At 42.1% G+C, this 140846-nt stretch overlaps 13 protein-coding genes across 15 annotated transcripts in view; 6 read left to right on the top strand and 7 right to left on the bottom strand.

Annotated features, from left to right (window-relative positions):
• The window catches only part of LOC133015512 (mitochondrial amidoxime-reducing component 1-like), a 7337-nt gene extending 5209 nt beyond the window's left edge, over window positions 1-2128 (bottom strand). The window contains exons 1-2 of the mRNA XM_061082735.1: window positions 1807-2128; window positions 1-62 (exon numbers count right to left, since the gene is read on the bottom strand). The exon at window positions 1-62 is cut by the window's left edge and continues 109 nt beyond it. Of these exons, the coding sequence (XP_060938718.1) occupies window positions 1-62; window positions 1807-2042 (298 nt within the window). The 5' untranslated portion in view covers window positions 2043-2128. The remainder of the gene's footprint in view (window positions 63-1806) is intronic.
• Window positions 2129-5132: 3004 nt separating this feature from the next.
• On the bottom strand, window positions 5133-9034 carry LOC133015868 (mitochondrial amidoxime-reducing component 1-like). The gene is made up of 7 exons (XM_061083154.1): window positions 8792-9034; window positions 7366-7536; window positions 6906-7068; window positions 6675-6818; window positions 6361-6422; window positions 6129-6200; window positions 5133-5684 (listed from the first exon to the last, which is right to left on the bottom strand). The coding sequence occupies exons 1-7, from the start codon at window positions 9022-9024 to the stop codon at window positions 5558-5560; spliced, it is 972 nt and encodes a 323-aa protein (XP_060939137.1). The 5' UTR covers window positions 9025-9034; the 3' UTR covers window positions 5133-5557.
• Window positions 9035-11538: 2504 nt separating this feature from the next.
• Window positions 11539-13495, top strand: LOC133015925 (tripartite motif-containing protein 16-like). The gene has a single exon (XM_061083214.1). The coding sequence runs from the start codon at window positions 11819-11821 to the stop codon at window positions 13493-13495; it is 1677 nt and encodes a 558-aa protein (XP_060939197.1). The 5' UTR covers window positions 11539-11818.
• A 2057-nt stretch (window positions 13496-15552) lies between these two features.
• On the bottom strand, window positions 15553-20588 carry kcnk3b (potassium channel, subfamily K, member 3b). The gene is given in 3 exon segments (XM_061083153.1): window positions 15553-18801; window positions 20172-20513; window positions 20516-20588. Coding segments are annotated over 3 exon segments (1308 nt in total). The 3' UTR covers window positions 15553-17908.
• A 1340-nt stretch (window positions 20589-21928) lies between these two features.
• On the bottom strand, window positions 21929-32425 carry ezra (ezrin a). Its single transcript, XM_061082395.1, has 13 exons — window positions 32124-32425; window positions 30404-30487; window positions 29626-29721; window positions 29014-29288; window positions 28284-28367; window positions 28009-28155; window positions 27520-27616; window positions 26779-26942; window positions 26531-26661; window positions 25744-25904; window positions 25212-25304; window positions 24237-24536; window positions 21929-23510 (listed from the first exon to the last, which is right to left on the bottom strand). The coding sequence occupies exons 1-13, from the start codon at window positions 32133-32135 to the stop codon at window positions 23346-23348; spliced, it is 1809 nt and encodes a 602-aa protein (XP_060938378.1). The 5' UTR covers window positions 32136-32425; the 3' UTR covers window positions 21929-23345.
• A 941-nt stretch (window positions 32426-33366) lies between these two features.
• nenf (neudesin neurotrophic factor) lies at window positions 33367-36002 on the bottom strand. The gene is made up of 4 exons (XM_061083087.1): window positions 35830-36002; window positions 35129-35189; window positions 34585-34688; window positions 33367-33670 (listed from the first exon to the last, which is right to left on the bottom strand). Exons 1-4 carry the CDS (start codon window positions 35968-35970, stop codon window positions 33494-33496), a joined length of 483 nt encoding a protein of 160 aa, XP_060939070.1. The 5' UTR covers window positions 35971-36002; the 3' UTR covers window positions 33367-33493.
• A 690-nt stretch (window positions 36003-36692) lies between these two features.
• Window positions 36693-42195, top strand: pacc1 (proton activated chloride channel 1). The gene is made up of 8 exons (XM_061082341.1): window positions 36693-37038; window positions 38633-38741; window positions 39581-39790; window positions 39917-40071; window positions 40410-40552; window positions 40787-40928; window positions 41016-41123; window positions 41203-42195. Exons 1-8 carry the CDS (start codon window positions 37000-37002, stop codon window positions 41362-41364), a joined length of 1068 nt encoding a protein of 355 aa, XP_060938324.1. The 5' UTR covers window positions 36693-36999; the 3' UTR covers window positions 41365-42195.
• A 389-nt stretch (window positions 42196-42584) lies between these two features.
• On the top strand, window positions 42585-62223 carry znf106a (zinc finger protein 106a). The gene is made up of 22 exons (XM_061082971.1): window positions 42585-42651; window positions 44583-44676; window positions 45078-45139; window positions 46745-46936; window positions 48993-50897; window positions 50990-51455; window positions 51541-51610; window positions 51809-51963; window positions 52217-52277; window positions 52393-52710; window positions 52958-53723; window positions 53835-53884; window positions 54573-54718; window positions 54815-54949; window positions 55033-55149; window positions 55543-55734; window positions 58250-58312; window positions 58432-58551; window positions 58666-58737; window positions 59422-59493; window positions 59607-59753; window positions 60681-62223. The coding sequence occupies exons 2-22, from the start codon at window positions 44623-44625 to the stop codon at window positions 60735-60737; spliced, it is 5220 nt and encodes a 1739-aa protein (XP_060938954.1). The 5' UTR covers window positions 42585-42651; window positions 44583-44622; the 3' UTR covers window positions 60738-62223.
• Window positions 62224-63580: 1357 nt separating this feature from the next.
• capn3a (calpain 3a, (p94)) lies at window positions 63581-78813 on the bottom strand. Of its 2 annotated transcripts, none has more exons than XM_061082575.1 (21): window positions 78562-78813; window positions 78163-78232; window positions 77228-77346; window positions 76900-77033; window positions 76248-76416; window positions 74647-74730; window positions 74461-74555; window positions 74255-74332; window positions 72461-72621; window positions 72205-72374; window positions 71820-71831; window positions 71487-71695; window positions 69492-69535; window positions 68329-68558; window positions 66146-66203; window positions 65973-66037; window positions 65606-65674; window positions 65055-65133; window positions 64772-64888; window positions 64457-64515; window positions 63581-63696 (listed from the first exon to the last, which is right to left on the bottom strand). In XM_061082575.1, exons 1-21 carry the CDS (start codon window positions 78811-78813, stop codon window positions 63670-63672), a joined length of 2301 nt encoding a protein of 766 aa, XP_060938558.1. In that variant the 3' UTR covers window positions 63581-63669. The 2 variants fall into 2 exon arrangements, with proteins under 2 accessions (XP_060938558.1, XP_060938559.1); XM_061082576.1 differs by having other exon boundaries at window positions 68329-68406; window positions 69499-69535.
• Window positions 78814-80895: 2082 nt separating this feature from the next.
• On the bottom strand, window positions 80896-92453 carry ganc (glucosidase, alpha; neutral C). Its single transcript, XM_061082682.1, is given in 25 exon segments — window positions 80896-81050; window positions 81653-81726; window positions 81728-81754; window positions 82046-82158; window positions 82669-82782; window positions 83013-83087; window positions 83174-83250; window positions 83335-83399; window positions 83532-83600; window positions 83742-83916; window positions 84035-84136; window positions 84222-84318; window positions 84421-84564; window positions 84866-84945; window positions 85143-85269; window positions 85360-85595; window positions 86731-86875; window positions 87543-87726; window positions 88183-88279; window positions 88969-89038; window positions 89487-89667; window positions 90637-90764; window positions 91457-91559; window positions 91989-92054; window positions 92393-92453. Coding segments are annotated over 25 exon segments (2688 nt in total). The 5' UTR covers window positions 92422-92453; the 3' UTR covers window positions 80896-80940.
• A 1056-nt stretch (window positions 92454-93509) lies between these two features.
• Window positions 93510-106319, top strand: LOC133015248 (transmembrane protein 87A-like). The gene is made up of 20 exons (XM_061082407.1): window positions 93510-93728; window positions 94619-94676; window positions 95924-96021; window positions 97613-97729; window positions 97846-97893; window positions 97975-98016; window positions 98116-98242; window positions 98393-98454; window positions 98760-98943; window positions 99033-99132; window positions 99240-99333; window positions 101914-101987; window positions 102116-102222; window positions 102739-102797; window positions 102963-103066; window positions 103150-103226; window positions 103816-103880; window positions 103963-104015; window positions 104302-104332; window positions 104414-106319. The coding sequence occupies exons 1-20, from the start codon at window positions 93630-93632 to the stop codon at window positions 104453-104455; spliced, it is 1641 nt and encodes a 546-aa protein (XP_060938390.1). The 5' UTR covers window positions 93510-93629; the 3' UTR covers window positions 104456-106319.
• A 1988-nt stretch (window positions 106320-108307) lies between these two features.
• Window positions 108308-127811, top strand: vps39 (VPS39 subunit of HOPS complex). 2 transcript variants are annotated; one of them, XM_061082895.1, is made up of 24 exons: window positions 108308-108837; window positions 109018-109083; window positions 109525-109589; window positions 110016-110058; window positions 110246-110340; window positions 111886-111984; window positions 112083-112175; window positions 112901-113084; window positions 115232-115352; window positions 115647-115767; window positions 116042-116168; window positions 116737-116879; window positions 116981-117121; window positions 118170-118311; window positions 119767-119853; window positions 120202-120275; window positions 120398-120614; window positions 122098-122226; window positions 122581-122683; window positions 123264-123309; window positions 124022-124171; window positions 125733-125867; window positions 125995-126086; window positions 126392-127811. In XM_061082895.1, the coding sequence occupies exons 1-24, from the start codon at window positions 108765-108767 to the stop codon at window positions 126471-126473; spliced, it is 2628 nt and encodes an 875-aa protein (XP_060938878.1). In that variant the 5' UTR covers window positions 108308-108764; the 3' UTR covers window positions 126474-127811. The 2 variants fall into 2 exon arrangements, with proteins under 2 accessions (XP_060938878.1, XP_060938877.1); XM_061082894.1 differs by having other exon boundaries at window positions 116039-116168.
• Window positions 127812-138710: 10899 nt separating this feature from the next.
• The window catches only part of galnt16 (UDP-N-acetyl-alpha-D-galactosamine:polypeptide N-acetylgalactosaminyltransferase 16), a 37234-nt gene continuing 35098 nt past the window's right edge, over window positions 138711-140846 (top strand). Inside the window, exon 1 of the mRNA XM_061082125.1 lies at window positions 138711-139098. Within this exon, the coding sequence (XP_060938108.1) occupies window positions 138874-139098 (225 nt within the window). The 5' untranslated portion in view covers window positions 138711-138873. The remainder of the gene's footprint in view (window positions 139099-140846) is intronic.

The raw sequence follows: 140846 nt of genomic DNA, 5'->3' as shown, positions 1-140846 counted from the left end.
CGAGAGACGGCTGCTGTCGGCCCGTCACCATGTGACCGTCGTCTGTCACCACCAGCCAGTGTCTGCAAACCAACACAACAAGCGTGGGTCGCCCTCGTTTCTCCACTCGGAGCGATCACAAGAGAGACACAGTTAAGTGGATTTAAAAAGAAAAGGTGTGATGAACACAGCTCAAGGCCGGAGCATGCTTCTGCGTTGTCAGGGGCCCGCAGGCACGCAGTTGTAACGCAGGACTCGTCATTCATGGTTCTCCAACCGTTGCGCGTGTTGCCATGCAATTCCCCGCCAGAACACTAGACGGAGTAATGTTTTTTGTCGAAGTCGGTTCTTCTTCGTGTGTGGCACGAAGAAGAGAGATTTATTCACCACGGCGGCTCCTCAGAGCCTTTTTCTGGCGGAAAAATCTGCCGGTCAGTGACGGCTTATACTAGTGGACATAGTTTCGGATCTCTTCTGCCAAGTGCTCTTCTATTTGGTCCATATTCGTTCTTCTAAATCTTCCGTGGTTTCCGGGCATGAACCGGAAATGCGACTCCGGAAATGATGTCGTTAGCAGACCAATCACAGCCCTTGCGCGTGGGTGACGCTTGCGGGGCTTTGCCGTCTAGTTAGAAAAATTGGCCGACACACGTAAGGACGTAAGAAGGGCTACGATAGCACGTAGGGGGGCCTGGCAGGGCTCTTGCGCTTCCGGGCCCGTGAAAACGCAGAAGCATGCTCCGGCCTTCATTCCTGCAGAAATCACTGTATAATTATAAGCCACTGGTTGGAAATTGATCTGGGAATCAAACTGTTGCTGTGAAGACTTTAAACAACTTGAGTGATGACACATTTGTTACCACAGTGAAGTTAAATTACCATTGAATGCTGAATAAATCAACCAGTGGGTGTATAACTGCAGTTTAAGCAGATCAGAATTATAAGCATGAACCATCCTGACCACAGTTCTAGAGCCTTCAAAACCAGATCAGACAGAGATCGATTCTTAACCAGTTTACAAACTTGTGTAACAAGTAAAAGATCCTGTTTGATTATAAGTATTTTTACTGCAATTATCAAATGTAAGGATGAAACAGAGCTATAGTTAGAGAGCCCCCCCCCCCCAAAAAAAGTTAACTTAAAAGTTATATCATATATATTTATATTTTATCTCTTTTCTAAACAAAGTTACAGAAGGTTTAACAGAAAAACATTTTGAAAAATTTGAAGGATCACAGTTGGTGGATTATTATGAATGTCATAAATGTATGGTTGACAAGCTATTATCTATAATAAGAAAAATGTAATCTATGAATATAAATTGTGAAACTTTTCACAATTTATGTTCATAGATTACATTTTTCTATATAGTTATATATTATACATAATATATATATAATTATTATTATACACTTTATTTATCTTTAATTATATGTATTTATATATACATATAATTATTTTTAATTGGGTTTTTTAAACAGTTTTGAAAAAGTTATAGTTCATGGTTGAGAAACTAAATAAAATTAAAAGTACATACATTTTGCAGATCTTTTAGGACCAATATGGCTCTAATATACACAATAATAATAATAATATTTATTATATTGTACTATTCTGGACAAAATGACTTTGAAAGAAGACGTGTAAACCCCATCAGAGTTTCACTGCAGGTGACTGAACACAGTGGTTGGAGTTGAATACACATGTGGACACGTGCTCAGTGGTTTGAACTCTTTGTCCCAGTTTTTGTCCCGGTCTCTCACGTGCAGGTTCCGGTCCATGGGGGACCGAGGAGCCGCTGGACCCGGGGTTTCGAGTCTCACTCACCGGTCCTGCATGTGTCCGAACTTCAGCCCGCCGCGGAGACACTCGGCCAGGGACAGAGACATCGCTCTGCCGGACTTCAGCGGGTGCAGCAGCAGCTGGGACACGACCCCCACTCGAACCAGCTCCTCGGTCCTCCTCAGGAACCTGAACCCGAACCCGAGCCCGAGGCCCAGAGCCGCGGCTCCGACCCCGAGCACCAGGACCGCGGTTCTGTCCATAGACATATATAAAGACATGTCTCGTTCGACGGAACCGGACGTCACCACGATGTAAAGATGTAGATATGACCATAGACATATGTAAAGACTAGATGTCACCACATGGCGGCCATCTTGCTAGAGGCAGCTCGCTCACCCATAACATTGTGTTGGTAGTGGTAAATAACCATAACTTGCTCAATTTTCAACCGATTTTGAAACGGTCTGGTTTGTTATAAACGTCAGAGAAGTAGATATGACACTGCATACTCATGAATAATTATGTAATTTTCTAAAAAAAAATAATAATTTATGCAGTGAATCTGAACTACAAACTGATACAACAGAAAAAATGAACAATTTTTTCTCCTCTCTTACCCTTCCTAGCTTATCTGAGGACCAGAAAGCATCTCTTGAAGCTCCTATATCTAAGAAGGAGGTACTCAATGCTATTAAAGGGTTACAGTCTGGTAAAGCCCCAGGTCCAGACGGATTCAGTAGTGAATTCTACAAAGAGTTCTGTGATTTACTGATTGACCCACTTCTAAATATGTTTAATGACTCTTTTAAGAGAGGCGTTTTGCCAGTCTTTGAGAGGAGCGCACATCTCTCTAATTTTAAAAAAAGGTCAAATCCCCGAAGACTGTGCGTCATACAGGCCTATCTCCCTATTGAATACTGATTTGAAACTCCTCTCCAAAATACTAGCAACAAGACTAGAAGGCTTACTCCCTATTTTTATAAATGATGACCAAACTGGATTCATTAAAGGTCGCAATTCATACAATATTATGCGCAGATTATTAAACACAATTCAGGTTTTTCAACAGCAGTCTTTGAATGGTGTAGTGCTTTCTCTGCACGCTGAGAAGGCGTTCGATCGCGTAGAGATGCCATACCTGTTTTTTACATTACACAAATTTGGCCTGAGTGAAAATTTTATAAACTGGATAAAGTTACTTTATACAAATCCCCTGTCTGCAGTGCTTACCAATGGGTTGCAATCGTCTAACTTTCAAATTTTTAGAGGTACAAGGCAGGGGTGTCCTCTGTCACCCCTGCTCTTTGCCTTAGCAATTGAGCCACTTGCTGAGGCTATCAGGATAAATGAAAACATACATGGTCTCACCTTGGCCACTAGACAACACAAGATTACTCTTTATGCTGACGACGTCTTGATCGTTTTGACTGAACCTGAGGTATCTATTCCAACCCTTATTGAGACCATTAATATATAATTTTAATAAATCGGAAGTGATGCCATTAGGCTCTCTGAAACAGATGCCTTAAACCCCATCTCCCTTCCCGTTTAAATGGTCGCCAGAAGGGTTTGTCTATTTGGGAATACGTGTAACACCCTCGTTTGAACAGCTATACAAAGCAAATTTCCCACCCATGTTTGAGCGTATAAGGCTAGACCTAGAAAGATGGAATACCCTCCCAATTTCCTGCTTAGGCCGTGTCGAACTTCTAAAAATTAACGTTCTCCCTGGGCTACTTTACCCCATACAAATGATCCCAGTCATGTTCCTCCATAAGACTATCAAACAGTTAAATAGTTGGTTTAGCTCCTTTATATGGTCTAAGAAGAAAGCACGCCTGAAAATAGCTCCGCTATGTCTTCCATCCTCAGAGGGGGGTCTCGATCTCCCGGACATTAGAAAATGTCAGCTTAGTGTTCATTTGCGCATCATAGCTGACTGGGTGCATAATAAGTCCACGTCTCTCTGGTTGGATGTAGAAAGATCAATGCCTAAACACCCTTTGGTTAATCTTCTGTTTATTAGGAAAAATACATTTTTGAAGTCTGCTTGTACTAACCCTATTACAATCTCCACAGTTAAGGCATGCTATGCCATTAGAAAATTAGAGGGCAGATCTCGATTCACATCTGTATTCACTCCAATATGTGACAATCCTGACATTCCCCCTGGACTAATGGACAATAACTTTCGGATTTGGGAAAATAAAAGAATATCTACTTTACACAAACTATTGGAAGGCTCTACCATGATGTCTTTTAGTCAGTTGAAAACGAAATATGATATTCCAAAACAGGATTTCTTTCGATATTTGCAAGTGAGAGATTTTGTCACGAAGGATACCTCAATCCTTCAGTGTCAGGATATCTCACGCCTAGAGAGACAGCTCTTTTTGCAAAAATCTGGCAGTTCTATTAGCCTATTCTATAATATCCTTAAGGAGTATAACATCACAAACACCTCCTCTCTGAAGGGCTTATGGGAAAGGGAACTTAATGTTAGGATAACAGATGATGACTGGAATGATGCTTGAAAAAGTGCTAAAATACTGAATGTCTGTAACCGAGTGAGAGCTATGCAACTGAAGCTCCTACACAGGGTTCATATCTCTCTCTCAACGTCATAAATACAACCCTAATACATCTCCACTGTGCCCCAAGTGTAAGATAGAATCTGGTGGTCTGACACATTGTTTGTGGGATTGTAGAAAAATACAGCAGTTTTGGCAGGTCATAGGGCAGGAAATGAATAAGATTCTCTCTATTAACAGTAATAATAACCCTTTATACCTGCTACTTGGTATATCTGACATGTCCATCACTGACAAATTTAAAAGAAGACTTTATCAGAAACTTGCTTTTTGTGCTAGAAAGTGTTGAAAGTTTTGAATTGGATCACAGATAAAGCTCCATCTAAGGCTCAGTGGCAAAGGGTTGTATTTGAATATGTTGTGTTGGACCATTTGACATGTAAACTTCACAGCAATGATGAGGTCTTTCGTAAAACTTGGGAACCCTTCTGTCATATGTTGGTCTGAATGTTTCCACCATTCTCACAAGAGGGCTTGTATCATAGCTCAGAATGCTCTGCCTCAAAAGAGGCACTCTGTTTTACCATTTAATTGATTTACTTTTATTTATGTTTTCTATTTTTTTCTTACTTGTATAGGACGTGACCCCTGAATCTTCTGCCTGTATGGATTTGAATATGTGTGTGAGCCAAATGTTTGTCTTGTTTTTGTTTTGTTTTGTGTTGTATTACCTCTTGGAAAACTAATAAACATATATGGAAAAAAAAAAAAAAAAGCTCAATTTTTAAAAAATCACTTTATTTGCTTCCTAACATATTGGAAAAAAATCAACATCCATACTACAACATTTAGAAAAACGTGTTCTAAGAAACTGATCATTTAAAAATAATCAGATCAGCATGTTGATATAATTCCTGTTTATTTAGCGATAAAGTTTAGTTCACACTTAAATCAGCAAAAGACAATTTCATTTTCTCCCAAATGGCAGCATGTGCAAAAGTGTAATGATTTACTAAATGTGCAAAAATATTCTCCTTCCGGGTTCTAGTAGTGTTACACAACAACCCAGTTTAAAAACACTACTTGATCATCAGTGTTATTTTGAAGTGCTCTTGTTGGTCACAGCCTCATTTTAAACATATTAATTCTTCTTGCTTATCATTGGTACTGTCTTAACCTAAGTGCTATTTCCTGGTGAGACAGTGACTCGGCAGTGATTGGATGGACCGTTCACTCCCCTCTTCTTCCTCTTCCTCGCTGTCTCAGCGGCGGATCTTGTACACGACATCTCCGACCTGCAGGATCCCCGTCTTCTTCACGGTGTGCAGCTGCCCGAACAGCGGAGCCGACTTGTAGATGTGCTTCTCGGACGGTTTGCACTGACGGTAGCTGCGGAAAAGAATCACCGGGATGAGCTCAGAGAAATGTACGATTATAAGATATAGGAAATAAAATAGCAGATTTTCTTGAGAGAACAAGAGCAGTTTACATTTGGCTCAATTTGACAGAACAAACTCTATTGAAAAGATTTTAATATGATAACAAATGAGAGAAATAACAAAACGTGAAGCAATGGAAGCTTTTCACCACAAACACAGCTTTCAAACCAGGAGCCTTTTAATTACCTCTGCAGAGGAGGTCATGTTTTCTTCTTCTTGTGCTTGTTTGTTAGTTTCTAGTTATAACTCAATGAGTTCACTCACTTTCCTCACTCACGTTTCCCTCCATTAACAGAAATACACATGTGCATCATCTTATCTTCTTCTTATTAAAAGAAGCCACATTGAGCAGAGAGGAAGTTCCTTCCCTTAATAAAGTGAGTTAAATCTTTACCTTTTCAGTGTTTCCAGAGGCTCTTTCCTGTTGATTATTCCAGTTTCAGGGTCGACTGTGGTGAAAATGCACCTGGAGCAACAGAAGACAACAGACACATGCATTTCAACATCAAACAGACCCTTTAACTGACAGTAGAGTCAGTGATGTCATTTACATCCGGGGGAATCGAACCCCAAACCTCTGCAGCGTTGGATTCGATGCTGGTTAGATGAAGTGATTGTGACGTTACCTTCCACATGACATGACGCGCTGCAGCCGCACGCTGCCAATCTGGATCTCTTCCCATGCATCCTATAAAAAGCAGAGCAGCTGGTGTTGGAAGTTTTTTTGGGGAGTCGGAGATAAATTTAGTCGACGCTGCTGCTCAGGCTGAAAAGGGCGAAGTATTAGTCAGACGTAAAGAACTGAAATGATTTCAGACAGGAGGGGAAAACCACACGTTTTGTGGTTCTGATCTTAACATCTTATCTCTGGTTTTATCTTTGTTCCTGAAACCAGGAACAGTCAGGGTCGCGTTTGCAGATGTAAAGATGAAGCTCGCACCTCCTCGAAGGCCTCGCAGCCGCTTATCACGATGTTCGGGCGGAAGCGGTCGACCGTGACGTCCTTCTCCAGCCTGCTGCTGAGATCCTTCACCGAGGCCTCGGACAGCAGCATCACAGGGCCCACATCTGGGTACGCCACCTGCTGGATAATATCACAAATGTCAATATTTGAGATTTGAATGCAGAGGGAGCTCGAGCACACAACATGATTAACGCTCTAAGTCACTACCTCACACTGTGGGAAAAGAGGCTCGATCTCCACCGACCTCCTGCCCTTCATCTGTGGTTCAAAGTGCACCATGCGAAAGGTTTTCTCCTCCCCCAGATAACGGGTGAGCCAGCGGGACGCCTCTTCACCACAGTCCCGGCCCTGGATGTCACTGCCAAACACTCTGCGGCACAAAAAACAACAAGAAGCGTTACACAAGTCTGAGAACACAGCGGGGGCAGAAGTACACAAGGAGGAATAACCAAGTCAAAGTGCACACTGGGCTAAAATCCACCATTTCAAAGTGTTACAGTATTTTTTATGATCCACTTCTGTAATAATACTGTGTATAATATCCTAAGATGACAAAACAAGCAGATGTTGTGGCTGAAAAATGAATCTAAGCATCAATTAATCATATTTTTTATACTAAAACACCAATAGGAGTCGGTCAGAGAACACAGTGGGTGGGGGATTTGACCTGCAGTCTTTAATGTTGTTGTCAGGCTGATTGACCGGGAACCTCAGCTCCTCCATGTTTGGTCCGTTCAAACAAAGCTGACCTCCCTCGCAGGTCAGCGACACCAGGACGAGAGACGGCTGCTGTCGACCCGTCACCATGTGACCGTCGTCTGTCACCACCAGCCAGTGTCTGCAAACCAACACAACAAGCGTGGGTCGCCCTCGTTTCTCCACTCGGAGCGATCACAAGAGAGACACAGTTACAGGTAAGTGGATTTAAAAAGAAAAGGTGTGATGAACACAGCTCATTCCTGCAGAAATCACTGTTTAATTATGAGCCACTGGTTGGAAATTGATCTGGGAATCAAACTGCAGCTGTGAAAACTTTAAACAACTTGAGTGATGACACATTTGTTACCACAGTGAAGTTAAACTACCATTGAAAGCTGAATAAAACAACCAGTGGGTGTATAACTGCAGTTTAAGCAGATCAGAATTATAAGCATGAACCATCCTGACCACAGTTCTAGAGCCTTCAAAACCAGATCAGACAGAGATCGATTCTTAACCAGTTTACAAACTTGTGTAACAAGTAAAAGATCCTGTTTGATTTGAAGTATTTTTACTGCAATTATTAAATGTAAGGATGAAACAGATATTACCAGAGTTATAGATAAAGAGCCCCCCCCCACCCCCCAAAAAAAAGTCAACTAAAAAGTTATATCATATATATTTATATTTTATCCCTTGTCTAAACAAAGTTACAGAAGGCTTAACAGAAAAACATTTTGAAAAATTTGAAGGATCACAGATGGTGGATTATTATGAATGAGATAAATGTATAGTTGACAAGCTATTATCTATAATAAGAAAAATGAAATCTATGAATATAAATTGTGAGAATCTTTTGGGTCCCAAAAGATTTTCACAATTTATGTTCATAGATTATATTTTTCTATATAGTTATATATTATACATAATATATATATAATTATTATTATACACTTTATTTCTCTTTAATTACATGAGTATATACATGTATTTATTTATATATACATTTAATTATTTTTAATTGGGATGTGCACTTTTTTTAAACAGTTTGAAAAAGTTTATGGTTGAGAAACTAAATAAAATTAAAAGTACATAAATGTTGTAAATCTTTCGGGACCAATTTGTCTCAAATATACACAATAATAATAATAATATTTATTATATTGTATTATTCTGGACAAAATGACTTTGAAAGAAAGAAGACGTGTAAACCCCATCAGAGTTTCACTGCAGGTGACTGAACACAGTGCGTGGTTGGAGTTGAATACAGATGTGAACACGTGCTCAGTGGTTTGAACTCTTTGTCCCGGTTTTTGTCCCGGTCTCTCACGTGCAGGTTCCGGTCCATGCGGGCCCGAGGAGCCGCTGGACCCGGGACATCGAGTCTCACTCACCGGTCCTGCATGTGTCCGAACTTCAGCCCGCCGCGGAGACACTCGGCCAGGGACAGAGACATCGCTCTGCCGGACTTCAGCGGGTGCAGCAGCAGCTGGGACACGACTCCCACTCGAACCAGCTCCTCGGTCCTCCTCAGGAACCTGAACCCGAGCCCGAGGCCCAGAGCCGCGGCTCCGACCCCGAGCACCAGGACCCCGGGTCTGTCTTGGACCAGCGACTTCACGTCCATGTTTGGTGTCCCTGCGACTTCCGGAGGAAAGACGGAAGTGGAGGAGTTCACTGAGGGTCCACATGGGGGTTAGGGTAAATTAATAATACACGGGCAACTAGAAAAAATACTGCAAATTAAGAAAACACACACAAATACAAAAAATACAGACAATTAAGAAAACACAGACAATTAAGAAAACACAGGCAAATTAAGAAAACACACGCAAATAGAAAAAATACTGCAAATTAAGAAAACACACACAAATACAAAAAATACAGACAATTAAGAAAACACACGCAAATTAAGAAAACACAGGCAAATACATAAAACACACGCAAATAGGAAACACTCACAAATACAAAGATTAGAGCAAAATTAAGAAAACACATGCAAATAAAGACAACAAACGCAAATATAAAACACATATGCAAATTATGAAAACACACGCAACTAGAAAAGATACTGCAAATTAAGAAAACACACGCAAATTAAGAAAACACACACAAATACAAAGAATAGAGCAAAATTAAGAAAACACTTGCAAATAAAGACAACAAACGCAAATATAAAACACACGTGAAAATTATGAAAACACACACAAATACAGAAAATACAGCAAATTAAGAAAACACGCGTGAAAATTCAGCAAACAAAGGCAAATAGAAAAAAACAGGTGCAAACTAAAAATTAAAAAGTCACAACAAACAAGTGATGAACCGGCTGTAGTTCAGAGCTCTGTGAAGTTTCATCCCCACTGACGAGCAGCAGACCTCAGTAACTTCACGAAGTTTCGAACGACAGCCGGTTGACCAGACACAAGACGGCAGCTTCCACATTCAGGACATTTTGGCTTTGTTTCTGGACAGTGGGAGGAAGTGGAGACATGTCGTCCATCTTTCTTCCAGTCTGAGAGAATTAGAGTTAAAAACTGGAAGTAAATCCCTTCCAAATGAAATTGAATACGTTTGAGGTTCTTCTCATGTTCTCCAAACTTTTAGGGAATACATTTGCTGTTTATTTTATATATGAACCTGCAAGATGGTTAATTGATTATGTCCAATTCAGTAAAAGGACAAATACTGATACTGCAGCAAAGACACAAGTGCACTTCTACCAAACTGGCACCAACGTGTGACAGACACCTCGAGTCTCCACCTGCCAAGACTTTTAGAAATCAAGTGACGTAATGCCACAGCCGACCTTCTCAGTGGAACTATTTCTGTCTTTGACATAGATACTCAGGTCTTTGGCCGAAGTAGAAAACAGCAGATGCTCCGGCCACAGGGGGTCAATACAGGGATTTGTCGAATGGATCCTCCTTCTGTTGCCTTTCTGTGCACATGTGATGGCTGAAGGCAGATCCGCAGGCTGGGAGCCAGGCCGTACAAACGGCTTGATGATGCGCCGGCAAGCAAATTTTTCATAACGAGCTAATCTCTCTGCTCTCTGCAAACGAGGCTTGATGTTGTGATTCTGTTCTAAGTGCACACAACTATTTAATTAGGGCCCCGACCACCTACGGTGGGAGGCCTTATTGTTTTTCGAAGGATTCGTATTTCCCTTTTGGGCTTTCCCAGGGCCTAGACGCTCAAATTCTTACCAAAGTTTGCAGGAAATTCAAAACCCCAAAAAGTAATTGTATTCTGGAGTAATTTGAAATGGGCGTGGCAAAATGGCTCAACAGCGCCATCTAAGGAAAAGCCCCTCACTTAGCTTTCACTGATTTTCACAAAAAAAAGTCTAGTGGTGCAATGTGAAAAACCTAACAGCAAGCCCGGCATTTTGGATTTTCCAAATGTTTCCTTTGACGTTCTTGTCCCAGGGTTTTCGTCAGATGAACTTCATATGGACATGAGTGTCGTCACAACAAGATGGAGATATAAACTACCTTAAAATTCGAGTTTTCATCAGACAGTGTGATCGTGGCATGGCGTAAAAGTTTGATTACACGATGTTCTGTATCTCAGAACTAGAGATGGAAGACAGGAGTCCCGGCCTGATGACATCTACACAGAATTTCTGAATTAAAATCACAGCGCCCCCTGATGGCAACAGGAAATGTCTTGTTTTTGGAACATCTTACACTTGGAAGTATTCCTCCTCATCACTGACTGCAGCCATGTCAAACTGTGTCAAAAGTGTCTCAAGACATTGATAATGGCATAAGATGACTGTGACAAATGGACGTGACAAAATAACTGACTAGCTCGGTATATATGATTTCCTCACATGGTGTAACCGTGGTGTGGCGTGACATTTTGATGATTCGCCAAAAGAAGGGAATTATTATAACTCCTCTGTGCGTCGTTCTTTCAGCGTCAAACCTCATTCACACATTCACAGTCCCGCCCCTGATTCGAACCATGTCAATATTGACTCATCATCACAGCACCACCTGCTGGCTACAGGAAGTGACATGTTTTAAACTTTGATGAACTGCTCTTGGCTGCTTTACAATATACAGCTCAAATGAGCTGGACATATAAAAGAACACTTCAAAGGATTCATTAGCAAATAATTCTTTGTTGTCAGTTTCCTTCAATGTCACAGTGTCAGTGATGTTAGAATCCTTTGATTTCTTAGATGTAAAGGTGAGATTTATAAGATCTGAAGAGAGAAAAGAGTGTTTTTGACCTGAACAGATCCATTAGTCTAGTATAGTGATAGCGATAGCGATAGACCAAACTGTTGCTCTTTTCAATAGTGTGTTAAAACGTGGGAAAAAGAGGCAGTGAACGAGAGAGGGAGGAGCAGAGATCTGTTTCTGTTCAGAGGAAGTGAATCTGTTCTACAGCCTCTGGCAGCAGCTGAAATGGAGCAGCAAGAAAATCACCTGGCCAGACAAATACTCTCCTGTCCGATCTGTCTGGATCTACTGAAGGATCCGGTGACTACTGTCTGTGGACACAGGTACTGTAAGAGCTGTATTAACACCCACTGGGACAAAGAGGAGGAGAGAGGAAGCTACAGCTGTCCTCAGTGTAGACAGACCTTCACACCGAAGCCTGTCCTGGAGAAAAACACCATGTTAGCTGCTTTAGTGGAGGAGCTGAAGAAGACTGGACGCCGAGCTGCTCCTGCTGATCACTGCTATGCTGGACCTGAAGATGTGGCCTGTGATGTCTGCACTGGGAGAAAACTGAAAGCTCTCAAGTCCGGTTTGAATTGTTTGGCCTCTTATTGTGAAAAACACCTCCAGCGTCATATTCAGTCAGCTTCATTTAAGAAGCACAAGCTGGTGGAGCCCTCGGAGAAGCTCCAGGAGAACATCTGCTCTCGTCACAACGAGGTGATGAAGATGTTCTGCCGCACTGATCAGCAGTGTATCTGTTATCTCTGCTCTGTGGAGGAACATAAAGGCCACGACACAGTGTCAGGTGCAGCAGAAAGAACTAAGAGGCAGAGAGAGCTCGGGCTGAGGAGACAAACAATCCGGAAGAGAGTCCAGGACACAGAGAAAGACGTGAAGCTGCTTCAACAGGAGAAGAAGGCCGTCAATGGCTCTGCTGATAAAGCAGTAGAGGACAGTGAGGAGATCTTCACTGAGCTGATCCGTCTGCTGGAGAAAAGAAGCTCTGATGTGGAGCAGCAGATCAGATCCCAGCAGGAAACTGAAGTGAGTCGAGTCAGAGAGCTTCAGGAGAGACTGGAGCAGGAGATCACTGAGCTGAAGAGGAAAGCCCATGAACTGAAGCAGCTCTCAGACACAGAGGATCACAACCAGTTTCTACACAACTACCCCTCACTGTCACCACTCAGTGAATCTACACACTCATCCAGCATCAGCATCCGTCCTCTGAGGAACTTTGAGGACGTGACAGCAGCTGTGTCACAGGTCAGAGGTCGACTACAGGACATTCTGAGTGAGACAGAGACAGAGATTTTACAGATTGTGTCTCAAGTGGATGTTTTACTGCGACAACCAGAGCCAAAGACCAGAGCTGACTTCTTAAAATATTCACAGGAAATCACACTGGATCCAAACACAGCAAACAGACGTCTGTTATTATCTAAGGGAAACCGAAAAGTAACACGTATGAGAGAAGATCAGTATTATTCTAATCACCCAGACAGATTCACTGATTATTATCAGGTCCTGAGTAAAGAGAGTCTGACTGGACGTTGTTACTGGGAGGTGGAGGTGGGGGTGGTGTGGGGAGAAGTTAGTGTAGCAGTCACATACAAGAATATCAGCAGAGCAGGAAAATCAGATGAATGTTTCTTTGGATTCAATGATAAATCTTGGTCATTATATTGTTATGGAAACAGTTATAGCTTTTTTTTCAACAACATCTGGACTCCAGTGACAGGTCCTGTGTCCTCCAGAGTAGGAGTGTACCTGGATCACAGTGCAGGTGTTCTGTCCTTCTACAGCGTCTCTGACATGACTCTCCTCCACAGAGTCCAGACCACATTCACTCAGCCTCTCTATGCTGGAATTAGGGTTCGTTGGATTAGAGCCACAGCTGAGATCTGTAAACTCAAATAGACTTGAGTCATTAAAAGCAGTGATTTAGATTCTGTGTGTAAATTGTTAACTTCTTTTGTCTCCATGTTTGTTGATCAAAGTTGGTCGTGGTGACGTTTCTGCTCCGCATAGAGATCAGCTGTCAATCAAACACTGACCTTCCTTTATCACACATATTTAGGTCTCACTTTGTAAAGACAGAAAGAAAGAACCTGAGCACCGAGTGGTCGGAGGCCCTATTGTATTTCGGTCTTGCATTTGCGTCTTGCAAGGACTTGCATTTCCATTTTGCCCCCCCCCCCCTCCCTGCAGACATTCAGATGGTTTTAAGGAATGGGCGTGGCAAAATAACTGACTAGTGCCCCTTAAAGGGCAGCCCCGCAGTACGATTGGCCGACATCTACAAAAATCTATAGGGACATTTCATCACACCGTGTGTCCGTGGCGTGGCATCAAAGTTTGATTACACGCCATCAAAACACGAACTTCTGTATCTCTGGAATATTTGTTCCAATCGGGTCCAAACTAGACATGTAAGACAAGAGTCCTGGCCTGAAGACATCTACACAGAAAACATGACTTAAAATCACAGCGCCACCTGCTGGCTACAGGAAGTGACGTGTTTTATACTTTGATGAACTGCTCCTGGGTGCAAAACAGCTCAGTCAACTCATTATGACATTTCCTCAAACCGTGTAAACAGTGATGTGCGGCGACGGATCATCCCTCGCTGCACATCAATGACAACATTTTCTCCTATGGCGAAGGACACGATGTTGTCATAACTCCACTGTGCATTGTCCTATCACTACCAAACTTCTGTCACATGATCAGAGTCCAAGCCTGAACAGCTCTATGTGTCAATATTTCCTCAACGTCATAGCGCCACCTACTGATTCGCCATGAAACAGGAAGTATTTTGTAATTCCACTCTGCATTATCCAACCTGCTCCGGACTACCAATTAGCAGGATAGGATCGACATCGCGTGACGGACGCAGGAAGTGAAGCGTTTATCCTTGCCGCAGTGCAATAAACGCATGCAACGCGGAGACGTGCGCTCGGTCATCGAGCGTTCTCTCTCCACCGACCGCAACCGGCTTCACATGCGGATGCTCGGGCCCGCAAGTGCTACAACGTAGCCCTAGTTTACTTATTCTAGGCACAGATGATCCGATTTGTTTTGGATTTTTTCAGCTCATCATCTCCTGCATCGCTGCAGCTTCACTTTCATAAACAGACATAACTCGGAGTGGTTCTTAAACTAAGTATCAGGCTTCTTACACTAGGTCTCAGATCGGGAATAAGACTTTTTCAGACCTTTCTCTAATGTTATGTTTTCTTTTCTTGAGTTTCTCTTACAAAGACTAAAAATACAACCTTCACTAATTGAGGATGTATTGCAGGACAAGTACAAAAGGTTTTCTAAAAGATTTCCAGGAAATAACTTAAAAGAGAAGCTTGCAGAGTTAATCACCATTATTCACAATTCATTCAATACTCTATATGTTAATTATGTAGTTATATAAATGTCCATTTGCCTGAAAAACATACTAATCTGAACTAAAACACAATAAGAAACAATCTGGAGTTAATTAGGGGGACGTGCACCAACCACAATTTCTCTATCCTTTCAGCCCAAGTGCATCAATGATTGAAAATCATTTAGATTTTATGGACCCGCAAATAAGAGCCTGATCTGAATCCACACCTCTGGCAGTCTAAGGAAAGATCTCCTCTGTGAAGTCAAGTGTTTCTGTGGTTTTGTCCTCTTCTCTCTCGGCTGCACCCCACGACTAGAAGGTGCACGTAAACAAATGTACATCCTGCCACACGCCACGTACGTATCCTCGTGACTGACCGGCTGTAGGTCGTCCGGAACTGGAATGGAGTCAGAATTCCAAAGGGGAAACCATCTGCACCGACCGGTCATCTCCATACATTCAGCAGGGACTTCACATGTTGATAACCAGCATGGAAGAGGTGGGCTCCCACTGGGCTCAGGTTGATTTTAGAAACTGTGATGAAGTGTGATGAAGAACCTTCTTGTGCAATGTACTCAAACATTACGGCGTTTAAAAATGTTTTTATTTTCCAAGCACACAGGGAAAACCTGTTGGTGCAACAGGATACAGTACTTGTATAAATGTACACTTGTCTTCTGGGTCATTGTTTTTTTAAAAGCAAATCAAAATTACACAGATACAATCATGATTTTTTCCTCTTTTTCACGTGTGCAACTCAAGTGTTCCATGAAGTGCCGGCCTCAGTTCCTCATGAAAACAAAGGAGATCATGTTGTCGTACAGTGAATCACGCAGGTGGGATCTCAACCCACAGGAGAAATACAATGAACAGGAAATAGAAAATCCCCCTGCAGACGTTCAGAAAATCACCAATCTGTGATGTTCCATTTATTACCTCTACCTATGTTTTCATTGATGTTGGTTTATTGAACCTTTTTTTTCACTTTCTTTTACATTTTTGTGAAATAATCATTTCGGAGGGAAAAATTATGAAACACTTTCTGTAATATTCAAACAATTAAATCCGTCACACAGAGGATTATTGGATAATTTTATTATTGATACTTCAAGTATATTTTGCTGTTTCCCTGTATTATTACTAAAGTAACGATTTTGAAAGCAGGAATTTTACTCATAGTGTTTCTATACTGTTTTGTTCATAACACCTCTTCTATCTGCACTTATTTCCTACATTCCCAGCATGCCTTTCATAAGTCCAAATAGATGTCCTAGGAATATGTTTGCTGATGATAGAGTAAATCTTCTACTCAGTCGTGTAAATATTGTTTCGTTATTTCATTATCTGATGGATGATAATGTGTATAAATAAATCAGCTCATCAATTAACAGGAAAACTGGGAAATAAATATGATGCTTTCTCATTGACACAACAGGGAGTCAGATATTATAAAAAAAAATACTTGTCACTAACATTTTATGGCATATGACATATTATATATATTAATAAATAATCAAAAGGTATTGCTCATTTCTGATTTGATTTTCCCCAAACTGCCATTTTCTGTGCAGGGTTTAAACCAATCAAACATCTTTGGGGATGAAAGCTTCTGCTGTAGCTGCCAGAAAAAAACTTCACATCTTGTCGCCTACACTGAAAAAAAACAGGCCGAACACTAAAATAGTCCCAGAAATACGAGAAATAGTGTCTGAGGGTGGATTTGAACTTTTGCGTCCGTCACACAGACTTGGTCTATTGTGGCATATTTGTCTGCGACTGACAACCGGCTCCTCATCCATCGTCCAAACACAGAAAACACCCCTGTCTCTCCCATCTGTCACCGCAGACGGCTTCTAAAAATAGTTTGCATCCTCTGTTTGATCCAGAGGTGATTCTGTTTGATGGTGGATGAGTTCTGTGAAGCTTCGCAGATGTTCAGGTCGAAAAGAGCAGCGGAGAAATAATAGGAGAAAGAGTCAAAACCCAAACAGGAACCTGGATATTAGAACATCTGTTGTGTATGTTATGTAATATTTAACTATAAGTGATAATTTGAGCTTTTCTGTGTTTTTTCTGCCACTGCTGAATAAATGTTAAGAGGCGTCAGTGTTGGTGAGTGTCTACTTGTGATCACTGGTCTTTGCCGTTGATGCAGTTTTACCATTTTTACCATTTAGTCAAACTTTTCCACTTGTGACGTTACATAATTCTGCAGCGTTTCAGGCCGAGAGCACTGACACACGATGACACAATAACAGAGGCACCTGCACGTGTGAGTCATGTGAAGTTATGAGTGTGTGTGTCAGTTCTGAAAAGGTTCGGACAGTCACGGTTTGTTTAAATCAAGTTTTAAGGAATTATGAGGCTAGAAAGTCAGAATGGATTTCACTGTGAGGAGAAGTTAATAAAGAAAAGCATCAAGACGTATTCCCAAATTACTAAAAATGTATTCTAAAGTGAGTGAACAGTAACAGAAACATAAAAATGGGATTTCCAGCAGAGAGATGTTTCAGATATTTAGTTTTTGTGCCTTCGCTCAATCTGCTCCTTCAGCTCCTTATCTGCTTTCACCTACAAACCGTGAGCACGTCACTTCACATGTCCTGGACCACGTTCATGTGTTCATGTGTTCATGTGTTCATGTGACACACATGTTCACGCCTACATGGCTCCTCAAAGCACTGTGCACTTCCCTGAAACACCTGAAGTCAAAACACCAGCAGCTGCTCTTCCTTAAACACATATTTGATTAAGATTTGGCTGTTGACAGTGCTGCATGTCAACAGCGTTTTCCCTTTTCTGCCTCCTACTGTTGGTTTACTGGGATTATAGCACCACCAACATCTACTTGCAGTCGTGTCTTTGCTGTGAGGACTGTTCAAGTATCCGTTGTCCGCTTGACAGTGAAGACGTATCGTGCCAAACTGAAATCTGCTGCAGGGAGAGAAAGGCTAGACGGAGCTGCGTCTCTTGAACACCCTGAACGGGGAGAAGAAGCGCAGCCCTGCTGTGGAGGAGCTTATGCTCGTGCACTGACGTGGACCGCAGACGCAGCCGGTTGATCCAGACTCCATGTAGGGAGAGCAGTTGTTGATCTGTTGCAAGTAGGCATCGGAGAAGGTCAGCTCCTGAGGGATCATGGTGGGTATTGAGCCCTGCAGCTTCTCCTGGCTCCGGTACCACAGGCAGGAGCATATAGTCTGGAAGTGAAGCACCTCGGTGTAGGCACCTTTGAGATCTTTAGCCCTTGAGCTGTCGTTTGCTACGGGAGTGGAGGACGTTGAGGCTGAGAGCGGAATAAGACGAGCCACCTCGCCTCGGGTCTTGCAGACGGACATCAGGGCCTTCTGCTTGGCGTCCCTCCGCTCGTCCTCAGTGTTCATGGTGAGGAAGCGGAGCACCACCAGGTTCAGGAACGCCCCGATCACCGTCAGGCCCATCAGGATGTAAACAAAGCAGAAGGCCACGTAGCGCGGGTCGTTCTGCAGCGCGTCGTCCCTCTGCAGCGCCACGTAGTCCCCGAAGCCGATGGTAGTGAGCGTGATGAAGCAGTAGTAGTACGCGTGGAGGAAGCTCCATCCCTCACAGTGGGAGAAGGCCACAGCCCCCACGCACAGAGTGCTCATGCAGGAGAAGAAGCCCACGGTCACCATGTTGGCCATGGAGACCTCGGTGTGACGCATCCCCAGGCACTTCTTGGCTTGGTGCAGCAGGTACCTGACAAACGTGTTGATGCGCTCGCCCAGGCTCTGGAACATGACCAGGGTGAGAGGGATCCCCAGGAGGGCGTAGAACATGCAGAACACTTTCCCTGAGTCGGTGCTGGGCGCCGCGTGGCCATAACCTGAGGGAGAGCACATCGCATTGTTACACTCAGACACTGTGAGCACCATCTTGAGTCTGAGAAGATTGCAGAAGTCTTTAGCGTTGAGATGACACCAATCTCCTGTAGTAAATGTGTTAGCTCCGGACTTAAATCCACAGGAAACCAACACGCACTCCAAATAGATTCCTCTCACTGATGGAAAGAACCAGTCCCACTGTGCAAGCTCAACGTTATTATAGTGAATCAACAGCTATTTTCCTATTTGACTCCCACACTGTTGTCAGCTGGGACGTTGTAAACACTGGAAATAAACCAGAGACGTCACTTTCTGTGTAAATTAGCCTTAAGAGGCCTTATTGTAATAACTGGTACTGAACCAGGTCCGTGTTGTGTTGGTAATTTGGGGTTTTAGTGACTTCAAATGTTTTTTCAAATGTCCTTCATTCCCATTTCCATACAATTACACACAATTTACACCTCATCCTTGTTTGATGTAACTTTTTTAACCAAAGTAACAACCCTGACATTGATCTGTTGAACCTTCACTTAACTAGGAAATGCCTCATTGAGATAAAAAGATTAGAATACTTACAATAATTATCATTTATTTGTCAAGGGTGGCCCGGAAAAGAAAGGTAAGCAAGTGATATGCCAAACAGGCTGTGCTACTTCAAGACTATGGTGTCAGAATCGATTTTTTATGAGAGTACATAAGGCACATTGGTAAAAGTAATGTGGTGTAATAATTGAAAAGCGTATTGATTTGATATATCCGCTGTGTAGTTTGTAAAACTTTACATCTATGCAACATTTTTTAAATAAAAAGTGAATATTTCTGAGTGGAGGTCAAATTGACATTGAAATTGAAAAATATGTTTTAACAATAAAATGCATGAGATAAATGAAATGACAAACAATAGGGTATATGTGCTTTGCTTTAAAAAAGACCTAATAAGAATTACAATGAGAGTATATCATAAGAATTACTTTAAGGTCATATACAGACTAAATAAGGTGAAGTAGGAATTAATATACACGATGGATGTGTAGTTTGTAGACACATTAGATTTAAGAAAGGAATAAATAAATATTTCTGAGAGAACATAAAACGAACATTTTAACCAACAATACTGTTCAGCAGCGACAAATAATTACAATGATAGTAGCTGATATAGGAATAAGACTGTTAAATGTAATAATTATATGTATTGATTAAATGTGTCTGTTGTCTAGCTTGTAAATTATAAGGTACAAGACTGCAAATAAATACGTGAGACGGCATCTGATCTCTAATAGATTAATGTGGATTAATGACGACAGACATCCTCAACCCGTCTCTCTACGTCATCATCCATCACTACAGAACACAAGCATTGACGTCAACCCACCGATCGTCGTGATCACAGTGATGGCGAAGTAGAAGGAGCCGGCGAACTTCCACTGGACCCCCGCCTTGTGCGGTTTGAGCTGCAGCACCACCAGCTCCAGCTCCTCGAAGTTCGCTTTGCTCAAGTTGTACTTGCGCATCAGCTCGTGCCTCCTGGCGTCCAGCCGCCGCTTGTGACTCTTCTCCTGCTTCGACTCCAGGGTCTCGAACACGGCCGCCCCGACCACCAGGTAGGTGAGGATGCTGACGATGAGGGCGAGGGTCCGGGCGTTCTGTCTCTTCATGGTGGAGAGGTCCAGGTCCGGGTCCGGGTCCGGGTCCGGGTGGCAGCTGAGACTCCTGCTTCTCCTGACGCACTCCGGATCCGACGCAGGGGACTTGTGGAGATGGAGCCGCTCTCTCAGCGCCACCCCCACATCACAGTTGGGTTGCTACTGTATTTGGACTATTTGTCACCAGCATATATTTAGATACTGCTGGCAGAAAACACACAAACACACACACCCACAAACTAACACACACACACACACACACAGGGCAATCCCACAGATCCTCCAGGAGCAGGAGCCTGAAACCAGGAGCGCACCTTCCTACATCTCCTCTTCCTTCTCCGGGGCCAAATTAAACAGCTTTGTGTTTCCTCTGTGCAGACATGGTTCGGTTCCCAACGACATATGACTGTGGTGTGTGTATGATTCCTTTTCTCCATCTCGCTCTCTCTCGCAGATACAATATTTACCCAGTGGCTATTTAAACAGACTCGCTCTACTGGCTTTATAAGTTGTCTAGCAACCTAATGACAAGCCACCTTCCAGTGAGTCAACATTTAAAAAGGGGACATCTTCTTCTCCAGTGGTGAACAGGCCGCAGGAGCAACGGCTCCTCCTCTCACTTTTTACAGTGGAATTATATCCATATTATAATCTGGTCGTTTTAAACATGACCATGTATAATGTTAAATTACTGTGTCATCTTAAACATGATCAGAGTGAACGTGATGCTTTAAGATCCAGAAGAAAAAATCCTGAGAAATTGACAAAGAACTGAATAAAGTAATGATAAAGAAAGAGACAAAGAAAAGGATCTGCACCAACTTACAACCAACCAACCAACCAACCAACCAACCAGTCAGTCACATAGTCAACCAACCAACCAACCAGTCAGTCACATATTCAACGAACCATCCAACTTACCAACCAGTCAGTCACATAGTCAACCAACCAACCAACCAACCAACCAACCAACCAGTCAGTCACATAGTCAACCAACCAACCAACCAACCAACCAACCAACCAACGACTTTACCAACCAGTCATTCAGTCAGTCAACGAACCAACCAACTTAACAACCAACCAGTCAGTCAGTCACATAGTCAACCAACCAATTTACCAACCAACTTACTAACCAACCAACCAACCAGTCATTCAGTCACATAGTCAACCAACCAACTTACCAACCAACTTACTAACCAACCAACCAACCAACCAACCAACCAGTCAGTCAGTCACATAGTCAACCAACCAACTTACCAACCAACCAACCAACTTAATAACCAGTCATTTAGTCAGTCAGCTAGTCAACCAACCAACCAGTCAACCAACCAGTCAGTCAGTCAGTCACAGTCAACCAACCAGTCAACCAGACAGAAAGCAGCCAACCAGTTAATTAATTAAACATTCAAGCAGACACAAAATGAAAACATAAACGTCTTTGACGAGGGAATAAATTAGAATCACAATGAAAATGAAGGAGAACGCATGGTTTTTAATTTTTTATTATTTAAGGTGGAAGAGGATGATCTCAGTTACCACTGTCCCTCAGTGAAGGTTCACACTCGTGTCTGTTTAAAGGAGAACAACACAACATTGTGTTTACGGTACAGTTGTAGGTGGAGGAGTCAGTAAACATTTCTAAACCTGAAAGTCTGCACGTAAATCGGTTTTAAGAAAACTAGTTTTTATGAGCATGAACTTTATTCATGCTAAAGACTAGAAATCAGGATTTCTCAGGCTACAGCTTCAATTTGGGCTTTTCTTAGTTTTAAATACTAACAGGCTTTTTAACACTAAAGGCTTTAATAGAAATGTTTAAACAGGATGGAAAGTAGAAGGCAAATTAAATAAAACTGGTTTCCAAAACATAATAAATGAACCTGTTAGTGGATTAACAGAAAATGACTCATCAACAACTTAGATAATGGATTAATAAGTAATTTATTAAAATGCTAAACTTCCTCTGGTTTCAGCTTTAAAATTCTCTTTCAGTTTTAAAACATGACCCCGAAGTTTTCTGGCATTTTATAGATCAGGGGTGTCCAAACTACGGCCCGCGGGCCATCTGCGGCCCGCCATCCATTTTAAATTGGCCCGCCTTAATTTTTTTTTTTTTTTTTTTTAAACTAACAATTTAGTAGCACTTAAATGGTACTTCCTTATAGCACACTTATTGTAGTTCTGCTCTATTTTTGAAGAAATTGTACTTTCTTGATTCTTGTTGTTCTGGGTTTGTACCCTCGGGTACCCTTGAATGCACTTATTATAAGTAGCTTTGGATAAAAGCGTCAGCTAAATGTAATGTAATGGACTATGGCCCACTGTATTGTACTTCTCAGTTAACACCGTTACGCCCCCCCCGCCCTGAGCGACGCGATGGTCAACAGTCCGCTCCAGAGCAGGGGGGCGTGGCGGCGTGAGTGGCCCAGACCTTCGTATTTTTTTCTGTATGTGGCCCTCGGGATAAAAAGTTTGGATACCCCTGTTATAGATGAATCGATTAATAAAAATCAGTTGATAATGAAGTGATCATTTAAGGCAGTGGTTGCAATACAAGACATTAACAACACATAATTACATTTAATTGATAACAAAACTGCAGAGCCAAATTGCAATAACGCTAGCTTTATGTTATTTTTTTTAAAGATGAACACAAAGTCGTCGAGCAATACGGACTGAACTGCACACTGGAGATGTTTGAGGGCGACAAAGAAAGAAGAAAGTGCTTTCAAGCAAACGTTAAACTGATAAAGCTCCAGGAGGTTTATGACAAATATCATCTTCATGCTTTCTCTGGGTCTTTAAGAGCAGATGATTACTTCGCACTTTGGATTATAAGATGGTGGAATGGCAGGGAGGTGTTTGAGGTATTTGAGAGAGATCTTCGGGTCTCTGAGGTTTTCCTACAAGCACTCGAACTCATCAATCCTCTGCTTGGTGTTGCCCATGCGGATCTGACGCAGGGTCTTGTACTTGTCCCGGCCGGCCCGGACGTTCTCGGCGTGGAGCAGGTCGTTCGGGGTCTTCGTGTTATCCTCCCGGGCATCCGCCAGCTCCGAGCTCAGGGCCTGGGGAAGAAGGAGACAATTTTACTTATATAAGCAGAACTTTTCAGTATTGTTATTCACTTTAAATACTTGTCAGCCACTTGGTGGTTTCACTGAATGACCCGGAATGAACTTCACCTTCCAAAGGGTCTCAGACGTTGGTTCAGACACAGAAAGGATTTGTTTTATCATCTGCACAGCAGTTATCTTCAGTTACAGAAGTTACTATGTACCTTAAGTTACACAAGTAACTTAATAACTTAATTTGATGGTGGATCATGATCTACATTGACATCTATTGCACTTCTGTCTGTCCTGGGAGAGGGATCCATCACATGTGTCTCTCTGAGGCTTCTACGTTCTTTTTACCTTGTTAAAAGGGTTTTTAGCTTTTCCTTACTCTTGTTGAGGGTTAAGGACAGAGGATGTCACACCATGTTAAAGCCCTATGAGACAAATTGTGAATATGGGCTATACAAATAAAATTTGATTGCTTGATTGATTGATTTAAAACTAATTTACTTATAATTAATTATGTGTTAGGGTCAAGGTTGTGTGTGGCCTACGGAGCATTTGTTTTGGTCTGAGGTGCAAGTGTTACATCTATTGGGAGCGAATGTCGTTGTATGACCTTTAAACTTTTAAGATCAGGTTGGTTTTAAAGTCACATTTTAGATGTAACACATCATCCACTGTCTGAATCATTGGAATCAGTAAAGTGGCCGTATCCTCGGACCCTGGACTCACCAAGAGTTTTTTCTTCAGGCGTTCGTTCTTCTCGGCCTCGGTGAGCCGCTCCTCCTCCTCAGGGTGGTCCTCCATGCCCTGCGTCGGCAGCTCGGCGCTGTAGGTGCTGTTGTCCTCGCTGTTCTCGTGTTCGCTCTCGCTGTCCGAGGAGGAGGAGGAGGAGGAGGAAGCAGGAGGAGTGGGAACAGGAGAAGCGGCTGCACGAGGAGGGGTGCCAGGAGGAGCGGGTACAGGAGCTGCACTCATTGCCAGGGTCAGCTCTTCTCTTGTCTTCAGCAGATTCTCCTCCACCTCCATGACCTGGCAGGAGGTTCGACAGGGACAGTGCTCGGTGATCAACAGGACCATGACAAATTAAACCATATGAAACAGTTTGTAATAAAAGATCAATTCTAATTGGGAGAAAAATTCAAAAGATACAAATTCCAGATCGAAAAAATATATATATGTGGATTCCAGCTCAGGCTTTGAATCAAATTATATAAAGTATTACTAATACTACTACTAATACGAATAATGATGATGATAAATGTGTATTTTAAAGTATAATAATATTTTGTAATATATATATATCTATTTATATCAGACGTGTTTTCCTACATACCTTTTTATCTATTTATACACCATTCTCCTGCTGGTGGCCGTGGGAGGAGTTGAAACCTCTAGTAACTTTGTACTACATTACATTTTTACTACAATAGAACTTTATTACATTAAAGTGTATTTTAAACCATTTATTACCTCCTAGATAAGAGCTTATGTATTTGTCTGGATTAGTTATTTTATTACTATTCAACCGATGAAATTCTCGTAAATTTAATCTCGGCGGAGATATGTGCTCAACAATGGTTGCTCTATAGTCTTGACGACAGCCCAGAGGAAAATAGGAGGAAAAGGCGTTGATGAGGAAACGTTTGAATCCCGGTGACTCTGAGGAGCCGGTGCATCCTTTGCGATGGCGTGTTGCCGGCTCACCTTGTTGTGCCATGAGTCAGCCTCTTCCTCCTTGACTCTCTTGGCCTCCTCCAGCAGAAAGATCTTGGCTCCGTACTCAGCCAGCTCTGCAGACTAAGGGGGGATGAGGGGGGTGGGGGGGCACAAACCGAGTCAACAACAACAACAAAATCAACCCAAGAGAAGTTACCTGTTCAACTCGCCAACCTTAATTATCTTTATGAGCAAATGAACAAAAAACAGAGGGGAGATCGAACAACTTGAATTATTTAATATTAGTTGAACTGTAATGTGAATAAATAAATGTGGCCCTTTTACCGGTGGATTTACCTCAGAGAGTTTCAGTGTGAGAAAGAGTTTTAGATCGTTTTCTCATGACTGCTTTAATCCCAGTGAAGCAGGAAAATCACCCAAACTGAAGGAGGCATTAGTTCAGACTCTCAATGAGTGTTTATCCTGGATGTGGGAGCTTTGATTGTGATGAGTGGTTTTGTGCCACTTTGCTTTTTTTCTCACGTGAAGGATTTGCGTGCTCTGTGCTCTGTGCACTCACCAGCTGCTCCTGGCTCTTTATCTGGTCCTCGGCTTGCCTGACCAGCTCCTCCTTGGCTATTATGGCCTCCATCCTCTCGGTCTCCAGCCGCGCCGCCTCCTGCTCCACCTTCCTCCTCTCCTCCTCCAGCCTCACGCCCCGGTCCAGCTGCTCCTGAAGCTCTGCGCGACAAAGTCAGCGAAACACAGGGAGGTGTTTGTCAAGTACTGCGTGGTGTTAAAGTACAGGCTGAGGAATGACTGATGATTTTACGCCTGTGAAATAACACATTTGCTTAACTTAAGGGAGAGTTACCAGTTTTTTCGGGCTTGTGGATCCATAAAATGAACTTGTGACCCTTCAAGTTAATAGTTGTTTCATTTGAGTAATAAATATGGAGTTATTCTGACTCTCTGAGGTGTTTTTTCCTTGTTTAAAATTAGTTTTTTTACTCTAGTCGAGGATTTAGGAGAAAGGAAGTTGCACCTTGTACAGATTGTTAAATCCTATGAGGCAAATTGTGATTTTGAAAACAGGCTATACAAATAACACTTGATTGATTCATGAAAAAAGTAAAAACGAAACAAAAACACCATTTGTTTGTTTGTCAGCAGGATTATGCAAAATCCAAAAAACTCTGTTAATCACTTTCTTAATCTTTATACGATTTTGGTCCTTTTCTCTCAAATTAACGTTTAAATTCAGACATATTGATTGTGTTTTGCTGGACCATGTAACTTTAGAATCTGTGATACACAGCAACCAGAGCACAGGCCTCAGTAACAGTTTGTTGTGTAAAGTGTCTCACCGATCTCTGCTCTCTTGGTCGTCTCCTCAAACTCGTAGAGCTTCTTCATCAGATCCTCCTTCTCTCTCTCCATCTCCCTCTTCTCTTTCTCGATGGCCTCCCTCTTCTTCTTCTCGCTCTCCAGCTGATCCCTGAAAAAACACACACACAAAAAAAGAAGACAGATTGTAAATCTCCGTCGTGTCCCCAGATCAAATCTTAACGTCTGTGTCGTTTCCCCCTTTTTAACTCCATGACCCTTCACTGACCTCTCCATCTTCTTGTGCATCCGCTCCTCTTTGGCCTGAGCCTTCATCTGCTGGACCTCGATGCTGTCGGCCTTGCGGCGGCGCATGTACAGCTCGTGGTTGCCCATGCACAGCTGGAGGATGCGTTTGTTGACTTGCAGCCGCGGAGCGTAGAATATAAAATCCTGACAAGGACAAAGAGTAATAAAGAAAACAAAATTTCAGGGACAGTTTGGTTTCGTATCATACAAAAATCAGCAGGATGCTTAGGCTTTAATTAAGGTTTGCGTAGTCGTGGTTATATTTTTGGAGCGATTGCCGTGTTTGAAATGTAATATTTACGCTCAGCATTGACAACAAATTTGAAGAAGGGTTTGGAAACAATAATTTGCTTTAACAACACAGGGATTTTATGTGTTTTTTTCAGGACATAAAAAACATTGAAACAAACTATGGAAGAAAGACAATATATAAAAATACACGTAAATAGGATGAGTCAAAGTACCCTGCAGTATGTGAGTAAGCTTATGTAATATTCAGGTTTTGTTTGAGTGGTGTGTGTCTTTGGAATCATCATAAATGTGTCAACGTTTGTTTTGTCTCTGTACAGATGTTGTATCACATTGATTCTTAAAAACCGCAAACAACAACTTTAATTGAATTTAATTTGTCTAATAAGATGTTTTCTTCTATAACCTGCACAATATTAATTCTGCGAGATGTGCTGAGGGTATATATACTTATATATGTATAAATACTTACAGGGGCTTTTTTGTCAATGGGCTTGATGACAAATTTCTTATCATTGAAAGAAATGTTTCTAATTTCACTCCAGGGGAATCCGATCTTTGGAGTCAGCCTGGAGGAGGATGAAGAAGAGAAGTGATCAGGCACATCCTGCAGCTTCTGAGACAGAAAACATTGGATCCGTAGAATAACTGGAGGTCGATGGCCTCTCAACAACAACAGCCATGTGGTCAGATGTTCTATTTAAAACCTGAGCGACCGAGAGAGAAGGTAGTGGAGGTCAGCGACTGCTCGAGCGGTGCCCTCCTGTTTAGGGTGAGGGTTAGTGTGTCATCGAGTCAATGAAATACACATAGGTCGGCAAAGCAAGCAGGTTCCAGGGGGCCCCTGAGAACAGCTGATCCAGAGCAGCCCCCTTGAATTCCACGATCTGGTATGTCCCCTGAAAACGCTCCTGCGTGTCGGGAGAGACGTTCAGAAAGACTAATTGGTTTAGTGACCAACCTGTCCGCCTTTTCGTAGATGTTGAGTCCTAGAGCGTCGACTCCCAACCACAGCTCGGTGGTTTTCTTGTTCTTGATGTCAAAGTAGTTGACGCCGTACATCTCCAGGTCCTGAGTGATCTTCAGATACTCGATCATGGCCTCTTCCCTGTTCGCGTGAGACGCACACGCAGAAAATATGTTACATCACACGCAGATATACAAACTTCTTGAATAGAAATTGTCTTATAATTTATGTTATTGTTTTGCTGTGACAGTAAAGTGCTCGTCACTTACTTCAGCATGGAGCCGTGCTCCTGGTGCCAGTTCTGGATTCTGTCCTGCCACTGCTCCTTGGACAGCTTGTGTTGCTTCAGCATTCTGAGGGGAGACACAAGCGGAACGTAAACAGTCTGTGTGTCTACGTACAGAGCGGAATCGAACACATGCTGCATCCTCCCATTCTGCTACATCTTTTTCTTGGCTACTGTGAGTGTAGGAACAAAAACACGTGTTGAAAACCAAGTCGTTCAGGGACTTTTGTTGAGCTGCATGATCTCCTGAAGAAAAGGATTCAGAGAAAGAACTTTTCCCAGAAAATGTTTGAAGGAATTTGATGAAGAATATGAGTGTGTGGAATCTAGTACAGATCTAAATAAAAATCTGGATCTAGAGGATTTAGCTTGTGTAGCTGAGATGATTTGAATTCAGTAAAATATCAATAATTTCAATTAATCTTCAATAGTTTTAGAAAGTTTCTGTGCAGGATTTAAGGGTTTTAATATGTTATTTTATTCTCTCCTTCTTTGTACATGTGTGAGGTTAAGATGTTTTAGGATATTAATTAGTATATTTACGACAAATTTCACATTTGGGTTTTCAGCATCAAACATTGCTGTTGCATGTTGGCTTTGTTTTTGTCTTTCTACTTTTTATTGTCAATCTGCTGCACATACACTGGACCTTGTGGAAACTCATCACCGTCCCACAACTGAAGTTTCACCTCCTCCCACCAAGTCCCACTCACTTATTGGACAGCAGGCGCTCCGAGGCCAGGTAAGTCGGGGGGTGCACTGCCTTTTGGTACTCTCCGTACTTGGCCTGGACGGCGTAAGAGGCGAGCAGCACGGCGGACTCCGGAGGGCAGTAGATCTCCTCCGACAGAAGGTCCTCCTTCACCTGCAGGAAGAAGAGCCTCCTGGTGACGTCCTGGATCAGCTCCTCGGTCACGTCCTCTGGGTAGAACTTGGCCCTCAGTTTGAACTGCAGGGGCGTCTCCTTCTTCACATCCTGGCCCATCACCTGAGCACAGCACGGAGAAGATTCAATGGAAGGGTAGAATAAAACAACAGGAGAGGAGAGGAGAGCAAAGTGGAGCGATGAGAATTGGAGAAGAATAGAGAGTCTTCTGTGAGTTAGTTAGTCAGAACTAGGGAGATGTTCTTGGTCCTGCAGCTGTGACCTGATGTTTTTTTTTAGAGAGACACAATAACAGTCTTGATGATTAATATAAGAAGATAAACTTAGTAAATAATGAATAAATAAGGAGTAAAGTCGTGAAGAGTGGAAGAAGTGTCCAGGTGAACAGAACAGGGACCGAACCTGATGTCTTTCACTCGTTCAGAATCTCAAAACTCACCTTCTTCTCAAAGTTCAGCCATGTGGTGAGACCTCTGATGTCGGTGAACTGAAGCCCGAAGTACCAAACCTCTCGGAGTCCGATGGTTCTGGAAACCTGCAGCAAACACACACAGAAGAAGAAGACAGACAAGTTAAAACAGGATCCTACCGAGAAGCTTCCTTCTGCTCTATTAAGGTTTTATTTTCCATCTATTGATTCATTGTTTTGTACCAAATTTGTTGTGGAAATTAAATATGTGGACCAAAATAAACAGAATAAATGAATGAAGTGTTCTTTTTTAATTTGGTATTTTTACTAAAAAAAAACATGTAAGTGAGAAGCCCTTTTAAATTCAACTGTCTGGAACTATTACAGACCAAGTGGGATAATTTGTCAATTTAAAAAATAGAAAAAGTTAAGTTCTTATGGGATCTTCATTGACTATTATATTTACAGATCCAAGGATGGTTTGACAAAACATCCCGATTTCTTCCAGGAATAACAAAAAAAAGACAAAACTGAAATGCTAATAAATCAAAGATTTGACACATAGCTCTGACTTTAAAAGTATATCATCATCTTACTTTTTAAATTAAGGATTAAATAGCTCAGCATCAGAATCTTGATTTATTTCAACCAAATACTGCATATACAGTCAATTTTCTAGTTCTACAACAAGAAAAACTTTATCAGATGCAGCTTCGTTTTCATGACCCTAGGATTCCCACAGCTCCAGTTGAGACTGAACCACGATTCAAACCAATCAGTGTGTTGTGCTTCACTGTTCCACACAGACCTGGTCAAAGAGCTGCTTCCCTGTGGTGTTGGGGTGGAAGGAGAACTCCAGCTCCGCGTCCATCGAGGTGACGCGAACGTTGACCTGCAATGAAAAAAGATCTTTTAGTCACGAGACAACCGAGGTTCCCTGTGTCCCTTCAGTCACTCACTTTTATAAACATAGATATGAATCCGTCAATCTTACATTTCTCAGAGTCGTGCTTCGAGTGAACCTTTAGTTGAACTGAGGAATATGGTACTTTTTAGTGATTACATTATAAAAAAATAAAACTTATTCGATGGTAAAAAGACACAAATGATCCGTTCAGTCGCTGGTGTGAACCAGGCCTTTAATGTGGAGCTGTGAAGTGGATTGTTCATAAACCATAATTGCTCACTATCTCATCAGACTTTGGACTGCCCTTGTGAGGTGCTACAAGGTTGCTCATAGGCAGATTAAAAAAAAAAATCTAAATACTCGACGCTTGCCAAGTTGCCGTCAGACGTCACCTCCCGGAGATCGGCCGCTTATCACAAGAGCATTTAAACGCTCGGCACTTAAATCTGACTTTCCTTGAGTCTCCAGGAATAATTTCCCAGGCGATGAAAAAGGAATTCATCTCAATTTTTTAAACAAAAAGAAATGAAAAGGAACACGACAACTGCTTGACCCAGGCTCTGCAGGCAAGACCGGGCACGCAGCGGTTACACAATCATTTTATGAACTGGAGCACGCCCCGGGTGTAATAAAGATAAACTCGCTGAAACTTGGGCAACAAAAAAACTGGAACATAACATTTATGAAACCTCAGCTGAAAGCAAGTAATCCATTACAACCATTAAGTACGTTTGTTTTATGTGGATTGTATTTGTGTGGGTTCCTACAATCGTGTTGCTTTACTGTTAATTGTTAATATTTATGCCAAAATGCGACTCAACAGCATTTGGCAGAAAAAAACGAAAGCACTACTTGACTACCATGACTCATAATTCCGTTGGATTTCAGTTTGGTTCAAAGTCAGACGTCAGCATGACCTCCCCACCGAGCCCTTCTCCTTGGAGTGTCAATATAAGCGCTGAGTTGCAGTCGTAACACAAACTGTGGACTTTCTTATCAGTTTTCCAGCAGTTGGATGCTGTCATCTATTAAGTAACTCTCTCTGAGGGCGTTCAGGACTCAGAAACACAAGCTTCTCTTTGAGTTCATGGATGGAAAATTGATTAACGCTGCCCAAACTTGTAGGAATCCAGGGAGAGAGAGAAGCGGTTAAACAACACAGTCATGAGATGTTGAGGAAACGTCAGTTCTGGCATTTACTTGATTTACAGGGTCAGCAAAGTTAATGGGCTGGATTATTGTTCAGATTCACATGATCACACAAACAGCACACAGGCCAGTTTCAGCAAAGGAGAAGCTTTGTCGGAGCATTTCTTGTCCCAGGAATGTGAGCAGCATGGGTCAAACTCTACCTTTGGTTAATGAGTAAATGCCAAGAAGGGTCGGTGTCACTTGGAAACTCAAAGGTAAAAACAAAAAGATGTTTAACAAGAGACTAAAGCTTTAAAAAACACATCTGATTTAGGCCTAGTGATTTCTCTCCAGATGTATTTCAGCATTAACTCCCACATTTAAGAGACTTCACTCCCTAAACCCACCACCTGCTTCTCCAACTTGGGCCGGAGAGACGTCTCAGCCACATGTGATCATTCAGAATGGGTAAAAGGTTTGAAGGTCTTACTGTTTTGGGCATCGTGGCTGTGGTTGGGGGAAGAGCTCCAGCAGAAGAAAGTGTTTCCCAGGTGGACCGAGGCTGCAGTGGCCGACTCCCAGCAGAACCCTCACCTGATAAAGAGCGGCGCGGCGCTCTCACGGGCAGACTCAAGGGCAGGGCGTGTGTCCTTTGAACCCGTGCGTACGCAGATCTCTGCTAACGTGGGAGGTTTCCACTTGGTGACTATCACACACTACCTGACAGCTTTACCTCCAGAGTGAGCAAACCCGGCAGAGCAAGACGCTTCAACCCCGGAGGCGACGGACTATCTCCGCTCCGGTGACCTTTGATCGGAGCACGCTACGCTATATAGGCCCGGACGCACTATTTATGTTGCCTGTGTGGAGATGACAGCAGCGAGGCGTAGAGAGATAACAGCGTTTCTGTGGAAATTCCAACTGAGACAAACTCTGGAGAAGTTTGAGGTTTTTAGACTTTATTGATAAAGGCACGAACATTTTAAACAAATGGATTCGATTGTGATCGTGTCAACATTCACAGAGCGGCAGATTCACTGCTGTTAATTACATTATTATCCTTATATATATAAGTGAAAACAGAAAGTCAGGAAAATAATCAGAAACAATTCTGAATAGCAACAAGTCTCTAGATATAATTTATGGTATATGATACAACTAGTGATTAATCTCTTTTGATAATAAAAAGGACAGTTAGCGGTAGCTCTGTTGCTAGGTAGACCAGAGCCTGTGGTCTTCATGGACCATTTCTGTCATGTCTTTAAATTAAATAGATCAAATACTATGTTTATATATATTCAATGTATTTGTCCTTATTACTGGGACAGACGTAATAGCGTCTCAATCGCCACCTGGTGGCTGGCTGCAGTACAGCTCATGACTCTCGCCTCCTCCACGTTAGCAGACAGGACAAGAACCAAACTAAAAAGGTCTAAAAAAACGTCAAATACATATTTCCCAAAGATGTTTTTATGTCATTTTAGGAAGATTTTAATCACAGTGATGTTTGTTGATGTTTCTGATACGTTTGGTTTGAATGAGTTATTTCATGATTTACAGCTGAGACTAAATTAAACATCTGTCATCTTACTCTGTATTTGAGCTGAATAACTTTTATATATTAAGAACATATGCATAGGAATGTTTTTTAGGGAGTTTATCATATAACTTGTACAATAAAGCTCTCACAGCTGACAAAGAACCATGTAGGTCAAGTAAATAAGTATACAATAGAATGTCAATCGTATTTTATTCGTCTTTACAGTTATTGCACTTGGAAGTAAACAGAAAATAGTTTTAAAAAAGCCCATAGAAACCCCTTCACAATAAGACTACCTGACTTAACTACAGGAAATGAGGTTAAAACTCGTCCTTGATTTGAAAGTGCGGCTGGTCCTCTGGTTTGAAGTCCTCGTCCGGACTCCCGTCGTCCTTGAGGATGCGTGACGCCGTGTAGCCCACGATGGGATACTTGCTCTTGTACGTTCCTTCGAAGACGCTGTCCAGAGACGTGAGCTGCTCCTCACTGAGGCCGCTCTGTGGACGGGAGGATGGAAAGAAAGTCACCTGTTTAACTTTTAGTCATTGATCTCTTCCTCTTTTTTCATCGTTGAAGAGGCTTCAGGGGCCGTTTCTCGTTATTCAAATCAACGATATAAGAGCAGGGGGGGGCGGGGGTCATATGATCTACAGGTTGTAAAGTAATTACAGGAAAATATGGCCGTGTCCGAAGGTAACTAACTACTGACCATATAATCCACTGTAGAATGAGTTTGTGCTGTAAAGTTTTTTTTTTTTTTTTTTTAACAATATATTTATTGAGTTTTACATATAAGAAACATACATTCAAACATTTATAAACATACAAATGTTTATGAACACCCCCAACCCACAATCAAACACTCAGGGTTAAGAAAAAGAGGCAGAAATTAAATAACTTAAATTAGAAATAAAAAAAATACATATTTAAAAATATAAGAATAAATCGAAGTAAATAAAGACATCATTTTACAAATACAAATAAATAAAATTAAATTCCAATCAATCAAATCAAAAGCCTAGATAAAATAACGTTCTCTTATTCATAATATTAGTTAGTTACAATTAATATTCATCCTATTAGGTGCTGCTATTTTATTCTGTTTCACTCATTAATTTCCACTTGGTCGCTTTCCAAAAATTGCATGAAGGTTTCCCATATTTCCTTGAATTTAGTGTTTTTCCCTCTGACCACATATGTTAATTTCTCCAAGGCAAGGCAAGAAGCCGTGCTGTAAAGTTAAGTGAGAGTCGTTACACCCTACACACAGTGGGCTCATTGTTTCCCACAATGCACCAGGACAGGTGTCAGGTGTCTGTGCGTCCCACCCACAGGGGACAGAGGAAACCCTGTAATCAGGACAGGTGTGTGTGTGTGTGTGGATGGGGGGGGGACAAGGGGCGACACTCACAGTATCTGATGTCAGGTCGGCCGGGTCCAGGCTCATCTTAGCCACGGCCCGAGTGGAGTCCTTTCCCACCAGCGCGTTGTACGGAGCATCTTTACCATAGAACTCTGCAATATACGACATTATTCAATATACAACATTATTCAAGGGTTAATGAAGATGAATCAATACAAACAATTCACTGTTGTGTCTTTTGGAGGTGGAGCTCGTTATCACATGAGAGTCAAATGAAGCTGATTAGTGATGGATGAGAAATAACACAACAAAGAGCTGGGTCACCAGTTGGAGCTCTGTGGTGAATCAGATACAGATGATTATATTAATAAACTCATGAGAGAAGTTGAAAGAGGAAAAGAATCAGCAGTGGATGGAAATCACGTCTGAAACACATGACGAGCAGCCACAACTTTAAACTTTTAACTTGAGTTGATATCACAATGTAAAAAACCCTCAATCACAAGTTAAATTCCTGTTATTTGCTTAAAAGCTGAAAAAGTATTAACAATAAAGGAGTTAAAAAAAGTATTAAATCCTGGTTTTTCTTCACCTTTCCCTCGGGTGACATCGAAAACGACTCCTTTCACGGCCATGTACACGGGCTGAGCCTCCTGCAAGAGAGAGAGTGTGTAGGTCAGGATTCTGCTGTATATAACCACAGACTGTATACAACCACAGACTGTATATAACCACAGACTGTATGTAAGGATTCTGCTTCAGCCACAGACTGTATATAACCAAAGACTGTATATAATCACAGACTGTATGTTACCACAGACTATATATAACCACATACAGTATATAACCACAGACTTTCTGCTTCACTAACAGACTGTAAATAACCCCAGACTGTATATAACCACAGACTGTATGTAAGGATTCTGCTTCAGCCACAGACTGTAAATAACCCCAGACTGTATATAACCACAGACTGTATGTTACCACAGATGTATATAACCACAGACTGTATACAGACTGCATATAACCACAGACTGTATGTTACCACAGATGTATATAACCACAGACTGTATACAGACTGCATATTATATAACCACAGACTGTATGTTACCACAGATGTATATAACCACAGACTTGTTGCTTCACTAACAGACTTTATATAACCACAGACTTTATATAACCACAGACTTGTTGCTTCACTAACAGACTGCATCTAACCACAGGTTGTATGTAGCCACAGACTGTATATAACCACAGACTCACTGACAGGTTGTATATATGATGAAAGTTCACCTCGCTGCCGTCGTACCTCCTCAGTTCCTCTTCAGTAAATAATCGAACCGGTTTTGTCGCTGATTTAAACTTTAGTTTGAAGTTTTGCGCTGAAGTCGCACAGAACACGACGCACAGAACGCAGAGAAGCGCTGTTGCCATGGCGCCGCAGTCGTTTCTATGCGGAAACTCTTGGATTCACTTCACTTCCTGTCTGCGACAACTTCCGGATGATGCGTTCAAACAGAGTCGGAAATTAGATAGACAAAGGTTTGACAGCTCACTGTGGCCAATCGAGGGCTGCATACCGTTTCTCACACATTACTACCGTCACATGCAGGGTGTGCAATGATAAGAAACAGATTATGGTAATTACCACAGGATAATAAAACTTATTTCAGGTCTATGAAGTTAAACACAGGTGGCAACCACACAGTCTATGTTAAAAACAACCTCAACGTGTAAGTGTTAAGACTGTGAAAAGTGGAATTTTCTGTTTTCTGTTAAGTTAAACTACTTTTTTTCCAAAATCAGAAATAGAAAATTGATATTGTTTTGTTTTTCTCGTTCAGGTTTTTACTTGGTTTTCTTATCAGTAAAGATTATTGGTCCATAATGGAGTGACTCAAACATGAACCCAGAGAAAATAAAGTTTTATATTATATTTTATAATATTTTATAAATATTTGTATCACACAAACGTACTAAAACACAGCAAGATGTATGACTCTGTGGCTGAAATGATAATGGAAAATAAAAGAGTACTGATACAGGCAGATGAAATAAAAGCAACATTCTATTGGTCACTTAAAACTCGAGACTCAGGTCCAGTGACTTCAGAGAAACTTCCTGTGAGCACCTGAAGGCAGCATTAGGTCAACACAGAGGGTAAGGACGCAGGAGACGAGGAAACCAGGACGCACGGTGTGTTCCTGTTGCATCGCGGCCCGGAGCTGTCTCACTATCATGGGATGGGCTCTGACTTTATCTCCGTCACCAGAATCCACACAGGCGGTTTGTGTTGTGTGTTTTGTGAACGAGGCAGCTGAGTGTTGTGTGTTTGTGAACGAGGCCGCTGAGGGACCTGAGGCCTGGGACAAGGGAACTTCATTAAACATGCATCGGGTCGTTATGAAGAGTTCTTTCCAAACTTCTCCTTCTTGTTGTTGTTGACCAGCTCAGTGCAGAGGAATGCTGAGGAAAGCAAACTCCCGGTCTTCATACCGAGAGGTGAGCAGGAGAACTTTAATCTCCTTTATAACAACGCACTCGGTTTCCTATTGCTGCTGTTTGCTGTTTGTTTTCTTATTAATAATTACTAGAATAAGCTGTGCAGGCCCAGTGGCATCATGTGACTGGGCTGCAGGACAGAGCAGCTTCCTGTGAAACCAGCTGACCACAGGGTTCTCTCTCTCTCGTCTGACCGCTTATTAAAACCTGCTGCTCCGAAACTGTTACCTGCATATTGATATTATATATAATTTTATACAATAATATTGTCTTTTGCACACTCTGTCTACATATTCTTACACTCATAGTATATTATATGATCTATTGTATAGTCAAATACTTATATTTATACCTCTACTATATATCATATTATTTCATGCTCTTTGTATATTCTTTGTAAATATAAGTCTATACACATATTTATACATGTGTACATGTTATTATTTATTATTATATTTACTATTATTATTATATATACTGTTGCTGCCATTATTACTATATACTGCTATTATATTGGTATAATTAATATCATATATAAATATATATTATGTTATATTATATACTATATATACTTTACTATTTTTATTTTTATATACTGCCTAACAATAACATTACCATCATATCATCAGTACTATGACCATCATCTTGCCACTGCACCTTATCTACCTATTTATCTTGTGTTTCTGTTTTTATTCTTTCTACCTCAATAATATTTTTTTTTATTCTAATGTATTGTATTTTATTGTATTCAATTATACTGGCTACTATGACGACTTAATTTCCCTTCGGGGATGAAGGAAGTAATCTATCTATCTATCTATCTATCTATCTATCTATCTATCTATCTATCTATCTATCTATCTATCTACCTATCTACCTATCTATCTATCTATCTATCTATCTATCTATCTATCTATCTATCTATCTATCTATCTATCCCTGCAGGAGCATCCTATTAATTTTAATCTTTCTTCTACCTTTCTTCACTGTAAAACATTTTAAAAAGTGACGTATGAATAAAGTGTACTATCATTACTTTAAGTACAAGTAATCCAATACTGTAAAAGTAGTTGTTCAAGATAAATGTACATCAAAGTTATATATAGTGAGTTATCTATTTATATATGTTTATTATCTTTTTTTTTTATTAGAGATGCTTTAAGGTGTATAATCCTTCTGTTGTTTTTGCTGTAGATGCAGCTAATTTGAATATTATGTTGTGTCATCGATGTATTTTAGATATGATATTTATTTTTAATGGTTTTCCATAAATCTTTTACCTGTTTTTGATGGCACAATATATAAATAGCATAATGTAGAATTTGAATATCCACTATTATAAAATATAATTGTCTTTATTGCCACTCTAGATTTATTAATCACTAGTTATATCACATAACATAAATTATATCTAGAGACTTGTTGCTAATCAAATAACAACAAATACATTCATCCATCCCACACTCATCTACATTGATCAAATTCAGATTTTCATTCATATATTAGAATATAAACCAGCAGCCAATGACAAAGAAGTGAATGTTTTTATCTGTGCTGCTGCCCAGAATAAAATATCATCTTCTCCCCCTCACAGTTCAGTGATGATGACGAAGGTGAAGGCCACACACAGTCTCCGGACCCTTATGACGAGTCACCAGAGGACCAGGAGGAGGGAGAAGAGCCGAACGGCAGGATCTCCCCAGGTGGTTTCAAACATTTCTAAGCAGAAACGATGAGAGAGTTTGTGAGTTTGGGTTTTTCAGGTCAACAACTGATAAACTGTGAACTTTGGTCAAAGTGTTGCTGCATTTTATTCTGGTCTTTGTGTAGATAATATCATTTTAAGGGAATGTTGCGTTGTTCATGCTTAACTAGCATCCACCTAGAGCTGATCTTTTATTATTTCTTTATTTAAAAAAAGGAATTATCTTGAATTTTTAATATTGCCAGTAACACAGTATATGCATTGTCGTTTAGGATAATTCACACTAATGATGTTTGCTCACAAGATTTGTTGTATAGATAATATCACCTGACTGAGGGTGATGTGTTCTAATTGAATATTACTGCTACATCAGTCATTTCCTATCACTTCCCCACAAATGGAGAGTTCTGTGTTTATAACACAATCAAAGATTTATTGTTCTTGAGATTTTTCACTGATATTTTCTGAGATGTAGTTTCTGAAATTTATTTTTTTACGCACATAAACGAAAACGATGAGAGAGTTTGTGAGTTTGGGTTTTTCAGGTCAACAACTGATAAACTGTGAACTTTGGTCAAAGTGTTGCTGCATTTTATTCTGGTCTTTGTGTAGATAATATCATTTTAAAGGGAATGTTGCGTTGTTCATGCTTAACTAGCATCCACCTAGAGATGATCTTTTATTATTTCTTTATTTAAAAAAAGGAATTATCTTGAATTTTTAATATTGCCAGTAACACAGTTTATCACCGCTGCTTGGTTCTCTGTTTTCTTGAGGTTGTCTGAATTTGCCAGTTGTATGACTTTTTTCTTTTTATGCTATTTTCTCCGGCTGCAGAGGACGACCTCAGGGAGAGCAGCCCGTCGGGGAGGTTTAGTAAAGCCTGCCTGAAGAACGTCCTCACGGTGGCGCTCATCTTCATCTACCTGCTGCTGACGGCGGTGGCGGCGTTCCTGGTGTACCAGACCATCTCTGACTTCCTGGACAAACTCAACCACCCCGTCATGTCTGTCACCTACAAAGAGGTGGAATCCTTTTCTCCCCCTGGTTTGTATGAATACTAATCTTCAACTGTTCATCGCTTCTAGCAACAACATTTTGTTAAACCAACAATGAAATGTCTTGATCCGGGATGATTTATTATTCATTATTGAGCTGTTGTTTTTTGACAAGGTATCGCTGTCTATCCCGGCCGAGCTCAGCTGCTGAGCTGCAGGCATCACTACCACGACTCCATCCCTCCGTTAGAGAACCCGGGCCAAGCTCAAGAGGGAGACTGTGTGATCAGCAACGTGACTTACGTTGGACCCTTTACAAATCAAACAGAGGTCAGCCATACATTCCTTCAACTGGTGGTCTCACACACGTCAACAATAGAACAGATATAGTTCAAGAATGTTAATACATTTAGCATAGTTTCTGCTCATATACAGGTTGATCATTTTAATGTGGAAGAATCAGTCGACTACTGACGAGATGTTTTAGAGGCTTTTAGGACTTTTTAACTTTGCAGAACTTTTACATTCACAAAACACATTAAACCCTCGAGAGGAAATAAACACTGAAAAAGGGTCATATGCCTCCTTTAAGCTAAGGTGGTAGAAGTGAGATTGATGTGTTGTCTTTTATGATAGATCATCACAACGTCTCTTCTCGTGTCTCACAGAAACGAGCTCTGGTGGTCCGCGGCCCCTCTGATGTCAGAAACAAAGAGCTGATCTTCATGCAGTTCAGTCACAATGAAACAGAAGAGGACTTCAGTGCCATCACCTACATGCTTTTCGCCAAGTTTAGTGACTTGAATGACAGGTAACTGCAAACACCATGATTGATCCTGTTTACTGATGCCTCCTGGTGGCTCACCACACGGATAATGCACCGACTGATTGACAGTTTGCAATTTAAAAGTGATTTAGTGACTTTTGGGTCATGAAACGAAAGGAAACACTGATTTGTAAAAGCTTTGTGACCCAGTGTGATCGTGTATTTAATCATGCACTTGTGCTCTGATGTGATGTTAGTGTTCCCTGTGTTTCCTGACAGCCAGAATCAGTCAGAGTTCATGAGGGACTGTGAGAGGAATTACTCCATGTGGACCTTCTCTGGAGGATTCAGGACCTGGGTCAAGATGTCTTTAGTGAGGACGTCTGGGAAAAGCAATGATGCTATGGAGTTTCGTCAAGAGGTATTCATGTCCGTGCAACTTACACGTGCGTGCGTACGAGATGACAATATACTTTAAAAGCATTAACCTCCGCATTTGGTCTCCTAGTCAACTGTGGTGAAATTCAATGATAAAAGACCTGAGTCGGAGCAAAGCAACCAGCTTTTCTTTGCTGTCTTTGAATGGCGGGATCCTTTCATGCAAGAAATCCGACTGGTAAGTTCTCCGTGACAGTTTGTTATCCACGTCGTCCAGTGTGTCGCTCTGTAACACAACTCTGTTCACTTCCAAACAGATCGTCACCGCAAATCCCTGGAACTCCGTCGCCATCCTGTGTGGCGTCTTCATGGCTTTCTTCAAGGCAGCTAACTTTGCCAAGCTGGCTATTCAGTGGACAAACAGGATGCGAAAGAGGCACCTGAGGAATAAAGAACGGGAACTGAACCAAATCAGCTGATGTTACAGTCTGGTCCGGTTCAGATCTGGTTTATTAGAATCTGTCCTGAGGGGTTTTGAGGTCAGTACACTGTTTTTGCATTGTCGTTCAGGATAATTCACACTAATGATGTTTGCTCACAAGATTTGTTGTATAGATAATATCACCTGACTGAGGGTGATGTGTTCTAATTGAATATTACTGCTACATCAGTCATTTCCTATCACTTCCCCACAAATGGAGAGTTCTGTGTTTATAACACAATCAAAGAGTTATTGTTCTTGAGATATTTCACTGATATTTTCTGAGATGTAGTTTCTGAAATGTATTTTTTTACGCACATAAAAGAAAACGATGAAAGATATCGTGAGTCTGGGTTTTTCAGGTCAACAACTGATAAACTGTGAGCTTTGGTCAAAGTGTTGCTGCATTTTATTCTGGTCTTTGTGTAGATAATATCATTTTAAAGGGAATGTTGCGTTGTTCATTTGTGTATCCTACTTATTCAAAACAATGCTCAGTCATATATGCTGTTAATGTCACTGAGCAGAATCTGGTATGTGTCTAGGATTTATCTCCACTTGATGTATTTGAACTCTAAAGGGATCAGGAAAGTATTTTTCTTGTGTCAGAGGGATCTGACGTTTGTTTTTGTTGAGCTGGAACCAAATTTGTGTCTAATTCCTGTTGTTTTGACATTTTTATTTGAACACTATTCAAATGTATCAGTGTGTCATTGTGTTTGAATACTACTTGAATTATTTCACATGCTGTTGCTGTTCAGGATTGTATATCTCACACACTTTTGTTTGTAGAGAATTTGGAATATAGAAATAAACAATTCTGCCTGGATTTCTAAAGTTTGTGGAGAAGAACAATTCAAAACTCCTGAACGTGTGAATGACTCATATTCTGCCTGAAGCTGTGGAAAATGTCTCAAAGGATAAATAATGCTGGGAGCACAACTTTATTAACTATAGAAATCACTTTGAACACTTTTAATTATGGTTTATACTGTCAACATGAGTTTATTCTTACTAAAATGATAATGATAATGGAATAATATAATTTGGAATAACAGAAATAAAAGTATTTTTATTCCACAACTTGTGAGTAGTATTCTTTACAGCTTAGTATTAGTACTTTTACTAGAATGAAGCTGTGCGGGGAGATCAGATCTTTTAGCCGATGTCCTGTTTTCCCACAGCGCGATGCTCCTGAACGCGTCCGGGTCGCGCAGGATGTTGTTGTTAGCTCCAGCGGTGCAGGGGAAAATGCTGTAGTCTCACACATCTGGATGCTTTAAAGGTACTGAACTCTCACGTATTAATACGCATAACTTTTTGAATGCAACGTGTCGTAGCTGCGAACACTGTCGCGTTTGTAGAACCCGGAATAAGCCACTTGTTTTGGGTCCTTGCTGGTCGCTGGCTAGCTTGTAGCTGCTAGCTTGTAGCTGCTAGCTTGCTAACCTGCGAGTTGTTAATGTTACTAAACGGATTAAAACGGCGTTAAATCGTTCAGCAGTTTGAATTTGCGTTAATAGTTCGTGACTCACGCAGCCTTCGTTGGTATATATTCGCCTTCTCGTCCCATTAGTTGAGGGAGATGCTAGCACACATGCTAATCGAGGAGCTGGGCTAGGCTAACAACAATCGAAACCAGGCTAACGGTAAACTCGTGTTAAACTACTGAGAGAGTTGTTTTCTAACAGTCTCCTGAGTTCTGATCGGTTGATAAACTTCATGTTCAACTGCGATCACAGCGTCGGGAGAGCGAACTTTACTCGATATGTGATGGAGGAACTGCTGGAGGAAGCAGCTAACTGTTAGCAGCTAGGCTAACTCCTCAAGTTGTCACAATGAAAGGAGCAGACGAGCTTTCATCGTCTCTCTCTCTCTTAGTCTGGAGCTTTTAATGTGAGATAACATTGGACCTGACGTCATATTATATGTGATAAACGTTATAAAACAAAGCTTTAATGAACTTTAGAGTCAACGCCCCTTTTTCAGTTGCTGGAAGAAGGAGGGAAGCTGTGTGATGGTTTGTTTGTTTAGACTCGATCGCTTGTATGATTTAAGATATTCGTAATTCAGTGCATCAGCAGATTTAATCACCTTTGAATAGTTTGTTGTGTTACTAGCTTGCTGCCCCCCCCCACCCCATGAGGTCATTTGACCCTGGGATCCTCCTAGTTCCTGATGTCACACTGTAAACTGATGACCTTGGCTGCAAAGACACATTTGTGATGGAGGAAATTTAACAGGCTCCACATTACCAGGAATAGAATACAGGTAGAACTGACTTCAACTCTGGTTATTATTCATGATATTGTTGAGTAAACGTTGCTGTTTGGCGTTGTCATGAATCAATATGGTAGAAGTCGGAAAGTTGTTTGTCGATAGATGGATGTTAGGCAGTGTGGATACAAATAAGAGGAAAGGTGTTTTTTGGGGGCTGTTGATGATACAGATATATATTGGGGGTATAAGGAATTATGTCCTTCCTAACATGTTGTTATCAAACCCTTGTTACGAGGAAATGTTACAACAATTTACACATTTTAGAGTTTAATTACAAACTGTTAAAAATAACTAAACAAAAACACAAGTTTACTTTAATGACACTCTGCGCTTTATCTGCTAAGTCAGGCTTTCTTTCCCTGACTCCAGATTGTGTTGTTAAAAAGTTAAAACATTCTGTTAAAGCAATAGGAAAGATGTTTACCAAATATTTTTGTTATCGTTTAACAGCATCAGAAATATGACAAAGATGGCGGGTTCATCTCTAAATTCATAAACCTATAACCTTCTATAGCAGAAACATGTTTTTAATCAGGGTCAGTTGTGTCTTCTTCACCAGCAGTTGACTCCTGCCCCACATTTCTCAGCCTGTTTGTGAATGTTAAATGTTCCTGTCCAGACATGGGCCTGGTGCTGCCACGGCTCTGCTGCTTCCTGGCCACAGAGTTGCTCTATCAGCAGACTGGAATTAGACCCGGGTTCAGGTTGAACTATGTGCTTGTATTGGGGGCTGTGGTACTGAGGCATGTTGTGGAATAGAGAGGTTTGATCCGTCTGACTCGCTGGGAGCTCAACTACAGACGTACAGTACACTGCTCATATTCCACAGAGGCTGAACCTGTCATTCCGTTTTATCACAAACACACAACTTGTTGCTTTGTCCTTTTGTAAGCTGTTGACATGTGTTATCGTTAAATTCCTTCTCTCTATTGACAGTAATGGGCTGAGATCCACCCTCATTCAATCCTCTTTCAAAATGGCGAGAGACAGAAAGTGCATCCTCTGTGAAACAATCCACGTTTCTAAGCAGGTAAGTCACCCTCAGACCAGGTTCATACAGAATAAACACAGAAATACTGTTGGATTTCACATGATACTTTCAGGAGCTCCGGCTACATTTACACTTGCGAAAATATGAAGGATTTACAAATAATAAAATTAACATTATCATATAAAGTGAATGTTCTATTCAGATGCACATTGTTTTATGCACATAGCTTTGTGTTTATGCACTAATATTTATTTGGAGTCATGCTACTTAATGTATAAATTAATACTTAATTTTCCCTTTTGCACTCACCATTATTACAGGGTTTTTTGTTTTCACTTGCATTTCTTGTTAAATTCTCCCTCTTGTGGCATCTAACACCTAAATAAACATTCAATGCTTAGAATAACAACTTTTCAAGAATTAACAATGTCTATTTCCAGGAGATGGACGAGCACATGAGGAGTATGCTGCACCACCGAGAGCTGGAGAAGCTCAAAGGCCGGTGAGTGTCTAAAAATACACAGCATGCACAGATATCATGGAAACATCAATGCATTACAGAAATTAATCATATACCAACATTGTTTTTCCCAAACAATTTTAGATGTCACCTCTTATTGAACGTTTAAGGGTATGAAATGTTTAGTTCAAAAATCGAATTTGGGTCATGAGGCACGTGTGCACATGGGCACGTGCTGGATCAGGGGATATACGGGCAGCTGTTTCAAGTGTGGAACGTATATTTAGACACAATCTCTCCGGAACAACAGGCCTGAGCGATAGGAGGCAACTGGGTATCTTGTGACTGCCGTGGAGATTACTGAAAGCATGTGGCACGTTGCTGACTTTGAAGAATCTCCACAAGTACAAATATCGATTCAGGTCCGGCGTTGCTGCTGAGCGTCTTTTTAGACCGGAGCTGGTATAGTTGTAAGAAAAATATCGAATATTAATAGAGTGCACATGGATTTAGAAAACTGCCTCTCTATTAATATGTATCTGAAGCTTAAGTTGATACAGTTTTTATTTGACGTCTTTGCTGTCATTAGTGATTCGGGTTTCAGTTTCCTCGCCGCTGCAGCTGAGAACAAACGTGTTGATCCAAATACATTTTATTATGTTTGAACCCCTGTCCATTTATCTGTGGGTTGATTTGTTTTAAAGCAAGATTACAGTAAAACAACAGGACAAATATCCACCAAAGAGGCGTAGAAGGATCAGAGAGAAACCCAGTTTAATTTGGTTTGGTATACGTATGAGTGTGTGAAATGTGCTGCAGCTTGATCGAGAACCGTCCCCGTTGATGACAAGTTTGCCAACTGCACCAGAGGTCAGATAACTGCACCAGAGGTCAGAAAATGGCCGAATGCCATGACACAAATTTGAATTAGAAAACTGAGAAGGAGCCAGCAGAGTCACAACCGGTATCAGAATCACGGGATGACATACTCGGGCTGGGTTTTTGAAGTGGAGGCTGGGAGCAGCTGCACGAGTCTCCAGTTTCACAGGCTTAGCTCGGGATTGGCCAGTGGGCTGCTCGGGCCTGTTTTAATAACACATGCTGGCCTGGAGGGGGCTGGGTCCCGGCTCTCCGTGAGCAGTGTGGGGGTCAAATACAGACATAGCCTTGTGTCGGGTCTCACAGCGCAGCGGACACCATCATGCCCGGACACTAGGCTGCTGTGCTGCGTCCCGGTGCTGTGCTGCACGGCTTGTTTTGGCGGCTGGACATAAACAGCTCGATGAGCACGCTGCCCGGGTCCAGCCTGGCTCCTCCTGCCCTCGCTGCGCCACCAATGGCCTGCTGAAGAACAAATAACAACAAAGATCAGGATGATACACATTTAAACTTTTTTTAAACGGAAAAAAATTGCAAGTTAGCTACCTCCTGATCTGCGACAGATAAACAATTTGGACAACTTATATTTTTTGAAACGGATTGTTGAGTATTCTCCTCTCCTGTTTGTATTCTGACTTTTTAAGTCACAGAAAGTAGAGCCTGAGTTCTTTCCTCTAAGGCTCTGCAGGCGAGAAACCAATACAAGACCAGTTCAGTCACGATGCCGGTGGGAACGATTGAACGCCCGCTCTCGCCTTCCCTCCCCAGGGACTGCGGACACGAGTGCCGAGTGTGCAAGGTGACGGTGGCGAGCCTGACTGATTATGCCAGCCACATTTCCAGTCCCACGCACAAGCAGAATGTGGAGGCGGCGGAACAAAGGCCGGCTGGGAACGACCACGAGGACTACTTCGACCAGAAACTGGTGGAACTGATCGAAAAGAGAAAAGAGCTCATCAGGTAAGGCATTCTTAAAACAACTATTTTATGATGTTATCAGGTTTTAAGTTGGAGGAACAACGGTTGGTAATGAATATGTGATATAAATGTAGTATTATAAAGTCCCTTTGAAAATTTTTACAATTATTAATGCTTATTTATTGGTGAAAACTGCTCTCTGCTCTTTTTAGTGCTCAACATATGTTAGATAAATCCATGTGAATGATGCTGCTGATTTGATATGAAGATAGCTGATAGCTCACAGGTTTACATGTGTGAACAACACACTGTAAACCATGTATAGTCACATTCTGCTCCGTGTCGCTCACAAGACTCATTTAGCTGCAGCTTCACGTCCAGCAGAGTCGTGTCGTGTGTCAGGAGTGCAGACTATAAAAAGTAAGACTGCGACTGAAGTTCAGACGTGACATATTCGTGCCCTACAAACTCTTCTTTAACCTGATCTGTGAGGCTTCCTCATGTGCGTTTTTTTCTTTCCTGAAGACTTGTAGTGTTGATCTCAGTATCTCACTGGAAACGTTAGAAAACACTTCTGACCACAGCATCTGGCAAAGTTTGATATGTGAGGAGACAGTTGACGGCAAAAGTCGACGCTCAGCTGTCGGCCTGTCACATGCCTGAGCTGTAGGTCAGACTGAACTGAACCAATCCTAGACGTCTGCTGGCAGCGTGCCAGGAGAATGTACGGTTGCCAAGGGAATCTGTTTAACGATCTGTAAAACAGATTCAAATAAATCTCAAATCACACAAGATATACCGTTGCTGCCAGAGAGGAGGAGAGATTTTGTTTTACCACTTTTGAAATCGTCAGCAAACTATTTTCTTTTTACACATCCTTCTATTCATTCATGAAAACAGCTGCTGGCTGCAAACAATGGTGACGGGTTTGGTGAGAACAAACCAAAAGTGATGGTTTAAAGACACTAAATCTCTCTGTGAACTTAAAGAGAAGATGACAACTCCGTGCTGACCCCCACTCAGACTGCTAGGAACCTGGGTGTGACACTCGACTGCCAACTCTCCCTTTCTGCCAACATTACTGCAACAACGCGGTCCTGTAGATTCATGCTTTACAACATCCGGAGAATACGCCCCCTTCTCACTCAGAAGGCGTTGCAGGTTCTGGTCCAGGCCCTGGTCATCTCACGCCTCGACTACTGTAACTCCCTCCTGGCAGGTCTACCTGCTACTGCCATCCGACCTTTGCAGCTCATCCAGAATGCAGCAGCTCGACTGGTTTTTAACCAACCTAAATTCACTCGCACTACTCCGCTCCTCCGCTCCCTACACTGGCTACCAGTGGCTGCCCGCATCCGGTTCAAAACACTAGTACTCGCATACCATGCTGTAAACAGATCAGGTCCAGTTTACATCCAGGACATGGTCAAACATTACACACCAGCACGTTCACTCCGCTCTGCTTCAGCTAAACGACTCGTTGCTCCTTCACTGCGAGCTAAACACTCATCAAAATCACGACTGTTTGCTGTCCTAGCTCCTAAATGGTGGAATGAGCTCCCACTCGACATCCGGACATCTGAAAGTTTACACATCTTTCGCCGAAAACTAAAAACACACCTCTTCCGACTGTACCTTGAATAAAATAAAAAAAAAAAAAAAAACACACTAACGACTTTTGAAAACTAACACTTTGGTAGCACTAAAATGGCACTTACTTATAGCACTCTGTAGTTTTGCTTTATTTCGAAGAAATTTTACTGTCTTGATTCTTGTTGTTCTTGGTTTGTACCCTCAGGGTTGAATGCACTTATTGTAAGTCGCTTTGGATTAAAGCGTCAGCTAAATGAAATGTAGTGTAATGTAAAAGATCTGTGTGTTCAGAGAATCAAATACAAACAACTCTTCTGATTACTTTTGAGTTTTCTTTGCATTTCTTCTGAGAGCATTGTGGCGTTACTTCTCACAACCTTCACTAAAGACCAGGAGCTAACACCTGTAACTTTACATGTACGTGTGTGTGTGTACATAATAGCATTATGAAAGCAGAAGTAACTTAAAAGTGGCCACTGAGTGAAGATCTGTGTCTCGTTCTTAGGAAAGAAAAGGAGGCTGCCGCGGTGAAGCTGGCAAAAGAAGAAGAGGATTGTAGGAGAAAGGAGGAGTTTCAGCAGCGGTTAAAAGAAGCTAAGGAGCGTTACCAGCGGGAATACACCTGGCAGCAGCCGTCACAGGGCTTCGGGGGATCTGGTCAGAACAAAACTTGGTATGGCGGCAACCGATACAGCGCCAGACCAGGGGAGCCACGGCCCTGGCACTGCAGTCAACAGGGAAAGAGCGCCACCTGGCATGCTCAGGAGCCTCCCAACTTCCAGAAATGGGAATCTGAAGAGCGTGTTGGAAGCTCGCTCAGCCAGGGAGGGTGGGGCAGGAGGCAGTGGGATCACGGCGGATTACCTGGCAATCAACAGAATCGACTGCCGTGGCTCAGCAGCGGCGGCAGCAGTAATGGGGTCTACGGCCAAAACAATATATCTCAGTACCAACAAAGACCCCGACCCTTTGGCAGCTCGGGGCCAATTCCTACGCATCCACCTCCCCCTAGTTTTTCTTCCCGGGGTTCGAGCCAGTTTCAAAATACTGCCAGTAACGAGAGAAGTCAGCCGAGTAACGGGGTTCAAGTTAGCAAGGGACAAACAGCCGAATCTGAGCCCAACGGTAGTAAGAGCTCTAAGACCTGTGGTAGCAATCCAAAGCTGGACAAAGCCTGTCGCTGGTCGCCCTATCCCGCCACAAAGGGCTCCGAGTCCGCACCCCATAAAGAAACCAACCCAAATTCATCAGAGAAGCACCCCAAAGTCCCTAAGCCCCAAAAGCAAGATACAGCCCCGGAAACCAGTGCCTTTAACAAGCTGTCCCGACCTGAGAGGGAACCAGGGCCGTTGCCCCCTAGTGGACGATCTGTGGAAGCGAAAGAGAGGCCAAAATCCGATTTTAAAACCAAACCGAGGGAAAGCAGCAGCAGCAGCAGCAGTAGAAGCAGCAGTGCTCAGAGGGAAGGACACCAGAGCTCTGCATCTGCTCCCTCCAGTCAGAAGGTCAGTAAATCCTCACTGCAGAAAGACAAGAAGACGTCCTCACTTCCTGTTCTCGCCACTCACACACTGAGTAAGGTCTCCGGTCAAGGGAACGCACAATCAAAGCCCACTTCAAAGCAGAGTGGACTCGGCTCTAAAGCTCCACTTATTGGGCCCCTGAAGTCGAGGCAGGAACGGCAGCTCCCGGAAGTCCCCAGGAAAGAAAGACTGCCAGTGTTAGAAAAGAGAGGTTCTTTGGATAGCTCGGGTAGCGACAGGATGGAAATCTCACAGCACATAGTGGAGGAGCAGCAGAGGGATTGTGCTCCGAGTCAGATCGGAGTGAACAAAGAAAACAGCTGCAGGCAGGATGCAGCCAAACCAGATTCATCCGTCAGGCCAGAGAAGCCTGGGTTGAAATCTCCAGACAGCCGCCAGTTCCTCCAGTCGTTACAAGTTAGCACCTCCAACATGGAGAACTCGGAGTTTGCCGCCTCAAGCAGGGAAGAGGAGAACAGCGGGAAAGTGGAGGAGCGACCCTGCTCCCTGGCCCCAGACGAGGCTCTGCAGGCGGTTGAGGCCGAGCAGAGCTCAGAGAGCGACACCTCCAGGAGCGGCGAGGCCCAGACCGAGGCAGGAGCGAACACAAGCCAGTCCAAGCTTGACCTTCCTCCCGTCTTAAAACGAGACCTGACCAAACACATCAGCTCCAAGAGCAAAGCGGGAGGCCACGAGCCCAACCTGAACATCGCCAGGCGGGTGAGGAACCTGAGCGAGTCGCGGAGGAGTGACTCGGAGAAGGACTCGGGGCTCAAACCCACCGTGCGGCAACTCATCAGCTCCTCCGGCTCCCGGCGCAACGTGAACTGGGAGCAGGTGTATCAGGAGGTCAGGAAGAAGCAGGACAAAGGGAAAGGGATGCCAAGGTAAGAGTTCTCTTTTAGCGTTTCGATTTTACAGTGAAAGTTATTCTATTTCCAGCTGCTTTCAGCTCATTTTATGTTTTGTCTCACTCCAGGTTTGGGATAGAGATGGTGCCCAATGAACAGGAGGACCAGAGCCAGGAGGAAGATGACATTCCCGGGTTGGAGGGTCTCAGCTGGGAGACCTTGATGGAAGCTTCTGCTCCCAGTGGCACGCGGAAACGCTCCTTATCAGAGAGCAGCCTGGCCCCCGAATCCACCGCCTCTCTGTTTAAGTCCCTCCTGTCCAAGGAAATGTCACAAAGAGAAATCCTCAGCTCGGAACCACAGGGATCTTCTATCTCTACCTTGTTCGCTCAAGGGATCAAAGACGTTCCCTGTAAACAAGAGGTGGATGACACACTCGGTCAGTTTGGGGCGGAAGCACAGAAGCAGCCGGAGAAGCCGACCTCAGCCACAGTGAGGGCCCTCCAGAGATCGGACTCGGTGCTCGGGGACAGCAGCTCGGGGACGGAGCAGTTAGACGCTCAGGGAACAGGGAAGAGGCGACGAGCTGCTGGGGTGAGTCGACGAAACCGAGTCCAAACGGATTCCACGTGTCCGCGTCTCTTTCGAGTGGTGTTGACTCTGTCTTTCTCTCTTGTAGGACGCTCACAGTGCAGAGACGTCGTGCTTGGAACACAACAGAAAAAGACGGAAGGTCAAAACCAAAAAAGGTAATAAAACGGTATTACTCCTGGTTCATGGACACAGTTAATGGATGTTTCATATTGTCTCCGCTGATGGAACCTGATGATCTCGATGGATTTAAAGCCTCAGTCGTCTTTGAGACTAATGTGCAGGACTTTAGCATCGCAGCTACATTAGATTGAAGCCAGAGTTGTGTTTCTAAGTGTCCCTGGTGCTCTGTGCAGATCGTCTGCAGATCGACCAGCTGCTGGCGGTGTCTCTACGGGAGGAGGAGCTGAGTCGCTCCCTGCAGACTGTGGACTCCAGCCTGATCCAGGCCCGCGCTGCGCTGGAGGCCGCCTACATCGAGGTGCAGCGCCTCATGGTGGTTAAACAGCAGGTAAAAACATCTCCCATCATCTCAAGATTTACCTTACTTATTCCTTTTGTACTAGATCAGTCTCATGTTAATTCCATTGTTGTCTCGTGGTTATTTATTCGTGTTGATTCACTGCTTCTAAGCTCCTTATTTTCTTTGGTTTAAGTGCAAACTTAATGTTTTGTTTCCAAGGTATTAATCACCTAAATATGAATCACTTACGAGCAACAGTTTTCACTTTCTGACTGTTCTTGTGTGGCTGTGTCTTCCTCAGGTCGCTGTAGAGATGAGCACATTGAGAAACAAGCGCATTGAGTTACTCAAAGGGATGCAAGGTAAGAACCCATGTCTGTGTCTGTGTGGATGCTACGACTGTAACTAACCATCGAAACCAATTCTTAATAACAAATAACAATAGTTGTATTTAATCAACTCTTTTTTCAAACCCAGGTATTGAGGAGGAAGCCCCTCCGCTCAAACTGAAAGAAGAAAAGATGGATGTCGTGGATACAGATCCACACTTAGCTTCCTCCCTGATGTTCTCCCCTGTAACGGACACTGCTGCTGCTGCGCTCAGTCCGAGTCCTCCTGCTCAACGTGCCTCCCCCCCGTCCTCCAGTCTTCCCTTCATGTCTGCAGTCATCAAAGAGGAGCCCCAGTCCCCGGTCCACGTCAGCTCGGAGCCGGACCCTCTGGAGACCGTGGCTCTCTGTGCTCACACCACCACACCGGAGCTGCCGGTCGCTCCTGCTGCAGCGTCTTCGCCAAGTAATTACATTTAATGCAAAACACCCACAACACCATGTGGCGTTAACCTTTTAAAACCAAACATTTTACACTTTATTAATCTGTATCTAATAATAATATTTAAACAGTCATGGATTTTACCTTCCGAATTAAGTTTAACCGTTAAGTGCAGTAGCTCAAGAGGAAATAGTTAAAATACTCCCACATGTCCTTCCATTTCTGTCAATAATAAACTGTGCAGTTTACTAACACTTGAATCTGTTTGCAGATCCTGGCCTCAACTGTCAGCCGTCTCCTGAGAGAAATCCTGAGCTCTACCAAACCAAAACAGAGCATGTGTGGGAGAACCTTGAAGACAACGAGAGCTCGTCAGGGCCGTGCGAGAGGATGGACAAGGGCGTCCAGGCAACGAGGAACTATCTGAAAACTGAAATCGACACCGAATCCTCCATGAAGCTTCTCTCGCCGAGCAGGAAGGGCTCTGATGCGGGGGCCGTGGTCGACTGTGCAGCCACAAAGACGTTCGAGATCCCCTCGGTGCCCTCGGTGCTCAACCTGCCCGCCTCTCCGTCCGAGCTGAGCAGCGGGAAGCGTGTGAGGAAGCTGAAGAAGAGGAAGGTGCTGAAGAAGGCCCAAGGCACGGAGCAGCTGGAGAGCAGTGACACCGAGGTGGATGGGGAGTTCTCCCGGCCGAGGTGGCTCCGGCCACGCAGGAGACCCAGTGGAGGCTCCCAGGTCAGCACCTCCACTCTGCCCACGGACGATAGAGAGGGTGACGTGACCATGGAGGAGGTGCAGAGGCAGAAGGTGGACCACAAACACATGGTGGAGCTTCCCCACATGGCCTCCACTGAGCTGAGGGTGAACTTAGATTCAGAGGAGAGCATGGAGGTCACTGCAGTCTGTCAGCAGCTCCACACCGATGCTCCACATCCCACTAAAGTCCCACCCTCCTCCAGACCTGGGACTCAGAACCTGGCCTGCAACGAGGTCACCTCCACAAGTGACATGGACATCTGCAAATCCTCTGAGAGGTTTGTAGAACAGTTTTACAGAGTCATAAAATGAAAGAACTCAATTTTAGAATAAGATTTAACTTTGGCAAATAATACACCGATTAATCTTTTCCATCTTTTCTCCCCCAGCGACTTGCCGTGTCCCGTCACGTTGCCCCGGACGATGAAGAACTCATCAGGTTTGTTCACCTCTCGAGACGTGTTTGTGTTATAAAGGTTGAACTAGTGTTTTTAAAAGTAAATACAGGTTTTTGCATTTTTCCGTCACCCAATCGTATAAATGAAATCGACCTCCCCGGGAGCATCTTTAAGTTGTGACCATGTAACCAAACATTAAATCCTGCCATGTTCCAAGCAGCCAAAATTAGACGTGTCAGGCTCCCTGCCAAATTAAAATAGACTCTTGAGCGCCCAAATTACTTTTTATGGGCAAGATATTCATAGTGACAGTGTGGAGCCGGATGAGTTGTGATGAACGGACACGACTTTGTGAAAGTGTGTATATTTAACCTGATGTATATTAACGGACGGTCCACACGTCTTCAGATGTTCATGCTCCAGCCTCGTTAAAGCAGCTTCTATGACGACAAAAGACAAAACTTGAGGGAAAATTAATTTCTTGACACATTTAAAGCAAATTACAATTTTGAGTTTAGAGAAGTGGAGACATGCACCGGTTTATTGTTGTTGACCAGCAACTATTGTCATCTTTAATTAAGCTTTGAAGGCCATAATAATTCCCGTTTAAACTGAATGTATGACTTTTAGGTTAATTCCATTTATTCTAAAGAAGCAAATGCACAAATTGGATTTAGTCTACACGTCACATGTTGCGTTACCGTTTTCGTGTGTGTATTTCTTCCCCAGATGTGTCTTCTGACCACGGTGAGGATGCGATGCCCACGGAGGGGGGGTTCGAGGGCCACCAGGAGGCGGTGAACGCCATGCAGATCCACGACGGGCTGCTGTACACGTGCTCAGGAGACCGGACTGTCCGAGCCTTCGACCTGGTGGTGAGTGTGGAGGAAACTCTGCTGAGGACTTTCACAATATCAGTGTTTTTTCTCGGTGAACATCACGTTCATATTTTCTTCTCTTTCTTGTTGCAGAGTCATAAATGTGTGGGTGTGTACGGTGGCCACAGCTCCAAAGTGAGCTGCCTGTGGGTGTCCGCGGCTCCCAGTCTGCATCACCGCCTGTATACTGGTTCCAGTGACCAGACCATCCGCTGCTACAGCCTCAAGGTAAAAACACACATTGAAATCACCGTTTCAGATGATGTGCCACATTGCTGCCACATTCTGTAACGCTTCCTCCTTGTCCACAGACTCAAGATCTGGAGCATCAGTTTTCCCTGTCGGACCGAGTCCTCTGCCTCCACAGCCGCTGGAAGACGCTGTACGCCGGCCTGGCCAACGGCACCGTCGTGACCTTTAACCTCAAGGTGAGAAACGCAAAGTCACACACAATGAAAGATATATCGGACTCCTGGTTTCCCAGAGCTGGGCTGAGGATGTGAGACGAGGAAAAATGAGACAAATAATACAGCTTGTGACTTAATAATGCAATAGAACACTTACTAAAGCTCAGTAATTAAAAGTGCTGCATGGAATCGTGCCATAAACCCTATATTTCTATCTGTAATTATAAATGTGCCCTCTAGAAATTGCCAGGATGTTTGTGGACACTTAAATTGAGATCTATCTATTGTGTATCTCTTAATAAGAACTAGTTTTATCGTTAGTTTACAATGATCTATTTGTAAAGTGGTGATTTGAAATCCAAAATCTCCGTTCAGTGGCTTTTGTCTTCATTTGTCACCTGTTGCTTGGTTCAGACAAACAAGCAGATGGAGGTGTTCGAGTGCCACGGGCCCCGGGCCGTGAGCTGTCTGGCCACATCGCAGGAGGGAGCACGGAGGATCCTGCTGGTCGGCTCCTACGACAGCACCATCAGCGTGAGGGACGCCAAGAACGGCCTCCTGCTGCGCACGCTGGAGGGACACATCAAAACCATCCTCTGCATGAAGGTAACCTCATCACCAGCGAGCAAGTAGGAGTTTATAAACAGTGTCCCAGCAAACAAGGAGCGGGACTGAAACAGTGTCTTCTCCGTTTTTTGAATAGAGGAACATTGAGGGACAGTTGTGGCTCAGGGGGTAGAGCGGGTCATCCACTAAACCAGATCGGTGGTTCGATCTCCGACACCTTCAGTCCAAAGTCTCGCAAATTGCCCGTCTGTGTCAACACGGTGTGAATGTGTGCGTAATGGGTGGATGCAACTTTTAGTGTTAAGCAGGGTTCGTACGGTCATGGAAATCCTGGAAAAGTCATGGAAAAAAATAATCTCCCAAAAGTTTTGGAAAAGTCATGGAAATTTGTTATATTCATATTTTCATGTCGTTCATTTTAGGGATGGGCATAATTAATAGACGATCGATTAATTGATCATTAAGAATTTCTTTTCATCGATGAAAACTATTGCATGTTCGCTATGTGGCAGGAGGTCAGAATATCAGAGTTGCTCTGAACGCAGCACAGGGAGGATGTTAGCAGCTGGAGGAAGCAGCCCGGAGCTAAGGGGTTCCGGGAGTGAGGGCGTGACAACAACCGGACTGAGAGGTCGAGAACCGTCAGATCGAGCTAGCTCTCAGCGGCTAGCTGCTCTCAGCGGGGCTCAAGAGTACAGCAGCGCATATTTTCAAATGTAACCATTATACAGATCCCGATTAACTGCCACAAGAGTTGTTCATCTTGTAATAAAGATCTCAATGAGGAAACACGCTGTGTTTTCACTGCATTTTAATATAGCCTATAAATAGTGAATCCTAATATAAAAATATTAATGATTAATCGAAAATCGATCGTTAATTCTCCCGACGATCGATTAAGAAAATTTAATCGAATGCCCATCCCTAGTTAATTTACGCTGAGTTTTAAATAATTCATATGCTTTTAAAGAAATACGCTCAAAATATAGGCAGGCATACTTGGGTTTATGTTATTTAAGGTATACTGTATGCCTTGGAATTCTCATTGTTAGTTTGAATACTACATTTTGTCACTTTTTCGCGTATACACCGAGATTTCACAAAATGTTCGGTCATGGAAATTTGGTTTAAAGTAGGGCTGTCAGTTTAACGCGTTATTAACGGCGTTAACGCAAACCCATTTTAACGCCGTCAATTTTTTTAACTCGAGTTAAAGCAGAGCTGCAGCTGCAGCTTCAGTATCTGTGTTCGCCTTCAGTCTGACCTGCTCTCGCTTTTTGTTTTAATATTTCGCCACCTAAACTATATATTTTAAAGCTACTGTTGCGTCCCACAGGACACGGAACTTCTTCATGGTTTAGTAACTGGTATTTTCCTCTACACGAACATGTGCACCTCTCGCTGTTACTCCGTCACTCGCAGACATCAACACTTCACTTCCTCATTGATCCCCGATCCCCCCATCCTATTGGTCCAAACAGTCACATGTCCCACCCAGACCCCTTCAGTGACCGTCAGACATCAGAGCGCTCCTTCAACAGTGTTTTACTGATTATACGTCAAAACCAAACATAAACATAAACCCAGTCCGTTACACAATTAGGCTGCAGCTATATGTTTTTATTTATTTAAAAATAGGGTACTTCTTATTTCATACATTTTCCACAAATAAGGGGAGGACTCAAATAGCCCTACAAAGTTCTGTGTTTCATTTATTTCAAAGTAGGCCGACACCTGCCTGTGTATTTTGTTTGTTTGTTATTTGTTGCTTGTCTGTTTGAGTAGCTAAGAAGTAGTAGGCTTACCTTTTATTGGTAACCTAACTGTTATGGTTCATTGTTTCTGAAATAAGAGGACTGACTGCTATGTTCACAGCAAACTTGAAAAAAATAAAATATTAAGCCATGGTTTAACTGCACTATAGGCTGAGTCCTTGTTTACCTGAAATGTGCACTTTATAATTTTATTTTGTACCGCCCTGTTTTCAATAATATAAAACATTTGCATAAAGCAAGCCAATCCACTTTTCCATGTTGATAAGAGCATTAAAACGAAAGTAAAATTATGGAAAAATAATAAATGAAGGAACATTCAGAATAGATACAAATTTGCGATTAATTGCGATTAATCGCGAGTTAACTATGACAAAATGCGATTAATCGCGATTAAATATTTTAATCGTTTGACAGCTCTAGTTTAAAGTTATTGAAAAGTCATGGAAAAGTCATGGAAATCCATTGGTCAAGGACAGTAAATGGAGAAATTTGACTCTATGGCAGTTGACATAGACTTGACATGACAGCAGGTTTTTCATTTTTTGTTTCGAGTTGTTGATGTTGTTGATGACTTGTATTGTTGTACTTATTGTTCAATAAAAAGAAAATGGTAAAAAAGAAATCCATTGGTCAGAATGTGTATGAACCCTGGTTAAGTGTTGTGAGTCGACGATAAGACAGGGAAAGCTTTATGTAATTACACTCCTCTTACTATGTGATGAAATATTTCTTTGTGCTGATGATTTATATTTTGAGTTTATTTCCTCGTCTCTTCTCAGGTGGTCAATGATCTGGTTTTCAGTGGCTCCAGCGATCAGTGCGTCTACACACACAACATCCACGTGAGTAATGCAGTTTATCTCTTTCTACACAATATACAAATGTTTACGTGTGAAAACTCCATTTCATAGTGTTGTTGAATCCCGGTTATATAATGTTCTGCCTCTCTGTGTGTCTGCAGACAGGGAAGCTGGTGCGAGTCTATAAAGGTCACAGTCACGCTGTCACCGTGGTGTCCATCCTGGGGAAGGTGATGGTGACCGCCTGCCTGGACAAACTGGTCAGAGTCTACGACCTGCAGGTCAGTGACATGACACCATCTGTCCTCTCAGATTAATGAAACACTCCCAGAGTCGGTCCCTGCTTTAATCTGCTCCCACAGAAACAACTAACCCGTTTCTTTGTTCCTCCTCAGTCTCACGACCAGCTGCAGGTCTACGGTGGACACAAGGACATGGTGATGTGTATGACCATCCACAAGAACCTGGTGAGATTTACAGCAGTGATGTTAGGGATGGGATATATTTAAACATATTTATTGGTTTATACGGGGGGGGGGTATATGGGAGGAGCAACATCACCCCATAGCATGTTGACCAGCTCTTGTTTTTGCACAAGAATTTAAACATACCCAAGCACTAGCTTTGTATCGGCTACATGCAAACAACAATAGCCTACTTTTTTTTTATTTCAAAGTTTATATTTTAAGAAAACTTTTATTCATTCTATTTAATTTACCTTTTATTTATTGTTTAAAAGTAGCCTAAGTGGCTTACATTTCTTAATCTGTCAGTTTGTGTGCAGTTGACAGGGGCTATACAATGATAGGGAACATTTTTTTTAATTTTCTCTATTGGCTGCCCGGCAGTCATTAAGTAAATGTTAATATTTGAAATAAAACTGGTAAAGCTCTAAGTGAATTTGACTGTGTTGTTTTTGAAGGTATGATTCAACATTTTTCCATGGTCCAGTATTTAAAAAAAAAAAAAAAAAATCCCAGGAAATTGTAATTTCGAATCGCAATACTTACAGAATCGCAATACATATCCTATCGCCACCCAAGTATCGTGATAGCATTGTATCGATTCCCGTCCCTACTGGGATGTGATCGCATCCGATGGGGAAGTGTATGAATGTGTGGTGAACATGTGTGTGTGTTGTGTGTTTTCAGATCTACACGGGCTGCTACGACGGCAGCGTGCAGGCCACCAAACTGAACCTGATGCAGAACTACCGCTGCTGGGTGAGCTAAGGGACAAGAAGTGGAACTGGGAGGAGATGAATTGATTGATGCAACTGTCTGGATTTCATTGTGGAGTTTTTATTTGATTTCCTAACCACGTGTTGTGTTGACAGTGGCACGGCTGCTCGCTGGTCTTCGGGCTGACGGAGCATCTGCAGCAGCACCTGATCCACGACCACACCAGCGCCAACTTCCAGACGCTCAAGTGCCGCTGGAAAAACTGTGAAGAGTTTTTCTCCTCGCGCAACAGCTCCAAGCAGGTGAAGAGAGACACCACACACATTCCCTGTTGTTGGTGTTTTTGTGTTCCTTTCTCTTGTCTCACATTAATGGTTATTACATATCGTGGGTATTTAGTAGGGACGGGAATCGGCAGGGACCTCCCGATACGATACTATCACGATATTTAGATGGCGATACGATATGTATTGCGATTCTCTGTAAGTATTGCGATTCGATATTACGATTTCCTGCGATTTCTTTTGGTTATTTTTTTTTTTAAAAACTGGACCATGGAAAAATGTTGAATCATACCTTCAAATACAACAGTCAAATTTTACAAGTTTTATTTTAAATATTAACATATTAATGACTGCCGGGCAGCCAATAGAGAAAATAAATATAAATGTGCCCTATTATTGTATAGCCCCTGTCAACTGCACACAAACTGACAGATTAAGAAATGTATGCCACTTAGGCTACTTTTAAACAATAAATAAAAGGTAAATTAAATAGAATGAATAAAAGTTTACTTAAAATATAAACTTTGAAATAAACAAAAAGTAGGCTATTGTTGTTTGCATGTAGGCGATGCAAAGCTGGTGCTTGGGTATGTTTAGATTCTTGTGCAAAAACAAGAGCTGGTCAACATGCTCTGGGGTGATGTTGCTCCCCCAATATATCCCCCCCCGTATAAACCAATAAATATGTTTTTAAAAAATTGATTTGGGAGGCAGCATGGCGATTTAAAATCATCATTCACAAGAATCGCGATTTGTAACTGAATCGATTTTCCCCCCCATCCCTAATATTTAGACATTTGATCACCTGGAGCTCTGGGAAACAGTGATGGGCATTTTGAACCATTTTCTGATGCGACACACGGAACCAAACCAGAAACTACCTGTGAAATGAATTAATAATGATGATGTGTCCTCAGCTTGATGGATGTTTGATCTGTTTTGCAGGGGATGCTGACTCACATGTGCAGACATGCTGAGGAGGAGCTTGACCTGGAGCCTTAAAGTTCGGGTGGTGGGAACATCGCCTTCTTCCCTTCCCTGTTATCTTTACCCCCCCCCCCCACACTGTTGACCTCCCATATTGGGGGGGGACGTTCTTGGGACCCACTTAGCCCGACGAGTGGCGTCTGATGACTCCATCCTTTATGTTCGGTGTTGGAATCCAACCACGATACAATCACGACGGGAGGGTTGGATGTGCTGTTGTTTATTTTATATGTTCTTCAAAAACACGCCTTCCTCTCTCTCTCTCTCTCCGTCAGTCTGACCACTGCAGTTCCTCTTTTCACTGACCAAAGTAAAACCAGGAAACACGACTTTTGCTTGACTGAAGAAACGTCAGCGTTGCCGGTATCAGAGCGAGTTGTTACGCTTTTCTTTTCCAAAAATGCGACATTAAAACCAGTAATCATCCTCGGGATTGGTCGGCTTCTATATGGCATGGGGTTCAGAGATGTTTTTATTGTTGTTGTGATGTTTCATGTTGAGCAACCCTACTGTTATTTTAGTTTTCCTCTACGAAGTTTCCTTTGTTCACGCCAAGTAGAGAATAATAATTTAAAGTTTTCAGAAATGAATGATGTCGTCTCTAAGTTGCTTTTGAAGGAGTTTCATTGAAGTGGCAGGATTTAGTTATTTTCCGGTTTGGTTTTAATCGATGTTGGAGGTGAAGAATAACGGATTCTAACGGCCGTCGGGTTCAGTTCCAGTTGTTTTATTTAGTTCTGTTGCTCATTCAGGTGATTTGAAGGAGTTGAGGGATTCTGCTGCGGTGCTGTGTGACCCGGCCTGACGTGGCCTTTTGAGAAATTTGCCTTTGCAGTGAAAACTGAACCGAGATGTGAACGTGGTGTGTGTGTGTGTGTGTGTGTGTGTGTATGTTTGTGTTAATGTGTGGATTTATTCCTCATAACTGTCGACAGAGTGCTTTTCCATGAGTGAGTGTGAAGTGATGCTTTTATGACGGGATAATCCCACTCGAGGAAATGTTGTGTTTTTGGAGTTAATTTAATATTTGGAGCATTGGGCAGGAGGCGGGATGGTTTACTGACAAAGTGTGGACGTGAAGGATGTTCAGAGGAGGTGTTGGATGGAAGAGCTCGAAGGGAAGAATAAGGATTCATGTCCCATGCCATACTTCACCCTCTTTAAAGACAAGCGAGTTGGTAACCGCTTTTTTAACCGGCTCATTAAACCAGTTTTAACCAGTGTGCTCTCCGGCAGACTTTGTGTGGTGAGCGCTCTCTCAGTCAGATCTTCTGCTGAGGGTTTGTTCACCTGATGTTCTCCCAGCCGCCGACCTTCAAACCCCCCACACGACCGTTTGTCATCTTCTACGAAAACGTGCAGTTCCCTCTCTTACCTGGCATCCCTGAGTTTCTTCAAGTTTTTCAGTTGTTCTCAAAGTTGTGACGAGATATTTTTTAAGAAAGTGCAATCAAAGAAATTGTTAATTATAATAAAAAAAAGAATGTTGCAGCATTTAAAACTGGTTTCTGTCGTCTTTATGATGTTTTTTACTCTTTAAATCGAAACGTGTCCGAACCACAGACTGTAGAATACAGACGGATGACGTGTCTTCACTTCCTCCTTCGATCCAGAAGTGAAGCCAAAACATCGCGGTACGAACGCAGCGGCCATCTTGTGCTGATGATGTCATTTGAAGCCAGAGTCTCAGCTGTCAATCATCTCTCCTGCTTTTATAGCATCAAGAAACTCATAACTAAACAAACATCAGTGTATTACCTTAAAGGACAAAAAACAAATGTATTTGTTGTGTACTTTGACTTTGAAGGTTTGATCCATGTCCCATCCGCTAACAGGGAGGAGGCGGGGTTTATGACAGGTACAGCAGCCAGCCACCAGGGGGCTATCGAGGCCTTTTGGCTTCACTTTTGCTATCGTGTCGTCCATCTTTACGACGTCTGTGGTCAGAGCAGCCATCTTCAAATCAACATCAACACGTTCGGTGACAGTCAAACCAATGACTACACATTTATTTATTTATTAGATTAAGATGGTTAAAAATGCAGTACACTCATTAGACCAAAGCCTTAATACTTAATAATAAAAATCACAAAAAGCTGCAGTCCAACCCCTTTAGCCGTAATCTTTCAAATCCATATTTGACTCTTGTAAAATAAAACAACTTGTCAGCTCCACGTTGTTGTTCTTGAGTCTCATCCGTCCACGTGCGGAGCTGAACGACAGGCGGACTGGACACTTTCAGGGGTGTGGGTGGGGGGTGTGGGGGGTGTGGGTGGGGGGGCTCGTACCCAGGATGTGGCACCAGTGAGGGCGAACTGACTAACGTGCTACTCAAGGCCAACGATAAACCCAGGTGTATTATTTTATTGACAAAAATAAGTGAGTGAAAAACAGGATGAGGGCAGAGTGAGGCCCACAGATCATCTGAGGAAATGTTGTGTCGGGGGTGATTCACAAGTTTATTCATTGTCCACCAGGGGGAAAGACGGAGGGAGGGGGTGGGGGGGTGAACAGTAAACCAGCACAGAGATGTTTCACCAGCAGAGGCACTGTGAGGTATTGTGACAGAAAAAAAGGAGGTTGTGTGTGTTTGATGCCTGAGAAATGTACGGAACAAAGCACGGGTGAGTTTGAAAAAAAAAAAAGAAAGAAATGAAAAGTCTTTTAAAAAACCCAGAAAGAAACAAAGCGAATGACTGAAAGGAGACTTGAGATCCTGATGATAAAGGACGATGCGAAAAGGCCCGAGACCTACTGTCGAGAGAGAGAAGTGGAGAAGGTGAAACGCCGGAGAGGAGCGAGAGAGCGGAGGAGGAGCCGGGAGGAGGTGGAGGAGGAGATGAGGTGGATGAGAGCTGACGGCCGTCGGGGGAACACTGAATGTTGAGGTAAAGGCAGGTCTGGTCCTCGTGTGGAGTGGAGCTCACCTGGGAGAGGAGCGGCCTTTCTAGGCGTACATGGTCAACTGGAGCCACTGAGCAGGAGAGAGAGAGGGAAACATCCAACAGTGACTTCAGGTCGTTCAAATCAAATCTGACCTTATTGTTATTTTACATACAACAGCAGTGCAGGCAGAAGGACATGGCTTCTCCCTGGGATCACAATGACATAATCAATTTACATGTTACTCTATTACTTACATTTTAATATTACTTTCATTGTTGAGCATCACATTGAATGAGGCATTTTCTGTCATGTTAAGTTAGTGTGAATAAATCAAATAACTTGAGATTTAATTCAATAACTTTAACTTCTACATGGATATATATATATATACATTAATTAAACACACACTTTATTCAAGACGTCTTCTCACCATGCTTTTCTTACTTTAAAATTCAAATTCATTATTCGTATTATTATCTCAACAAAATTAAAAGCATAATGTTTGCAGGGAAGTTCTGTCGTAGCATAATAAAGTAAAGTTAGTAAAAAAAATACAGAAAAACTACAATAAGATACAGTAATATGATCAAATGTGTATTTCCAACACAAATAAATGAAAATCATAAGAACAAATTCATTAAAATTAGACATCAGGCGAGAAAATCAATTGGAGAAGTTGAGTGAAGTTGTAGTTTTGCATTTGTTTTCATGGTTTTTAAACTACTGCATCATAATTGTGTTTTTATGTTTATTCCTGTGTTCTTAATGGTGTGTTATCGACCCAGTGAACCTCCAGTAGATGTGTTTCCTGACATGGATTGAAAGCGTTCGCCCAGTTCACGTCTTACCTCCAGCACACTGAGTCTGATGGTTCCATCTCCGTCCTGGTCAAAGGCCTGAAACGCTCCTGTAGAGAAACACCACCACACTGCAGCTGTGACTCAACACACGTGAAATTCAAAGGATACTGCACACAATGTTACACAACAGGAAATAAACACCAATCATGGATTCGCTATCGAAACAAATGGGGATTTTTCTAAATGTCCTGTGCATCAGTTTATACACATTTAACCACAATTTTAAAAGACATATTTGGCATCTTTGAAGACGTAGTTTCTCACACAGCTCATGTATCTTCAGTAGTTCTCACACTGACTTACTGAACATGGCCTCGAGCCGCACCAGGCAGCTGATGAAGCTGTCGAAGTCGATGTTCATGCTCTCGTTGGCGTAGCGCATGGTGATGATGTCGTACAGCTGGTTGTTGAGACGGAAGCCTGAGCGGGACACAAGACACATGACTGTACAGTGACAAGAAGATTCAGAGGGTGAGTTCAAGCTGGAAGTTCATGTGCAGCAACAAGACTGAATCATTCCTACTGTCGTCAAACAGCTCACTCAGAACATCAGAGCATTTCAGATTTCTCGGTGTGTGTTATTCACCTGCGTCGTTGACGGCGTTCCTCATCTCGTAGCTGTTGATGCTGCCGGTCTGATCCGCGTTGTAATGTTTAAAGATTCCCTGAAAGAGACCACGAGTGAATTTGACGTAGATCAAACGTTTAACCTGCGGCTCCGTATTGTTTTAAAGCAACACCGTGTAACTTTTACAACGGCAATAAATAAACACAACTGAACTCTGGATATTACCCATGATCCTCTGCTTCCTGAACCAGAGGAGCTGCCACCAAACTCTGATCAGAATGCTTCCTATTTTAAAAGTTGCCTGGTGAATATTGGAGATAAACTCTGTTTTTGAATAACTTCTGAGTCTTTTTAACTGATCCACAGTTCAGTTTCTGACGGTTGATTCTGAGACTCTCCGTCAGTTCCTCACTTCTCACACTCAACGATCAAAATGACTTTCATCAAGCTGCTGTTTTAAGGTGAAAAAGTTGCACAGTGTTCCTTCGATGCTTTAAATGTGAAACATGATTAAACTCAGTATAATGTGAAGTTCTCAAATGATTGAAAAGCAGAACCAGCACCCCCACCTGCCACTGTTTGATCTTATTCCACAGATGTCTGAACTCCTGCAGGTTGAGTCGACCGGTCCCGTCCATCTGAGCCGACGCCGTTAAGACCAACATCATGTGACCACTGGCTTCATATTCCAGTTCATTATCATTCAGGTGTCAAACAAACAGAGGGCACTGTGAGAGGCACAACCTGCCGAGACCCTTGTTGTGGGTCTGTGATCGACGCCCAAAGGGCCGAGGCTCCACTTCACCTCGCTGCCCCCCCGCAAACACACGGGAACAAAACCCAGAACACAGTAAAAAGTCACATGATCCTTGTCAGTGGAGATTCTCAACACAAATCACAGACAACACAGCCCGATGCACTCGATACAAAGGATACGTCCATCAGAGCAATCATGCTCCTGCAGCTCTCCAGGCTGAAGCCCTCCGTGTTCAGGTCCTTATCTGGAGGGGGGGGGGGGGCAAACATAAAGGATTGTTTATGGGTTGGTTGAACTCATCTGTGACATTATGACAAGTTTAAGATTAGATATCCGGTTGTTTTAGACTCACGTTTGGTGATCACTTTGTTGAGAACGTTTTTCAGTTCGTTGGCTGTTATTTCCATGTCCTGAGAGAGGAAGAGGAAACAGAGGAAGAGGAAACAGAGGGAGAGGAAACAGAGAAGGAAGAACCAGAGGAAGAAGAAGAAACAGGAAACAGAGGAGGAAGTGACAGAGGAGGAAGAAATAGAGGAAGAGGAAAACAGAGGAAGAAGTAACAGAGGAGGAAGAAACAGAGGAAGAAGAAACAGAGGAAGAGGAAACAGAGGAGGAAGTGACAGAGGAGAACGAAACAGAGGAAGAGGAAACAGAAGAAGAAGAAATAGAGGAAGAGGAAAACAGAGGAAGAAGAAACAGAGGAAGAAGAAACAGAGGAGGAAGTGACAGAGGAAGAGGAAACAGAGGATGCAGTGACAGAGGAGGAAGAAGAAACAGTGGAAGAAGAAACAGGGGAGAAAGAAACAGAGGAAGAAACAGAGGAAGAGGAAACAGAGGAAGAAGAAATAGAGGAAGAGGAAAACAGAGGAAGAAGAAACAGAGGAAGAAGAAACAGAGGAGGAAGTGACAGAGGAGGAAGAAACAGAGGAGAACGAAACAGAGGAGAAAGAAACAGAGGAAGAGGAAACAGAGGAAGAAACAGAGGAAGAAGAAACAGAGGGAGAGGAAACAGAGGAAGAAACAGAGGAGGAAGAAACAGAGGAAGAGGAAACAGAGGAAGAAGAAACAGAGGAGAAAGAAACAGAAGAAGAGGAAACAGAGATAGAAACAGAGGAAGAAGAAACAGAGGAAGAGGAAACAGAGGAAGAGAAACAGAAGAAGAGGAAACAGAGGAAGAAACAGAGGAAGAAGAAACAGAGGGAGAGGAAACAGAGGAAGAAACAGAGGAGGAAGAAACAGAGGAAGAAGAAACAGAGGAGAAAGAAACAGAAGAAGAGGAAACAGAGATAGAAACAGAGGAAGAAGAAACAGAGGGAGAGGAAACAGAGGAAGAAACAGAGGAGGAAGAAACAGAGGAAGAGGAAACAGAGGAAGAAGAAACAGAGGAGAAAGAAACAGAGGAAGAAGAAACAGAGGAGAAAGAAACAGAAGAAGAGGAAACAGAGATAGAAACAGAGGAAGAAGAAACAGAGGAAGAAGAAACAGAGGAGAAAGAAACAGAAGAAGAGGAAACAGAGATAGAAACAGAGGAAGAAGAAACAGAGGAAGAGGAAACAAAGGAAGAAGAAAACAGAGGAAGAGGAAAACAGAGGAAGAAGAAACAGAGGAAGAAGAAACAGAGGAGGAAGACGAAACAGAGGAAGAAGTGACAGAGGAAGAAGAAACAGAGGAGGAAGAAACAGAGGAAGAAGAAACAGAGGAAGAAGAAACAGAGGAGGAAGAAACAGAGGAAGAAGTGACAGAGGAAGAAGAAACAGAGGATGAAGAAACAGAGGAAGAAGAAACAGAGGAGGAAGAAACAGAGGAAGAAGAAACAGAGGAAGAAGAAACAGAGGAAGAGGAAACAGAGGAGGAAGTGACAGAGGAAGAAGAAAACAGAGGAAGAAGAAACAGAGGAAGAAGAAACAAAGGAAGAGGAAACAGAGGAAGAAGAAATAGAGGAAGAAACAGAGGAAGAGGAAACAGAGGAAGAAGTGACAGAGGAGGAAGAAACAGAGGAAGAGGAAGTAGAAAACAGAGGAGGAAGAAACAGAAGAAGAAGAAACAGAGGAAGAGGAAGTGACAGAGGAAGAAGAAACAGAGAAGAAACAGAAGAAGAAACAGAAGAAGAAACAGAGGAAGAAACAGTGGAAGAAGAAACAGAGGAAGAGGAAACAGAGGAAGAAGAACCAGAGGAAGAGGAAGTGACAGAGGAAGAAGTAAACAGAGAAGAAACAGAGGAAGAAGAAACAGAGGAAGAAGAAACAGAGGAAGAAGAAACAGAGGAAGAGGAAACAGAGGAAAAGGAAACAGAGGAAGAGTTTTCAAACACTTATATAACTCATTAACATGTAAATCAACAGCTGCTGTGAAGAATGATTCATTAGCGTTGACACTTCCACCAAGGTTCTGTTTCATCTGTGCTTGATAGTTTGTCTGTGAACAAGATTATATGAGAACTACTGGACAGAATACCACAAAACTTGGTGGAAGGATGCAGAACAGATGAGGGAAGAACCCATCACATTTTGCAGCGGCTCCGGATCCTGCACTCACATCTCCAGCTATCTCCTGAAAAATAGTCCGGAACTGCTGGTCCTCCTCGCTCTCCTCCCCCGCCGAGGCCGGTGCCGGCTGAGGCGTCGTGGAGCCACAGAGCAGAGAGAGAGAAACCAGACGTGAAGGGAAGAACATGTGGAGATCCGTGAAAATCTCATTTGGTGTGATCGGGAATAATAATGAACCTTTTTGACTTACACAGCAAAATCTGTAGTGTTGTTTTTTCAGTGTTATTTTTGAGTTGGTGGGTGTTGATTTGGGAGTTGTTTTAACACCACTCGTGTTAAAAAAGCTCTGCGAGCGTTGTCAATCAAGCGAGTTAAATGTTAACACCTGTGACTGAGTTAGATTCAAAATGAACTCTCATAGTGAAATGAAATAATATGATTTTAGTGTTAAAAATACACTTTAATGTGTCATAAAATAACACTATGTATGTTAAAAATTAACTCTCATAGTGAAATGAAATAACATGATTTTAGTGTTAAAAATACACTTTAATGAGTCATAAAATAACACTATGTATGTTAAAAATTAACTCTCATAGTGAAATGAAATAACATGATTTTAGTGTTAAAAATACACTTTAATGTGTCATAAAATAACACTATGTATGTTAAAAATTAACTCTCATAGTGAAATGAAATAACATGATTTTAGTGTTAAAAATACACTTTAATGTGTCATAAAATAACACTATGTATGTTAAAAATTAACTCTCATAGTGAAATGAAATAACATGATTTTAGTGTTAAAAATACACTTTAATGAGTCATAAAATAACACTATGTATGTTAAAAATTAACTCTCATAGTGAAATGAAATAACATGATTTTAGTGTTAAAAATACACTTTAATGTGTCATAAAATAACACTATGTATGTTAAAAATGAACACTCACAGTGAAAGGGAATAACACCATTTAGAGTTTAAGGTGCACTTATGTGGTGTCATAAAATAACACCAAGGGTTTCAAATATTTATCACTGTTAAAGAGTTAAAATATTAACACTTTTCAAAGTGTAATTTTAACTCAGAATCCGTGAGGATTATAAAGACTCAGAAAAAGTGTTAAATTTAACACTCCCGATTTTGCTGTGTAGTTTATGACTTTGTTTTCCCGGCGAGCAAGAAGAGAATTGAGACTTCTTAAAAACCATGACTCACCACTGGATGGTCAGCCTCGATCCTGTTCTCTATCTCCCTGGATGAAGACCAACAAACAGCAGTCACCATGGTGACAACAACATCTCATCTGGACCATAAGCCTGTACAATACTGTTGCCTACAAACACAGATCTACAAATCATCTCATTCTCATCAGTTAGCTGTGAAATCCTGAGCTGCAGAAACATCTCGTCACATACTCACATTAGACAGACTGTTATAAATAAGCTGTGAATAAAAGCTGTTAGTTTAGCGCCACCTGCTGCTTCCTCCAGGGACAACATGTTCTCTTGATTTGTCTCATTTAGGGTCGTAGACGTCCTCGTCTCCTGCTTTTACAAATTTGAGTCACAAAGGATTTAACATCGACTCTACAGCACAAGGAGGCTGTCAAATAATAAATGATTCTGAATCTGATCTGAAATACAAGGAGGTTTGAACTAATGTTATTAACACTGATTTATTTGCAGAGAAGTGACCCATGTGATGGGACCAGTGTGGCCGTGCACATCCATCCCAGCCTGATTCCCAGCCGGCTCTGGGGTCCGTCAGAGGGCTCTGGGGGTCCGGCTCGGCCTGGTCCTCCTGTTTGTCGAGGCTGGAGTATGCAGCACTGAATATTTTTGAAAGTTTACCGGATCATTCCCAAATCTGAAGTGGCTTGTCCTAAAAAAGATTCCATAACAGCTTCGAACTGGGGCCGATTTCTTCCAGCTCTACAAATCAAATTGCCGTTAACATGGTTTGTTCTCGGTGGTTTGTGTCCCCCCCACCCCCCCGCCAAGCAGCAAAGAAACCCACCCGTCATTCAACAAATAACACAAACCTGTAATTTCTAATGCACTCAGATGACACATCACTGTTAAACTGTCTAACTCTGCTCTCCTGCTGCTTCAATAAGAACAAGCAGGGCTGGGTCTTCCCCTGAGGAATAACTGTATATATAAAAGGTGTGAAAAATCTTTCTTGCCTCAAGAGGACTTGAAATAAATTCAAACAGGCATAAGAACTGTTTATTCTATTAATAAACAGTTAATAGTTTAACAATATAACTGTTTATTCTATTAATAAACAGTTCTGATCCCTGTATTGAATTTGAAATAAATAAATTCAAACAGCCTGTTCGAATTTATTTCAAGTCCTTGTGAGGCAAGAAAGATTTTTCACACCTTTTAAATATACAGTTATATATAAAAGGTGTGAAAAATTCAAACAGGGATCAGAACTGTTTATTAATAGAATAAACTGTTCATTAATAGAATACACAGTTCTGATCCCTGTTTGAATTTATTTCAAGTCCTCGTGAGGGAAGAAAGATTTTGATTTTGAGAGAAAGATTCTGAAGAATTGAGCCGGTTTGGTTTAAAATGATGAATTTATCAGTTGATGAATCAAAGCAATCAACTGGAGATAATTGGCAGTTAATTATTTGCTGGTTCCAACTTCTTGAAATAAGAATTTAACTTTTATGAGAGTAAAAATTTGTGTATTGAGAAAGATTTTGATTTTGAGAGAAAGATTCTGAAGAATTGAGCCGGTTTGGTTTAAAATGATACATTTATCAATTGATTAAATAAATCAATCAACTGGAGATAATTGGCAGTTAATTATTTGCTGGTTCCAGCTTCTTGAAATTAGAATTTAACTTTTATGATAGGAAAATTTGTGTCTTTGAGTTCTGTGTGAGATATTTTGCTGAAGTTTCTTACGGAACTTTTAGAGAATAAAATAAATAGGTTAATGAATGATGAAAATAATGTTAAATTGCAGCTCTAACCTTTGTTATGACTCTCGAGTGTTTTTTGAAGAGAATCCTATTCAGTTTATTTACATGATTCTGCTAAATGAAGTATTTCAATACCCAGCCCTGCTTCTAAACATAGGATCAACATGAGTGGAATAGAATAAGCATCTACCAACAAACACATGTAACTGTCTCCACACTATGAACCCACTCCCCCCCCCCCCTGCAGCCCTCACCCACTCACTCTGAGGTGTTCTTCTTCTCGGAGAAGACGCGCAGGATGAACTCGCCCTCCTGGTGCGGCTCGTAGGTGGAGGGCACGATGACGTACTCGCCCGGGCTCAGGCGGAAGCGCTGGGTCACCTCGCGCAGGTTGATGTAGGACTTGCAGCGAGCCTTGGAGGAGTTGAAGAGGAAGAAGTCCTTCTGCATGTGCTGCTTGTTGCCATGCATCTAAAGAAACAGATTCAACCCATAATATGTAATATCATATATACAAAACAAAACAACAAATAGATAGAATAGAATTCAAACAGACAGTGTGGGGGCTGCTCAGTCTGGTTTACACCTTCCTTACCTCCTTTGGCACCTGGAGAGAGAGAGAGAGAGAGAGAACAACAGTGCTTGTGTAAATAGAAGATAGAAATCCAAATTATATTTATCACTTTGAATACTTCTGAACATCAGAACTGCAACAGCTGATAGTTATGTTTTGTTGGTTTTTATGATTGTGGACGTGAATATGCAAAAGCTACTGGATGGATTCCATGAAACTTGGTGGAAGGATGTGATAAAGGTCAGAGAAGAGGGCTACATTTTTCTGCTGATCCAGATCGGGGGGGTAGATCCCCATTATTTTCTTTAACTTTGTGAGATATGTTGTTTTTTGACAAATTTCTTCAAAAATACAAAAGTATGAAGATGGGGCCAAGAATAGAAACATGAGAACTAAACCCGGGCACCTCATAAATGGCGAATCCGATGGTGAAGAGGTTGGCGCCCATCTTGCGCTCTTTCCGCCTGTTCTTCTGCATCAGAGCCACCACGAAGGTGCAGCCCACCTCGTTGTCCTCGGGGTCGTCGTCCTCCTCCAGCAGACGCAGGCGGTACTGAGGGTTGGTCCAGAAAGTGTCTGCAGCACAGAGAGCGTGGGATTGATATCATATTAATCCTGGAGATTAGTTGTTTCCTGCTGTTTCCTCAGTGAGAGACACTCACCTGGATAGTTCCTGCAGCCTCCGGCGGAGCAGCCTCTCACCCAGCGGCCCTCGTTCACAGAAACCGTCCACTTGTGGATCTTATCGTCCTCCAGGGCGTCGGGGGTGAGGTTGCAGATCTCAATCTTGGTGTAGTTCTTCTTGAAATCCTCGAATGACATCCTGGACGGGAAGAGACACCATCAGGAGGAAGAAAAGCTGCTGTCAAACTGTTAGAAACTCACACGAGTGGCTGATTAAATGCTGGTTGTAATACACCTGGATTTACTCTAAAATAAAAGAAGGTGAAATAGAGGAAGAAGAAAACAGAGGAAGAAGAAACAGAGGAAGAAGAAAACAGAGGAAGAAGAACCAGAGGAATAAGAAACAGAGGAATAAGAAAACAGAGGAAGAAGAACCAGAGGAAGAAGAACCAGAGGAAGAGGAAACAGAGGGAGTGGAAACAGAGGAAGAAGAAACAGAGGAAGAAGAAAACAGAGGAAGACGAAACAGAGAAAGACGAAACAGAGAAAGACGAAACAGAGGAGGAAGAAACAGAAGAAGAGGAAAGGAAGAAACAGAGGAAGAAGAGACAGAGGAGGAAGAAACAGGAGGAAAAAGAAACAGAGGAAGAGGAAATAGAGGAAGTAGAAAACAGAGGAGGAAGAAACAGAGGAAAAAGAAACATTGGAAGAAGAAACAGAGGAAGAAGAAACAGAGGAAGAAGAAAACAGAGGAAGAAGAAACAGAGGAAGAGGAAACAGAGGAAGAAGAAACAGGAGGAAGAAGAAATAGGTGAAGAGGAAAACAGAGGAAGAAGAAACAGAGGAAGAAGAAAACAGAGGGAGACGAAACAGAGGAGGAAGAAACAGAGGAGGAAGAAACAGAGGAAAAAGAAACATTGGAAGAAGAAACAGAGGAAGAAGAAACAGAGGAAGAAGAAAACAGAGGAAGAAGAAACAGAGGAAGAGGAAACAGAGGAAGAAGAAACAGGAGGAAGAAGAAATAGGTGAAGAGGAAAACAGAGGAAGAAGAAACAGAGGAAGAAGAAAACAGAGGGAGACGAAACAGAGGAGGAAGAAACAGAAGAAGAGGAAAGGAAGAAACAGAGGAAGAAGAGACAGAGGAGGAAGAAACAGAAGAAGAAGAAACAGAGGAGGAAGAAACAGAAGAAGAGGAAAGGAAGAAACAGAGGAAGAAGAGACAGAGGAGGAAGAAACAGAGGAGGAAGAAACAGAGGAAATGGAAACAGAAGAAGTAGAAAACAGAGGAGGAAGAAACAGAGGAAGAAGAAACATTGGAAGAAGAAACAGCGGAAGAAGAAACAGAGGAAGAAGAAAACAGAGGAAGAAGAAAACAGAGGAAGAAGAACCAGAGGAAGAGGAAACAGAGGGAGAGGAAACAGAGGAAGAAGAAATAGAGGAAGAGGAAAACAGAGGAAGAAGAAACAGAGGAAGACGAAAACAGAGGAAGACGAAACAGAGGAAGAAGAAACAGAGGAGGAAGAAACAGAAGAAGAGGAAAGGAAGAAACAGAGGAAGAAGAGACAGAGGAGGAAGAAACAGAAGAAGAGGAAAGGAAGAAACAGAGGAGGAAGAGACAGAGGAAGAGGAAAGGAAGAAACAGAGGAAGAAGAAAGGAAGAAACAGAGGAAGAAGAGACAGAGGAGGAAGAAACAGAGGAAGAAACTGATTAAATGCTGGTTGTGATACACTGGATTTACTAAAATAAAAGACTCTGCAGAAACATAGGAGTGTTTCTAGAATCCACATTTCACAACAGGACTGAACAGCAGTGGAGTTTGGTGTTTTCTCACCAGAACTCTCCGTCCTCGGCGCTCTGGTGCTGCAGCTTTTCCTTCTCAGTCTTGGACAGTGAGGCCCACTCCTTAGAGCTGAAGGGAAGAAAACAAGAGACTTATTCTCATCAAAGTGTTGTAAGAATTCAAAAAGATATAAAAAGTGAACCAGTGGAGCAGAACACATAAAGGATTATGGGTAAAGGTGGTTAAAGGGTCCGTACTTGTCGCTCCAGGGGCCGTTCCACTCCACTTGTCCCCACGGGTTCCTGAGACGCACCAGACGGACTTTAGCGTCCTTGTGCTGAGACGATTTACACTGAAGGAAACAGACGGATTCACCTTTAAACTCTCATCCACTCATATTGTCTCCACTTGTGATAAACTACCCACAATCCCGCCTGTTTTACCTCCTCCACCGCCGTCACAGAGTAGGCGTGACCCTTCACCAGTCCCGTCACAGTCCGAGTCTCGAAGCGAGCAGGAACCAGGGACTGAAGGGAAAACAAAGTATATATATATATATATATAATATCACATTAACACAAGGAATAAACACCAATACTATAAAACATTCAGAATTATAAACAAGAAATAGAATAAAACAGGAAATTGTGACAAAAAAAATTGTTAAATTTATGTGCTGGCATAAAAAAAAGCAATATTACTTTATTTTATTAATGTTTATTATTTTATTATGTGACCTAAGGGGAAATATAGAGATTTTATGAATACAGTCTGAAATTCTAAGAATAAAAGTCATAATTTAAGGGTATTATATACTATATATACTGTACTATTCTTATATACTGTCTAACAATAACATTACCATCATATCATCAGTACTATTAACATCATCTTGCCACTGCACTTTATCTGCCTATTTTATTTTATTTTATCTTGGGCTTCTGTTTTTTATTCTTTCTACCTCAATATTTTTTATTTTATTCTATTGTATTGTATTTTATTGTATTCAAATATACCGGCTGCTATGACGACTTAATTTCCCTACTTAATAAAGTACTCTATCTATCTATCTATCTATCTATCTATCTATCTATCTATCTATCTATCTATCTATCTATCTATCTATCTATCTATCTATCTATCTATCTATCTATCTATCTATCTATCTATCTATCTATCTATCTATCTATCTATCTATCTATCTATCTATCTATCTATCTATCTATCTATCTATCTATCTATCTATCTATCTATCTATCTATCTATCTATCTATTTGTGATATAAGGAATGTGGAGCATCTTGTGAGGTTATCCTTTATTATAGGTTTTTAGAAATAATGAATTAATCTTTTGTCAGCTCCATATTATCATAAGTATGAGGACTTTGAAAAGATTGTGAAGAAGGAGGAGGAGGGAATTGGCTCTTTGTGAGATTCAAAGAGGTTTCATAGTTTCTCAGGAATCAGGGAGATTGATTCGAGATTCATATTCTTAAACAAATCCATATAACTCTGTCGTAGAAATCAACAGGAGCACACTTCTTGTTTTTGGTGACCATGTGTGGTTGGTGCTTCTAGCTCCTCTCGTTAAATAACCTATATTACTTTATTTTATTAATGTTTATTATTTTATTATGTGACCTAAGGGCAAAAATAGTAGTACCAAAAAAAGAGATTTTATGAGTAAAGTCTTTAAATTATAAGAAAAAAAGTCATAATTTTAGGCTATGTGTAATATAAGGAATGTGGAGCTTCTTGTGAGGTTATCCTTTATTATAGGTTTTTAGAAATAATTAAATCCTTCATCTTTTGTCACATCAGCTTCATATTATCATAAGTATGAGGACTTTGAAAAGATTGTGAAGAAGGAGGAGGAGGGAATTTGCTCTTTGTGATATTCTAAGAGGTTTCATAGTTTCTCAGGAATCAGGGAGATTGATTCGAGATTCATATTCTACAACAAATCCCTATAACTCTGTCGTAGAAATCAACAGGAGCACACTTCTTGTTTTTTGTGACCTGTGAGATACAGACTGGAGACTCACATCGATGGAGCAGCCCATCAGGGAGCCTCTCTCCAGAGCTTTCTTCATGATCTTGTAGAGCTCTTTAGGAGCCTCCTTCATCTCGTAGAACTCCGTGACCCCCCCGGTGAAGTCCTCCATGGCCTCGGTGGTGTTTCCTCCCTTCAGGGCCTCGTAGGAGCCGTGGAGTCTGGACAAGGAAGAGCCCAGAGGTCACATTTGGTCATGTTTATTATATTATTATTCAGTGTGTATACCTCAGACAAAAGAAGAGGTGTGTGCTGACTGAGGTAGTTTCCTGTTGAGCCCATATATAGTAAGTGTGAAGGAGCAGTCAAACATTCAGAGTAGAGGTCGATTAATAAGGGTATTTGAGGATACGCCGATAGTTAAGTGGTCAAAAATTTCTGATACGATACATCGTCTGATTTAAAAATGGCCTTAAATGTTGTTATCAAACCCTCATAACAATTAAATGTAATTGAGGCTTTGCATTTGACAGTTTAACCATAAACTATAAGTAAAATTAAATAAACCCATATTTTTTGTGAATATAAATGCATCTTTTTTGCATTGTTTACTCTGTAAAACACAAAACCTAATCCAGTGAATATCGAACCAGGACACCACCCCCCCACTCTCTCTACAGTAGATCTGTATTGGGTTCTCTCACTTGGCGTAGGCCTTCTCCAGCAGCGCGCTCCAGAACTCGTTCCTCTCGGCCGACTTAGTGAAGACCAGCTGGTTGTTGAAGGTCGGGATGCGGTCGTCAATGACGACATCGACCCAGTCGCCATAGCGCCAGAACTGAAGGGGAGGGGGAGGGGTCAAGGAGAAGAAACAACAACTGTCAACACTTGACTCAACAGGGCCCTTCATGAGGATTTATTCCTTTTTTTCACGATTAAATTTGAATGAGTTAAGTTAAAAGAACATGAATTCATGGGATTTCTCAGATGATAAAAGTGAACTCTCTGCTGGAGATGATGAAGGTTTCTGACCTGGAAGTGGAAGATGCCGGAGTAGCCCTCAGAGAAGCTCTGCTCCGCGGGAACAACACGGTACAGAAGCTTCTCGTTCAGGGTGAGACAAGCGATGGCCGCCAGCAACCAGCAGTCACCTGAACACAGGAAACCAGTTCATTTCAACCACAGCAGGAGGGTGGGGGGGATTACATCTGCTCTTGGGCCAGTAAATCATTTCAAACTGTGACTTGAAAGTGGGAGAAGATCAGGACGTGAACTGTTTGGACTGATGTGAGTTTGTATCCACGTCCCACACTCGACAAGAACCTGGTGTCTGTGTGATTTCCCTGGTGGTGAAGGTGAAGACCTTCTCCTCGGAGGCCTGTGGAGGAACCGACCTCCGCTGAGCGCTGACATGCTTTTCTGATTGTCCAGGTGTGTGACCACTGGGAACAATGTCAGGTTTTCAACAGGGAACAGTTGACAGTGTCTGCCAGGACCTTTGTCCCCCCCCGGTCCCCCCCGGTCCCCCCTGGTCCCCCTTTATTTGCAGTCTGAACCTGACAACAATGAGAAGTGCTGCTGGTCGGATTCCCTTCCAAAAGAGCGAGCACAATATGTGGAGGCCGCTGCAGGCAGGGAGGCCGTGTGCGGGGGGGATTGACGGGATATTTGCTCCCCTGTTTCCCCCCGAGCTGTTGAATACAGCTCCATCCACGTCTGTCCATGCAGAGACAGTTTTCTTTTAAACGCTCTCGCTGTTACTGTGATTTTACTATATCCCCCTTTTCCTAACTCCCCTCTCCTAAATGCTGCAGGCCCTGCTCCAGTAATCCTAGTGATCAGGTTGAGGTTCAAATCTAAATTCACTGTTAAATCAAACATTATAAATCTTTGGGTCGATCTTTAAATCCATTGATCCAAGGACACACAACCTCCAGGTGACAAAATGAAGGAAACGAGATGTTTACCCAGATCTCCCTGGCAGATGTCCGTCCTGCTGGCGCCTCCGACGATGAACTGAGGGTTCTCGCAGATTTCCTGCAGACGACAAACACACAGAGGAGTCGAGGATCAATCTCAGATCGGAGGTTTGAGTCAGTAAACAGATTGTAAAACTCTCTGAGAGAAACCTGTGATTAAAAGCCATCTTTATATAACTCATAAAACATCCATTATATTTGAAACATATGCACAAATCTGTGGCAACTGGGTCACTTCACGCCAACCCGACCATGCATGGATTTCCGTCACCTCTTCATCTGTAGGAGAAGTTTAACTTTCCATGCTGCTGTGAATTTAAAAGATAACTTCCCACCTCCCTCATGTGATCCATCCCCTCTTAATTCAACTCTCATCAATGTTCCTACCTTGGGCCTCTTCCAGACGATGTTCTTGACCTTGTTGGACTTGTGTCCGAGCTCTTTGAAGCCCAGGGACTCCACGGTGGCCGGGAAGGACTCATCCTCGAAGGGGGTCTTCCTCTGGATGCACTCCTGCCTCAGGGCGCTGTAGTCCTGGCTGTTGAAGCGGAGCGGCTTGTTCAGGGACCCTTCCCCGTCCCTCCGCTCTCGTTCCCGGATCAGCCGGTCGCAGAAAAAGCCAGACGGTGTGTAAGGCATCTCGTCTCGGTTGGCTTTTTCTTTCAAAAAAACAACTTTTGCCACTAGTACTAAAGTCTTACAAGCCTAAAACCCCTGGCATAAATCCAAACAGCTGATGTCTGATTGGCTCCCTGTGCGTGTGACGTCCCCCTTCCCTTCGTCACATGCATTCACCTTTGCACGTACACATGCACAGAAACACACACATCACACAAACGTCTATTTGTCGCGTTCCCATTGGCCGAGGCGGACAATGACCTCTCCCCGGCCGTGGTGCGGCGGTGCCATCATTGTTGGGCGACACAAAGGCCAGTGGGCCGCGCCAGAGGGCATGTAAAGAGTGGTGGGTATCTGCCTTGCCTCAGCAGAAGGCATTCAACCCCTTTAAACCTATTCTCAATGGAGCTCAGCATTGAGCAGTCTCAGCATAACCAGCAGGCCACTGCCATGAAGAGGAGGAGCATCCATTTTTAGCAAAAAAGCAACTTCGGTCCGATGTTTTGGTTTTTATTTTTTTTGTTGAACAGCGGAAATGAACTAATCGACTGCCTGTGTGTGTGATGATGTGTTTAAATGCCACTTATTTTACCGTACAAATGAAATTCTGGCAGAAGAAACACCGAATATAACATTTCCGATATAGAACAGAAATATAATTTTGTGAAAAGAATTAAAAATACTGAATATTTGCCGCGAGAATGAAATAAACATGGTTTAATGTTCTTAGTGTTTCTCTTCGCCTCAGGAACAACCTGAGAGTTAATACAGAATATCAGGATGTGACAGTGAAGCTGACCTTTGACCTTTTGGACAATAAACATCCTCGCTTCAATGACATTTAGTCATAATTAGAACGAGCAATCAGCCAAAAAACGCAGGTTAGAGAGGTCACAGTTACCTTTGACCTCACACCACTCAAATTGAATGTCATGAAAGAGGTAAATATCATCAGATATAAACATGACGCCTCCAGCCAGAGGAATAAAAAGCGTCTTAAAGCTTATTTGTATTTTATTACTCATCATATATTAAAATCTATATCTCTTCTATCACAATGTATTTTCTTTTCTTCTTCCTGTTAAACATCAAATCTTTAAAACGACTCTTGTTCGATATCAAACACCATCGTTCCTCGTAAACAAACATTTGTACAAGGACCTGCTACAATGGTTCAGACTCAATATCAGTAAGGAAAATAAAATCCTGGTAAAAGATTCTAACTCGCTGCATTTTCCTTCTAAATTCTCATGAAGGAATTAAGCTTGTTCCAGCGTTTGCCGTCCTATTGTGGTATTTTTGTGTTGCTCAGCAAACACCTGCTCCAGGAAGATGTCGGGTCACACGACACAATATCGATAAACTGTGACGACATGTTCAAAACAAAAGAGTCAACATTTGAAGCTTCACACAGTTTATTGAGCGGAGGAACATCGCTTTAAAACATGAATTTTACTGTTTTCCTTTCGTTCGTATTTGTCAACATGGCTTCAATTTTATTCGCTTTCTTAAACGTACAAATAGTAATATTAGGAAATAATTATTCAATTAATAAAGCGTTTTATTAAAGGTGTAGCTCTTAATAAACAGGTGTAAAGTGTAGAAAAGTGACAGTTGCTGCTCTGTGGTTGTGAGCATCCACCAACCGGTGCAGTTTCAGTCGACATGCAGTTTTTCTTTTCTGGACTCATGTGAGGTCACTGTGACATTTGACCTTGAGCCACTGAAATCCGTTCGTCTTTGACCCCCAACCGAACATTTGAACCATATCTGTTGAGTATTGACAGCCTAAGCACCGATAATGCCTGAAAGCAGAGTGAGTACACAACAATATCCCTGTAAGGCAGTCTATCAGGTGTCACATTTGGCAGTTAGCATGTATTTTGATCTCCTCCTCCTCCTCCTCCTCCTCCTCCTCCTCCTCCTCCTCCTCCTCCTCCTCCTCCTCCTCCTCCTCCTCCTCCTCCTCCTCCTCCTCCTCCTCCTCCTCCTCCTCCTCCTCCTCCTCCTCCTCCTCCTCCTCCTCCTCCTCCTCCTCCTCCTCCTCCTCCTCCTCCTCCTCCTCCTCCTCCTCCTCCTCCTCCTCCTCCTCCTCCTCCTCCTCCTCCTCCTCCTCCTCACCTCTCGACGGACACGAGCACCGTGAACCTACAGGATGTGAATCTCCCAGTCCGTCAGCACCCTGAGGCTCAGGCTGCTCACGGTCAGTTTGCAGCAGGTCTCCGTGAACTGGAACTCAGCAGGAGTGTCCTCGGACCCTGGGGATAAAAACAAGAGGTTTATTCTGTTTTACAGTTGAGAAGTCGGCAGAACTGTGAGTTTCTCCCTTTACAATATTTGAACAATTGAAGAAAAACAGACAAAAGTCCAGATACAACACATGTCACTTTGTCCACCAAGATATAAAATGTACAACAAAAAAATGGTTTTAGCCTCTTTACAATGGCTTCCTGTGTTCTAGAATGTAATATTAAGTTATTTGAATTACTTACAAGGCAATTAATGATCTGATTCCTCAGTTTATCACAGATCTTGTATCCACATACAACCTTAAATAATCTAAACTTAACATACTGTGATTATATTATACCGCGTCACCTGATTTGACCTTATTCAGAGGTTTGTTTTTGTTCTTTTATGACTGTGTTTTTTTTGCCATTATCATTATAACTAATAGATGCCTTTATTAAAGGCTGTTGAGTTTCCTTTAAACCTTTATCTAAACGGACCCTGTCAGGGTTCTATGTGGCCTTCGATCAGGCTGTTTCTAATTGGACGACACGTCTCTTCCTCCTCCTCCTCATCATCATCATCATCCTTCTGAGTGGGTACAATGTGAGTTCACGCCAGAGCTCCTCACCTGATTGGTGCACAGTCACGGCGGTCGGTTTGCTCTTCAAGCCCAGGATGGTGACGGAGTCTACGACAGTGTCAGTCAAACGCTCCTTCTTCACTGGCGGCACTGAGAGAAGCAGGTGTCAGAATACTTATTCAGTTTATTAATAAAAAAGGTATTGAGTGTATTTTATACATTGTCTTTCGTGTACGGATTTTTGAGTCTTGTGACGTCCCTGTGACTGAGTCCGAGGAAAGGTTTGTGCCAGATGTTAATGATATACTGACCACCAAAATCAAATAATATTACTAAAGCTTTGTGCCAGATCTGAAGATAATCCACAGATACAGTGCTCACGAGCCTGGTGAGCTGAAAACTGTGTCCCTGTGATGCTCAGGAGGAGGGAGTGTGACTCACCGGCAGAACAGCCGGCCTGACAGCATGTGGAACCTGCGCAGACAGAAGGCCTTTCTGTGGAGGTAGTTGAAAGAGTGGCCGTCGTCCAGGTACAACTCCCCATCAGCAGCGCCCTGCACACAGGAGGCACTTTACTAATTTAATTACACAAATGTCACAAGTCGGAACGAAACAATCATAAATCCTGAGTCGTTTTTAGACATTAACAAGTTCACACTTCCTGGGTGGCGCCTTCGTGTATGGCTCCTCTTTCTCATGGAGAGAGATATTTGTATTTGATTATAGTTTCCTGCTGTATTCTCACATGGGTTCACTCTACTGGAACATCTAAGGACATTGTCTTGTCTGAAAAGCAGCTTTAGTGAAAACACGGGTAAAAAACATTTAGGCAGCTACACCTGTGTACGAGGAAAATATGAATCTAAACATTAACCAGCTGGTTTTCTTCCATTTCTTATTAAAAATGCAATCAGAAAAGTATATTGTATTGTATTTCATTAGATTCTACATCGGTTAGGTTTTTTGTTGTTTCATAATAACTCCTATTAAATGTCCTGGTCAGGTTTAAAGCAGATTTGAATATGAACAGAAGCCGTTTTCCTCTCTGCTCTTCTGATTCTGACCTGAGAGTCCAGAGCCACGGTGATGGCGAGGGGGAGCAGCTGGAGGTCGGCTGTGCAGTAGCTACTTCCTGCCGACCTGCAGACCACCGAGCCGCCTCGCTGGAACACAGGAACCTGGACAGAAGAAGCAACTTCCCTTCTTAAAATGGAATAATAATCAAAACAGGAATCAAATAACTATAATTCTTATGAAACACTTTTGGATAAATTCCCTCTGTCAGGTAGATATTGAGTTGTATTTATCTATAAGTGTTTGTTTACCCCATTACATCACCTGTGATGTGTTTGAATGAATATGAAAACCATGTTATAGCCCCCTCTACTGGTTGGATCGTAGTACTGACCGTGTCTAGGGTGACAGGGAGACTCAGAGTTCTTCCTCCTTCGTGCACCATCGCAGATTGGACATCAAACCAAATCTGAAACAAAAGCAAACCTGAAGGTAAAATCCCCTCTGAGGTGTAATGTGAATAAAAACACGTATGTTACCCGGTGGTTGGTTTACCTCATCAGATCCAGGAAGTAGCACTTTGACCTCCTGAACTCCAGGATCGGTGACGGGACAGGCCAGCAGGGCGCCTCCTGCAGGGAAATCACAGAGACGGTGAAACTCAACGCAAATCCAACGATTACAGGACTCAGTGTGTGATGAAGTCAAATGATCACCTATCATATGCTGGTTGTCCACACTGAAGGTGCTTCGTTCTCTGGGGAACTCCACCCACAGAGGCCTGTTTGAAACAAAGGAACAAGGTCATCTTTACCTCTAGTGTCTGAAAACCTCAGCATTCACTTCACAGGAGCACGAGTCATGCTTGTGGCCGCAGTGCATCCGCTGACCAGCAGGCGACAGCCACACTCACCTGATGGGAGGCAGGCCAGCGGTGTGAGCCTGGTGGAACAGAGTGTACCAGTAGGGCAGCAGGTGGTACCTGAGCACACCAGACATTTGTCACATTGTGGTGGAAACGAAGGGTCTGTACTAGTTCATTATAACAGATCAACGTCCCAACTACTGGAAAACCAGAGTCCCCGATAGACGGTATCGTGTCAGGGACAAAAGGAGTTGGTACCTCTGTTGGATCACCGTGCGGATCCTAGCGGTGACCTCCTCCCCAAACAGCCACGGCTCCCGACGCTTTGACAAACAGTTAGAGTGACCACGGAAAAACGGCTGCAGGGCGGCGGCCTGGTACCAACGCACCAGCAACTCGGGATCTGGATCGTTGAAAAACCCGCCAACATCAGCTGAAACACAGAGGACAGAGGATATCAGCAACTTAGAATGTGAGAGTCCGCAGTGGTGAGAAAGTAAAATAGCATAAAAGCAGCTCATCGCAACGACAAGATAAACGACTGCTCTCACCTCCGCAAAAACCTACGCCTGTCACACTGAGAGACAGCAGCATGGGGATTGAGATCTTCAGATACTCCCAAGTGGCAACGTTATCCCCTGTCCACACTGCACCTATACAGAGAAAGTAAAAGGGACAATATATAAAGGATGAAACCCTGAGTTCAGGAATACGTGTTTGTCCATTTAAAGAACTCACCAAGTTTCTGTGACCCGGCGAAGAAGGAGCGTGTCAGGACGAACGGCCTCTCCGAGCCCCCGGAGCGAGTCATCAGACCTTCCACTGTGGCCTTGTGCTGTGAAGACAAACACAGGTCGTCTGGTGAGGTGATCCAGGAGAAGGAGAAGCTGCCTCAGGGACTCAGTGTATTGTAAATAAACTAAATGAGGCCACTCACCTGGTAGAAACCATACAGGTTGTGCAATTCCCGATGTTCCCAGCCCCCATAATGCACCGCGTCCTTTGGCATGGTCTGCTCCGGCCCACCGAACACAGACGGCTCGTTCATATCATTCCACAGAAATAACGACGGCGTGGATCCCTGCATCGAACACATGGACATCAGCAGGACTGTTCACTGAGAGACTCGTTCAACTTAGAGAGTATTCAGGTACCACAGTGTGAGCATCTTTTAAAGGTGATGGCAAAAAGTGAAAAGCTTTTATTTCACATAAAATACAAAAGGTTTCAATAATAAAAAATGTTCAGCCTTCATCGTTAAGTACTCTGTCGTCCTTCTGCACATCAATGAATTTGGATTAACAGAGGGAAATCCTTAATTTCCCTCGGTATCAATAAAGTATCTATCCATCCATCCAATAAACGATCATTTCTACTCTTACTTTGTACTTATCCAGGCTGAGGCATCGGGAGTACCACGCTCGAGTGGCTGGGCGGCTGAAGTCAATGTAACAGGACTCACCTACGAGAGATGATTATATGGAGGGTTATCAAAATCAAACATCAAGTACAGAGAAGCTATTTTGCCTTTATTTGTATATAATGTAAAGGGAGAAGTTCTAAAATACCACGTAGAAATCTTACCAATGCATATAAAGACGTTAACTACTATGAAATATTGAATTTATGTATTTTAACTTCCTGTCAGAGGAAGCTTACCGGGCCAGCATGAACCCAGAAAGAGTTCTCCCTCTCTGTCCTTGACAAAATGTCCACCGTCCCTAGCCTCTTGGTACAGGGACCAATCAGGATCGGCTTTGAAGTGGGGATCACTTATAACCACCAGCTAAAGGTTAAATACAAATACACACAATAAATACCCAGTACATAGAGAAGCAGATAACAGCTGTACAAACTGTGCAAAACCGAAACCCACCTTCCTATTCTTCTTCTCCAGGTGGAGCTGCAGGCCGGCAGGGTCAGGAAAGCAAACCGGGTCCCAGGTGAAGTAACGCTTCCCGTCCGTGTGGTCGATGTCCAGCCACATGGCGTCGTAGGGGATGTCGTGGTGATCGAATCCAGCGTCCACCGCCCTCACATCAGCTTCATCCTTATAGTTCCAGCGGCTCTGGTGGTACCCCAGGGCAAACAGAGGGGGCAGCGCTTGATACCCTGACAGACGGGGAGAGAAATGGTCAGGAAGCATAGTTCACGTCCGGAGATGTAAAATTAAAAAAACTATACTTCTGACTAGGGTTGCAAAATTCCGGGAATATTCAAAGTTGGAAACTTTCCATGGGAATTAACGGGAATTAACAGGAATATACGGGAATATACGGGAATTAACGGGAATAAACTGGAAATGTTGTGGGTAATTTATACTAACTGTATTTACCTTGTCATATACAGACATAAATATAAACATTTTGTTGTGTCATAGGTTGATTTGAGCCCTGAGGAAACTTTGGGCACTTGACTATATGCTTCTGCATCTTTGTGTCATTCTTAACATAGGTCTTTGCACAGTATTTGCAAATGTACACAGCCTTTCCTTCTACATTGGATGGGGTGAAATGTCTCCACACATGAGAGAGTGCACGTGGCATTGTTCTGTAGAATAAGATGAGAAAAAAGTTTGTAAAAAAACACTAATGCAATGCCAGAGATATAAATAGTTAGCCAAATAATTGGAATCGTCTGTAAAAATATTTTACAGTTGATGGATAAATGAATGGAAATAGGCTAGATGAGCAGATGAACAATCCTCAATCAGCATGCTAATATATTTTCCCCAGTAATATCATGGAAACTTACCTGACTAGTCCTGCACACTACAGCAGGCCTCAATAGCCCTGCTGTAGAGTGAAGGATGCTGGGAGTTATCTGTGCATGTGATGGAAGAATGCACAGTGGAGGGATGAAACTCAACGTGCAGCGTGTGCTGCATTCCATACATCTTTAAAATAGAGTTTTGAATGATGTTTTTATTGCTCAGCGTTTAATTTGCGTATTTATTTTTTTTTTTCAAAATTCCCAAAATTCCCGAGCTTAACTCCCCGAGCTTAACTTCCCATGGAAAGTTTCCGGAAATTTACCGGAAAGTTTCCGCCCTTTTGCAACCCTACTTCTGACATTGTTTACTTATCAATTTGTTCGACTCGTCAAAAGATTGGCTGCGTTCGACGTAAATTAAAAAATAACTGACTTTGTGAGAGAAGAACTTCCATGATGGTTACTTTAAGGATTGAATTTGCTGGTTTGAGGTCATTCTTCCCTTTTAAATGGAAATAAATGTAATACACCTCACCTGTGAGCTGAGCGTACTGGCTGAAGAGCTGCTGGGGACTGGGCCCGAGCAGCAGCACACAGTCCACCACGCCGCTCTCTGACAGCCAGTGGACGTCGGTCTGCGGCTCCCTCCACCTCCTCTGTATCAGGGGCACCTGTTCATCCTGGGTGTGGTACAAGGGAAATCATGTGGAAATGAACATGGACTTTATATTTATAAAATTGACAAAATGACTCCCAAAGTGAGGCCAAATCATTTGGAATTGCCCCCTGGTGGCTGGCTGCAGTAAAGGTCATAAACCCCACCTCCTCCATGTTAGTGGAGGTGTCCTCGACCAAACTAAAGAGTCACACGTCAAACACATTTTTCTCAAAGATGGTTTCTGTCATTTTAGGTAGTTGTTATCATAGATATATATAAAGAATAATTTATGACACTGCATAAATTATTTTTTTTTTTTAGAAAATAACATAATTATTCATAAGTACACAGTGTCATATCTACATCTCTGACGTTTATAACAAACCAGACCGTTTCAAAATCGGTTGAAAATTGAGCAAGTTATGGTTATTTACCACTACCAACACAATGTTATGGGTGAGAGAGCCTCCCGCAACAAGATGGCCGCCATGTGGTGACGTTCGTCTCCGTTGGCCGGCAACGCGGCCGAGATATCTAGTGTTCATATCTGTGGTTGTTATCACACTGATGTATGAAATGTGGACGTTTCTTGCCCCGACAGACTCTGGCACCAAATTTGCAAGATGGTGGCGATGGCATTCAGGACATTTTTGGCTTCCTTCCTAGATAGTGGGAGGAGGTGGGTTTACCTGCTGGTCACTGGGGCTGTAACGTATGTTCACAAACGTCTCAGATGCATTTAGCCAAAATACACCCAGGGTCCTGTCCAGCTTGTGGGCCACCAACAGAGGCACAGAGCCGTACAGGCCAAAGCGACTGTCCAGGTCATAGGCGAAGACGTCCAGGTTATAGAGGCAATAAGGTTCATCATCTCTGGGAAACGAGAACACAATTATACATTCATTTGTCAAGTTGAGGGAAATACGATCAGAATCTTGTCTCCTGTTGAGTTCTGGCCAGAAAAGGGGTTTTGCAGAACATCATGATTTCAGTTGTGAGGCTGAACTTTGACCTTTTTTAGATATAAAATCTCATCTCTTCTTCACTTTATCCTGTTTGACATTTGTGTGGTGTATCAAATCTTGAGTTATGGCCGAAAACATGAATTGTAAGGTCACAGTGACATTGACCTTTGGCCACAGAAATCCACTCATTTCATCCTTGGGTCCAAATCTGAGGAAATTCCTTCCAAATGCTCCCAAGGTTCCGTTCATGAGAAACCGAGACAACAGCGTTCACAGAGGCTGGCATCTCTTTGGCAACTCTCAGTAAGCTGAGTGAGACGAAAACATAAATCCTGTGTTTAGCAGCTGGAACACGAGTGTGTACCTGGTGTCTCTGAGCTTCAGGCTGTCGGCGTGTTCTGGAAGACCGAACACGTGACTGAACCCATGAAGACAGAAGTCCGCCCCAATGCTGCTCGGGCCTGGAATAATAACTACGGTTACTCATGTGTTTCCTATTAGCTGGTACAGGAGTAAATCCCATTCACATATTATAAAGAAATTAACCCACCATTGTTATAATCAATGTCAGCTTACCTGGCTAAAGTTTACAAATACCCCATGTTACAATATCCCCTCTAATAAATACCAGAATCCCTTTCTAGGAAACTTGTTGAGAAATAAGTTTCAACCTAGATTTCTGAAATATGTCTTGAGAAATTCACAAAAATGTAAAAAAACGTCTGATCTCATGTTTAATAAAATATAAAAATATTATAGGATCTGAATTTAAAAAAATCTGCTCCAGAAGTTTATGGGTTTTTGTAAAATCCTGCTAACAAACAGACACACAGATGAACAGCAATGAAGAACACAACTTCCCTGGTTCCAGTCTAAACTATTATATTTACCCATGTTTCATACAGTCTAGTTTATATATTAGCTTAAAAAGATGCTATGTATATATAATAATTATTATAAGCACTTTTTATTCATCAATTAAAACTGAATAAAAATGACAATTTAAAAAAGTCAATCCACTCCGGATCCTGTTGTTACGGAGGAATATAAATTCTGCAGAGTGGATTTTCAAGAAGCTCAGGAAATATTCAGCTGTCACATAATCTACTGACAGGTTTGGCTTTTAAAGTATTTAACAGCAGACACAAACCATTTGCTTTGATATCCACAAACTGCTTGAAAGTCTCTTTCCACAATGAACTGGAGTCGTCCTCTTGAAGCTGTCAACGTGACAAAGAACAGAAGGTGTTTACAGAGGAGATGAAGCCTGTAGTGGGAGGGATGTTATACTTATTATAACCAGGAGATGGAAGACCTCAATATGCACAGTTCACAGAAGACACAGAAGAACAAACGAGTGAACAACGCTGGACGGAGGCAACACAAGGAACACACAACCAGCTGACAACTGATGGACAACACACAGAGTTTAAATACACAGACAATCAGGTGATAAGGAGATGCAGGTGAGTCTGATCAGGGCGGGGGGGGGGCACAGGCAGGATCTATCTGAGTCATGATAATACTGGAGTTTGAACAGCGCTCATATTCTCTTACCTCACTACCATGAGATGTGGCCATGAGGAGAGAAACACACAGAGAAGTGATTAGAATTCACCTGTGTGTTGATTCATTTGTCTTCCAGGACACAACTCCCCCCCCCGTCACTCACCTGGGTCGGACCTGCAGCGTCTCGAACCACAGTTTCCCTCTCGGGTTGAACGTGACCATCACTTCCTCTCCACACAGGATCTCCAGGTAGAAGGGAAAGCGCCACACGCGAGCCTGGTGCCGTCCTGACGACCAGGTCAGTGTGACGCAGTCCTTCGTCTGTCTCTTCACCCGCAGCCTGCAGGACGCCGAGGGACACACGTCTTAACACTGCTCTCATGCTGCAGCAGTCACACGTATTAGAAAAATCTGTAAAACTATATAGTTGTCAGTTATATTTTAAAGGAGGTTTTTAAGCAGAAACCTTTAAACCTTTTAAAGAGACAGGAGCCAAAACAGTTTCTGACAGAGGCTGAAAAGAGGAGCTGCAGAATTGGACGGACTGGAAAGTGACAGGTTTTCAGAACATTAAACATGTTCAAGTAAGCTCACAAGACCAGCTTCTTCCCGGCTGCAGTTGGCCTTATCAACAAGGCCCGGGACCCCCACCTGACTCGGACTTTTATTCCACCCCCACACCTCTAGGATGTGTTAAATTAACACATTATATCATACCATATTATACTATACTGCATTACATTGCATATTGCAATCTGACACTGTTAACTGTTTTGCATTTAGCATTTCACTTTTTACTTCACTTTATATATCTTTTATCTTTTATATATTTTTATTCAGAAATGTTTATGTCAAAATAAATGTTACTTTGTATAGATATTGGTAAAAAGTGAGTAAATAAGAAGTAAACAGTGAGTAAATATATACTGGTTTCCCATTTTTTATTGCTCTCCTATGTATGTTGTATTTATTGCGTTTTTATGTTTCTATGTTCATTGTTTGCACCAACAACCAGAGCAAATTCTTGTATGTGTGAACGTACTTGGCAATAAAATACTTCTGATTCTGATTCTGAATACAAATCAAAGTTATGAACCTGAATATGAGCAGAATATGTCTCCTTTAACTTTAGAGCTAAGTTAGAATATTGTCAGTGTAACCCTGAATAATTTCAGCTGTGAATCATTTCTCAGTCTTTTTCTCATCATCTGAGAATCATGAATGTTTAACACAACAACGACACAAAGCTCGGAGTGGATTTTGCTTGTGTAACTACTCATTATGAAAGACAGGTGGCGCTGATGCTCACTGTTCACACTGTGGTTCCCCAGTTGTCACATCTTGAACTCGGTAACGTGCTTTAATGGGCTCGAGTTCGTCGATCAAAATCCTGACTGTGTCATTTTTGCAGGGCGACAGCAACAGAATCAGTCTGGCCTGTGAAGAGAGGAAAGCAAGAGGCTTAGTGTGTGTAGTATTAAAAACTGTACTACATCTATAACAAGAAAACCTCATGGATCATTAAGTGCATAAAATAATATTTCATAGGGATCAATTAAGTGTCTCTGATTCTGATCATATTTATTAATGTCATCATTTGGTGTCCAGGGTTCATACACATTTTGACCAATGGATTTCCATGACTTTAAACCAAATTTTCGTGACCAAACATTTTGTGAAATCTCGGTTTATACATGAAAAAGTGACGAAATGTAGTATTAAACTAACAATGACAATTCCAAGGCATACAGTATACCTTAAATTACACAAACTGAAGATTGCCTGCTTATATTTTGAACGTTTTTCTTTAAAAGCATATGAATTATTTAAAACTCAGCATAAAATGAACGACATGAAAATATGAATATAACAAATTCCCATGACTTCTCCAAAACTTTTGGGATTTAATTTTTTTCAAGCACTTTTCCAGGCCTGGAAATAAACATTTAACAATTCCATGACTTTTCCAGGTTTTTCATGACCCTGGGCGTCTTTAATCTGGTTACAAGTGGGATTCTGTGACATTAACCAGTTCTGAATATTCCAATGTGAATTCAAGTTGAATTTGATACTTAAATAAAAGCAAAAATACTCCTTAATTGAGATTTTCAGTCCCGTGGTGGTCAGACCTGTGTGTTGGGCTCCAGTAGTTCACATCGCGCCCCCTTCTCCGTGAGCACCATGGTGTCCAGCAGAGCTCGGTGCTGCAGGTTCGGACCCTGCATCTGTCGCCTCAACAGGGAACAGCAGGCATAAATATCACGATGCAACATAACTTTCAGAATTATCCTGTACAGCCAGAACACAGCTCACACACTACCTACACCTACAGATGTATAAAAACACACACTTTCAACTGTTATACACTTAACTGAGGGTGATTGTATTCATCTATATATTTAATATATACAAAATGATATATTATTATTACAGTTGAGTGTAAAGACAGAAAGTTTTTATTGTGGTTTTAAACTCTTCTTTATGGACAGAGAATGACTTGATAAACTTGATATGATATATGGATTATACCACTTTACTACGCCTACACAATCATTTGGATATTCATTGAGCTTCCGTTCATTGGATATTGTGATAGTTATTCGTATTGTTTGATCCCCCAGCTCTGATGTACTGATCGTTAAACTGTTAGAGTCAATTTACCTGTAAAAAGCAACCTGGTCACTTTTCTTGAACTTGTCTCCTGAGTCCTCATCATCAGGGACGACGCTGTGGAACAAGCAGAGGAAACAATAACTGGGATTTATTTACCAGGAACATGGAGGGAGTTTCCTGCTTGTCCACATTGACCTTTACACTTTCACTTTCACTTCCACTAGAGCCACGTGTAAAAGAAATCCTCAAATAATGTATCCTCTGCAAATGAACCTGATTTAAAAGACAAACTTGTAAGGTGCACATTTGAATACAGAGTCCATGTGAGTTGTGTGTCTGTGCTGCAGTCAAGTCAATACAGTTCATTACAAGCAGAGGTCCCAGCAGGGGGTCAGCTCCATGAGCAGAAGGTCAAATCCCCGGATGTGAACACAGAGAGATGGAGTTTGTACCTGAACACAGCTTCACTCTCCTCAGACATTTCCAACACACGTCACAACTGTCGCTTCTGACAGACCCGGAACTAACGACAGGTGAACTGCAGCGACCGCACGGACCACAGAGCGGGAGGACCGAACCGAAACAAAACATCAACACAACATCCGGCCTGACTCTTCAAAATAAAACACCTACTGAGGAAACATTTATAACTTTATCAACTTTATACACATGTATTAGTAAGGTATAGTACAGTATAGTATAGTATAGTATATATCTTTATTGTCAATTGTGCCATATATATATATATATGTAAATATACAGGACATAGAAGGGATTCAAATGCCATTTCTCTCTGATCTCCGGTGTCTCAAACAGTAGAGTATAGTTGCTTGTAATATAGTATTTTGCATAATATATTATAGCATAGTAGCCTATGTCAAGTATGTAGTATTGAAAAGCATTTGTTCGACTATAGTATAGTCTAGTCTAGGGGCCTATAGTATATTACAGTATAGAAGTCTAGTCTATAATATAATATTTCGAATTGTATTGGATGGCGTAGTATAGTCTGGAATAGTAGAGTAACATATAGTTTAGTATGGTATAGTTTGGTATGATATGGTAGAGTAGAGTAGAGTAGAATAGAGTAAAGTCCAATTAAGTAGAGTTGGGTAGAATAGAGTAGAATAAAGTAGAGGGGAGTATAATAAAATAGAGTATTCTAAAGTAGACTAGAATAGAGTAGAATAAAGTTGAGTAGAGTAGAAAATAGAGTAGAATAACGTAGAGTATAATGAAGTTGAGTAGAGTAGATAAGAGCAGAATAAAGGAGAGTAGAATAGAGTAGAGTGAACAGAGTATTCTAAAGCAGAGTAGAATAGAATAGAGTAGAATAAAGTAGAATATAGTAGAGTAGAGTAGAATAGAGTAGAATATAATAGAGTAGAATAGAGTAGAATAGAGTAGAATAGAGTAGAGTAGAGTAGAATAGAAAAGAGTAGATTACTAATCAAAAAGCATAAATACACACATAAGGTCAGAACCTGGGGACACCTCTCTCTCTCTGTGTGTTCCGCCCTCTAGCTGAAACAGAGTGAACTGCAGGCAGAACCGGAACTGGATGCGGATGCAGCTCCGTGTGTCCCACTGACTGAAGCTACCACAGACAGGCTGTGTGTGTCTGTGTGAGTCTGTTGTGTCTCTGTGTGTGTGTGAGTCCTGAAACAAGTCGATGCTCAGACCAGGAAGATGACAGATGCTCGTCGGTTCCTTTTGCTGCTGCTCGCGTCCGTGCTGCGTGTCGGTGCCGCGGCGGAAGTGTCCGTGTGGAGCGTGGACATCAACCCGGTGAGTGCTGCTCCTCCATCACCATCTTCATCTTCATCATCTTCATCATCATCATCATCATCATCATAACCGTCTGTGTTAACACCTGCTAGCACCCAGAAGCTAACTGGCTAGCTAGCCCCTCCACCCACCTGTGTTCACCTGTCAGACTCAAATCGAGCTCCTTCTCTCAACAGGAAATGAGGATGTGTTGTTGTTGACAGAAGAGAAGTTCAACCAGTTATTTCCTCTGTGAACAACAGAAGAAGTCATCTGGTCTCAAGTGTTATCAATCACATGTGTTGTTGTCTTTAAGTCTAAAAGGCTGAGTGAGCTTTAAAGGTCCAGTGTGTAAGAGTTAGCTGAAAGGGATCTATTGGCAGAAGTCATATTTTCTATAATATCAAATAATCCTAGGGATGTTGAGACTAGTGTGTTAAATCTAAATCGTACAACTTGTTGTTTACTTAACCCTACAATGGGCCCTTAATGTTTACATACTCTATATTTACACCAGGAAGTGGATCCTCTCTACGGAGGCAGCCATGTTTTTTTAAAGGAGAAGCTGTTGTTTTTAAATTGTTGTTTTTAGTCCTGACACAAATGATGATTATAAAACATTTATAGAGAGTCCTTTTTATAAAATTGGACGGAGCACGACAGGAAGAAGAAGATGGAGTGTGTCTCTTGAGCGGTTGAAGGTTGACCACATTAATTTAGATTCCAACCTCCAGTTAATGTTCGTGACACATGTTCATTTGCATCATCAGGTGTTTGACTTCCTGATCTTTGTTGAAGTGCCTCCTGGTCTTACATGGCTTGAATAATGAAGTTAATCATGTCTGAGAGATGCAGACGTGCGAGAGGATCCTGAACTGCAGCCGACTGACGTGTCTCTTTGTGTTTTTCAGACACAAAATGCCGTGTTCCGGAAGACGCTGTACGCCAACACCACCATCTTTATGAAGTGTACGTTTTTCTGACCTCTCCGTCATGCACTGTTCCTCCATCGCCTCGAACAGGATAAGGGCAATGTTTGATTTAAAGAAAGTACAAAGATCCTTTGTCCACTCCCTGGGATATTTACTTTCCTTCAGTTGCCCCCAGGCCAGTAAAAACACGTGACACTAAACTGACTCAGTCAAAACTCAAGTCGAGTCTATTTGATCCCACGCAGGTTTTGACATTAAGAAAAAAACGAGTCTAACAGGTAGCGGAGTTTATTTTAAAGAAACATCCGTCCAGACCTCGTCTTCCTCCTCTTCTGAAATGTTGATTTGTGAAACGATTTGGCTTCACTTCCCTCAGAAGTTTTGAACCAGTTACAAACCCCCAAAGGCTGATTTAAAAAAACTAAATACAAAAACAGTAACTCCTTCATCACAACAGCTATAACATGCTTTCAATTTGCTAACGCCAGTCGTTGTAGTTATCTCTCTCAAGATTCACTGCAGAGGACGCACCGTTGGGTTTAACATTTAAATGTCAGCTGGAGTGATATTGTTATGCTCCCACTGTGTGTTTATGAACCTCCTGGTTTAACTCCAAATGTGATTAATAAGCCCAATGTCCTGCAAACAGAGGGAATGCATAGGGGAACAAAATGTCAGCATAAAAAATCATGTGAGAAAACTCGTGTTTTTTCTTCAGAGAACCATAAATTCTTCGTTGTTTTTCACCTTCTGTTACAGTTAGTCCACAAAATGAGATGAGATTACCTGACATTTGCTGATTAGGTGGATAATTTAACTGCATTAAGCTTCAATCGGAGAAATCCAAACTCTCTCTGGAACAATTACATTTGTTTATTTGAGAAGTCACAAAACATTGCCTAGATTATTATGTTTTCAGCACAGCCACCGTGGAGATTGAGAGGATACAATCAAATTTAAACAGTTAATGATAAGTGTCCGGATTAGCTTCCAGTTCTACAGAATCAGAGAATGTTTCCTCTCTCGGAAGTTTACAGTTTCCCTCCACTTCCATCAGCCATAAGTGAAAAATCATTAATACTGTGAAGGAGGCAAAACACAACAGCATCTTGTAGGGAAAGGATGAGAGTCTCTGTCTGAAGTGGAAGTCGACAATACACAGATTATTTCCTGGAATTCGTACACAAACTGTCATGTGATGGTGTGTAACAGGAAGTGGGATCTTTCTCCTGTTACTGTCTTCTTCTCACCGCCTCAGTAACTGATGGTGTTCTCTCTCTGCAGTCCAGGGCGACTTAGCATCATGTGAACGAAACCTGGCGTTCAACATCAGCTGGTACCTGCGCTCGTCCGTCTGCTACAACGAGGTCTTCAACACACCGGTGAGTGTTGACCTTTGATTCTTCATGGCTGACCCCTGACTACTGGGAATGTGAATATCGCATAGTACTGTAGATGTAGTACATGTACATATATACAGCCAGCCAGACGTTTCAATGTGCAGAAATAGAAGAAATCATGTTTTTAGTGCAATCCCTAAATAACAATGTGAAACCAAAATAACCAGAAAAGTAAAAAATGTGACAAAGACTTGAATCTTGGTTCAGATTTTCAGGTGTGAAAATGTCCTAGGTCACTCATTTTTTCATTGTTAATCTGAAAAATGTATCAAATTGAGCCGTGCATTTGATTTCCTGAGAGAAAAAACAACGTTATCTATATTTTATTCCCCCATTTTTCACTCTCCAAAACTTAACTTCATCGGGTTTTCACCAGTTTGTCAGATTTGCTTTCACATTCAGCATCAAGAGTCTGTAGCAGCAGCTGTGTTGCGTTCCTCTCTGGCCCCGGGTTCCTCTTCTGTCTTCTCACCGGCGCTGACTCTCTGTCCAGACGCCTCTCGAGCACAGCTGCTGCTCTGCCTCTGATGCTCGTCACCTTGTCAGTGTTCGTCTCAAACAGGCGGTCACAAAGGGAGAATACATATACATATATATAAATATAAAGGTCACCTGCAGCCCGATCGGGACTTTTTCATTCAGATGTGCTATGAAATGTCAGCGTCTGCTTCATTCAGCCTCCTGACATTTCTCTAGAGCAGGCATGGTTTTCCTCTTTTTTTCTTTACTTTATGTCAGATGACAAGAAACTAGTGAGGCAGTCCTCAACACTTCCAGAAAGTATTCAACAATGCACTTTGTATAATATCTTAGATCTGAAGCCCAAGTATTTGACTCCATCATTTATTAACCTGAAACAGTAAATTGTATGTCCATTAATTTCCAGTTGTCACCGTAAGACTGCACTGACAAGCTCATGTGTGGCTCAGATGTGCAGCTTCACTATAAAGCTGTTGTGTAAGCAGCAAAGTGTGTGATTTATTTTACTTTATCTACCAGCAAGGGATCTTTTATTGAGCTTCTATTAGACCTTTGACTTTTCTTCCTTGTCTGTTCAAGCAGGATTCACAACCGTAACTTTAGTGTTTCTTACTGTGACAGATGTCTGAGTTCTACTGTATTACATGTGGTGTGATGGGGATGTTGAAATTAAAGTATTTGTAGGTTAAGGTCATATTTCATACTCTTCTTCATAATAACGATTGAATAATTAGCTTGAATTGAATCAAACTTTCCCTGGGTTTCGCTTTGGATCCTGCTCCTCACATTTAGTTGTTCGCAGCCTCATTCTGTCATCTGGGATTTTTATCCTTTTTCACATCATGTGGTTGTGGGATACAACTTTTACTTAGAGCAGTTTTATTAAGACAAGATTTTGTGTGATTTATTTTTAATATTAATGAGGTGAAAGACGGAAATTAGATGTATCTCTCCTCCCTCCATGTAAAATACAGAACTAATGTTTATACCTGTATCTGTGCTTAGTGTTTTTTTATCATCAGACACTGTTGGATCATGTTATTTTATTCACAGTCAATGCAAAGTAGATTTCTTTCCTCACTTCTCTCTGTAGGACATCAAAGCCACGAACATGTTTGGAATGGACCACATGCTGAAAGATGACTGGAGCGGCTTCTACAGTCAGGGCTACATGTTCTTCGACAACTGCTCCTCCCTCTTCATGCCCAAGGTGCGTTGCCATACAACCGAAAATAACTTAAACAGAGGAATGAACTTTTCTGTTTAACCTCATTCGTTCGTCTTCTGCTTTTCTTATTTACATCTTTGCTCTGTCCTCTCACCCAGGTCTATTATCCTGACTTCAACCCATATCAGCCCCTAACCAGCCCAAAGGTGAGTCCCTGATCAAGCTGACGAACTCCTGAAAAAGGAATCGACCCCTTGACCTTTTTTTACCCTTTCTGTTCTTTTTAGAGTGACCCATCAAATCAGAGCTTCATTTGGCCAGACAAACCGGTAAGACGGGATTTCATTATTTTTCCCACAAATGTTTAAACTCTCTGTTTTTCCAGAGGTCAAACTGTGGGTTTTTTAACACTAATGTTCATTTTCCAGGACATCAGCGCAGTGGCCAAAGCCTGGGAGGACAGTCCCTATCTGTTCATAGTGAAAGTGCAGCCCTTGTTCCGTGGACTTGACGAAGAAGACATTGGCACCGAGCAGCTCAACTTTGCTTTCACGAGTGAGAAAAGAGTTTGAGTCTTTCATGTTCACTCATTAGGGAAATCGTTTCAGAAAAGAGAATAATAATAATAGCCACGAAGAATATTTCTGTTTAAGTGACTCTTTTTTGTGTCAGCGCAAGTGGTTTATTTTAGTTTCCTCTTCCCAGTGAAAGTCGAGATGAAGGGACCACATGACTACTCCTCCCCAGCAGACTGGCCACTCATGATGGTATGTATTTGAAGTTAAACTTGAGGAAATGTCTCGGACAAAACTCATTTCAAACACATCTTGTGAGATTCAGCGGCTGGATTTTCTGAATGATTTCAGAGCATGAGGTTGAAAGCTTGAGAAGGTTAAACCTTTTTTTTGTCAAAGGTCAAGAATGAATACTTCAACCTAACCCTAGGAATATACTCTCACAGTCCACAGCTTTAAAAGGAGAATATTGGTCTTCAGAAATCAAAACATTTCCTTTGCAAACAGCTTTTTATTGACAAAACTTCTTACTTTTCTTCTTCTTCTGTCCATCGCAGTTCTTCATGATCATGTGCATTGTGTACGTCCTGTTCGGGGCTGTCTGGCTCTGCTGGTGCGCCTGCTACTGGAGAGATCTGCTGCGGATTCAGTTCTGGATCGGCGGCGTCATCATCCTCGGCATGCTGGAGAAAGCTGTGTTTTACTCCGAGTACCAGAGCATCCGTTACAAAGGAGACTACGGTCGGTCGATTTCAAACGTGTTTCCTTCTGCTGTTTTGATTTTTTCTCCTCACATGAGTCTCAAACTATTTGTTTTTATCTCTTCTCAGTTCAAGGTGCTGTGATTTTTGCTGAGCTGCTCTCTGCTCTCAAAAGATCTTTGGCTCGAATCCTGGTGCTCATTGTCAGTCTTGGGTATGGGATAGTCAAGTAAGTTGAATTATTAAGGTTTTGCCATTTAAGATTTTCAAGTAGTTGCATTTTAAAAGACGCTGGTATTGTTAAATTGAGCTCTGTGTGTTTCCGTGCTTGTGTAGGCCCATGCTGGGGACCACTGTGCACCGGCTGGCAGCCGTGGGGCTTCTCTACCTGCTCTTCTCCTCTGTGGAGGGAGTCCTGAGAGTGACGGGTGTAAGTATTAACTGTCATCATAATCATTCTCCTATCAACCCTCAGCTCTCATCTGGTTCTTAAATCAACAATGATATGCAGATGATTATCCAACATATGGAAATTGTGGTCGTACGGTATTACAAACTTGATAATCTTATAAAGTTGTTAAAGTTGTTAAAGTTATAATATGATATGCAGATGATTATCCAACATATGGAAATTGTGGTCGTACGGTATTACATACTTGATAATCTTATAAAGTTGTTAAAGTTATAAACCTTATAATCCCAACAATTCACTCCTGGTTGATTTAGTGGCGTCCAGAGGTTACCGTGGTAATAGAAAGTGCAAACTAATACCACAACAAACTCTTCTTGAGCAGCCACATCTCATACAGAAATGTAAAAGATGAGCAGCAACATAAAAACAGTGTTTTGATAAAGAAGTCAGTCAATAATCATTATTTAGCCATGATCAGATTTCATACTAAAGTCAGATGAAGACACAGTAAGAGGAGTTGTTCACATTGGAAAGTAACTCACTGTCACCGCTCCCTCTTGTTTCATAACTTTCAAACTGAGCCAGTGTCATAAAATACCTAGAATTACCTTTTTGTTTGGTGAACGGTCCCTGTCTGCTTTGACCTGAATGTCTTGAGACCCGGGGAATAGCCGGTTGAATGCTTTTAATCTGAAAGAGCAGCAGTAGGACATGCTTGATTTGCATAAGGTGATAACTAAAGAATGACCGTGTAAAACTGAGACTGAAGTCTGTGAGATCAAATTAAATTGTGTCCAGCGTGTGTGAGTTGGAGGGAATTTGAATTACATATATTGGAATCTGTAGCACTAACAATAAAAATGATTGTACTGAGAGCTCACTCGATTAATTGGATCCATTTAATGGCTTTAATTCTGACCATTCATTTAATGTGAGTCTTAAAGACTACAGCTTTCCATTGTCTGCAACTTGGTAGCTTCAGATTACAGCAAGAGATTTTAGTTTCACAGATCCTGATAGTAGACACACCAACCATCAAGATTTAGAAGGTTTCCAAACTAAAAATTTTAGAGAGGAAAGATATTTAAATATCAATTCCCAAATGGCCACAGTTGAATTTTATTCAGGCAAAAATAAATGAAGCCTCTGTTCTTTTTTAACTCGATTATCTGGTCGGGTATTTTTAAATAAAAGCCCAGCGCAGCTTTCAAGGCACGCCGAATAAGTCGGTTTGATTTTAAGTGGAGGGGACAATGCAGAGAGGAGGTTATGCAGGGATTCAGTCTCCGGAAGGCAGAGAAGTGATGATAATGGAAAATGACAATTTTGATCCAGGAGTGATTTTTCAAATAGAGGCGAAGACGCTGCAGCAATCTTCAAAAGGTCATGAAAACAGAAACTTAAACAAACAAACAGAAGATAAGAGGGACAGGGAGAGGGATGAAGAGAGCTGGTGCACTTTGGTGAGCAGATGTGTTTTGTCAGGAGGCAGCTGGAGACTTAAATCTTCACCAGATCCCGACAAATGAGAAGCTCTTTTAGAAAATACAACTTCCCTTAGGATGAAGTGATTCTCTTCTCTCTCAGTCACTATCACACACACACACATATCGTCAAATGTTTGTGAACGCAAATGCATCCTGGGCCATAATGAAGGACGGCAAATCGAACTTCTGTTTCGTAAAGGACTGAAAATGTGCTTTGTGCTTTCAGTGCATTGATTTGTCTGCCACAATATGAACAGACACCATCATGTATTGATTCTGTATTTTGTTACTATTTGAAATGGGTAATTTCAACACACACACATACACATCCGCGCAAAACACATTGTCAGACTGGCTAAAAGCAACAGTGCATTTGGTCTTTTCAAACAGCAATGATGTATGTGTTTATCTGCAAATAGATCCGATCGCATGTGCTCACCATAGACTGGATGATAAGATGAACAACTTACTCACACTTTACAGAAATAAAGCCAAAATATCCCAGATATGAGCGCCGCCATCTTCAATCAACTAATTAAAACCAAGCTCACTAGAAAAATAAACACTTGATCAAACATCACTGTGATCAGAACAACCTAAATAGACAGAAACCATTTATTTATATTAGGGCTGGGCAAGTTAACTCGTTTCAATCGAGTTAACTCAAGTGATGAGTTAACTCGATTAATTATTTTATCTCGCATTAACTCAGGTTTGATTATTTATTGTTTTATTGTGAAAGTCAGGCTTTTATTTTGTGAAGGTCTGTTGCTGACTGCTGCAGAACAGGAAAAAAGAAAATAATTGGCGGATAAACAATCGAGTTAACTCATCACTTGAGTTAACTCGATTAAAACGAGTTGACTTGCCCAGCCCTAGTTTATATACCATATATTGTTGTGTATTTTTGTGCCATCCACTAACATGGAGGAGGTGGCGTTTTTGACGGATTCTCTTTAGCTTCACCTGTGGGGATCTGTCATGTTTCCATCTTTATAAACAGTCTGTGGGGGTCACTCAGTGCATGTTGTGACACACTGTGACATGTAATTGAAGAGTCATGTTAACGGGTCTGTTTTGTGAACCCTGTCTCTCGTCTCCTCTCTCTCAGGGTTTCTACGGGACGGTTGCCCTGGTTGCTAATCTCAGCCTCTCCCTCATCGACTCCTGTGTCATGTGGTGGATATCCTTTACTCGAGCAGCGCCATTGAAAAACTCTTGAGGCTTAGCAGTGTATGCTTTGCAGATATAAGCCTTTAATCCCGCTCATTCTAATGTATACACAACACGTTCTCCTTAACTTACATCTACATTTTCATCAGTCTGTCCCAAACCACGCGTCTCTTGAAGCTCCGCAGGAACATAGTGAAGCTGTCCTTGTATCAGCACTTCACCAACACGCTCATCTTCTCGGTTCTGGGTGAGTTACGAGAAAGTCTTCTGTCTCTGCTCTCGGCTCCTCGAGGGCGAGAAGAGAAATGGGATTTTACTGCAGAAGCAGCTGCTACGTGATGATCAGTTAACTTCCAGAAACCGACTGATGCATGTTTCAGTTTGTGTTGTTTGGAAATGTAAACCTGCGAGTTGCAGTAAACAGAATCACTTTGGGAAATACATCTACTTGTTTACTCATGGAGATAAAAAGACTTGAAGCCGGAGCCAAACAAATGTTAGTTTTCCTTGACTTGAAGATAAAAAAGCCGGCCTGTATTTCACATAACAAACTATTGCTTTAACATATCCCCCCCCCCTTCTGCCTCAGTGTGCACCTCATGTATTTAGATTAGGTAAATGCATTTATGTTCTTGTCAACCCTCTGGCTGCAGTGACCTTTTGTTCAGTGTCTAATTCTGGGAGGTTTCCTCTGCTGTTTCTAAGCATTTGCATATTGTTTGCAGTCGTCAGAATGAAACCCGTGTTTACTCTCTGTCCTCAGCTTCTATCATCTTCATCATCTGGACCACCAAAGTCTTCAAGCTGGTAGAGTGCCAGACGGTCAGTTTGTTTTCTGTTACCGATTGATGGTTGAGTTGTGTGGCCGTTGCTCTCCGCGAGGTTTCCGTCTCCTGTTTACGCAGAGATGGAAAGTTTAAGTTTTCCTTTCAACTGGTTAGAAGCCATCTCTTTATTCTCTCGATTCTGTTTCCATCCTGTCCCCAGGGCTGGAGGGACCTGTGGGTAGACGATGCCTTCTGGCGTCTCCTGTTCTCCACCATTCTGCTGGTCATCATGGTTCTGCTGCGGCCGTCTGCCAACAGTCAGAGGTCAGAGGCCAACTGGAGTCCACACACTTCCTTTTATATACAGAGTTAACATAACTCAGCGTTTTGTTTCTCTTTCCTCTCAGGTTCTCCCACTCCCCTTTGATTGATGAAGACGACGATGAGGAGGAGGCCAAGGAGCCCATGCTGAATGAAGCTTTTGGTAAGACTTCCTTCCTTCCATTGCAAGACCAGCAAAGCGTTTGGCCGGAGGCTGCTTATTATTGAGAACCTCTGCGCCAGATAGTGTTTTGAATATTAATGCATGTTGTGTAGTGCAGTTCATATGCTTGACAACCAGGGAAATAACTGTGTAAATTGACTTTTAGATAAATCTTTGTACCACAGCAACCCAGTGTCCCAGCTAACAACCTCCCTGGTGACCTTATGAAGATTAATATGATGTGTGTTTAATGTCATTCTTGCTCCTTCAGTTTGACACAGCATCAGTAAATGTGAAAACGTTTGTGTCCTAGTTTCTTCTGATGCCATATTTAAACTTACCATAGTTAATTACATCCACTTATCTGCAAATCATCCAGACCAACTTTGACAGTTGTGGTGTAATGTTATATAATCCAGTGTTATCAAGGCCACAATTTAAATCTGTTCACGCAAGCATGTCAAGAAGAGATTAGTTTAAAAAGCTCATCGTATATATTCATATTCAACATTTTGGAACCTAATTATGTTCAAATCATGTCATTGACTTTCATGTCGTCTCAGTTGACTCTGGTCTTTTCTTTTTTCAGAGGGAATGAAGATGAGGGGCTCAAAGCCTGAAAGTAATGGATCTCAGAAACTGTTGAGTAAAGAGGTTTGTCGACGGTCATCATCTCTCTTTGATCCATTATCTGTTATTCTCATGCATGATTTAACACTCTTCCATTTCTAAACAGGATGAAGACCTTAAATGGGTCGAGGAGAACATTCCTACGACAGTTGCTGATGTGTAAGTAGTAGATTAAAATTTTAGACGTCCCTGTGAGGTCATGGTTGTGTTGAAAATATCCCATAATGGTTTCACCAGTACAGCGTTTTGCTTAAAACACAGTGTTACACTGCCTGGAATTTGTGAGAATAAGTAATTGGTTTAAAATTGTGATTCTTTTTAATCTCAGCTCATGCTCAAGTTTATTTATGTATCTTACAGAACTATAAAAAATACAATGTTCATACTCAGAATCAATCAAGCTATAGAGTTCCTTCTTTAAACTCTGCTTTCTCTCTCCGTACAGAGCTCTTCCCGTAATGCTGGATGAGGAAGAGGTAAAGACTCTTCTTACTTTCTTCTTTTGAAAATCTCCTGCTAATGACATTAATAACTGTACATGCTTTATTCTCTTACAGGAAATCCTGAAAACCAAGATGGAGAGATCCAAAATGGAGTAGAACTAATAGTAAGAAGGAAAAGAAAACAAATTCACTGAGGCAGCGATGAATGCATTTTGAGTGATCTGATTACCCCCAAAAGAAAATGTTTCTCTCCGGACACTATTTAACTTTTCAAATTTGACATTTGTTGTGTAATATACGTTAATAAGCTCAGAGAAGCATGTGTTATGTTAAGGTGGTTCGTTGGCTTGGCTGCTGTCACTGGTCTCCACAGCAGAGCACTTTGATTGGTGTTTCATCCGATTGATTTGTTTCAGTTGAGCAGAACCTGGGCAGTTTACACAATGCCCTCATGAAAAAAATAATATTGATCAATATGCCCGGTGGGTTGTGTTGGTTTCTTAAGAACCGGCGTGAGGATGGAGACAAAAAGTTTTACCTCTCGCTGAAAATTGCTAAAAATTGTCCGTGACATTTGTAGGAACTCGCGCGAGGACCAATTTGGAATCTGTTCAGGTAAGAATCAAATTTCTTGGCCGTCCTCACAGCCAAGATATCAGTCACTGGTATGAATGGAGGGGGAAATGCAAACTGAGAGCACCAAGTTATTTTGCATAGTAAAAGATTGTATTAAATTATATAACACTCTGTGGTTTAAACTCTATATTCAGAGAAGTGCTGTGCCATAACTTTATCGTCAAAATAATGCTGTCCTCAGCAAATCTTACTCCATATTTAATAAGTCACTTGATATGATGACACATATTTATTATTTAAATGAGCAACTTTATGGTATGAGTAACCATTTAGCCAAGAGGAGTAATTTATTTATGCTTCTGTCCTGCCATTGAACAGTTCCTGATTTCTAATAGCTGAACCAGTAAATGATAAATGTCTCATTGCTCACTATCAGCTGGCTCTTTGCTGTCCATCTCTATTTGCCACTGTTACTTTATATGAATGTAACTGCACCAGTGGATATCAATACTTTAAACATATCACATATATCAAGGGGAAATGTGACTGGAATACCCATTAGTGGGCTGTGTTAATGTAATGACACATGAAACTCTATTCTACTTATAAAACTCTATAATACTTCTAAGTGAAGCATTTATATTCTATTATAAACTCCAGTTGTCCATTTCATAGACAGGATAGTTGCACCAGATCACCTCTTGTTACACAGAGAAGACCAAGCAAGTGATTGTGTTATTCATTTTCAAGCTTTCACTGACACATGACACGCTGCATGGTCGTCCGTGGGAAAACTGTATGAACAGAAAGGTTTTGGTGTCTAATCTGTCATGAGACTTAAGATAATGTGTTTGAATTTTGTTTCAAAAGTAAAATTTTGTATCTTAACAGCTGAAGGATCCAGGTCCGCTTCATGTAAACGTTGATTTTATCTTTTAGTTACTGAGTCTGAGAAACTTTTCATAAGCTTTGTGTTTGTGGTTTGGGCCTAAATTCAAATATACATGTCACTAACGAACGATATGTATGTGATCCTTTACACTCACCTTCCACTAACTGGGCCAGAGTTTTATTTTAGGTCTTCACCCAAACTCAGTGGTGCAGGTTAGTTTAAAATACAATAGTGTATATGATAAATTCATATTATTAATTTCACCACATACACAGCTTCCTTTGAACCAATCCCATTCACACTGCAAAATGATCTTCTGCCTTATGTGGCAGAATGATATCCCCGTCCCAGTCTACTGCAGAATGTGTGGATGTTCTAAATTCCTTAATTTATGTTTTCTTTTTATATATTTGTTCAAGTCTTGTTGAGGGTATTTATTTTAGAGAGATGCCGAAGCCCAACTTTTGGATGTGAGTCTGCAATGTAATGTGAAGCTGATGATATTGTGGCTTTTTGCGTTTGTCTTGCCAATAAAATTTATATTGAAACATGGTTCAAGTGTCAGTGGTTGTGTGTGTTCAGGATGAATTACTGCTGTCTTTGGAGCAATTTGTACAACTTTAGAATATTGTGAATTAATATTCCGTTATATATTTGTACTTCACAGTAAAAATAAATGTGGCAAAAATAGTATAGAAGTCTATCCTAAAATAGTATGACCATTACAAGAACAAGCTGCAGCATTAAAATGATCAGAAAAGGTAACTTAGTAAGACTCAAAAACAAATCCACTAAGATAATAAATATCAAGTACACTTGTAAATTCAACACTGGTGAACATTGTCTTTCTTAGATTAAAATAACTAAATTAATTCAAAAATAAAACAAGAGTATGTGCGTATCTTCTCATTCTCCTTTCCTTAAAATTCAAATTGTTTTAATGTTGGTCTAAAATGATCAAATAAATGCCAGGGAATGTGACATGTTTTAGAATAAAGGACAAGATGGTGAATGTCCCTTGTACGTTTGAAGGTCTTCTGCATAAATTGAAGTTACAAAAAAATATATATAAATGGATAGTAAATATAAACTAAGAAATTAATATTGCCAGAGTGAAGATGAGCCGATTTGATTTTGAGATAATTCCCAAAACATTTCAAGACTTTACATGTCTTGTGCACAACAAGTACATAACAAATTAAAAATTGAATATAAGAACTAAAGTAAAATAAATTATAAAAAAAAACTAAAGTAATAAAATACAAAACTAAAATATGAATTATAAACTAAATGCAGATCCTAAAATAGTATGACCATTACAAGAACGAGCTTCAACATTAAATTGATAAAAAAAGGTAACGTAGTAAGTCTCAAAAACAAGTACACTTGTAAATTCAATACTGGTGTACATTGTCTTTCTAAGATTAAAACAACAAAATTAATTCAAATATAAAATAAGACTATGTGGGTGTCTTTTCATTCTCCTTTGCTTAAAATTCAATTTTTTTTAATGTTGGTCTAAAATGATCAAATAAATGCCAGGGAATGTGACATGTTAAGAATATAGGACAAGATGGTGAATGTCCATTGTACGTTTGAAGGTCTTCTGCATAAATTTAAGTTACAAAAAAATATATATAAATGGATAGTAAATATAAAACTAAGAAATTAATATTGCCAGAGTGAAGATGAGCCGATTTGATTTTGAGATAATTCCCACAACATTTATACCTCTACTATATATCATATATTATATCATACTCTCTGTATATTCTTTGTATATATAAGTCTATATACACATATTAATACATGTGTACATGTTATAATAATAATTATTAATATATTATTACTACTATTATTATTATATATACTGTTGCTGCCATTATTACTATATACTGCTATTATATTGGTATAATTACTATCATATATAAATATATATTACGTTATATTATATACTATATATACTGTACTATTTTTATATACTGTCTAACAATAACATTACCATCATATCATCAGTACTATTACCATCATCTTGCCACTGCACCTTATCTACCTATTTATCTTCTGTTTCTGTTTTTTATTCTTTCTACCTCACTATTTTTTATTTTATTGTATTGTATCTTATTGTATTCAAATATACCAGCTGCTATGACAACTTAATTTTCCTTCGGGGATGAATAAAGTACTCTATCTATCTATCTATCTATCTATCTATCTATCTATCTATCTATCTATCTATCTATCTATCTATCTATTTCAAGACTGCACAACAAGTACATAACAAATTAAAAATTGAATATAAGAAGTAAGGCAATAAAATAAATGACACACCTAAAATATAAATGCAGATTCCATAGAAAACTAAAACAGGTGTCACAGAGTATATAATGTATTTATCCTCGTCACTAATTTGTTTGCTCAAAAAAAAGACAGAACGAGATTTTAAAAACGTTGAGTAAATCTCGCGAGAACTGAACCTCAGCACTGCGCCTTTAAGTGGTTCCTCGTGAGGACCCCGGGTCACGTGTCTGTCAAACCCCGTCAACACAACACAGGAAGACGCTAAGCTAAGCAAGCTAACGAAAACACAGGTCACTGGTGTTACTGGTTCTGCTGGTGTGGAGCTGCTGGTTGCTATGGACACAGAGACGGGTTCTGGAGACAGGAAGTGAGGGGGGGGGGCGAGGATGAGGAGCAACGACTCGCTAACTCCGGAGCTAGCAGGCTAACGATCAGCTGTTGTTGTGCTAGTTTTGCTAACACGTCAAAAAGTGTTTCCTCACAGCAGCCTGCGACACCACACACAGACAGACACACACAGACACACACACAGTGTTTCCTCTTTCCTCCTCCGTCACGGTTAATGGCGACACACACAGCAGCTCCAGCCTCACACATCCACCAGCGGGCCGTCAGTCAGCTGCTGCCCGGCGGCCGGTGACTCCCCTTTGGGGTCCATCATCCATCCCAGGGGTCCGAAAGTGAAACTGATCCAAGATGCACGACGCCTACGAGCCGGTGTCGATCCTGGAGAAGCTCCCGCTCCAGATCGACTGTCTTGCGGCCTGGGGTGAGTTGTTGTCTCCCTCTCATGGAGCTGGTGTTTCCTGGGGTTTAACACAAGATAAAGAGAATCCTGTATCAGTCCCACAACAGAAACCTGCAATGTCAAATCCTGCAAGTTACAAGTTTCTGACATGATGTTGAATATTACTGACAGTCAGTGACTTTGAGTGTCTCTTTCCCACAGAGGACTGCCTGCTTGTGGGGACGAAACCAGGGCATCTCCTTCTCTACCGGATCAAAAAGGATGCAGGTAAAACTAAAACCAAGGGGATGGGAGGTACTGGTTTATTTGTTTTGGTGTGTTTGTGTCTTTGAGTCTTTCTCAGCAAGAAAATCCGCTTTACTTCTTAACCTTGTGCATGAATTATCCAACACAAAGTTGGAGAGATGGATAGATAGATAGATAGATAGAATCTGATAGATAGTTGATAAAAGAAACAAAGAAATAATCCTACAGCTTAAAAATATGGACAATAACACTTGTGAAAAGCTGAAAAATGACATGCATATATAAACATATGTTATAAGTAACAATATTAACAACATAAAGTGTCTATAATCAAGTCCCGCTGTTTTCTGTAAACTAAATACGATGGCAAGGGTACTGGAGTATTGTGGTGGGCTACTTTATTGCATTTGAAGATGATGATGATGATGATGATGATGAGGAATGTGTCTCTGCTCTCCTCAGGTACCAATCGGTTCGAGGTGACGCTGGAGAAATCCAATAAGAACTTCTCAAAGAAGATTCAGCAGGTAGAGATTTAGGGGAACCACAGTCTCATTTCTGGAAAAAAAAAAGGAGGAAGAGGAAGTCCGATGAAGGAAGTGACGTCTGATTTTTAGGGAATACAATCCGTTCACGAGCCTAACTTCACTCTCTTACCCTCGATTAAACTGCCAATGACAAACTTCCTGTCCTGGAGTGATTCTGGGAGTGGCACACACACTTCACCACTCTTCCTCATGCCATCTTAGAACACCAGAGCTGGTTGGTGTGTAATGGATCAGATCGGCCTCCAACTTTAACATTTAATTCACTTATCATCCTAACACACAGCTGTGAGAGCCCCGGGCAAAGTGGGTTAAATAATTGAGCTCTGTGGTTTCCTCAGCCCAGGTGCGATGAACTATTAATGTCCTCACTCTGCGCTTTAACTGTGTTTCTTACTCTTTCTACAGCTCTATGTTGTCGCGCAGTACAAAATCCTTGTCAGTCTTCTTGGTAAGTTTTTCCTACCAACACATTTGTATGAATTTTAATGATTGTATGAGTTTAATCTTCACTTTTGGAACAGTAGTGCACATCCACTTTGGGACATTGAGTCGAGAGATGCTGCTTAAATAGCCTCTGTTTATTGTTGCTACTTCAAATTATACTTATGGTTTGTACTTTTGATTCTGTCCTGCAGAGAACAACGTCCACGTCCACGACCTCCTGACCTTCCAGCAGATCACCGTCGTGTCCAAAGCCAAAGGAGCTACACTCTTTGCCTGTGATCTGCAGGTCAGTGATAGCAGTGTTGTTACTTTATAATATCAAATGTACGTATTTTCTTATTGCTTCTGAATCTTTCTCGAGGGAATAATTTGCCCTTTCCACAGTACTACAGCCATACAGCTATAACTTAGTGGAGGAATGAAAGAGAAAAGGCCAACGAGTGTCTTAATGGTAATCTTATTAAACCCTTTGAACCCTGCAGAGGAAATGTTTCGCCACTACCGACATTTTCTTTTTTTACGGTGATTTCATTCTTTGGAGAATCATCAATGCTTCTGAATCTGTACGACGAAGCTCAAAGGTTCCGTCATGTTTTTTAACCTAATGTAGCTGAATAAACACATAAGAAATATTGATCCAAAACTCTTAAATTCTTAATTACAGTTTTCTCTGCTCTTCTTCAGCCGCTGTTATCAACACGTTTTTCACCACATGTAACAAAATGTAATGATTCACCACCAATGCACAATGTGATGAAGTAGAATGCAGATCCTTGGCTTTCTGCTGTAAAAGGAAACAATGCTCTAACTCTCATGGTTTTTATTTTAGTTCGATCTGAACAAGATCATTCAAACCACAACAATCTCCTGTCGTCAGTTTCTGGCCTCAGCTACAGGAAGTGCATTTCCAGAGACGTTAGACCAGGAAGCTTCAGGTGAACTGGTTTATTCAAGTTGATCAAATTCAGCTTTGAATGGGTTGTGACATTCAGTGTTTCTTGTTGCACATATGAGCCAAGGTGTAACAGGGTCATAACCGATGTTTTTTAGTTTATAGACGACTCACATTAACTACTGACTGATCTCTGGAGCTCACCACAGTCTTTCAGCCTTTTTAGAAATACATTCCTCTGTTTCAGGCAGATTTTCTATATAACATTATGAATAGAAGATTTCTTTAATGGTCATTTTTATGTGAGTACTTAAAAATAAACTGATAAAATAGAAAAAGACATTACAGTGTAACACAGTAATAAATAAATACCAGAACAATAAAAGCTTAAGAGTAGTGTAGAGAGCTGCTGCAGTAGTGAATGGGTTAACAGATTCAAACAGAAGGCTAAAGACACGAGCGTGGTTACACTCGTCTGTTTGGATGCTCGGCGCTTGTCAAGTTCGTTGCTCTTCCTCTGGCAGAATCAACACTGGAAGCGATCCTGAAATCCAACATGCTGCTGCTTCCCAACAGCACGAACACACAGACGCACGTTTTTAAATCATTCCCTTATGACAGTTTCCTTGACAGAAATGAAAAGCAACTTGATGTCTATTACTATGAAGCTCAAGCCTGTGTCAGTCTGTTGGCTGTGTGCAAGGGAAGCCTTGAAGTCAGGAAAGTGTCTTTTAAATATCCATTCACTGGCCGTAAAGAACATATAATCTATGTTTATTATCCTATAATATCCTATTCGATATAAGCTTCATCACACAGTTATTGTATGCGTCAAAACAATTATATTTTTCCCGACCCACATATCCGTGTTCTCACATTTTCCCAGATTTTTTTTTAAAGCCATGAATTGTATATTTTCTCTCTTTGTCTGGCGCTCAGCAAACCGGCCCAGGGGAGGAAAGGCTGAGAATGTGTGTTGCGGTGAAAAAGAAGCTCCAGATGTATTACTGGAAGGATAGAGAGTTCCACGAGCTGCAGGTATGATGATACATGTGATGTGTGACTCACTGCAGTGTGATCCACATTTAGGTCTTTGTCATATTTAGTCATCTCACTGTTTTCTTTTTGTCTGTTAGGGCGACTTTGCTGCACCAGATATTCCAAAGTCCATGGCTTGGTGTGAAAACTCCATATGTGTTGGTTTCAAGAGAGACTATTACCTTATTCGGGTATGTGCTCGGAAAGCTTTCATTTCTTTACATTCTGTAACTTCCTACAACTTGAGTGGTTCTCCGCTCATAATCTGTCTTTTGCATTTAAAATGCTCATCCCTCGTAGAATTATAAGACGGCTGTCAAAGGTTTGTAGTCCCTTCTTTAAATGTTTTTAAACTTGCTATTTTTTTATTTGCTCTCTTGCTTATTGTGAGGCATTTTGTAACTGTGTTTTGAGAAGTGCTCTAGAAATAGTGTTTATTATTATGAAAAATAAGTCTGTTATTACTGCTAAAAACACAAAAGTCATAGTTGATTGGACGCGTTGTGAAGTTCGTTTCCTGTCATGGCTTTTGCTCAAACTGGTTTCAATCCTAATTTCATTTTTCTGGCCTTACAAGTCTGTAGGGAGTGACAGATCTTTAGAGGAATATCCCTTTAACATTATCTTTTTTTAATTTTCAAATGACTACTGAAAAAATAAATTAGTATCAGGCTGCTTCATAACTTGTTCTTGTCTGTTGTTTGTGTTTGTTTTTTTGTTTTTTTGTGGTGTTTCTTATTTCTGGTATTCAAATCATCAACCAATGCTTGGTAGAGTTAAACCTCATCCAATCGTCTTTTCTTTATCTGTATAAAGTGTCTCATAACTGACCTTACAGAATCAATTAAGCCACTACGGTATTATTAATACGTTCTGTATCTCCTGACTCACCCGCACTATCTCTCCTTTCAACCAGATGGACGGTCGTGGCTCCATCAAGGAGCTCTTTCCGACTGGGAAGCAGCTGGAGCCTCTGGTGGCACCGCTGGCTGATGGGAAGGTGGCTGTGGGGCAGGATGACCTCACTGTTGTCCTGAATGAAGAGGGTGTTTGCACCCAGAAGTGCGCCCTGAACTGGACAGACATCCCTATAGCGATGGGTAAGAAAGGAACAACAGACAATATAACAAGGACTGTTCTGATGGTTCTACGTTGTTTTCTTAAAGATGAAGTCACTCATGCTGTTGTTTTTCTGTGCATATGAAAAAACACGCCTCTTAATTCGCCCATTCCAAGTCACTGCTTCTCTCCGTTAATGTTCCTGATTTCCATGCGAGAGTTGACTTGTGTTTTCGATGTCGATAGAAACTGACAGCAAAGTCAAAAGGAGACTCGCGTGCGGAGAAACGAGAGAATCCTCCCCCAGCGCTCGACACTTTACAGTTTGTCTTCCAGATAACACGGGGGAGGTTTTGCCAAAATGTGTCACTCCTGGCAGTCGAGTTCACGCAGCGAAAACAAAACCACATTTTCTCCTGTGCTCAGAAATAAGATGCATAAGATGTCTTGGTCGCGTTTTAATAACATATCACATTTTAATAGTTTATTGTATCTCAAGGAGAAGCATCTATTGATTTTACAGAGGACGTTGTCTGCTATAAATTTGACCACTTATCATCGACAGGCTTGTTAATGGTAATTATCCTCGGCTGGTTGGAGCGCTACGAGGAAAAACAGCATCTTGGCACACGAAGACAAAAACAATTAGGACATTTAGTTTTAGTTAATGGTGTTAAATTTACATAATTCGTGGTTGAATGCAGGTTTGTGTTTGTCACAGAAATGAGAATCTATCTGAAGTATAATTGGAAGTCTTTTAGCACGAGTGTGAGCACAATCAGATTAATCTTCTTTCGATGATAAAATATTAAACGTGAACTTATCTTCTGATTATTGTCAGTATGCCACGTTTATTCCATCTCCATGAAGTGCTCTGCATGTTGCTGTTACATTTCTCTGACTGGTTAAGAAACATGTGCCCATGATGCTGTTGTGTCTGTTCACGTATTTGTCACAGAGCCTGAGCAGGTCTGCTCTCATAGTAATAGGATATTAAAAACAAATGCCTGATAAAGCATTTGGCCTAAATTCTCCCTTTGTTCTGTCAGTTATTGTCATCTAGCTGCCGTCTGCCCTCTCTCTCTCTTCTCTTTCTTCTCTTCCTTAATCTGTCCGTCCCTTGTGTGAAGTCTTTCTTTCCAGTCTGTCTGAGCCGCGCTGCTGTTTTCCCACATGTCAGAGGAGAAAAGACAGTTTTAGATCAGCTTTTTATCCGGTGACTAAGACACTGGGTTCCTAATGGACTTTGTGGGAGACGCGAGGAAGATGAGCTCTCGTTGTCTGTCTGTGCTCGTTGGAATGCAGAGAGGAAGAATATGAAGGGAAATGAAGCCTCCGAGCGGCGGCTACGTTTGAGGCGATTGCAATTTCCCTCTTCTTGATGTTGTCGCTCTGGCACGTTTCAGCAGAGGATGAGCGCTGGTCACTTTACAGTATTTTTCACTGACTGGATGTGGCTGGAGCCGTGGGCGTAGTCTGTCCCGCCTCAGGCTCGTCTGCTTCGCTGTCTCGAGCTGTATTTCCTGCCCCATTAGCCTTAAGATCTTCATGCCATAATCACTAATGAGACACCTACTTTCAAGATGGAGGGTTTATGGGAAGCAATATAATTTGCACTCCTTTAGTGTTTGACACATTTTTCATTCCACCATCTTCCTGATGGACAATACTGTCTTGTTTCCTTCAACAAAAATATACCTGACTTGTTTAATCAAGATTTATGCATTATTCTCTGAGAAACCAAGGAAAATCTTGCAACGTTAAATGAATAATAAAAAAAAAGATTCCATGGGTTTTTCCCTGACCTATAATCCTGCTGACACTGATGAATACCTCATTGGAGGTAATACAACCATATGGTCTCTGGTTTGACAGCTGCCTGATCACACCTTGTGAAGATCTGTCCTCCTTTTCACTATCAAAGGCAGAAAAATGCCCAAATAATAATAAAAAATTATATTGTTGTTACAAATATAATATAATACCAATTTTGTGAAAGAAATGTAAAATTCAAAAACGATTCCTTCCCTCTTTCCCTTTAAAGTTTTGACAGATCCACATATTAACAAAGTTCTTTGATTATGTTTAGGATTTGTAATATTTTCACATCATTGACCCACTTGTGATGGGTCCGTTGTTGTTGCCGTGCACACAAATCTGACACTCGGCTCTTCTCTAATGTTCTCAGAGCACCAGCCTCCGTACATCATCGCTGTTCTCCCTCGGTACGTGGAGATCCGGACCTTCGAGCCGCGGCTGCTGGTGCAGAGCGTGGAGCTGCAGAGACCTCGCTTCATCACCTCAGCAGGGTGAGGCCGGCCTTTGGTTGTTTCATTCGTAAACTAGAAATTGTATTTACATTCTGCAGACCAGAAAAAATAACCTAGAACATGTGTCGGTTGGTTTGAGGCCTTGTTCTGTTTAGATGCACAATGTCACTAAAGAATATCATGAGTCATGTGCTGCTGTCATCAGCTCCCCTGGTTTCTGTGTCTCGTGACAATGACACATAAAATGTCAGTTCCTCCTTCCAAAGAAAAAACACAGTTGCCCCAACCTGTCCTCTCTAATCTTGTTTTCTCCCTTTTTTTTATTTATCACAGGCAGAATATTGTGTATGTTGCCAGCAACCACTTTGTGTGGCGCCTGGTGCCTGTGTCCATCGCCAGCCAGATCCGGCAGCTTCTCCAGGACAAGCAGTTTGAGTTGGCTCTTCAGCTGGCGGTGAGCAGCAGAACCACTCAACTATTAAACCTTGTTATTAAATTCCCGAGGATTCAATTTGTGCCCGAGCTCAAGAGGAGGGAACGCTGGGATCACTTATCTTGATAAGGTCAGAGCGTTCAAACAGTAATATTCCCATGGTTTGGTTCTTTAAGGGCAGCTTATCCAGAGATCTAGTTTTCCTTTCCAGGGGCTTTTCATGTGGATTACACATTCGTGGAAGTGAATAATCTGACTAGATTTTGTTGTTGTTTGATGCTTTTCCTGCCAGAAGATGAAGGATGATTCCGACGGTGATAAGAAGCAGCAGATTAACCACATCCAAAATCTCTACGCCTTCAATCTGTTTTGCCAGAAGAGATTTGATGACTCCATGCAGGTGTTTGCCAAACTCGGCACAGGTAAAGATTGTAAGCTGAAGTTTTTCTGTTCAGGCCACGTCATTCGTAAAACGGAGCGACGATTCGATAATAAAACAATTATCAATGCATCAAAGAGTTTTGATTCTATACATGATGCAACCCTATTTCAACCTCCTCTGTGACTGAGGTTATCACATGAGGAGCCGGAGTTAAGTCAGAATCGTTCCTGATTAGCTGCATCTCCTCTTTAATGGACCGGGTGGATAAAAAGCCAAAAGTGTCTTCCACCTGTGGCTGCTCTTCAGTGAAGACAGAACCCATGAAGACGATCATTTTAAATCAGAATCAGCATCAGAATCAGAATCAGAATCAGAATCAGAAAGGATTTATTGCCAAGTAGGTTTACACCTACCTGGAATTTTCTTTGGTAAAAAGGTGCATACATTTAACATAAAGCATAAAAACACAATAAGTACTTCACATAAGAAAGAAATAACTGTATGTAAAACAAATGTATATACAAGACATTAAAGTTAAATAAAGAATAAAATGCAAAATGCAATGTTGTTTAGGATAAAACGTAAGAGTTCCCTCCTGTGCTCTGCAGATCCCACCCATGTGATCGGACTCTACCCGGACCTGCTCCCAGCTGACTACCGCAAACAGCTGCACTATCCCAACCCACTACCCACACTGTCCGGGGCGGAGCTAGAGAAGGCTCACCTCGCTCTTATTGATTACCTCACCCAGGTCTGTGTGTGTGACGCCCTTCCACAAAAAATCTGTGTGGCAAAGATAAAGGGAAATGCGAAACTTAAAATCTACCTTTCCCTTTTCTGCTGTTCTTACAGAAACGCAGCCACCTGGTGAAACAGCTGAACGACTCGGACCCTTCCACGACATCTCCACTCATGGAGGGAACGCCGACGATTAAGAGCCGCAAAAAACTCCTGCAGATCATTGATACCACTCTGCTGAAGTGCTACCTACATGTGAGGCCACGATCTTCTGATTTTTCATGCTTTTACTTGACATATTGACTTAAATATCATAAATGTTGACCACTGAAATCTAATGCATGCAGAGTAACTGTCCTGTTCCCTAGAGGCATACACTACATTATATATTATTTTGTCATTTCGCAATTTTCTATGTTTGAAATTAGGAATCGAATAACTCCTTTTGTAAAAGTGATATTTATCTCCTGCTTTCTCTCTTGTGCCTGCGTCTGCTCACACTGCAGCCGTGTGATAGACACGGGGAAGTTGGACAAACTCTAACCATCCATCACTCACATTATGCTCTTTGATTTACAGCCAATCTGGAATCGTGGGCGAACCCAGTCCAAATGTTTATGTCAACGGATAAAAAATTATATCAGCTCTTAAAAACTTGGCCGTGGTCACCGTCCACTTAGAGCAAAAATAAAATGATGATTTCATAAGTCCGTAATTCTCAACGCTCATAGAAACTGGCACCAGCACATGTAGCCAGATGTGTTTAACTGCTCGTTGGCAGATTGACTTTGAAGTAACACATACTGAGTCACTGTTGAAGATCGTGTGTGTGTGTGTGTGTGTGTGACTGTCACTCAGTAGTCTGTGAGTCAAACTTCATCAATGGAGTATTGGAAGGATGAATGAGATCACAGTTATGAGCGTCCAAAGTAAGTTTCTACACAGAATGGGAAACTGTCTTTGTCCTCTTTCTCCGTGCAGAGATGTGCATGTTCATCTGATGTGTGCGACTCAGGGAAAATGCTCCCAGGTGCTTCCTTGTTAGAGGCACAACCACCTCTGTTCAATCAGTGGGACTCACAGCACCGACCCGGACGAGGCTGGAGGGAGAAGACGGGACTGACTGGAGATCCTCTAGAAGCCAAGCATCTGCAGCTGATTATTTAAATGAATAACACATTGTGGGGCAGAGAGGAGCGACTCAGACTTGTCGTCTTTGTGTGAACCGCTACCTGACCTCTTAAGGGTTGGATGGATATATGTCCATGTTGTGTAATCTCCTCTGATCCTCCCCTCTCTTCAGACCAACGTGGCCATGGTGTCCCCCCTCCTGCGCCTGGAGAACAACCACTGCCACATCGAGGAGAGCGAGTACGTTCTCAAGAAAGCTCACAAGTACAGTGAGCTGATTATCCTTTATGAGAAGAAGGGCCTGCACCAGAAAGGTGAGATGTTCAACCACCTGTGCTGCCAGTTGTCCTTGTATCATCTTGTATAATCTGCAGGGAGAAGCTTTTAATAAAGACACCGCTAATCTGGTGTCCTCCTGCAGATATGACAAGAGGAAGACAGATCCTTGGGGATGTCCACAGTCATTTTCAAGTTTTAAGAACCCTTTGGGAACTTATATGAATCACATTCAGACATATTGTATATTTACACTGTAAGAAGAGTTTATTTTTGGTTTACTTTCCCTCTAAGTCTCTTTCATTAGGATGAGTTAACTGAAATCTTTGAGTATCTTAAAGAAATCTGTTGTCAGACCTTCCACAGTAGGTGAAACTTATTTAGTGGACACTGGATTAGTTCCATTAGACGTCCTAGTGAGCCGTGACTCTCAGCCTGCATGCAAGCTTCTCCTGTCTGAATTCATCCAAACCGATATTAGTTTTATCAGAAAGCAAACAGAAGTCAAATCTGTTTCTCGTCACAAAAGTTCAGCACATATGAAAAGCATTTTCAGTGAATAAATCTTTTCCCTCAGTTAAAGAAATCTCTCTCTGCATATTTAAAAGAAACGGCTTAACGAATAAAGGATGAAAAGAAAACATCCCTTTGTATTTACAAGAGCCTTTAATTTAACTTTCTAAATGAAAACACGATTCAGAGAATCACTTTCCAGGGACGTTTACTCTGACATGATTGTTTTTGAAGTGAGAAAATGAATCATCACGCAGCAGAGAGAAGTCAATCACTGGATAATGACTGATATCGGAGTTCAGCTGTAATTGTGTGGTTTGTGTGGGAGTGTGGTTTGTCTGTTGCAGACCTCAGCGTGACAACCGAGCACATCCCTTCAAAACACAATGAAACATCTGCTTCCAATTCCTCTCTCCAATTGGATGTTGAATTTGCGGTGTAGTATTTAAATGAGAGATGGGTGGGTGGCAGCTTTCGCCCTCGTTACCTCCTCGTTCAAACACGAGAGCGGGATCGTTCCGTTATGTTTCAATTCAACAGATACTAGTCACTGTGCGTGAGTCGTGGGCGCGGGGGGGGGGGGGATCCGCCCCCTTGAGGCTGCAGGGTGGATCTCAGTGGAGGTTTCCTGCGTGCGGCCGGCTCGTCATCCTCGTAGATCAGAGCCGTCTGAAGCTTGTTTGGTTCCTGGCAGTGTTCTGCGGTAGAGTCCTGGCTGCTGTACTTTGTGTTGATGATGTCATGCTGCTGAAGTCTGCTCCCACTGCCAATTCAAAGCAGCTGTTCCCAGCTCGCCAATTAACGATGGAGCCTGCGCTTCGTCCAGTTTCTGCTGGCGGAGGAGTTATGTAATGCAGCGCGCCGCAGAGCCGATGACATCGTGCTGCTTTCCATCTCTCGGGCTGATGTCCCATTTGTTCCTGTTCCCCCCTTTTCCATGTTCCACCCCTCCTCCGCCCTGTTCCCCCCCCCCCTCACAGCTCTGCAGGTGCTGCTCGACCAATCCACCAAGGCCAACTCTCCGCTGAAGGGCCACGAGCGAACGGTGGAGTACCTCCAAAGACTGGGTGAGGATCAGCAGCCAACTCTGAGCTGGTTAAAAGTCGTCATCTCTACTACATGTTGTTGCAATAACTTTCTGAAAAAAACTTCTCAGAATACTTTCACTCAGATTGTGGGCGTTGGATGAAATGTCAATTTTGCATCTGTTACATGTCATTCTGCAGCTTTTATTTATTGTCTGGCAATGACTAAAGTTTTTGACTTCCACTTAACATTTTCCTGAAATTGGTAAAATCTGGAGGGGCTGTGTGTGAGAACTTTTGTTTTAATGGAACCATGAGAGAACACTTTCTGGACCCGTTTCCTCCTGAGCTTCCACGATGAAGTTAAACTTATTTATTTACTTTATTTAGGAGTCGAGAATCTGGGCTTCATCTTTGAGTTTTCTCCCTGGGTGCTGAAGATCTGTCCTGAGGACGGTCTGAAGGTGAGACGCAGAGAATTTACCCAAAATTTACAAATGGTCAAACTTGGTTAAACTCTTGATTTATTTGATTTCCACTTCCTGCTCTGATGTAGTTTTAAATCCTCTCTTCTCTTCCTGCTCAGATTTTCACTGAGGACCTGACGGAGGTGGAGACTTTGCCCCGGGACAAGGTGCTGAACTTCCTGAAAGAGGGTTTCACGGAGCTCGCCATCCCATATCTTGAGCACATCATCTACGTGTGGGACGAGAAAGGCCCGGAGTTTCACAATGTGCTGATCCAGCTCTACCTGGAGAGGGTTCAAGTCCTCATGAAGGAGTACCTCAACTCACTGCCTGAAGGTACGCGCTACAGACCCTGACTGTCTATGTGAGGTCACAGTATCTCTGGGCACTCTTAGGAATAATAAACACTTTTACAGCACCTCATGTAACCTTCAAAAACTGTGAGAATTATTAAAATAAGGTTTTTGGACTCATTTGATACACAAACCTGAGAGAAAGATAACAAAGCTAGAAAATGGAGGAAATATAAATGAGAAGTGTTATTGTAGAATCCAATGTCCATGAAACCCAGGAGCTCGCAACCACTTCAAATTAATGCCAAAAGGAATATTTCATTTTCCCTGCCTATGGGTTCAGTTCACCACTTTGCTTCCCGTTCCAAAGAGTTGTCTCTTTAAATGACTTTGCAAATAAAGCCTGTCAGGACCGATTGAGAAGTCCATCCATCTCCGTCCGTCTGTGTTGTTTTAATGCTCGTCCAGGGACCGGGTTTTAAAACAGACCTCTCCACCAACAGGACACAGAGGTGCTCATTAATCTGCACTTTGCAAAACGAACAGTAAAAGCAGCTAATGAAACAGATAAATCCTGCAAGTCATTGCTTCAAGTTGCTTAATGAAGCAAGTTGCAGGACACAGCCCGTGATCGGAAGATATTGTTCCTCTGAGATTATTGTAACTCCACAATGAGATGAGACTTAGTGGGTTAGGACAATGTTAATGTTAAAGCCTATGTCAGCAGCAACTGTACAGATTATTTTCCGGTGTAACCGCTCTATCACGTACACCATCGTTTTATAGTTGTACCTAAACCAAGGATGTTATGTGATCACCCCTGTTTGTTTGATAATTGTTTTCTCAGATAATAATTCAATGTGTACAATTTGGTGTTGATCCAATTTAACAAATCAGGATCTAGTGAATTTGAATGTGGTTTCATGGGGGGACGGTTGGGTCTTGTCTGACGTGTCCACTCTACTGTGAACGCCGTTCAGTTTTATTTTCATCAATATATTTTATCCAACATTTTGGTTAAACCAAAAGCCACAAGTTACAGTTTCAGTGGTTTGTATTTTTACTTCAGTACAAAATCAAATCATTTTTACATCCAGGCCTTTTCTCCCAAACTTGGCAGATAAAATCAGCTACGAAAAAAAACCTTAAACAAAAACTTGTGTTTTGAATCCAGTGCTTGTTACTGATACTCTGTGTATCACTGAGATCTATTTAATGTGTGGAGTGAATTTCCTTCCTGATTAAATATTTACCGAGCCAATTTCTAGAGTATTTGTTTACATCCACGTTTGCTCATTTGCAGTCGTCTTCTTGTTTTCAGTGTCTTTGGCTTTTTGTCTGTGTGGATTTAATCCTGCTACTATTCAGTTGTGGCAAAAGTCATTGACTACTGAAGGAAACAGACAACCACACGCAGCATTGTTTGCTTTTCCTCTTCCTTAAGAGTGTGTTTCTGATGTTGATCAGTTAACTGAGCAATTGTTTCAGCTCCAGATGCTGAACTAAAGTCCTCTGTGCTGTTGCAGGAGTCCCAGCTGTGGCTGCAGGGAAGGAGAAGGGCAGCCTGGGGGAGTTCAGGATGAAGCTGCTGTCTTTCCTGGATATCTCGACCAGCTATGAACCAGCCAGACTCATCAGTGATTTCCCCTTTGATGGTGAGAACTCGCCCTTAGATGACACATGTGTGGACTGTGGACAAGCAGCACATCAAAATCTGTTTGCTTGACAAATACAAACAAGGACGTTGGAGTTTTTTCCTAAAGAAGTTGACTTTTGTCTGTGAGATCCTGTTTCAGAAAAACGTGTAAAGATAATGCGAACGGCATTTACTCTATAGTTGTTAATATCAGGATTTATGGAACCGGCACCTTAGAAAGAAAGTTTCCTATGTTTCCCATTACCTCATGTACATATGTTCTCAGTTACAGAGGAAAGTTTTACTGGAGTTGTACATGCTGTAAGCTGAAGGCTTTAACATGAAGCTTGTGACCTGGTTTTCCCTCTCGAAGGTCTGCTGGAGGAGCGAGCTCTGCTTCTGGGTCGGATGGGCAAACACGAGCAGGCGCTCTTCATCTACGTGCACATCCTGAAAGACACCCACATGGCTGAAGAGTGAGTCCTCCTGCAGGTCAAACACCACACACTCCTGCAAAGCTGTGCGGGAATCAGCAGCGAATGTAATGTCTGACTGTGAAAGAGAACAAAACCGTAAGGTAGCAATTTAAAGTAAGTGGTAGGAACCCTATTCAGTCACGAGCTTGTTCTTGACCTTCCAGGCAGATTAAGGATCTTTAAGAACCATGTGACCAAAGCTGCTTTCAGAAATATACTGAAGTCAAGAGATTTTCAACAGCAAATGACCGAGTCAGTTGACCCGTAATAAAAGGTCTGAGTGAGAACATGTGAAAAATGCAGCAGGACATTGTCTGGAAAACAAGCAACAAGCGAGGGAGTGGGCGTGTTGATGAAGTTTCTAACACCCAATACAAACATCTCCTCTCTCTACCTGTATCACGCGTTTCTTCGATTTGGAAAACGCCCGCGTCCAGTTTTTCGAATATTTGTCTGTAGTTCCTGTCTGAAAAGACATGGAGACATCCTGGTTCCTCAGGAGCATCAGTCAACATCAGGGACATGAGCAGCTCCATCGCGTTTTCTGTTTGCTGACGCTCTTCCTCTGTGTGTTCTCCAGATACTGTCACAGTCACTACAACAGTTCAGTGGAAGGAAATAAAGACGTGAGTGGCTCCTCGTGTAATTTTCCCTTTTTGATTTGATCTGTTTTTTCCTTGTTTGTGTTGCTCTCTTGGATTTGATCACAGTTCCGATGTGTGTTTTTTTTATGTCCTTATTTCATTTTGTACACTCTGTTGCCCTCAGTTAAGTGCCTGTGTGTTTGCTGGAAGTGCTTCACAAATATAATGGATTATTTATGGCACGTGCACATTCCTTTTTCTCTGGTTTGTTTTCCATCTGACAAATAATGGATCTGACATCTCCTGTTTATACTTTTTGTTTAATGTTGCCTGATGAAATCAAAACTGAAAATGAATCCTTTAGAAGCATTGAATCAGAGTCACAAAGAAATGATTGAACATTGAATATTTGATTGCTGTTATTAAACCGGACTAGACTTTCTAAAATCAGCATGTATAAGACATCCAGGCTTATTTATCCCTGTAAAATTACTAGTAAATCATTTATCTTGTCAAATATTGCCTCATATTTTATTTTACTCCCTGTTTTGATACTTTCATCTTTTTCTTCCATTAATTTAAATACAAATAGTATTTAATTTACTGCATTACTGTCTGACATCATGTTTCCCTCCTTCCTGTGTTTCCATTAACTGGGACACTCTCACCTGATTTTCTTACTGGTTTTCTTAATTCAGATCCTGACTCCCACTGGCTCAGATGAGTGTTAACAGTTGTATTTCCGTCTCTCTAGGTTTATCTGTCTCTGCTGCGAATGTACCTGTCGCCCCCTGATGTCCACTGTCTGGGGCCCATCAAGATGGAGCTGTCAGGGCCTCAGGCCAACCTCCAGGCTGCCCTGCAGGTCCTGGAGCTGCACCACAGCAAACTCAATACCAGCAAGGTAAACAGCACCAGAGCGGCACTTTCACTGGTCTGGTCAAAATAATCCTACTTTTATCTCGGCGTCTAAATCAAGTGAGTTGTAAACAAATCACAAACATTTCCACTTTCAGGGGACTAACAAACTCTGGCCTGACGTGAATTTCCTGCATTTTAATTTCCTGCAACAAACTCCATTGGGCTCTTGAAATTGCTCGTTAAACCAGAGAGCAAAAAGGAATTTCTAATTCAGCCTAATGCCTTTTTATTTCTACTCGAATGTGATAATCGTTCCTGAGGACGTGTAAGTGTCTCGTCTGTTTAGCCTCGATTAAAATGGGATAAAACAACACGATTAATGACGACACGCGCTCACACAAAATTAGTCGTCTGGCAGTTTGTGTGAAATTAAATCAGCAGCTGAGCTGAAGAGGATTTAGTTTGTTTTGCAGAGCGACATCAGAAGGGTTTTCACTGCTGGGTGAAATCAAGCTGCCGCGTTGGGACGGAAAAGATTCAGTGAACCAAATCCAGATTTCCACCAGGGGGCTGATGTCCCTCGAGAGGCGTGTGTGTCGTCATGTGAAAATCTCTGAGGAAACTCCTTTATGTGTCTGTTTGGAGTATCTGCGCCCCGAACCAAGAATAGCAGTTAATTGAATAAAAGCTGTTTTAGCTCATGACCCATTTTTCTCGTCAGACCTTAATATCACAATCGTCTCAATGCTGTCAAGCAAAGATTTCCCTCAAGGAGTTCTTTATAAAGTCAGCAGATTGTATATTCTTTCTCTTCCCACATCTTATCACAGTTTGAAAACCTCTCCCCCTGTTTCTGTGTTAATATTTTAATACTGAAGTTGAGCTGCTCCAGTTACATTCAGGTTGTAAAACGCTCCATAACAAACTGCACTGTAGTGGAACGCTGCAGGTTTATGAGCATGTGTTGAACGGGATTTTAGAATCGGCTTCTAATTTCGAAGCACAAAGTCAGAATAACAACTTTACAACTCGGGGGGGGGGGGAATGGGGCCGTCTGAAGAGACAGTACTTCTCTAAGTAAGTGTGACTTCAGGGAGAGAATATTTGAGTATGAGCTGTTATCCACTCGTTTAAACACTTCACCTCTCTCTCCTGGAGTTTGACCTCCGCCACCTTTAGAGTCACGCATCACACAGATTAGTATTCTGAGAACGGTTCTGCCTTAACGACTTCTTCAGGTCTGAGGCTGAAAGTTTATTTTTTAACCTTGACGAGAAGATGACGACACGAGTCCTTTTTAAAAAGTGAGGAAAATGTGAGCGTTACATTCTGAGCAGATGCTGAGTTTAAGTTTGTCAGCAGCTGTTTTCAAGGTCGAGCACGAACTTGAAATCTCAACTGAGTGAATATCTGCAGGCTGTTTGACCAACATGCATTTAACACCTGAAGGCAACTGTTCAACATCCGCTAAACCTCCTCATCTGACCCAAAGTGATCCTCTACTAAGAGAGATCACTGGTCCTCACACAGGAAGAGCAGCTGTGACTTATAAACTCCTGACGTCTGCTCGTCAGTGTTTGAAAAGCTGACTGTTTGGTTTCCAGGCCATCAACCTGCTCCCGGCAAACACTCAAATCCGAGAGATCCGGGTTTTCCTGGAGAGCGTCCTGGAGGAGCGAGCTCAGAGGAAACGCTGCAACCAGGTGCTGAAGAGTCTCCTGCAGGCCGAGTTCCTCCGGGTGAGAAAACAAACTCTGAATATGTCACCTTCAACTCAATCTTCAGCGATTTAATTGAAAAGAATAAACACTATAACTTTTCTTTATTCATTTCTGCTTTGTGTTGTTGGTCTGCTTCTGTCTCCAGGTGCAGGAGGAGCGAATCTTCCACCAGCAGGTGAAATGCGTCATCACGGAGGAGAAGACCTGCAGAGTTTGCAAAAAGAAAATAGGAAACAGGTAAAACTGGAACTCGGTGTCGGAGTCGAATTTGTCTCTTTAGTTTATTTTCTATCTTTGAAGTTTTGTTATAATATTAAGTCTCTTTTCTTATACTTAGAATTATTAGTAGTATTTGTGACCAGTTTTATTTCACTCCTCATATTTTCGATAACAGGCCAAAGGAACTTTAAATCTTAAAGATTGAAAAAGTTATGTTAATTTCACACCCTGTTCATTTCTCTCACACATTTACATGAAACCCTTGTTCCTGCTCTGCGATGCCGTGAGTAATAATCCCAGTTAAACCTCCTCCTCCGTTTCAGTGCGTTCGCCAGGTATCCCAACGGCGTGGTGGTTCATTACTTCTGCTGCAAAGACCGCACGCTGTGTCCCACCGAGCAGTAACAGCCTCGGCTCCCTCGGACGCTCCATCAATAAATGATCCTCCTCCTCCTTCCTGCTCGGGGGATCCACTCTCCGGACGCCCGTGAAGAAGAGGAGAAACACCAGAGAGGTTGGAAGTGCTCTGAATCCAAAGCACCTTTTGCAGGACTTGCGAGTGCAGACTTTTTTTTTTATTTTGAAGTTAACCTTGGACACCGCTGTTGTTCTGGCGCTCGACTCCCCTCTCCGGGTGGAATCAGAGCTCCCCTACTGAAAGCAAAAGGCCGCAGCTTTCTGACTCTCTGTGCATGAAGTAACAGGAGGAATGTGCCAGGTCGCTCGGCCGGAGGAGAGGAACGGAGAGAGGGAGGGAGGTGGACTCTGACATTTTGGAAAACATGTCCCGGTAACTTGAGCAGGGATTTGTTTGCCCCACGCGTCGCCTCAAAGGAGCTGCTGACCGATCCTTCCCTCCTGCAGATGATCCCAAGCCTCCATGGGAAGCCGTCTTCTCTTTCTCTCCATCGCTTCCCGTGTCTCTCTCTCCTCCTGTAACACTGTGTTGGCCTCACACACTGCTTCTTCTGCCATAGCCGCTCTGAACTGCTCAATGCCTTGTGTGACTGAAGATTGTACTCACAATGAGGTCAGGTGTCTTTTCGTTGAGCATGTGCCGGTACTACAGTCGTCTCACACTGCGTTTCACCCTTTTGTTCTATTTGATTGAAACGTTTTAGGCGACTTCTCAAACTAACCTTATTCATATTTATGTTTGTTACTTCATTTTGCTGTCTTTGTGAAGCGATGACGACGACATCCACGCTTTTAACGCTTTGGTTTTTCTTTCTTTCTTTCTTTCTCAGTCACATCAGACGTTTATGAAGAAGAATTATAATCTAAAGTGAGACTACGTAAATGTAACAGCAGCCACGAGTCGTAACTACAGGATAATATTGATTTGCTTTCATTCACAAGAAATATATTAGAAACTGAGCTATTAATCAATATTTAGCAGCAGATATATATCAACAATGATCATTAGTTACAGCCCGATATCAGAGATCGGTCATCCAGTGAGAAAACACAGCAACATCTAGCTAATGTTTATTTTAGTTAGTTAGCATTAGCCACCATAAAGCTTCTTGTTTCTGAATCCAACTTCCTGTGTGTGTTACGTAGTCTCTCTCTAAGATGGGTCACAGCAGTGCAGCACTTTAACCGTGGATGGATGTTTGGTTTATTTATTGTGGAATCACATATCTGCACGATAAGAACTGGAAGTGATGTGAATGACTGAAGGTGTGATTGATCTGTGCTTTTAAATTGGCAATATTGTAATAAAAATGTCTGTTAACCGTCCACGTGGGAGGTCGTTCTAGAAGCAGGACTCCGGTTCATCAAGAGAAAGATGCAAACAATCAATGCCATGGTTTGTTTTTTTTGCAAACGTCTGCAGAGACCCAACAATCCCCGTGTGAAACCTCATCTAAATTAGCTTGAAGTTATTTGGATTTTCGAAAATGCATCAACATCCACAAAATGTCAAATATTAAAGAAAGCGATAAAATATTTCCTGGATTCTTTGTTCCGATCCTCACGAAGATTTATTGGTTCTTTCTTGACTTCAATGTCCCGACCTTCCATTAAGTTTCATGGAAATACGTTCAGTAGTTTTTGTGGAATCCTGCTGACAAACAAGCAAACCAACCAGTCAGAGCACAAACCTTCACAGAGAGTTAAATTCATTCAAGCTGCACCAAATCTCCATGAATTATTCACTGGGAAAATAGTAAAAATGTTGAAGAGAATGGAAGAAATTCCTGGATCCACCTGCTGATATGGATCCACATCAAAATTTAACGGGTTCTTCTACACAAAATTTTGTGGAAATTTGTTGACTTGTTTTGTCGACATCTTGCTAATAAATAAACCGACTCGGGTGAAAACAAAATCTCGTTGACGGAGGCAACAAGATAAAGAGTTCGACGGCTCGGTGACTTTGTTGACCACTAATCTGTCGTCTGACTAGTTGAACTTAATCAAATGGTTTACCTTGTTTTGCGTCGTCTCTTTTAAATACCCTTCCCCTCTTAAAGGTTTGCACACATTCTCTGCTCAGACTGTTCCAGACATTTTTATTGTTTTTTGTGAGCCATTAAACTTCCTGTGAGGTCACTGTCTGAAGACACCAGCGAGTGTTAGTGACGTTTCTTCCCACGGAGTTGATTTGACTGAGGCTGGAAGCAGGAGGTCTGTGTGCCTGCGGCTTTAATCAGTAATAAACACGTGTTTCCACCATAGATTGTATATAAAGGTTTCCACTCAACTCCTGTTTGACTGGTGACACCACAGAGTCTCTGCAGCTGCGTCTCAACCGACAACTTCCTGTTACTGTTCATGTCTCCATGAAGCGGCTTCAAGAAGAAACAACCTCAATGACAACCTACACAAATTAAATGTTTAATTGCATAAAAATTAAGTTGTGAAATAAATATGAGAGCATTTTATTATCTATCTTAGTGAGAATAGTATCTAAATAATAAGGAAAGTCACTTCAAATTTCTATTTTTACATTTCCCTGTTACTATTTACTTTGCAGTTCCAGATCAATAGACCAAATACAAATTGCAAATATCTCTTAAATCATTTAGGATTATAAACTAGAGCTTCACTTCTGCCAAGGCTCAACAGTCCCCTGATGAAACCACATTTAAATTCACTAGATCCTGGATCCGGACCCTGATCCAGATCTGATCCAGGGTCATTCAACACTGATCCACAAAGTGTCATGGAAATCACTGGAGCAGTTTTTGCATGATCCTGCTAAAATACAAACAAACAATGACGACACCAATTTTATCAGCTACAACACTAAAGATAAACTTTAACACTTTCTAAAAACAGGATTACAGAGTGTCTCACAGACATAAAAACAGATCATAGGTGCAAGTTTAAACAAGTTAATGCAAGAGAATGGATAAAGAGAAGGTTGGAAGCGATATAATAATAAAAGCAATAGAATAAAGCAATAGAATAAATAGACTCTTAAGTAATGAATTAAAAGTAAACACATTTTACTGACTGTGTTGAAACTTACCTTTGAGATCAGGACTAGGAACTGACCTTTAGTTTTTGCTGCTCATAACGGTTCCTCAGCTGATTAAACAAGTTAAAGTTTGATATTGTTTTGTAGTAAATGTGACTTTTAAGGTAAATTCCACTTCCTGTTCGCTTCTTATCTCTTCGTGGATCGTCCAACTTCCTCCGTCTCATCTGGGAGTCCTGACCCCGGGTGGGCCCCTGGTTCTGGGGGCCGAGGCTCTGGAGAATGGCCTCACTGTTACAGGTCCCGCTAATGGACTAATGCACTGAGCAGAGCCAGCTGGAGTAACAGAATCACAACAGCCCGAGTGCTCAGCAACGCAGTCAGTCAGACACACACACTCACTCACTCACACACACACACACACACACACACACACACACACACACACACACACTCACTCTGCCAGTCTGTGACTCTGCCAGTTGCTCTCTTCACTGGTGCCTCCGATGGTTCCCCATGACTCCGGTGTCTGGGCCTGGAGCCGTGAAGTCAGATCTAAGCAGCAGAACATGTTCGGCTGACAGAAGAATGAGAAAACTCCGGATCCTCTGCCACTTTGAAGAAGAGCAGAGTCCACGAGGCGGAGAGAGACGCTGAATAATTCATCAGGCTCCAAATTATTGTAGCTCTGTCTTTGTGCCTTTGTGTCTCTGTGTGTGTGTGTGCGTTTGTGTCTCTGTGTGTGTGTGTGTTGGGATGCTGTCATGTCTTGGAACGGTGCACCAGTGTGCAAATGGAAAAGCTGCTCCAGCAACAGTTGGCCCAGTTTCACGCGGCTCACTTCGACTTCACGTTGGCACGGAAAAAATCCCACCTTGGTTTTTATGGATAAAGTATATTGTGTAAATATTGAGCAGCTGATGATGATGATGATGATGATGATGATGATGATGATGAAGAGAACTCAGATTTCTTTGTTTTGTCCTGTCTCAGCCTGGTATGGATTGTCACCAGATTCAGATCCGTAGACTGTAAATAAAGATGGACGCCACAGCTCCCAAAAGTGAAGCCAAATAGTCTTGATTGCCCCCTGTTGGCGAGCGTCAGTATTGGTCATAAATCCAGCCTTCTCCATGTTAGTGGCTGGGACGTGTACCAAACTATGAAGAACATGTTCAATGAGATGAGATGGTTTCTGTCATTTGAGGCAGATTTATTGCTCTGATCTACAAGTTCAAGTTTGGAGACAAATGTCATGATTGACAGCTGAGACGCTGGCTCGTGATTGGTCGAGGCCGTGTATCAGTGGGACTTGAATTCCTACAGCTCCGCTCCACCTGCAGATGGTGTTAAAATCACCTCTGTGCTGAAGGTCCGACTCCTGCTCCCAGTCTCTCACTCCTCCTCCCAGACTCCGACTCCTCCTCCCAGTCTCTCACTCCTCCTCCCAGACTCCGCCTCCTGCAGCCTCAACACGCAGTGTCGCAGTTTTTATTCTAATGCTTCTCAGCAGAGTTATTCTTTGCTCACTCAGACGTTTGCAAACACACACACGACACAACACACACACATTGACTGCCGGCCCCCTGCTGAGCCACAGCAGGTAGAGAAGTGAGGTATTAATACTTGTTTCCTAGAGAGGGAAGACTCTGAATCTCATACAGTTCATGAGGAAAGACTGAAAAAATAAATATCATATATATAAATATATTGTGTGTAATTGTTTTTGTTTTTTGTTAACTCTTTGGGACCCAGCATAAACACACCAGTAGACCTCATGGGGACCACGTCTCACTCTACAGTCCCGTCAATAAATGCAAAAATGCCCCAAAACAACTTAAACTAATGTCCATTGTGTCCGGTTAAAGGCGAAGTTAGCGATAAAAGAGTCATGGTTAGTGATTAGGTTTTGATTAAGCTGTTCATAGTGAATGGAAGTCACTGCAATGCCCTAATAAGGATAACTCTGCAAACCTGTGTGTGTCAACACTGGGGCTCTTGTCTTTATTCCCAGTTCCACGTGTCTTATTCTAACACGACCTTCAGTGGCTCCCAGGCGGTGGCGTTGGTGGAGGTGTCGGCCTCCTTCAGTCTGCTGCTACACGGACACAACTCCGACCTACTTTCTCTTTATCTCCCTGAACAAACTGTTTCGTATATTCGTAAATATTTACCCGTGCACGGCTCAGCTCAGGTGAGTGGCGCCGCTCCACAGTGAGAGCAGATCAGGTTCGTGTACTTTCCTGCTCTGCAGTCTCTGCATCCTGCAGCTCCGCCCGTCGGCTGACAACAAACCACAAACCATGTTTTGTTCCATAGCACGTCACTGTTTGGGGAAAAAGAGAGAATCTGTATCTCCACTTCACCGGATGATTCAGAGAACACTTGCACTCACGGTCGTTATGGCAACTCAGTGGGAAAGGCAACAACAGCTAATGATGATGCTGCACTTTGGGAAGTTATTGGAGCTGTTTGGTGTTTGGTGTGATTTTACAGTTTGATTTCCTGGTAACTGTTAGAAGGTAGAAGATGGTAGACACAACAGCCGGGTCTCAATTCAGGGGTCACGCTGTTTGTGGAGGATGAAGACCCCCATCCCTCATAGACCACGTGGACCACATAGACCACGTAGACCACCCGAAGTCTGGCCTGAGTGCTGTTGCCTGGCAAAGAACTAAAGTTGGACCATGACGAGAACGTTTTTAAATCTGTGTTCTGGTAGCTGTTTGATTGATTTAAAGTGTGATGCTACGTCTCCTCTGCATCATAGCTTCTCTAGTTATTAATAGTGAACACACAGGGATCACATTTATCATAGATGATGAGTCAATGGTGTTGTCAGCCAATCAGCTGACATGGGGCGAGAGGCGGGGTACATCCTGGACGCCAGCGAATCACGCGCCTGACATGTCGAGACAAAGACGCATTCATTCACACTCGGTACATAAAGACATGTCTCAATGTCTTAGCTGGAGGCTTTATGAATGTGAGCATCATTTCTGTCTCATGTGTCAGCACTGTGATACTCTGGCAACATGTCCTGGGTGTCTCCCGCCTCCCCCCCCCCCCCCCCCCCCCCCAAGTCATTAGGCAGCTTCACACTCTGTTAGAGGGAGAACGACTCTGATCCTGGATCAGACCTAACGTTACCCCGGGTTGACTCACTATAACGCTGGTCTGCAGTGAAGCAGGATGAGCAAAAACCTGCGTGAGCCGGCAGAAGCTCAGATACATGTCTGCTCTGTGTTTGCATAACACACACACACACACACACACACACAAACACACACACACACACAGCAAAGAGACACACACAAGACTGGACTTGTGTAACAGAGCACGATGATCACTGGTTATAGCCGAGCCTCCACTGTCATCACAGAGGAATTCCATGCAGGCTTACAGTGTGTGTATGTAAGTGTGTGTGTGTGTGTGTGTGTGTGTTCCTTTGTATGAAGAACATTGTGTTTTTCTTCTTGTTATTCTGGAAGGTGTGAAAACCTGTCAAAGCATATTGCAACATACACATCTTTGTGTGTCTTTGTCTCGATGTGTGTGTGTGTGTGTGTGTGTGTGTGTGTGTGTGTGTGTGTGTGTGTGTGTGTGCAGGATGAAGTGTGTGTCCTGGTTATTGTTACCATGTCAGCATTGGATATCTTGCCCAGAGCCGGGTTTGGAACCACCAACCTTCTTGTTAGATTAGGGTTAGTGCTGAATGAATGGAAGTCGCTGGCTCTCAGCTCACGACCCTCTGGTTGTAGACCTTCACAGTTCAACACCAACAACCTCAAAGCTTCTCACTGCTCCTGGTACTGAAGTGTCACTATCCACTGGACCACCGTGACCTCCAGAGGTCAACCCCCCCCCTTCCTTTAGACAGCACCCAAAGCTAAGAATCAAACCTGTGAGGAAAACAGAGTAAAAGCTTCTTCACTAAATAGGTCAGTGGGTCAGAGGAATATCTGAGTATTGTTTATTTATTAACCAATCATCCGATCACATGACTGCAGTGTGATGCAGTGTGTGTGTGTGTGTGTGTGTGTGTGTGTGTGTGTGTGTGTGTGTGTGTGTGTGGGTGGGTGTGCGCTGGTATTTCTGTGTGTGCCTCTGTTTGTTTTTCTGGATCCAACATTTTGGCACAGTTGTCTGAAATGCCAGCAGTGATCCTCGGCGGAACTAAAAGGCTGATGATGGTCTTTGGGAGTGTCTGCAGAACACACACACACACACACACACACACACACACACACACACACACACACACACACACACACGCGCACACACACACACACACACACACACACACAAGGTACAAAGGTTCAGTCTGTATGTTTTTTGCTTGAAAACCCCCTGGAGATGAATGATCTGTTTCAAAAAGATCATTCACTTTGAGGACTTTACAAAACATTCATTCTCCTCCAGACTCTCTTTAAAACTGCACACACACACACACACACACACACACACACACACACACACACACACACACACACACACACACATCCCCTGAGGAGACGGTTGTGCTGTTCCTTCATTTTTAAAAAGTCCATTTAAATGATTCTAGCTGAATCAGGATTTAGTTCTGACCAGCTCTTGAGTCCTGCAGTTCCCACTCAATATATATTTAACTTTACATTTAACTAACAATATATTTAAGTCTCCACTTCCCCCCCCGGCCCCCCCAGCCCCCCTCGGCCCACATGGGAATGAGACACTTTGTGTTTCCATGAGTCTCGGGGGAAAGTCGTTTCCTGTCTGCACCCACTGATCTGCAGGTCACCGAGCCAGTGACCCTCTCCCGATCCAGATGTTGAGCAAATGCAAAGACTCTTCAGAGAGTTTCCCACCCGGGGCTGCCAGCACCAACACCTCACCACCACCACCGCTGTGTGCTCTTCCATCCTCCCTCTGTCTGCACCCCCCCCACTCTGAGGCATCACTATCTCTCCCTGAGATAACTGGGACAGCGGCCTGTCCATACGAATGAAGACTAATATCTACCCAGCCTGGAGCCAGATGTGGGTGTGACCCCTGTGACCTTCTGCTTCTGAATGAGACGAGCTGGATGCAGGGCAGATCTCTCGGCGTCGGGATGGAGCAGAGAGAATAGACGGCTTACATGTGTAATGAGATCAAGCTCCAGGGCCGAGCTGCAGACTCAGAGGACACATCTCCGCCTGCAGCTCGGCACACGTTCTGCTTTTCACTGTTGCATCGTCGTAACTGAAGATTACAGATTTCATTTCTGCTTCTCGTGCTGGGTTTGCATCGTCGTGAGTCCCGATGAGACCTCGTGACAGAAAGTGAGCTCGGCAGGTTTTCAGCAGATCAGCAATTAGGTTCAAATAAACCGTGAACGTCAGTTTTCTTCTGAGGTGCAAACAAATCACAACGTCCATTAGACTGAGGATGTAAAATAATCCAGTTATCCTTTGATGAAGCTGATATTCATCTTTTGCTCTGCATCACTTACTCTTATATTTACAACTTGTTCCCTATTACTGTTGGCTACATACTTTCTTGGCTTAATTTGCTCATTTTTCTTTTTCTTTCTTTTTCTTTATTCATTGTACCAGAAGAACTCATTCAACGATTAATGGTCATATAAACCCAGAAATATCAAATGAAAACCACCTTCTCTCTCGTCATGGTTCTTCTTTATTTTTACAACCTGGCAAATCAAAACTCTTGCTTGTTAATCGTTTATAACAGGTGCATGAAACTCAACTTCATTATAATCCACGTACTTTTATTAAAGCTACTTGGAACTAAACTCATGCATTTGATTGGCCAATAAAAACCATGTGATCCTCTCACATAGAAATTTCAGTATCCGTGGCTCAAATCTTTTATTCTACAGAATGAATAATGCAGAAAATATTTATCTGAATCTATATTCAACTTCTTTCTATTTAGTTGTATTTCAGTTTTCTTATTATTTCTGGTTATTTATGATGAAGTTTATAGATAAACTGTAAAATATCAACCTTGGATCACATTCCTCTGTCCTGAGGCTTTAATAACGTCATCTTAGGAAACGTTTCCAATCATTATTCATATTATTTGACATTTACTGACCCATATATAAGTATCCAGATATCGTGGCTGTGAAAAATCCATATCAGCTCTACTTGCAACTTATATGTATTCTCTATGGAGGAGGTCAGGGTAAGTGTAGCCACAGGGAAATTAAAAGCACATGGGGCATTTTAAATAGAAACTATACAAACACACACACACACATAACAACCGATTAAACTTGGCATGTTTCATTTAAACATTATTGCATCGCCGGTTAATGAAATAACAGATAACAGCTGCCTCCTTCCAGCTATCGATTTGTTTCTCCGGCTCTTCCTTCTTTGTGCCTGTGTTTCTGATGAGGGGAAAACTTGGCACATTCCTAAATCCTGATGTTGAGGCGGTGGGCCCAGCTGTGTGGACGCCTCACACACACACACACACACACACACATACACACACACACACACACACACACACACACACACACACACACACACACACACACACACACACACACACACACACACACACACACACACACACACACACACACAGTATATTGGAGTTAGGTGGGGCTGCATGAGCTCATCCTGTGTGTTTTGAATCCTTCTTCCCTGAGAGCAGGAGTGAGATGAACATGTTCAGCCTCTTCAGCTTCTGGGACGTTTCATTTCTTCTCTGCTCTGTGCAGATGTTTTAAAGGCGGTTATAGATTTTCTTCAGGAGCCGGGGTCACCTCAACGTATTCAAACTTTGTTTTTCCAGCCTCTGATTTATTAATTCCACCGAATAAGTCCTATAGCTGCAGAGGGTCACCTACACAGCAAAATCGGGAGTGCTAATTCAACTCACAGAGTGTTAAATTTAACACTTCTGAGTCTATATAATCCTCACGAATTCTGAGTAAAAATTACACTTTGAAAAGTGTTAATATTTTAACTCTTTAACAGTGATAAATATTTGACACCCTTGGTGTTATTTTATGACACCACATAAGTGCACCTTTAACTCTAAATTGTGTTATTCCCTTTCACTGTGAGTGTTAATTTTTAACATACATAGTGTTATTTTATGACACATTAAAATGTATTTTTAACACTAAAATCGTGTTATTTCATTTCACTATGAGAGTTAATTTTTAACATACAGAGTGTTATTTTATGACTCATTAAAGTGTATTTTTAAAACTAAAATGAGACCGAGGGTCAGTCTCACACCTGTCTTGATAAAGAGAGCCGAGGGATTTTGTTATGGTTCATTGGGTGCAGAGATTTGGGGTGAAGCTCCGCCTTTATTTTATGATCAACTCCACCTGAAGTGAATCTAACTCAGTCACAGGTGTTAACATTTAACTCTCTTGATTGACAACGCTCGCAGAGCTTTTTTTAACACTAGTGGTGTTAAAACAACTCCAAAATCAACACCCACCAACTCAAAAATATTAACACTGAAAAAACAACACCACAGATTTTGTGGTGTATGCAAATCCAGAATGAACTCCTAGGAGCAGTTGAATATTCATGGAGCTGCAGTTGAAGGCTCCTTGGTTCCTCATGATCACTTCAGCTGCATCGCCTGCTTTGCTCCGTGTGAGCTGGAGGCTCCTGATTGAAATGCATGATTTAAAATGCATATTAGCAGAATAATGGGTCTTCTTAGAGAGTTTGAATAAGTGTGCTGCAGGTTTATTGCCGGCGGCAGCGGAGAAGAATGGACGAGGTTGAATCTGCATGTACGGATTGTTTTAGTTTCATTTATCCAAGTTTAAATTTCAGTAGGAAGACAAACTCCATGTGAAAACTAACAGTTCGGCTGCTGTTGAATTTGTTAAAAACTCATTTTCTGACACTTTGTAGCTTCTCAAATCAATTTCTAAGGATGTGAGTAGAATTTAATTTGGGGATTAAATGTTGGCGGTGTTGAAAGTGAAGCAGGAATCTGAGCCACAGGTGTCTCAGAAAGTGAAAAATGAAATAAAACCAACGTATACGAATGGAAGAAAGTGAGATGTTCTTCTTTTCAGTTCTTTGCCGACACAAATGCATCTCCTGTTTGTGTTGCAGAGAAAATTGTGAAGATATTTAATATCAGGCAAATGCATCTAGTTTGTAAAGGATGTTGAATGAGAATCTATCTGTAAACTGCTCTGAACTCAGTTTGATTTCCTCCACAACAGCTTCTGATGCAAACATTACACAAGGAGATTAAAAGAAGGGGAAGGGCTTTGTGCTTTAAAGGGAAAGATCAGCTTCTTCTGAGAACACACACACACACACACACACACACACACACACACACACTCACACACACTCACACACACACACACCCTCATTAGATCCAGATTTCAGACACATTCAGGTGCAGATGAGATGAGTCTATATTCTCCTCTTTTAACCTCTGGAGCACATGATCCTCTGTGTGTGTGTGTGTGTGTGTGTGTGTGTGTGTGTGTGTGTGTGTGCATTTGTGTGTGTGTCTGTGGGTGTGTGTCTATTTGTGTGTGTGGGTCTGTGTGTGTGTGTGTGTGTCTGTGTGTGTGTGTGTGTGTGTGTGTGTGTTATGAAACAGACTGAACACTGAAGTTGTCTTTACTTGCAGCAGCAGCACAGACACACTTATCTTTGTGTGTGTGTGTGTGTGTGTTTTGCATGTGTGTGTGTGTGTGTCTCTCTCTCTCTCTCTCTCTCTCTCTCTCTCTCTCTCTGTCTCTGTGTGTGTGTGTGTGTGTGTTTTGCATGTGTGTCTCTCTCTCTCTCTCTGTGTGTGTGTGTGTTTTTTGCATGTGTGTCTCTCTCTCTCTCTCTGTGTGTCTCTCTCTCTCAATCTCCCTCCCTCACTCTCCCTCTCTCTCTCCTTCCCTCTCTCTCTCCCTCCCTTCCTCTCTCTCTCTCCCCTACCTCTCTCTCCCCCTCCCTCTGTGTGTGTGTGTGTGTGTGTGTTTTGCATGTGTGTGTGTGTCTCTCTCTCTCTCTCTCCCTCTCTCCCTCTCTCTCCCGCCCTCTCTCCCTCCTTCACTCTCTCTCCCTCTCTCTCCCCCTCTCTCTCTCCCTCTCTCTCTCCCTCTCTCTCTCCTCTCCCTCCCTCCCTCTCTCTCTCCCTCTCTCTCCCTCTCTCTCTGATAACACCTCGGCGCTAGGACCCGGGCTGTTCTCAGTGCGCAGCTCCCACCGAGCGGCTGCTCCTCCAGCTCCTCCAGTAGAAGCGGCTGTTCCCGGGACAGAGGTTGTGTGTCCCTGCTGCTTCATCACCGGGCCCCGGGAGGCAGAGCACCTTGTCCCGCGGACCCCCCACCCCCCCCCACCTCCACCAGCCGGGCTCGCCTGCGGAGCCCCCCCCACGTATGGGCTCACCATGCGCAGGATCCGGGCCAACGCCATCGCCATCCTGACCGTCGCGTGGATCCTCGGAACCTTCTATTACCTGTGGCAGGACAACAAGCCCACCTCCTCCTCCTCCTCCTCCTCCTCCCAGGCCTCCCCCCAGACCCGGGGCCGGAGCCACGGGGGGTCGCAGCAGCAGCAGGGGGTCCCCGGGCGGCTGGAGATCCACCGGGACGACAGGACCATCCCGCTGATAGTGAGTGAGGGGGGGGTGGGGAGGGAGGAGGAGAAGGAGGAGGAGGAGGAGGAGGAGGAGAGAGGCGCTGCGCACGGTGCTGTGTCGCTGCAGGAGAGTGTGTGCTGCATGTTGATGTGCGTGTGTGAGAGCTGATGGAGGATGGATGGAGGAGGAGGAGGAGGAGGAGGAGGAGGAGGAGGAGGTGGTGTGATGGAGGAAGAGGAGGAGGTGGTGGTGGTGGAGGAGGAGGTGGTGGTGGAGGAGGAGATGCACAGCTGGATGACTCCTCCAGCACCGTCCTCCACCTGCAGCCTGTGCATCCACATCCACAGAGGCTTGTCCTCCTCTTCCTCCTCCTCCACCTCCTCCTCCAATGTGTGTGTCGGTGTGTGTGTGTGTGTGTGTGTGTGTGTGTGTGTGTGTGTGTGTGTGTGTCGGTTTGTGTGTCGGTGTCCTCCAGCCTCTCCGAGCCTCAGAGAACCTCCATCACCAGTAAGAGGCTTTCCATAAGTCCTGTGCGTCGTGCGCAAACAACACGTAAACCACATTATGCCAAGAGAGAGAGAGAGAGAGAGAGAGAGAGAGAGAGAGAGAGAGAGAGAGAGAGAGAGTGGGTAACCTCCATGTGTGGGTGGAGGAGAGGTGGAGAAGAGGTGGAGGTCTCTGGTGGTCTCTACCTCAGTCTGATGGAGGAGACCTGATTCACTTCAGACCTGCAGCTTGTTGAGCTTTGAGTTTGAAACACAGAGGAGGTGAAGAGGAGGTGAAGAGGAGGTAAAGAGGAGGTGAAGAGGAGGTGAAGAGGAGGTGAAGAGGAACCACTGAGGAAGATTGTGTCTTTTATATCTAACTTCTCATTGTTGGGTTTTAAAAGCGTTAAAGAATCACACATTTCAGAAGCTGTGAAGAGTTGATAGAAAAACAAATGTTTGATATTCAGAATCGGTGCTGATTTATATCCTGTAGTTAAACCCTCTTTGTTTTATCATCTGAAATCCAGAGAATATTACTTTTGAGTAGATTCAAACCAATATGAGTCAAAGGCAAGTTACAGCAATACAAAATATAAGAATTTAAAAAGAAAATTAAAGAGTTAGAGAATCAATATTAAAGAGGAAAGTCTTCAGTATGGATTTGAAAGATTTGTTGTAAATAAAGATTGAGTAAAAGAAAAGAAATCTGTTAGCGATTAATTGGCAATGATTCCAAAGATGTCATTATCAAAACCCTTTGACATTTAATTTATAGTTTAAACCTAAACTTTAATACAAATAACTATAAACTATAGACAATCAACCAATTGTGTAGAACTTGAATGAAGAAACACCCAATTTTTAAAATAGAACCACTTTCTTTGCATTGTTTATTCTATAAAATATAAGTTTCCCTATCGCCGAACTTAAATTTGACAACAAGAAATCAAGAATTTGTTTCTGATTCAACCCGATGGCTTTAGCTAGAAGTAGGGTTGCAAAATTCCGGGAATATTCAAAGTTGGAAACTTTCCATGGGAATATACAGGAATATACGGGAATTAACGGGAATAAACTGGAAATGTTGTGGGTAATTTATACTTACTGTATTTACCTTGTCATATACAGACATAAATATAAACATTTTGTTTTGTCATAGGCTGATTTGAGCCCTGAGGAAACTTTGGGCACTTGACTATATGCTTCTGCATCGTTGTGTCATTCTTAACATAGGTCTTTGCACAGTATTTGCTAATGTACACAGCCTTTCCTTCTACATTGGATGGGGTGAAA

The sequence above is a fragment of the Limanda limanda genome, chromosome 12, assembly GCF_963576545.1.
Source record: "Limanda limanda chromosome 12, fLimLim1.1, whole genome shotgun sequence".
Taxonomy (NCBI): domain Eukaryota; kingdom Metazoa; phylum Chordata; class Actinopteri; order Pleuronectiformes; family Pleuronectidae; genus Limanda; species Limanda limanda.
This window is presented reverse-complemented; position numbering and strand designations above follow the sequence as displayed.

Excerpts from the sequence above, each read along its gene's own strand:
- ezra (XM_061082395.1), bottom strand. Across the intron at positions 29,289-29,625 it reads GGCTGAACTTTGAGAAGAAG|GTGATGGGCCAGGATGTGAA; the intron begins GTGAGTTTTGAG and ends TGCTGTGCTCAG. Across the intron at positions 23,511-24,236 it reads GCCTGAAGAAAAAACTCTTG|GCCCTGAGCTCGGAGCTGGC; the intron begins GTGAGTCCAGGG and ends CTTCTTCCCCAG.
- pacc1 (XM_061082341.1), top strand. The coding sequence starts at position 37,000 with ATGCTGAGGAAAGCAAACTCCCGGTCTTCATACCGAGAG. Across the intron at positions 37,039-38,632 it reads CCCGGTCTTCATACCGAGAG|TTCAGTGATGATGACGAAGG; the intron begins GTGAGCAGGAGA and ends TCCCCCTCACAG. Across the intron at positions 40,929-41,015 it reads CTATGGAGTTTCGTCAAGAG|TCAACTGTGGTGAAATTCAA; the intron begins GTATTCATGTCC and ends TTGGTCTCCTAG.
- znf106a (XM_061082971.1), top strand. The coding sequence starts at position 44,623 with ATGGCGAGAGACAGAAAGTGCATCCTCTGTGAAACAATCCACGTTTCT. Across the intron at positions 51,964-52,216 it reads TCATGGTGGTTAAACAGCAG|GTCGCTGTAGAGATGAGCAC; the intron begins GTAAAAACATCT and ends TGTCTTCCTCAG. Across the intron at positions 52,711-52,957 it reads TGCTGCAGCGTCTTCGCCAA|ATCCTGGCCTCAACTGTCAG; the intron begins GTAATTACATTT and ends ATCTGTTTGCAG.
- LOC133015868 (XM_061083154.1), bottom strand. The coding sequence starts at position 9,024 with ATGGACGTGAAGTCGCTGGTCCAAGACAGACCCGGGGTCCTGGTGCTC. Across the intron at positions 6,819-6,905 it reads CTCTTTTCCCACAGTGTGAG|CAGGTGGCGTACCCAGATGT; the intron begins GTAGTGACTTAG and ends GATATTATCCAG. Across the intron at positions 5,685-6,128 it reads CCTCTGGAAACACTGAAAAG|CTACCGTCAGTGCAAACCGT; the intron begins GTAAAGATTTAA and ends TCTTTTCCGCAG.
- capn3a (XM_061082575.1), bottom strand. The coding sequence starts at position 78,813 with ATGCCTTACACACCGTCTGGCTTTTTCTGCGACCGGCTGATCCGGGAA. Across the intron at positions 77,034-77,227 it reads CCGGCATCTTCCACTTCCAG|TTCTGGCGCTATGGCGACTG; the intron begins GTCAGAAACCTT and ends CCTCCCCTTCAG. Across the intron at positions 65,134-65,605 it reads ATAAGATCAAACAGTGGCAG|GGAATCTTTAAACATTACAA; the intron begins GTGGGGGTGCTG and ends GGTCTCTTTCAG.
- LOC133015925 (XM_061083214.1), top strand. The coding sequence starts at position 11,819 with ATGGAGCAGCAAGAAAATCACCTGGCCAGACAAATACTCTCCTGTCCG.
- nenf (XM_061083087.1), bottom strand. The coding sequence starts at position 35,970 with ATGGCAACAGCGCTTCTCTGCGTTCTGTGCGTCGTGTTCTGTGCGACT. Across the intron at positions 34,689-35,128 it reads CGATGTCACCCGAGGGAAAG|AGTTCTATGGTAAAGATGCT; the intron begins GTGAAGAAAAAC and ends CGTATATTGCAG. Across the intron at positions 33,671-34,584 it reads CCGACCTGACATCAGATACT|AGCGGCCTCAGTGAGGAGCA; the intron begins GTGAGTGTCGCC and ends TCCCGTCCACAG.
- vps39 (XM_061082894.1), top strand. The coding sequence starts at position 108,765 with ATGCACGACGCCTACGAGCCGGTGTCGATCCTGGAGAAGCTCCCGCTC. Across the intron at positions 108,838-109,017 it reads CGACTGTCTTGCGGCCTGGG|AGGACTGCCTGCTTGTGGGG; the intron begins GTGAGTTGTTGT and ends TCTTTCCCACAG. Across the intron at positions 115,768-116,038 it reads AGTTGGCTCTTCAGCTGGCG|AAGATGAAGGATGATTCCGA; the intron begins GTGAGCAGCAGA and ends TTTTCCTGCCAG.
- LOC133015248 (XM_061082407.1), top strand. The coding sequence starts at position 93,630 with ATGACAGATGCTCGTCGGTTCCTTTTGCTGCTGCTCGCGTCCGTGCTG. Across the intron at positions 103,881-103,962 it reads AGAAACTGTTGAGTAAAGAG|GATGAAGACCTTAAATGGGT; the intron begins GTTTGTCGACGG and ends ATTTCTAAACAG. Across the intron at positions 104,016-104,301 it reads CCTACGACAGTTGCTGATGT|AGCTCTTCCCGTAATGCTGG; the intron begins GTAAGTAGTAGA and ends CTCTCCGTACAG.